The sequence below is a fragment of the Cottoperca gobio genome, chromosome 18, assembly GCF_900634415.1.
Source record: "Cottoperca gobio chromosome 18, fCotGob3.1, whole genome shotgun sequence".
Lineage (NCBI taxonomy): Eukaryota > Metazoa > Chordata > Actinopteri > Perciformes > Bovichtidae > Cottoperca > Cottoperca gobio.
Window position 1 is genome coordinate 12,657,330 of NC_041372.1, and position 139,882 is coordinate 12,797,211.

The following is a 139,882-nucleotide window of genomic DNA, read 5'->3' on the forward strand; positions in this document are numbered from 1 at the left end:
AAACTGCTGTGTTGGATGGACTTGAAATCATGGCATGCTTGACTTTTAGCAATGTCTCATAATGTTTGTAGTGAACAATCTGTATTTCAGATGGTCACATTAAAGCTTGTGGCTCGATCAGAGATTTTCTGAAGTGTGTGCGTTTTTGCAGTAGTGGACTATAGAGGCTATTTTGAGGTGTTGAGTTTTCAACACTAATCTTGATCTTTGTAACTGGAGGTTTAACTGAAAACATTCATGTGTTGTAGTTAAAGTTCTATATGCATCTAACAATTTGACTCGGCATGGGAGCAGTTGTTGGTTAGAGGTTTTTACAGAGGCGTCAGGATTTAAAAAGAAATTTGTTAGTAGAAATGATCTAAATACCTCTGAGGATGGATACAAACCTTTAATCTTCAAACACTAACCTCCAAGTAGTAGAGATTTTGAGACTTTTGATCTCATAATCTTCCTCTTATTTTGTAATGTGTTTCGTTCTCGAAAGGTGTAGCATGTGACAGGTGCGAGACATATTGCTCTTAAATAATTCATATAGATTCACGTGCACACAGTTGAATTTGGTGTGAGACAATGAATTGATCCCGTTGTGACAAAGAAAGTGATGGTTTTAGAGGATGTGACTGCGCTTAACAAGAGAAGAGCGTCATTACATCCATTTTTACATTACCGCATACAGCTCATAACGTAATCCTGTTGGATGCCATCGGCTCAACGCTGTTAGAAACTTCTGCTAAGGTTTTCCTCTCAATGGGCAAGAAGTACTTAAGGATGTATTTTGCAATGACCGCAACAAAGTATGATATGAGGTATTATTCAAACAAATATAAAGGTGTGGCTTTTTGTCATGATTTAAATGAGACTGAACTGAAATTATGCCATTTTGTCATTGTGCTAAAATAAATATAAATATTATATATTAAAAATATATTTGCTAACCTACGTACCGTGTGAAGTTTCTTTCTTTCCATTGAGAGTTTAGAAAGACGAGTTGCTGTACTGACACATTTGAGGTACTTCTACTCCGCTATATTTCACAGGTAAATATTATATTTATTTATTTTTTATTACATATGATACTCATTTGCCAGATGTAGAGACAATAAGTGCATTCAAACCCTGTAGGAGCAAGAGCATGATATCATCTTTAGGAGTGTATCCCCTTTTTAAGCTAACAAATAAAAGTGTGTTTGATGTGACAATGCAAGTGCTTATAGTAGATGGGGCTTTTTCTTTCTTTGCTTTTTTAGTTGACTAATTAATTTGTCAATTGAAAAAATGGCAAATCAATCCAATTCCAAACAGTTCAAGATTCCAGCTTCTTAAATATAAATATTTCAATTGCACTATCAAACTATTTGTAGAACAAAACAAGCATTGTGAAGTCACTTTGGACTTTTATTGTGATAGGCTCTCATCACACCAATTATTATTTATATAAAGCACCTTGACGAACCGGTTTAAAGAAAGAAAGATCTGTTGGTGCAGGAATGCATTGTTAGGTTTCCTCTTGTGGATAAAAGGAAACTTAACTGAAAGTGTGTTTATTATAAAGATTAGAACAGTGGAAAGTTTAGTTTTAGTTTTAGTTTTTATCATAGGGCAATAACGGAGAGTAAATTATTTTAATGATCTCCTGTCACCAGCATTATATGGATCAAATCAACTCACACCCCCCCCCCTTTCCTGGAAATCTTTGTAAGGTTTTTTTTTTTTAAACGATACTGTCATATTAATACTTAAATCTTATGTCCACCGTTTTTCACCCTCAAGGCCAAATCTGCAAGATTGAGCCCTTTTCCCCCGTATAGGCCTACAGGTTGCAAATGTGTCCTTGAATGACAACACATATTTGTATCACATATTAATTATTAATTGGCATACCCAACCCACACCTTTATCTATCCATCAGTGGTTACACCCACTCACTGGGCCTATATTAACTTCAAGCATCTTTCACGGGAAACGCATAGTTAGCAGCCACACGGCACGCTCACAAGACTTCAGAGACATCGGCATCATATTGGAAAAGGTAAGAAAACTTTTTAAACACTGTATCAATCTGTAACCAGTTCAGTTAGACTAAAAAGATCAATGCTATTGTAATGTTTTATTTTTACTGAAGTTTATGTGCTGTAAATCTATATCTTGGCACAAAGAGTGCCAAGATACTGTACGCTGTATAACCACCCTGACGCCCTGAAGATTGTTACACACAATGTAGGACTTTTACTTCTAGTGGAACATTTTGACAGTATGGTATTATTAGACCTCTTCAGACAACTGCCTCCTGCCCTGGTGCACGTCCCACAGGTGTCTGACGGAAAACATTTCTTTTTCATTTAAGTGATAAAACAAGAGCCATCTCACAGGAATTGTTAGAGGTAAAATGTGAGCGTGCCTACAGTGTGTTTTCCGAATATTGCTATTGAAGCCCATTTTTAAAATGTTCTTTCTGATTTTATATCTTTTCACAATCAGCAGAGAATATATTGCAATAATTTATTCACTTGTATATATTTTAAACTGCTTTTTGAGAGAATATATGCAAACCTTACAGGATCCTTTAAAAGGTCAAAAGTTAATTTTTGGGGGGGAGGATATTCAGCCCAATCGTTTGATCCGAGTTTGAGTTTTGTAAAAAAGAAGTGGTAAAGGTTTGTAATAAGTCACCTGTAACAATCATTTGTAATGAGTTATAACCGTCTCAGGTGTTGTTTCTGTAGGTCGTCCAACATTGTTTAGGAGGAGCAGTATTTATGTTGACAGTACACGGTTCTTTTTAAATAAATGTTTTCTAAGAGGTTTATTGCTATTTTGCACCATTTTCATAATAAAGCATATTTTTAAGCAGATTTAAGTATTTAAGATTAATATTTTAGTTATTCAAAGTATCAAAATGTAGTTGTATTAATAATTATACTTAAATAATATTAAATAATCAGATAAATATATGGCATTTTCATTTTTACTATTGGCATTTAGTTGTGATGGTTAAGATAAGGGTTAGGGGTTAGGGTTAACGCAGGGAAACGCTGTACTTTAGCAGTACTTTGTCCTACACACTTATTTCACAGTATAGAAACAATAGGAGGTCTATATGCTTTGGCCTAAATATAAATAAAACAATAATTTACCAAAAAAAAATCTGTCAAAACAAATTAGTTTACCCGACTCTGCTTTTAATAAATAAGGGAAGGTCTCCTCTCATTTGGCACTTACATAAAGTTTTAACTTGTTTGGTAGGTACACTGCGTTTCCATCTATCTCCCGTTCACTGTGACTCTCATCCATATGTTCTCGTCTTCTTCTTCTGTGTTATTGTTCCTGGTTTCTTCTTCTGTGTGTTTACTGGTGGATAACGTTTTCAGCTAATGTTAAACACAATACTGCCACCTGCTCTACCGGAGGCCACTTTACCATTGTACACTTTTTTAAATTAGTCCTATTTTTATTTTTGAAAGATTAAAAATACGGGATAATCCCGGGAAAAACGGGAGGGTTGACAGGTATGCACTCTATCTGGACTATCTGACCACCTCTCACTGCTTCTCATCCCAGCTTACACCCCCCTAAGAAGTAACACCAAGCCGGTGATTAAATATATCAGAACCTGGCCCAAGGGGGCTCTCTCACAACTGCAAGACTGCTTCGAACACACAGCGTGGGACATATTTGAACAGACAGACTTGGAGGAACACACAGAGGCTGTCTTATCGTACATCAAGTTCTGCACAGACACAGTAACTGTGGAAAAAATGCATTCGGGTCCACCCAAACCAAAAACCATGGATGACAAGAGCGGTGCGGTCTCTCCTGAGTTCCCGTGACACAGCCGTCAGGTCGGGGATGCAGCCCAGTACAGCATGGCAAGGGCGAACCTGAGGAGAGGCATCAAGGCTGCGAAGGAGGACTACAAGGGGAAAGTGGAGGAGAATCTCGCTCATAACAACATACGGTGCGTTTGGCAGGGCCTTCACCAGCTAACCAACTATAAGGGCAAAACATCTGACACTACTACAGCTGACGCCCACCTTGCAGAGGAACTAAACCACTTCTTTGCCCACTTTGAGGGTAGACCCCCCCCCCCCCCCCCCCCCCCACACTTTCTACTCTGCCCCTGCATACCACCAGCTCCATACCACCTCCCGCCCTCAAAGAACATCAGGTGAAGCAAACGCTGAGGTCTGTGAATCCTGGTAAAGACGCAGGACCCGATGGAGAACTCGGCAAAGTACTCACAGCTTGTGCTGACCAGCTTTCAGGGGGCCCTGACCAGGATATTCAACCTGTCCCTGTCCCAAGCTAGCATTCCATCCTGTCTGAAGACGGCTACCATCATTCCTGTCCCCAAAAAGACACCAGTCAGTGAGCTCAACGACTCGGCGGTGATGAAATGTTTCAAAAGACTGATAGCCGACTACATCAAAGCCAGCCTCACACCCTCCCTCGACCCTCATCAGTTTGCTTACAGAGCTAACAGATCCACCGATGATGCCATCGCCACGGTCCTTCACACAGCTGTGAGCCACCTAGAAGTCCCAGGCAACTACATCAGAATGCCGTTTGTCGATTTCAGCTCAGCTTTTAACACCATCATACCTGACATACTAGTGGAAAAACTGTCAGCCTAGGGTTCCCCCCCATCATATGCGCCTGGCCCTAAATATAAATAAAACAATAATTTACCAAAAAAAATCTGTCAAAACAAACTTCGTTTTAGCCATTTGCGCATGGTGGGAAATATTAGAGTGTGGCACATCAAAGGTTCTCTGCTAGTGTGAAGGAGAATAGCTTCTTACAAGGACTAAATAAATGTCCACAGAGTGATAACAGTGATACTCTGTGTTATAGAGGGGATTTTGACCGGATATAAACACAGGTGTGCCTTAAGATTTTGGCTTGGTCTTTGGTGTGCCTTGGCCACAGAAAGTTTGGGAACCAGTGAATGCATTATGTTAATGAGGGTCCTCACAAAGATGGAAAGACAGTTGTGTGTGTCAATCATTTGCTAAAATGCCTAATTTTCTATAAACTGATCTGTTTTGTATGTAAATTTATAATCTCAAAAGGTTCTGATTTAAAATCTGTGTTTACCTTTGCTGCAGGAAACTGAAAGTGTGAGATGGCGAATCCACCGGCCCTGTCCACGGCTAAAGGTGGAGAAACTTACGTTGGAGGGGAAATCGGACATTTCCTCACACTGTTGGATGTTCTCTATTCAAATCAGTTTGAAGGACAGTCTCTCGATGCAGACGTCATTGAGCAGACGGAGGAAAACTTCTACAGGGGGGCGCCGCCCAAATGGTTAAACTTTCACGTAAGTGAACAGGCAGCGTCAGATGGCACTGGAACTCCTTTCATCAAACGAGATGGATACGATACACTTGTGGAACAAATCCACAAATCCAGAAAACTCCCTGGAATATCAACTGTTAAACTGTTCCACCAGCCAGGGTGTGGAGGGACCACACTGGCCATGAAGGTGTTGTGGGACTTGAAAAAAACCTTCAGGAGTGCTGTTTTAACAGATTCAACCTCAGACATACCGAAGGTAGCAGAGGAGGTGGTCTGCCTTTTCACAGCAGGCAGTGAAGGCAACCAAAACACTGTGCTGCTGTTAGTGGATGGTGAGAAGATTTTGGAAGATCTGCAAGAAAGCATTATGATGACGATTGCTGAGCAGAAGATCGACACCCGTATGCCTGTGGTTATTTTACTCAGCCTTGTTGGAGAGGATGCAGCTCTACAGACTGGCCATGTCTTCCTACAAAAGGTGCTTTCTGACACAGAGGAGAAAACATTCAATGAGAAAAAGAAGGAGCTCAACAGAAAGTACAGGGATAAATGCAAACAATTTCATGGCTTTAACATAATGCAAACAAATTTCTCTCAGGCTTACATCAAGGAGGCGTGCTCTGTTTTCAAAAGCATCAAAAAAACAAGCGTACCTCAGGAGACACAGCTTGCTGCCTTCCTATCCCTGCTGAATGCCTATGTACCAGGCTCATATCTCCGGGAGTCTCAGTGCCTGAACTTCTTCAAAAAAGGATGCTTGCCACTGGAGGACAGAATGGAGCCCTTTAGCCATCTCATCATCACCTTCCAACAAGATGGCTCTGAAAGAAAAGTCTGCATGGCTCACCCATTGATAGCAAAGTGTTGCACTGAAGTGATGGCTGAGGCAGGTGTGACCCGAAGTGACATAGCAAGAAACTTCTTGACCTCTTTGTGCAAAGACGAGGTTCCTCTATATTTGGTTGGTTTCGTCAACGAAATGCTAACCAAAAGAAGACCGAAACAAAAAGAAACGGAAAAAGAAAAGAACCCAATCAATCGTACAGAGATGAAAGAACCTTTTTCTACACTGATTCTAGATATTCAAAGAAAGGAGGGTGGGGAACAGAGTGCATCAGTTTTCGAGGTGGCAACAAATACATTTGATAAAAATCATTTGTTTCCACAAGCACTTGCTCGCTTTTACTACATAGAACTGAAAGACTATGCTCAGGCAGAAACGTGGGCAAAGAAAGCAAAGCGGAGAGATCCCCAAAATTCCTTCGTTGCTGATACACTGGGCCAAGTCCATAAGAACCATCTGAAGAACAAAAGGCATTCTGCCAAACCAAGCGATATTTTGCAACTTGCATCAGAGGCCATTAAAGCTTTCGAAGACGAAGAAAGACTTGCTGAAAATGATCTTGGGACAGACATGAAAAAAGATGGCAAGATCAAGGTCTCACCTGCTTTCACCACCAGAGGGATGGTTGGTTATCTGCAGGTTTGCAACCTTGTGTACGACCTACTTGTCACGCAGAACGAAACTTGGAGAGGAGTTCTCACAAAGAATGTGTCCTTGAGCTCTGTCCTGAAATCACTTGGAGACGACAGACTTTTAGGATTCAACGATCTCATAAACAGCCTCAGAGATGAGGTTGAGAGAAAATGTGTTTTTTTTGATAAATATCTGACTTACTCAAAGATTAGCATGAAAAAAGATGATCCTGCTTACATTTCTAAAGTCACCTCAGAGTGCTACAGGAAGTATGTTGAAGCCCCACAAGGTGCTGTTCTCCACCAGAAGCTTAAACTAAAACAGGCTGACACCACTACTGGAGTACTCTCATGTCTTGACAGAGAATGCACAGAATCAGACCTTAAAGAAATAACTGCATGTTGGGAACAAACATTTCTACACAAAGGTTCGGACACAGCTCTGGTCAACTACATCTTCTCTCATATCATGTTAAGAAATAAGGGAGCAATCTCTCCTCTTGATAGCAAGCATTTAACTGCATTTAAACAGAGCACGCCCCCAGTCTCCACAGAGTCACCTGAGCCCTACATGTTAGCCCTCCTCTTGCACTGGCCTACAGAGAGTGAGGACAACTGTGTCTTTAACCTCAGTCAATTAATAAAGCGTATGAAAAACATGTATGAAAAAGCACATAAGAAACACCTTCGATCAAGGTACCTCCGGCCTCTGTTTTTCATTGGAAAAGGTCAAGATCTGGACAGAATTGTTCACAGAAAGGTCCTTGAGGGACTGATTCTTCAGGGAAATGAGGAAGCGATACAAGATTGGAGCAGAGAGATGATTTTCAAAGATCCCAGGGTCCAAGAACACCTTCTTAAAGTTCATGGGGAAACACGAAACTACAGAGTCTATGCAACTATTGGAGGCACCAGCATTGAGGTGGATGCAAACCTCCGAAACAGCCTCTGGAGAAAATGCCAAGTTTCCTTCTACCTTGGATTTACCATCAAAGGTCCTGTAGCCTTTGCCATCCACACTAAAACTGCAGAAAAGGGTAAGAAGGGTAACGCACTGTAATATTAGCAGAATTAAAGGGTTAGTTAAACATAGCTTCATAATGTGTTGTGGCGTAAGAGCGAAACTTGTTTAAATATTACATTCACAATGCTTTTGAATCTTTTTACTTTTTCTAATGAAATCCTGTTCTGTGTGGGAGTAGGAATCTCAAGGATGGATACCGCAGAGCAATGGCCCTGTGAGAGGTTTACGTTTGGAGCTTGTTCCGGTGAAGTTGTAAGTTTTTTTGTTTTTGCTCTTTGCTGTATTTTATATCAATTTTGAAAAATAGCTGATCCCACAACCACGGCTGCTCACAAACACAAATGTTACCTTCTGACACAGGACTCCAAAGATTTGACAAAACTTCAACCTGCAGTCAACAGAGTGGATGAGGTTCAAACCTATAGGTAATGATTTTGTCTTAAATAATATATTTCAAGGCACATCACATTAACTGAAAAGCAATGATAGTCAAAAATCAAGAAATACATATTTTTCCTCACCTGTAGTGTTTTTTTGTTTTTATCAATCTAGATTGATTAAATGTGAGTTGGAGATATCGGCCGTAGAGATGTCGGCCTTCTCTCAAATATAATGGAACTAGATGGCACTCGGCTTGTGGTGCTCAAAGCGCCAAAAGAATACATTTGAAAATTCAACAGCAATGTCTCTTTCTAGAAATCATGACCCGGTTACTCAAGATAATCCACACACCTCGTTGTGAGCAGTTTCATGTAGGAACTATTTGTACCGTATCAGAAGGCAGATATTTCTACAGCCGATATCTCAGACCCTCGGCCACTCACAACAAAACAATCTGGATTGACAAATAGCATTAATAGTGTTTTTTGATTTTGGAGTGAACTGCCCCTTTAAGTGTCATCTGCTGTTGTTCACTAGTAATGCTGCAGTTTGTGACAAATACAAACAAGACTGTTCAATCTCTAATCCATTATGTTCCTTAATACAGTCGTTTGTTTTCCCCTAAAAATTAGCCTACAGTCTCAAGCAGGCAACTATGAGTGCAGTGTGTCTGCCCTGCGCTGGGTTTGTAAGGAAGAAGTCAGCTTCAAATACAAGTTTAGCTCATGGGATGAACACATGAAGAGGCCTATCTGTACGGATTACATGCCAGCAGGACCCCTAATGGACATCACCGTCACAGCTGGGAAGATGGAGGAGGTGCATCTGCCGCACTGGATCTGTGTAGGTGAGTAGTCATGTAATGGGAAAGGACATCTTTTTGTTTTATTATAAGTAGAGGTTACTGCTGAGAAATATGTAAGCATACATATATTCCAGTACGCATATATTTTGTAATGATTCGTTTGTACTTTGTAGGTCAAAACTCTACAGTTTTAGACAAGTTTGCGGTTCTACATGCGGATACCTTTGATGTTCTGGAGAAGGTACCTGAAGTGAAGTCGTCCCACATCAAGTTTCTCCAGCCCACTTTCCCTCGGATGGGGGTCCTGATCCGGAAGGAACTGGGCCTCCCGTTCTACTATGACGTGTTGATATACAAGACAAACAAAGAGTTCCTCACATTGGATGTTTACCTGGTGCCACGGGATTCTGCTCTACAACAGGTTTCTACTTCATTTGTTGCATTAATAATTCAAACTATTACAAGATGTGACACATGAGCACCTGGGAAGGCAGTATAGTTACAATATTGTACTCTGAAAAGAACACCACAGAACTAAAACCATTGTGACTTTACTACAAAAACTTTGAGTATGAGGATAATTTATTCTTCTTTCTTTCTTCTTATATCACAGGATGTGGAACAAAAGCAAAAGTCTTGTGGATCAATATTAATCCTAAAACCAGGCCCAGACAAGTCCGTGCAATTGGGAGATCATTTCTCCCTCACAACAGACAAGACGGATGCAAACATTCAACCCAGCGTAAGTTTCACCATTTTTAATATCAGTACTCGCAGTACATTATCTTACTATATAATCACATTTTTTTAGTTCACTGTTTAAAAAAAGTCTTAAACCTTGTTTATTTTATTTTTTTGCACAGACACGAGAGCTCAGATGTGATGGTAGAAATTACTTTGAGGTGTTCATCAAGATGCAGACAGCGACTTCACCCTCAGGCTTCAAAGTGAGCAGAACACTGTCTGGACCTGTACCATTCATAAAGGTTAGTGGTTTTTAAAACATTTTAAACGTATTGATTTGCAGCCCCTTTAATCTGTTTAGCTAAATATGCACAACCTAATGCCATGTGTGGCCATGCTAAATATCCATGAACTAATCAGCATTGTGACCTGTATTTTCTTTCAGGAGATTACCAAAGTCAAACTACTGATAACTAAGGTAAGAAAAGAAGATTTAGGATTGAGGAGTAAGAAGATGACTTTACAAAGTGCCACCTTGTTTCCTTGTTTTATAATTTTAACTTATGATTGTTCTTCACTATTCAATGTTTGCTTTGCTTTTATCTTCCTGCCTCAGGTCAGCATTGTGTGGATCGCCATCGGACAGCTCTGTGATTCTGTGAGAGCCTTAAAAACCAAACAAAACCAGATGAGGGAGATTCACACGCGTGTGACTGCAGCCGGCACAAAGAGCCAAAGAGAAGCCAAAGATGATCTCTATGAAATCCTTAAAGGGATGAAGAGTATGAAGCGTCTTGTTTCTGAGCTGGAGAGATCAGGGTAAAGTCAGTGAACGTAAAAAGAAGTCTTGTTGCTTTGGAAGTGGACGCTGGACATAATGTTACTGATTAAATGTTGCTGTTTACTTGATGTACTGGACAAGCAACGAAGCACTCAGTAGAAAATAATCTTTTTTTATATCGTTTTCATGTTTAATTTCTTTCGTAAATATTCAGTGTTTTACATTTGGCCAAATGGGTAAATCAAACCCAATGTTATTGTGAAGGACACTTTTAAAGACACAGTTTATGTTTAAATGTTGTTTAATATGTGACAGTTCTAAAGCTTTGATGAGTAGATGTGAGGAAGAACACATGACTTATTGCTTGATTAAAAACTTTGAAAATGTTAATGAAGATTAATGAAGAGATTGAAGGTTTGTTTGATTATATATATTATTTTAGTTATATTTTTGGGCTTTTTATGCCTTTTAATGCCGGAGAGAGAATTGTAGATCGTGAAAGGGGGAGAGAGAGAAGTGTAGATTGTGAAAGGGGGAGAGAGAGAAGGGGAACGACATACAGCAAATGGACACGGGTCGGACTCAGCCTTTGTATATGGGTCGCCTGTGCTACCTGGACGCCCCGTTTTTATTATATTTTTATCAGAAAACCCACAGGGTTCCTTCAGCTAAATGGTAAAACCAGAACAATCTAAGAATGTTGAGTTTGATTCTGTTTTATTATTTAAATATTAATTATTTTGTCTTTTTTTCCTTACATTCCCTGTCTCACATTTTATCTCTATATTGTCGAGACTAAAGATTAAGAATAATAATAATGTGTCTGTATATTGTGACATCTTCTCAGATGTGTATAGTCCTATGTTTATTTGTGTTATTATTTAATCTATCAATGTTTTATTTCTGCAATAACAAACTAATTCCAATTTAAGACAAAAGTATTTTATTGTATTAATTAAATCACACGCATTAACACTCAATAATTATTAATAAATGATGATTTGTACTGTCATTTTGTGAGAGATGCCTTTTTCCGGAAGAATACATAGAGCTATTATTATTTTTATTTCAGAACTGCTTTTATTGGGTATTTAAACTCATTGTGTCTCTGACCAGTTGAGATTAATCCACAATAACGAAAGTTCAAATGTATCTATTAGTGATTCCAGTGTTCAAACACAATGAACCGTCCATAGAGATAAAGGTACACAATATACTTCACCTGTTTAGTGGATTGGAGGAGGTGCATTATAACAGGCCTGGTTCAGGGCAAAGTCCCACACAGATAAGAAGACAGTAAAAGTTTGAGTTTATTTAAGGACGTCAAGAACTCGGTGGAAGAAGCAGATGTCTGTTGAAGGTCAGTTTCTTTAAATGTATTTTACTTTAAGTGAACTATATGACTGGAAAATGTCCCCTGTGTTTGGTAATTCACGATGATGTGTTTGTGTGTGTGTTGGAGGCAGTCCTTGATGCTTCGTATAAGAGTTTAAGTTGACAATTTTGTGCCGCTCCTTATTGTAAGTGTAAAGGTTTACCCAAAATACAAATTTAAGCATTCTAAAGAATCAAATAAGCATGTTCTCTTATTAATATGACACATATAGTTTCAAAAATGTTCCACTAAATTATAGCCGTTGAAGCCAGTATGTGCTGAAAGGTGCCTTCAAGTGTTATGACATTTCCAAACCAAAATGAAAAGAATGAATATAAGGTGGTAAAAGTGGTTAAATATCACTTTGTGTTGATGCAAAAATACATAAAACTGATCTGAATATAATTTCCTTTTAGATATTACACCACTGCTGACATGGCAAGTATGTTTCCACCATCACCATTCTGTTTATATTGTATACTGTAAGTTCTTTTTTATTACTTACAATAATCATAAATTAAAGACCGTATCAACTCATAAAATGTTGGATGTGTTTGTGTCAAGGTCCGTGCTCTGCAGTCGTTCTGTCCAAGAAGAAAGTCGAGGAAGTGACTCCTAAAACCAAGACGTCTGGGAAATCTAAAAGGTAAGCAATGAAAGCTAACAGAGTTTATCAGCTGTAGCGTTGCTGTTATTACATTCAGGAGTTCTGATATTAACGATATATTACATTTATCATACATTACTATTCCCGCGTTAATGTAAATGCATGCGTTCTCCACAGAGATCCCCAGAAGAGTTCAGAAGTATCCAGTCGTCGGTCTACCTTGCCTCAAAGGAAAAATCTGCGCTCCAAATGTCCGGTAGGTCTTTGTAAATGTATAAAGAAAAATATTACAAATACACAACAATAGCGTACCGTGCGTACATGTCTCTACATGCTTCATCCTGAATGTACGCTCCCTGATGAGCTTTCCTTTCTTGCACGGCACATAACGCAGCTTACAATGATAACTGAGGAAGTTTTACCACTTGAACATGTGAGTATTCTTCAAACAACAATGTGTCCTCAAGTTCAGACAGAGGTAGGGAAAAGTCTCTGTTCATTTCCAGGCGGGAACCATTGTTCCCCAAATACAGATAAGAGCAAGACAGAGCTGCTAACGTTAGCCTAAACTCTGATAGCATCCAGGACCGGCTTTGACACTGTGATTAAAATACTACACAGTGAATGTTGCTTTTTGACCAAACCTGTCCACAAATGAATGTACTGGAAAGTTGAAGCTTGAACCTTTTGCCAGTTTTTTTAATGTCACCTTTTTTTATATAAACAGATGCTGAGACATTTTTAATGTCTGTAAAATAGCTAAACTGATTATGAAAAATGTTTTGTCTTCTGAAACAGGACTCCAGTAATTGGATTAAACTTGAACCTACTGTTGGTGAAGATAAAACCTACAGGTACATAACAATTACAACCACTAGTCTTTGTAACATTCCTGCAAAAATAATCCAATTGAAAGAATATTTGCAAATGTGATCAATCATTTTTTTAATAGTTTCATTCAGAACCAGTGAAATAAATGTATTGCGTTAACATCTGAGGGATATTTCTCCCTGAGGCAACTTTGAGGCAGCTTTACTTTGAGGCTGTCAACAATAATGTTCTGTAACATTTAAATACATTTTACTGACTAATTAGATATTACATGTGTGTTCATTCTGACTTACTATTCAAAAATGGTTGCGGATTGCATCACACTTTTTCATAAAAGCTGCAGCAAATTAATTTATGTTGCAATAATCGTAGCAAAGTCAGTATTTCCATTTGTAGTTACTCCAAAACAATTTGTATTCCCTTTCCCTCCTTAGCCACCAGTCTGATGCAGGTCGCTTTGAATGCAGTGAGTCTGCCCTGCGCTGGGTTTGTAAGGAAAAGGTCATCTTCAAATACCAGTTCTGCTCATGGGACGAACACATGAAGAGGCCTTCATGCGTAGATTACATGCCAGCAGGACCTCTGCTGGACATCACACTCACATCTGGGAAGATAGAGGAGGTGCATCTGCCACACTGGATCTGTGTAGGTGAGGTGTCATGCGAAAACTTAATTTAACAGCATTTAAAAAACATCCATCCATCGTCTACCGCTTATGGTAGACGGGTCGGGTCATGGGGGCAGCAAACTTCCCTTCTCCGGGCCACATCCGCCAGCTCCGACTGGAGGATCCCGAGGCATTCGCAGGCTAATGAGGAGATATAATCTCTTCACCGAGTCCTGGGTTTTCCCTGGGGTCACCTCCCTAGGGAGGTGCCCAGGTGGCATCCTTACTAGATGCCCAAACCACCTCAACTGGCTCCTTTCAACGCAAAGGAGCAGCGGCTCTACTCTTTCGCGGATGGCTGTGCTTCTCACCCGATCTCTAAGGGAGACGCCAGCCACCCACCTGAGAAAACCCTTTTTGGCCGCTTGTACCGGCAATCTCGTTCTTTCGGTCATGACCCCAGACTTCACGACCATAGGTGAGGGTAGGAACTAAGATCGACCGGTAGATCGAGAGCTTTGCCTTCTGGCTCAGCTCTCTTTTCTTTTTGTGAACGGTGTGATAAAGCAAATGCAATACCGCCCCTGCGGTTCCGATACTCCGGCCAATCTCTCGCTCCATCGTCCCCACTCGCGAACAAGACCCCAAGGTACTTGAACTCCTTCACTTGGGGTAAGGGCTCATTCCCTACCCGGAGTATGCAGCAGGCCACCGAACTGCGACTATCCAGACACAACTCTCGCTTTGGGCATACAGGGATTGGATGGCCCTCAGAAGTGACCCCCTCACCCCATACTCCCGCAGCACCTTCCACAGTATCACCCGGGGGACCCGGTCATACTCCTTCTCCAGAACCACAATGGGCGTACTCCCAGGCCCCCTCCAGGATCCTTGTGAGAGTGAAGAGTTGGTCCGTTCCATGACCAGGACGTAATCCGCATTGTTCCTCTTCAATCAGAGGTTCGACTATTGGCCGAACCCTCATTTCCAGCACCTCGGAGTAGACTTTACCAGGGAGGCTGAGAAGGCGTGATACCCCTGTAGTTGGCACACACTCTCTGGTCCCCCTTTTTGAATAAGGGAACCACCACCCCCTAGACACTGTCCCAGACTTCCACGCAATGTTGACAAGGCGTGACAACCAAGACAGCCCCTCAACACCCAAAGCCTTCAGCATTTCTATACAGATCTCATCAACCCCTGTGGCTTTGCCACTGTGGAGTTGTTTGACTACCTCAGTGACCTCCAACAGGGAAATTTACGATGGTCCCCCATCAGCTTCCAGCTCTGCCTCTACCATAGAGGGCGTGTTAGTCGGATTCAGGAGTTCCTCAAAGTGCTCCTTCCACCGCCCGATAACCTTCTCAGTCGCAGTCAGCAGGGTCCACCTTGCTGTACACAGCTTGGATGGTTCCCTACTTCCCCCTCCTGAGGTGCCGGACGGTTTTCCAAAAGCACCGCCGACAGAAAGCCCTTCTCCATAGCTTCTCCGAACTTCTCCCACACTTGATGCTTTGCCTCTGCCAAGGCAGATGCTGTCGCCCTTCGAGGCAGTCGGTACCCTGCAACTGTTTCCGGAGTCTTCCCGGATAACATAACCCGGAAGGACTCCTTCTTCAGTCGAACAGCTTCCCTGACCACCGGGGTCCACCACTGTGTTCGAGGGTTACCGCCCCTTGAGGCACCTAAGACCTTGAGACCACAGCTCCTCACCGCAGCTTCAGCAATAGACGTTTTGAACATCGCTCACTCAGGTTCAATCAGGTGATACTATCACAAAATCGATCATCCATTCAGGGTCTCCAAGAAGGCTGAATACTCCAAACTGCTGTTTGGGGCATAGGCACAAACGACATTCAGAGTTCCCCCCCCCCCCCATAACCCGAAGGAGTAGGGAGGCGACCCTCTCGTCCACTGGGGTGAACTCCAACGTAGCAGCGCTCAGCCGGAGACCTTGTGAGTATCCGCACACCCGCCCGACACCTATCACCTTGGGTAACTCCGGAGAAGAATAGAGCCCAACCCCTATCCAGGAGTACAGCCCCACCAGATCTAACTGGTAGCGCTCCACCTCCCGCACTAGTTCCGGCTCCTTCCCCCACAGAGAGGTGACGTTCCACGTCCCCAGAGCCAGCCTCTGCTGGCCGGGTCTGGTCCGTCGAGGTCCCTGACAATCACTGCCACCCGTGTGACAGCACACCCGACCCCAGCGGTTTTTCCCATGAGTGGTGGGCCCACAGGATGGATGTCATTTAAAAAATATGCAAAAATTATATTGATCCATCCCTTTTCTCATCACTCAATCTGTGCGCTTTCTTTTGCAGATCTCAACTCCAAAATGTCAGACATGTTTAAAGTTCTACATGTGGATACTTGTGGAGATTTTGTGGAACAAGTTTCAGAAGTCACATCGTACCACGTCAAGTTGTTCCAGCCAGATTTCTCTCCGCTAGGAGCCATGATCCGGAGGACATTCGGCCTGCCTGTGAAAGTTTTCTATGACACATTGATATACAGGACACACAAAGAATTCCTCACATTGGATGTTTACCTGGTGCCACCTGATCCAGCTGTAAAACAGGTTGCTATTATATTTATTTCAGTAATTAATTCAAACAGTTACAAGATGTAACACATGTGCACCTTTAGAAACAGCATAGTTACTGTATTGCATTCTCCTTTACCTGTATAAAGTTTAAAAACTTTGTTTTCACAGGAAGTGGAACAAGAGCAAAACCCTCATGGATCAATAAAACTCCTAAAACCAGGCCCAGACAAGTCCTTGCAATTGGGAGATAAGTTCTCCCTCACAACAAACAAGACGGATGCAGACATTCAACCCAGCGTAAGTTTTAATATCAGGGCTCTGTGTCAAATTAAAGATCCTAATTTATTATTAAACCTTGTTTATTTTAATTTTTTTGCACAGACACGAGAGCTCAGATGTGATGGTAGAAATTACTTTGAGGTGTTCATCAGAGATGCAGACAGCGACTTCACCCTCAGGCTTCAAAGTAAGCAGAACACTGTCTGGACCTGTACCATTCATAAAGGTTAGCCCCTTTATTCTGTTTAGCTAAATATGCACAACCATGTGTGTTGGCAATAACATTGAATCGGCTAAATATCCATGAACTAATCAGCATTGTGACCTGTATTTATTTCAGGAGATTACCAAAGTCAAACTACTGATCATAACGAAGGTAAGAAAAGAAAAATTAGGATTGACGAGTGATAAGATGACTTCCCATAGTGACTTTGTACACCATTGCTACCCCGTGTTTAAACAGTTTTTCAGATGTTTGCTTTTATCTTCCTGCCTCAGGTCAGCACTTTGTGGATCGCCATCGGACAGCTCTGATAAACCGAGTGACAGATACAGAACACATCCTGGATAAACTCATAGAGAAGGAGTTGATCTCAAAGGAGCAATATGATGATGTGAGAGCCTCAAAAACCAAACGAGAGCAGATGAGGGACATTCACACGCTTGTGATTGCAGCCGGCAAAACAGGCAAAGAGGCTCTCTATAGAATCCTTAAAGGGATGAAGAGTATGAAGCCTCTTGTTTCTGAGCTGGAGAGATCAGGGTAAAGTGTCTCCAGGTCATATATACAGCATATCCTATTTCTAATTTCAGTCTTTTTGCACATGTAAGTCATAGTAGGGGCCGCTGTGGCTCAGGAGGTAGAGCGGGTCGTCCAGAGGTGGTATTTTTATTACAATTAACCAATTAGCAACTATTTGTTATGTCAACACATTTCATGATTCCAGCTTTTTAATTTATTTTAATAAATCGTGAGCTTTGTACTATTGGTTTGAATAAATTAAACATTTTCTCTAACCCTAACCCTGATTAATCAGCTCCACTTGAACCAATACAAAAGTAAAACTGTATACATGAGTAATAATAATCTAATGATATACTGTATAAAGTCATTATAGCCTTATGCACAATATTTAACCATAAAAAAAGGAAGAGATTTGAAGCATTAACTAAAACAATGTCTTCAGTTTGAAAAAATTGCCATGGTTTTATTTTCCAGAGATCATAAAAGAATGTCAATATGAATGTGTACAGTTTCTGTGATCACCTTTAACAGCATTCAGGTAAGGAATGCCAGGGAATAAATAAACAGGTAACGTCTGTGTCACATGTAGCTTTGGAAGTCAGGAAGGTTTAAACGTAAGAATGTCTGTTCATCTGTTCCTTGTGCCAATCTTCGACTTGAGCCCCTCCAGCTCTGACCGGATTTTGAACCGTGCATGGTATTCATCCACGTTGTGCTGAGAGGGAAACAGGAAGAGGAGAGATCGTTACTGTGTGTTAATGATTGTCCAGGACACAGGTTGCTCGTGGTGAAAGTGTTTGGTTGCCTGGAGTTAGACTTGGGCGTCACCTCTTATCTCCAATTAAAGGAAAGGTTCACCATTTTTCACCAAGTCAGGTGCCCGTATGTACATTGAAACCCTCCTTTTAGTGTAACCAACTGACAAAAAACCTAAATGAACCCCATCCCAAAACTACTTAGATGCTAACTCACCTTCTCCACAGAGAGCTGGACTCCCTCTGCCCTGATTCTTCAAAATAACATCCATGAAAACGGGACAGATTGAGGCGTCCAGACTGGACAACTACAGAAAAAGAACACAGATCAATAATTAGGTCTTTGAAACAAAGAACCTGCATTAATTGAGTTAAAAGGAAACTTAAACCTGATCAGTTTTACCTGGATGATTCGTGAATGAGTCTTCAGGATGACTTCAATATTCATCCTGCTGCTTTCCTCTTTCGTTAACATGACCTCAGAGGTCTTGGTTTGCAGGGCATAGCTGCATGTGAAAAACAATTTAAACAAAACCTAATTAAAGCATATTTTCTACTGTAATGCAAAGATGACACGCGCATAATACTCTTTTGGAAGAGCACATTGACCTCCATCTCTGTGTACATACATATGGAGGTATACTGTATACAGTTATATATTTCTAAATATCCTCACCTGTCTGAGACTTTGATGTGGAGCCGGTTGCAGAGGTTGTGGATGTAGTTGGAGTAATGCTCCACCAGCGTCATGTCATAACCCGTTACTTTCACATTCAGAGTCGGGTATGTTGTTTTTGATCCCGATTTGATCTCTTTCATCTGGTGTTTATCTCTCTTTTTCTTTTGCTAAATAAAAAAAATCATGAGTCACTTTACAACAGACATTTAAACCCTTTGTCCAAACTACACACACAAACATTTTTTTTCCAAAATGTAAAAATAGGATTTTAAGAGTCTTACCACGACTTTAACTACAAGATGTCTCCACCTCCCAATCCCGTTGGTTGGCATTGATCTGTATTGTCTTTCGTTTACAGAAGCTGTGGAAAAGAAAATGTGTCATTTAATACATTATGTGTTATGTGTGTGTACCCACACACACACACACACACACACACACACGTTTGTCTGATAGCAATAACAAACACAGTACTAATTGTAGTCTTTAAATACTCACTCCAAACAGGATGCTGGATGGTCGGTGTGGCCCTTTAAATACAACAGTATACGTTTTAGTCAGAAAGAGAGGATTCATATCACCATGGTCACTTTGAGATCATTTTGGAAAATGATAATTATTCTGCATTCTTGCGACTAACCAGTGGAGACAAATATATTGTGTTGCAAACCTGCAACGTATTGGACAGTTCTGCTTTGGTATAACTTGGATATTGTTCATTTACTGCCAAATTAAGCGGTTTGACCACACTTTTCTTGCGTAGGACGTAGTTTAATGTTGCATAAAATCTTACCATAACTAACAAAAAAAGACCTAAGTTGTAATGAAATCTTTTTTTAGGTAAGGCTGAAGTGAGCTGAGGTGTCTGTGGTTGTTATGAAGGGCTACAATGATCACACCCTGACAATATAGCTTCCAGTTAGACAAACATGACGTATGAGAATTGAAAAAGACTTACCGGCATAATGCAAGTGCTCCATTAAACACAAATGCCTGTTGTGTGACCGACACTTGCAACTGGAGAGAACAGAACAACATCAGCTTCTATATTTACAAAACAAGTGTCTGAAAAATCTCATAACATATTACTAGTTTTGAATACAGTCAACTAAATCTAGGTATGTTTAACCAGATTACTAATGCATCACACAAACATTTGATATTGACTGATATCACGTGATTCAGGTAACTAAGCTACATGATAAAAAAGGCTGTAAGATTGGAAGATTTCCTTCCAACAAATGATAATTCACAGACTATATTGTGAGAAATCTACCTTCTGCACACCTGCCAGAGGTCTACCTACACACATAATATAAAGTACTTATAATATAAGAGTGTCTGTCTATATTATTTCTGATGGTAGAAAACGCTTAACCTGCTTTTAACTTAGACTAATGTTAGCTTAACGTGCAAAAAGCAACAACTTGGAGCTGACGTTATTAGTGCTGCAGCTATGACCTCTGTGAAAAAACGTAACATTTAGCGGAGAGAAAACTAAACACGTTACCCTTTCGAAAGAAAGCGTTCATAGCTCAACCTCTCTGTCTGTTCAACGGGAAACACTCCGTGGGCGTTTTCTGGAGTTAGTTTACATGTAATATCAATTAAAACCGTTCAAAACACATGACTGACTGCTGCCGGAAGTGCTCACAGGAAGTTGCTCCGTCCTGTTTTGTGTCCGTGGATTGAAAACACCAGAACAAACGTTCCGGGACGGGATTAACATTCGGACTAACTTTAATTTAACTTTATTTTTATTTCATTTTACGTTAATCATGTAATTTACTTTAACATATATTCACCTATGTATTTGTTTAAATTGAGAAACAGGTATACTTTACCGTTTGTGTATCATTGGATTGTTAACTGTTAAAAAATGAATAACAAAAATCTATTAAAACATAATTTGTTATGTGTTGTGTATTATTTTTTTATATAAATCTATATATAAACATCTATATCGATATTAGATATAGTTCCTGACATCTTCCTGAATCACTGCCCACGTCTGATTTTTATTCCAGCTATTTTTTTTTTAATGAAATGTCAATTCAGTATGATTATTTTCTAAATTATTATTTTTAACCCCTTGTCTCTGCCCTCATGTAGACAAACCCTAACCGAAGTTAAATCATGCAGACTTGCATTTTTCATATTTTCCAAAGGACAACTGTGCACATTTCAACAGGTTATTATTATTATTACTACTACTATTATTATAATATTTTGGCCCCTCACAAAGTCACTCGTATCAAAATAATCAACTTTTAACAATCAAATATTTCAGGCCTAACATTTATTGTAGTAAAGTGCAAAATTCCTCACCACCTGGAACTTATATTTTGAGATTAATGTATGAACTGTGCATAGGACATTTTTTTAAACAATGCATTAATTGCTTTTAAAGCACAACTATGAAAAGCAAAGTCATCGTATAGCCTATGTAGACTGTTATTAACACACAGCATTTATTTTTCTAATGTCATGCCAAGCAAACAAAACCTTTAAAATTATTCATGCACACACACACACACACGCACACACTCACACACACACACATCCTTACTCTTTGGCTTGCAATGTTTAACTGTAGCATGAATGAAACAATCACAAAATTCCATACACGCAGGACTCAGTCACGTAGATTGTTACTAGCCTAGTGTGTCCGCTCACCTTCAGTTAAAATGTGTTGGCCTGTTTACAAGGATACAGATCAAAAGGCTTTCTATGGTGATGAGAACTGGGAAAACTCAACAGTTTCTTACGTATGGTTGGAAAATGTAAGGATTTGTTTCTCCAGAAGCTCTCTGCTGAGCACCTGTTATATCAAAAAGTCACGTGAACGGATAAAATTTCTTAAACAAATTCAAATCTAATCAATTCTGTTTTGTGCGAATTCCTAATATTTTGTAAAATTCTTAGCAAAGTGGTAAAAGAAATCCGGCATTACAGACTTGCAGAGGTTTTGCCAATTTCAGTTTGAGGTGTTTTGAGTCCTTGAGCCACATCCTGTCATTATACATTCACGTCTGTGTGTTTCCGTATGCAGCAAACGTCGACTATAAAGCACCGTAGTTAAGTTTGAGCAGTATGCAACACAGGTTGAGCGTGACGTTCACGTTGGCAGATTCTCAGTGCACAGTCACGTTTAAATCCAGCGCTCTTATCATCCAGTGTGTCATCTCAGAATATTGTAGGAGGGTTTGAGGCAAAATGTGGTAGCTGCTCGAGTCCTGAACTGTACACGGGACATTCAAAGAGAAGACGGGCGCAACACTGAAACAGATGTTACAACCTTAACATCTGTTCACCCGCAGTTAAGGATCAAGTCCAAAGTGCTATAAGAGGTGTAAAATATATCTATACAAATCCGGTCCTCTGTTAAACTCCTCTCTCTTCCTCATCATCCTCCTCTCCATCCTCGTCCTCTTCTTCGTCCTCTTCCTCCTCCTCCTCCTCCTCCTCCCCTAGACTGTAAAGACGATAAGCCAGCGCACTGTCGGTTTGTCCTTCCTCCTCCTCTTCTTCCTCCTCCTCATCTTCCTCCTCTTCCTCCTCCCCCTCGCTCCTCATTTCCTCCACGCTGCTGTCATCGTCGTCGTCCTCCTCCTCCACAGCCTCTTCCTCGTTCTCCTCCTGGTCCTCCTCCTCCTCGAGATCTGAAAGATGACCTGATGAGTGGACAGAGTTTGAAACGTTGTAAACTGGACGTTCTAACTGGCATCAAGGTATCACTTCTGGTTACGCTGTAGTGTAACGCTGAAGACGAGCAGCAGCACTTAGAACAACGTTACATTAGAAGAGCATGTAATGAATGAACGGTCCTTACACAGGGAGTTAATGGCAGCGACAATGTGACACGGGAGTTCCTCATCAAGGAATTTCCTCATTTCCTCTTCCATCATCACTCCAAGAACCTCCGTCTCCATGTCGACGTATTCTGGGTAGAACATGTTCTTCCTCAGCTGCCTACGACACCTAAAACACACACACACACACACACACACACAGTCAGGGTTTGATATGTTTGTGATGTATGAAAGTAAACTCAATATCTATGGGTTTTAGAGTTCTCTGTGGGACATCTGTCTATTAAATGTTAGAAAATAGTTTGATATATAGTATATAATAGTTTTCTACTCGTCCTGAATGAATGAACAAGTAGTACTCACTGTTTCCCTGTGGTCTTGTATGCCTGTAAAAAGGGACAAAAACAACACATCATGCACAAAGTAGATTTTGTAATGTACATGTGCATTTTAAAAACATAGCTGCCATTGATTGTGTCGCGGTTTGTTCTAAAGCTGAAGACAGTCCTCCTAACTGCATTACATTTGCTACGCTGTGGTCTTTTTGTGCACTTTGAGAAAAGCTTTGCAGCAAACAGCTCGACGGCGTTGAGCGAAGCGTCTCACCTCGATGAAGCGGAAAGGGTCGCTTTCCTGCATGAGGTTTTCGATGCCACAGCGGACCTCCTGCAGACGGGCCTGGTCCTGGCAGATCCTGGAGATGTTCTTCTGAATCGCCGGCCCGTTGGTGTCACAATGAGTGCGCGCGCATTCTTGCAATTTGGTGACAAAGTGGAGTACTTTGGCCTTCATGTCCTCACCCAGCCTGGTCAAGCACTGCTCAGAGTCGTCCATGAACTTCTAGATGAGGGACGTGATGATGAGGAGGATCGTGGAAAGAGGAGTAAGTCATTAAGAAAAAGAGATTAGCCCGTGCAAGGTATTGTTAAAGTGTTCAGTATATTACTGTAACTACTATAAATTGTGATCACAAAAACATTCAAATACAACAAATCTTCAAATCGCTCTGACCTTATTCTGTCTCTCCTTCTCCTTCTGCTCCTGGAGTTTTTTCTCTGCCATGCTGTATTTCCTTTCAACCCGGTACAGCTGCTTATCCAGAGTGCCCTGGTGAACATGAGGCAAAGTGATAATGACGTCACAATCGATAGAAAGAGTTAGTCTGTTAGCGTAGTGGTTGATTATTACTGTGCCAATGACAAATACTTGTTTCCGTTCTGCTTATAACGGCTTTCAAAAGTCATCTTTCGACCGAAACCCGTTGAAATATCTCGTCTCTGCATGTTGTGCTTTTTATTGAATTGCAACTCCTCACTTGATGATTCTGTTTGATTGCAGCTCCCCATCTCTTGTCTGGTGCCTATAACAGAGCACCACATCGTGTGTTGTACCAGATGTGAGAGATTAAGTTATTCATAACACTATCAGTCACTTATCGACACTCCGTGGCAAAGTTTACTTGCACATCTTTGTCGTGCCACGTATACAACATGTTGAAGTGGAAGCCTCTCCACTTCACACTGTTCAGGAGAATGGAGGCAGAGGAAGTGGATTTAACTCTCCTATAGAAAGACCACAAAGTCATGTGGCTCTTTCATTCACACACACACACACACACACACACACACACACACACACCACACACACACACACACACACACACACACACACACACACCACACACACACACACACACACACACACACTACAACAACAACTGTCAATATTCATTCATCAGGATTCCAGACTCATCACAGGACTTTGTGTGAGCCAAACAATCAGGAGGTGAAAGCGAATGTAGCAGGCTACAGAGCACAACCGTTCATACACATGTGTGTGAATACAACGCTCTTAAATACTGAAAATATCATTATTTATTTTAATACAGGGATTTTGTGTTATTATAATATAATAATAACATTTCTAACACAGATTATGTGGGATGTAAGGCGGGGCTAAAAAACAACATCCTCAATTATCTCCCATTCTACTAACACTAATACTAATACTAATACTAACACTAATACTAATACTAATACTAACACTAATACTAATACTAATACTAATACTAATACTACCTGTGCACAAACCATGAAGATAATAAAAAGGTGTACCTTGAGATCTTTCATGGTGTTTTTCAGGGTCTTGATGGTGTGTCCCGAGTGTCCTCCTTCTATGGTGCAGGCATTGCACACGCACATCTTGTCATCCATGCAGTAATATCTAGTTTCATACCAAATAAAAACAATCGGATTGGCTCATTCCTATTTAATATCAGATATCAGCTGACCATCCTTGACTCAGAATATTGTATCATTCATCCAGAAATTTGTGGCCAAATTGAAGGATGAATGATCAGTGACAGTTCTTCAACACGGAGAAAAACTACATTTCCCTAAAATACTCTTTTCCCACCAAAATTAGCTCCTTAATGCAGGTTTTCTAAGCGTGGGAAAATTCACAAAACTATTCTTATTGCACGTAGACGAATATAACTTTCTGTTTACAACAGGCTTAGTAAACAGTGAAAATGTTATTTACTTTTATATATATATATATATATATATATATATATATATATATATATATATATATATATATATAGTACTGTCACTACTGCATTCATTTGTCCTGAGAATGAATGCAGATTGTAACCTTTCCCACTTAAGTCAAAAGCCAGATGTTAGTGGGTGTAAGTGGGTCTCTTGTCCAGTGGGAGAGGGGCTCAGGATGAAACCCCCACCACAGCAATATGCTTGTGCCTCCTACCTGTATATCTCATCATGATACGGGCACTTTCTCTTCCAGAAGTCGTTCATCGGTTCGGTCAGTGGATGCTCCCGGAACGCCGGCAGTTCCAGATGTGGCTTTACATGCTCCTGGCACATCGACACCTCACACTTCAGGCACGTCTTGACCGCAAACATTGACGCCGCAGCAGCAGCAGCAGCAGCAGCTTCCTGCTTGTCATCCCCTTCCAGAGAAACCGAAGCAGCAGAAGACTCGTCTGCAACTGCACTGATACCTGATGCCTCGGCTGCGACTGAGGGGCAGTAGTCACATGGAACAGCAAACAGACTCCTGGCTTGATGCACTGACAGAGAAGACGACAGCAACTCTCTGGACTTTAAAGCCGCAGCTGCAGCGGCTGCAGTGGTGGCTCTGCTACGGTGACGGTAGTCGTCAGCAATATTGGCTAGTTTGAAGTTTTTCTGAAAGTTGGTGCCACACCGGTGACTGTCACGGCACTCCGGGCAGCGGAAGCGACCTCGATCCGCTTGCCGTCTTAGGCGGTCCAGGCAGTTCTTGCAGAAGTTATGGCCGCAAGGAAGCAAGTGGGGGTCGCGGTACAAGTCCAGGCACACTGGGCAGGTGAGCTCCTCTTGCAGGACGCTGGACTGCTCTGACTGGGCCGAGGCCATGTCAGTAATCACCCGGGGAGGTCAGAGAGGCGAGTAGGGTGGAGCTCGTGGGAGATTAAAAGGTGGTGAGAAAGATAAGGATGGATAGAAGTGTAAAAACAGTATTTGGGGTTAGGATATAAGATAGTGGAGGTAAGAGAGAGATGACTGTGGGTAGAAAAGGGAGAGAGGCTGCAGGTTTCCTGATTTAGAGCTTCACCCTTTGCAGAAAAAGACAAAAAGAAAAGCTCATTAGCTTAATTATTATTATATTTATCTTAGAAAATATTTGCATTAGGCTGGAAAAAACAAAGTGGCATTATTCACTATTTTTGACTTTATATAGACGAAATAATCAGTTAAATAAACAGTTAGCTGCATCTCTAAACGTGATAAAACCCCTAATAACAAAGTAAACTGTGCCTTTTGTGAAACTGTTTGACCCACCATCAATAACACTTCCATTTTCCTGCATGTTTCTCAATAAAAGTATATATACTGTAACTTTATGCTCTGAGACAACCTCCACAACAAGGTGAGTCGTCCTGATGGCTCAGCTGGTGGACACCTGCGGTGTTGTTTACATGTTGTTTCACCTGTCAGATACAACAGAGGCCTGTGAAGCTGCTCTGAAACCCGTCAACACATCAGTATCGCTTATTTAGCACGTGTTTCCTGATAACTAACGTTAGCTACATTAACAGTAACTTCGGTTAAAGGGTCAAGCAACAATTAGCTAACTTGCCTCCTCGTTAGCTGCACTAATCTCCCCAGGATGAGTTGCTGGGACAGAGATGAGCTAAAGCAAACCCCGACAGACAGACGGACAGTTAACGCTGCTTACCTTGATAACGTAGGTACTTATGTTCCGTCTTGGTAAAGCTGAAATACTGATTTCCAGAGCTGTACAAGCTAACTGTGTCGCAAACAATGCGGCTAACGTTACAAACCTCGAAGCCGCGGTGCACCTGCCGTACTGGGGCTAACATGTTAACGTTACGACCCGTTAGCTCTGCCTTTTTTTTGTTCCCACAAACATTCCGGTTTGGTTTAGGGAGTCCGAGGAAACATTCTAGTCACCGGGCATTTAGTTTCTCATCTGGAGTTTTCGACATTTGACACGAAAGGACGAGTCGACACACACCTGTGCGACAGACAAACGGACTAAACGGCTAACTGGGCAGGTTGATGCGGGGAAAATGCTGCATTCAGGGATCCTCGGAAATTCCGCGGATATTCAACGGTTGACCGCTAAGGGCGCTGTTACATGTATATTGTCACGCTTTCTAGTGTTATTGTAAGCTTTTGTTATTACTTTTATTTACTCTTACTAATTAGTATTGCGTAAGCACGATTTTGGTTGAATTTTGCACTGAAAACCAGAACAAAAAACGTTTTATAGATACGATTTCTAATTTACTATTTTGTTACGGTGTTTTTAAAATGATGTGTTTTCTGTGTAACTGTTGAAATATTGTGTATTCAGTTTTATTGTTGTACTTTCTAAATGTGTTATAGGGTTAGGGTTATATGTTGTTGTGCTTTGCATTTCAGGGCCACCATAAAAATCCTACAGTACTTTATTTAAAGTACAGAAGTATTTGCAGAAAGTGTACTGCGTCCCTGTGACTGATATTTTATATAAAATGACATTATTAGATTGTTAATCCTGATGCATCAACGTTTAAGCAGCATTTTACTGTCGTACAGTTGTAATAGTCGAGGTGCAGTTAGTTTTATCTGCCATATATACAGTTGGCTTGTTTAGTTCAGTGCTACACAACCAAATTGTCACAAGATAAATCTGCGGGGCAGGTGGGGAAGCAGTATTAAGATATTTTAAAGTATGTTAAAGTAACTATACTACAGTTTAAAAATACTTTGTTACAAGTGAATATCCTGCTTTCAAAATCTTACTTTACTCAAAGTATTGGCATCAAAATATACTTAGTACCAAAAGTAAAAGTACTCATGACGCATCACTAATGTTGCAGCTGGTGGTGTATTTTAACATAATAAAAGAACAGTCCTTCAACAGTCAGTACACTTCAGATGTAGTTAACCTCTTCAAAAACTCACATAGAAGGAACCTTGCAAGTTTAATTGCATTTCCAAAGAAACGACATTATTTCCAATGATATTTTCACAACATGTTCCTTTGAAAACATTGATTTATGTTAGAATACACATATACAATACATTAAAATAACAGGAATACAAACAACAAAGTATAATAAAACTGCTAAGGTCAAATACAATACATTTATCTCCTATTTATTTATATATGCATATAGGCTGTATTGGAAAATTACATTAAAAAAAGTGATTTTAATTTTAAGATAATTGCTTTCATATAGTGTTTTCATCAAATCAGAATGAATATTCATATTAAATTACATTACCAGCATTGTTCAAATGCAAGCCACCTGGTTAAGATACTGTTATTGTATGATTACTCATAGTTAAATAAAAAGTCAAAGAATGTAAATATAAAATAATATTAAAAATGTTTTATACACCCATCCACAGAAATTAATAATGCAGAATGATTAAATCAATATAACTCTTCTGACAAAGTTGACCCTGTACATTTACACTTTTTGCATCAGAGTCATAGTTATACATAGTTTGGGTGTTTTGGGGAAATCTAAGAGTTATTTGTCACGAAATAACAATGTTGGTCTATCAATCAGTCCACCAATTTGGTCCAGACTGAAATATCTCAGCAACTATTCACTGTCCAGATGTGTCAGGAGATCCCACTTTGAAGACCAGAGGACCCTGAATGGTGAAGCCAAGATAGAAAAGCATTGGGCTCTGCGCTGAAGCACCAACAGGTTCAACCTCTGTTGTAACCTTTATTTTCTTCCCTCCAACGCAAACAAACACTTTCTCATTCTCCTGTGGCATCGTGGGAGACTGGCATGGCTCTACCTTGACTGGGCGAAGGATGTCTTGGATTTCCGGGACTCGCCACACATCCCCTGAGTTCCACATTTTATTGATTCGGCTCCATTTCTCCTTATTCCCTATATTATTGAGCTCAGCATCCACTTTTTTCTCCACAATTACATCCAACTTTGATTTGTGAATCCACTTGCTTAGTCCAGAGCCCTTCCCCAGAAAAAACAGAGGCAAAAGGTACCGGCATCGAAGGTACTTGGCATACACATCTCTCTCAAAGGCTCTCTCCATGAATGTGACATACTGTTGCAGATCAGGGTCAAACAGGATGTCCCAAGAAAGTTGTGCAGGCTCTCCTCTTCTTTCCTGATCCTCATCGCTTTCCTGATCCTCATTGCTTTCCTGATCCTCATCGCGTTCCTCATCCTCATCGCGTTCCTCATCCTCATCGCTTTCCTGATCCTCATCGCTTTCCTCATCGCGTTCCTCATCCTCCCTGGTTATTATGTCTTCTGACCCGTCATCCTCTGTGGCCTGTTGTTCGTCTTCTTCTTCATCGTCCTCTTCTTGCACCACCAGAGGTTGTTCCTCTGACCAAAACAACAGCAGAACCAAAAGGTAAAACTCAGGGCTTCTATGCCCCACTTGTGTGTCCAAGAATCTGTGTATTATTGCTTGGAGTTCTTTCACCGGGGTGAGCTTAGGAGAGTTATGCATCTTGTTGCTCAAGATGATGTTGGAGAGGATGTACAGCTCAGCTGCTGTGTCATTGTTAGCATCTGCCTCGTAGGCAGTTTTCAAATCATCTCGGATTGCCTCTAAATCAGACACAGTTGCCTCAGCCTCTTCAAACAAAGCACGACTTCCCTTTGACGTGAAAAGGCCATGATTCAGAACATCTAGAAGGCCAGGAAAGCTGGTGGATTCCGCTGCTTTTTTTGTTGTGTACAGTTCATAACAAAGTGCAACATCCTTCCAGAAGTAAGATGGCTCAGAATATTTCATGTCAGGCTTGGAGTAGGTTAGGTACCATTCAAAAAAGTCAAACTTGTCTTCAACTTCCATTTTGTTCTCTTGGATGAAACTGTTTTTCTCTGAGGAATTAGATTTGACCTTTGTGAGTTTCTCAAAGGCTATCTTTGCCACTTGAATGAAGCCAAAAAGGCCTCTGTTGTTGAAGGTATTTGAAATGCTGACAGTACTTGCTATGTCCCTCATTTCTGGGCCCTCTTCTTTGTCAGCGTTGCACTCCACGTCTTTAAAGGCCTTGAAGGCCTCTTCTGCCATGGGTAAGATATCCTCCAGTTCCCTGGCTTTCCTCAACAAACGGTTCTTATAAACCTGCCCGAGAGTGTCAGCAACATAAGAGTTGTTCGGATCTCTTGCAATGGCTTTCTTTGCCCATTCTTCAGCTTTATTATAGTCAAATTTGCGTTTTCTGATGTAATAGAGACGGGAAAGGGTTTGTGGGAAAATGGGGTTCTGTCTCAATCTTTCTGATGCAGTTTCCAAGACAGACACAACGTTGTAAAAATTCTCTTTGGCACGTACATCTTCAATGAACCTTGAGAATTTCTCTCTTCCTTTTACTCCTACTTTTCTCTTTGTCAGCAAATCTTTAATGTACTGAAGCATACGTGGTTGAAGCTGATCTCCACAAAGTTTAACCATACATTCCTTCATTGTAGCGCTCCTGGAAATCCCTAAGGTATCGAGTAGCGTCACAGCAAACTCTGGGAGAATCATACATTTGTCGTCAGGACTTGGACCGGATGTGTGGATACAAAAGTAAAAAGGCTCCATTCTTTTTTTGAAGGGGGGGCCTCCATAGATGGGATCAGGTGGTCCAAGGATCTGTTGGCACTCAGACATCAGGAGGTAGGCATCAGGAACGTATGCGTTCAGCAGCGCCAAAAAAGAGAATAGTTGCGTGTTGGTCGACAAAGGGTTTTGTTGCACATACGATGAAAGATACATATAGATACTTTGCTTCGATGACTCCATGATGGTAAGTTTAGACTTCAAGACGAAGAAGAACGTTTTCTTTTTTTCTTTTTGGTTGTGAGTCAAAAGGTTAGTCCAGCAGTATTTGTTTACCTGAAGGGGTGACATCAAAAGAGCCCAGGTTAATCATTCAGTTTCACCACTTGTAGTTCTTTTCTACACGGTGTTTATTAGACTCGCTGGTGACGTGGTTCTATGGATGGCAATGACGGTCGATCGGTTGGTCCACCACCTTTTCTGTAGATGGTGGACATTTTTTGTTTTGTAGTAAAAAGTCAAACAGCTATTGGATGGATTCCCACAATATTTGGTAGATATCCATGGCCATGGCCATTACTTTGGTTTATGACTTAATATCTGCAAAACTATTGACATTCCATCACACAGCTGTAATTTGTGTTTAGTGCTAATTGTTACATATGTTAAATATTAGCATGCACACTAAACTAAGATGATGAACATGGTAAGCATGGCTGTAGACTAGTTGTAACTTCTGTCCTTATAAATGGTTAACGAATCATTTACAAATACTTTATAGATCTTATGGTATATGAGCGATTACCAACTTTTGTGTTGGGTTGGACACCGGCTTTGTCTTTTGACCTCTGACCGAAACTGGCATCTGGACCAAAACTAATTTATATAGATAAATAGATATATATATAAGATATCGCTTCACCCACAGTGACGACACCATCGCCTTTCTGAAAAGTTCAGATATTTTATGTAGTCATGATTATACTTGCGACTCACCGTAGAGGTTTTCACATCCTAGATACCCAAAAGTACACTTTTGTAGTTATAAAGTAAGTTCTAAGTTTCAGCAGCAGCACGACTTGTGGTGAAAGATTAATAATAAGATCGATGAGCTGTAAGCTCCAGTAATATAACAGCACACATCTTCACAAATAGTGATACTATTCAAAATATAATAAAATAACAAGACAATATAAACAATAAGCAACAAATGTTTTTGTAAATCTTTACCTGTCAGAGGTCCGGCAGGTGTGTGGCTGACGGAACAAAAACCTGAGGCTGTTATTTATAAACCTCTTGGAGTTACACCTTCTGCATATTTGCATACTTTGCATACTTTGACCTTTCATATGGAATACATCTTATTGTGTTGAGTGTGATTACTCCTTGATGAGTAATATAAGTCATAAAACCTTCAATAGCTCATGTCAAAACAAAATGCCACTCAACTTGTAGTTGACAGTGAAGTCGTTCTGCTGAGTGATTCCTATAAATGAGGTCTGCATAATAATAAGTAATATACATAATAAGTCTGCATTAGGCTACTTTAACCTTTAAATCAATTACATTTTTACTATAAAGCTGTTTATTAAGAAATGATTTAAATCCAAAACACAATTACATTTTTTTTAATAATAATTATAATCAGAGTAGACTTTTACACAACGATATGTATTTAATCTTCACATAAAGTATATGCCTAACAGAAATACAACTAAATACAAACCAAAATGCCAACATATTACATATTACATAAAAACACAAGACTGTATTCGTCTTTAGTCAAATTATCCACGACCTCACCATGCAGCAGCATTTAGTGTTTTGTATTCAACATTTAACCTGAATTAAAAAACTAAGATAGAATTATTTAATTCATCAACAAGCTGCAGAACAAGTGCAATGAAAGACTTAGAGCAGGGGTGTCAAACATGCGGCCCGGGGGCCAAAACCGGCCCGCCAGAGGGTCCAATCCGGCCCGCGGGACGACTTCACAAAGTGTAAAAATGAGTTGTTTTGATCATAAAGTAAAATCCTGTTCCAGATACCTGTGACTGAATGTTATGTGTCTTGTAGCTACACTGTGATATGTAAGTTGTAACACACATGTGTAAATGATAAACTGATAATATTGTTCAAATTGCACCTTTTTGTTTTTTCAGGTTGTTCATAATGTTTTGTAAAAAGATAAAATTTGAACATTTTCAGAGTGTATTTGTACTTTTATGCACTAAAACGAAGGGAAACATTTGGCGTTGTCGTTATTTACAGGTTATTATGCTGTGATCTTACTGGTCCGGCCCACTTGAGCTCAAATTGTGCTGCATGTGGCCCCTGAGTTTGACACCCCTGACTTAGAACAACTAGTTTCATTGTCTATTGAGTGAAGAAGAATTTCTCAGAAACTGAAACGTTTACTTTCGTTTTACAGTAAAAAGAAACGTAACTCAAGGATTAGCTGGTGGGAGTGGTTTATTGCATCAAGTCTCAGGTAAATATTTTCATTTTGGAAGCTTTCCACGGGGGTTTGACTTCAGACACACCTTGTTTTTCCAGTTGTACGTGAAAAATCAATGCAGATTTGAAAATCTTTCAGACAGAGTCACTCTTTCATTGTGTGTCTCACAGAGCCAGGCGAGCAGTTTCCCTGTTTCCAGTGTTTGCAATGCACGTCCTCTTCTGTTTCAGCTCATGTCCTCTAAAAGACACCAAATCTCCGTCAGATCTACTTGGTGACACATTATTTCAACTCCCCAAATGTAGCATTTACAGTCAGTGTAGAAGCACTTTTTAAACCCTCTTGTTTGTTCAACAGAATCTACACTCACCCTTCTTCTCTGCGTCCTCACGACGTCGAAAGACTCGTCCACTGTTGTCACTTCGCCAGCTGAGATTGAAATCAGTCATCTTCCGTTGTCTCAGGCCCATTTCCAACTGAGGCCGAACAAAAAGCACAACCCCTTGTTCTTACTTTCTTAATAGCTTTACGTCTGTGTAACGTTTATCTTTAATTCATCAGTTCTACTTTTTACCTTTTCCAGGAGCGCATCATTGAGTGTAGAGTCAGTGAGGTCGACGTCAGAGCGCACCGTCATTCTTATTATTATCTTCCGCTCTTTGAGACCTGCATCCCAACACAGAATACTGCTGGTGATCAACGTAGGAGGATTCAGTGGAGCGGTGATGCAGTGTAGGTGATTTTTAACCAGGGATGTCGTTTCTATTTGGACGTTGGAGGACATCTCCCCCTCACTTTAAAAAAATCTTATTTTGATTTTGGTTCATTTAAATCTCTAAAATCCAGCAGCTTAAATCCAGATGAGAGAAGTTATTTATTTATTATTATTTATAAGCTTTAGAAGCAGGGGTGAGTTATTCACAATTTATCTTGTCTTCTTTGGGCCCTGGGCCTTGTCTTTCAGGCAACATACAGGCAATAATGCAGCCTTAGAGGAAAATAGAGAAAAGTACTTTCAACTCATCTGCAGGTTTTTTAGAGTAAAGAAAACAATACATTAACAATCATAAAGTATCAGGCCTTTGTCAAAGAAACAAAAAAATGTTTTGGCCACTTGGGGAAAGCCACTTCATCTTCTTAGAAAAGTTGTTAGCAAACAGTTGCATATTTACAGCTGTTGGAGCAACATTATTCATTTGCACTCATGTTTCAGGCCACAAAAGAAAATCTCTTTGGTAGCATGTCTCGGAATTAATTGATACATTTTGCATTTCAGTAACTCACCGCCATGACAGACAAACGGGGCCTTCTCGTTACAATTGGCTTCCCCCCAGCGTCCCTGCTGTGACACTGCAACAGAAGCACAGTCTCCCCGATGATGCGAGCCCCTCAGCCAGTACCTGAAGGAGGTTTGTCTTCCATCCGACCACATCCAGGCATCATTGAACAGACCGATCCACATGCTCTTGCTAAATTTCTCGGTTTGTTTGGCAATCTCTGAATGATTCCCCTCAGTGCTGACATAGGCCAGGTCGATGTGATCCCTCCTGCACAGCTCTTGACTGCTCTCCCAGCTTCCTCTTGCTAGGTAAAACACATACCTCTGCTTTCCATCCTGCTGGACTGAAGAGACATACACATTTATGTTAGGTCTTTCTTCTGCAAAGCAAGAAGAGATGAACCTTTAAAAACATCAGAAAATATTAATAACTTTTGTTATTACATCCGGATTTTATGGGCCCCATCACATTTTGGAGAGGGTCAGAATCACTCATTTTTCACTCATGGAAGGTCTGAGCTCTCCGAGTGCACTTCTAGTTTACTATGTTTTTAAAGCATCTTGATATTACATCTGCTACAAAAGATTTGCTCACGGTCATAACATGCAAAACCGGTTCCCTCTTCACACTGTACGTCATTCCACGAGCCTGTCGGAGACGTCTCTGCACACCACTCATTGCCTCCGGAATTGTTCGGTTCATCGTCTTGCCACTTGGTGAAGTGTGCTGCGCCCCTGCCATCGGACCACATCCACCTGCCAGTCTTTCCTCTTAGAAGCCCGATCCAGCTGTGTGTCACGTGACTGCCCAGCGTGTGGACCAGCTGGTTGTTGTCGCCCATGCTGTTCACGGTGGCCAGGTCGCTGTACTTTACTCTGCAGAAGCTCTGGGCTTCATACCAGGTCAGGGAGGCATTGATGAAGTGGTACTGCTGAGCTACTTTGAGCAGAAGTTTAGGGATTTACAAAATGCAAGCAGAGCAGAAACATTAATATGCACAAACATACCATTACGGACCATTTTGGTCTTTGTTTCAATATGTTTATATTTCTACATCCTGTGTATTAACACTTCCTGATAGTGGCTGAATTTCTTTAAATAATATACAATGTTTGTAGGAAATCATCATTTCCATCACACCACAAAAAGTTATTTTCAAAGAAAAGATTTAATATACAAATTGCTTCATTGATTATAATAGTTGTAAAAAATAGATGCATGTAACCACTATTTTTACGTTTTTTAGCTTTTTTTTTAATTAAACAAACAGAAAATGTCCTGTACTTACTCTGAGCAGTGGTCCTCTGAAACAAAAGGAGCATCCCTATTATTTAAAAAAATAAAATAAAAAGCATAGTGTGTTATTTTCATCTTTCAAAAACCATCAAAGTAAAAAGTGTAAGTTTTGAACTGTGCTTACCGATGAAGGAGATCACACTTTGTAGACACACCATTGTATCTGCGAGCCAGAAGAATAACAGCGATACTTACAGCACATCACAGAAAGAATATCAACATTGAGAAAGCAAAAAACTTAAATAATAATTAAGTCATTTCAGATTTATATCATCATTTGTGTGGACTAGTACACCTAACGTCACACTTACCTCTGCTCCTTCCACAACCAACTCTGTCTCAGGGTGTAGGTTGTGTGTTGGGAACATGTAAGCAAAGTTCAACATGTTTGCATGTCTTTTCATTTCGTGCAGAAGAAACACGAACAGATTTGTTTGCCAAAGATTTGGCATTAGGTGGTTTAACAAGCTCCTTTGGTTGTTTGACACGTTTGCATGTGTGCTGTTTGTCAGCAGTTTTGCTTTGCACATCCTACCAAACTTGTTCCTAGATTCTAAAATAACTGAATAAATGAAAAACAATTGTCGTAAGTGTGTAGGAATACCATAATAAAATCACATTTTACTGAGAAGATTGCACTACAACTGAAATTTTCGTTGTGCAGCTTTGTGAAAAATATCCAAAACCTCAAAATCAGAGATTGTGTATTGGCTTCATTGCTGTTAATAATTGTTGTGTTACTGTCTGTGGGTACATTGTGTTACTAAAAGGTTCTGTGCATTACCCTGTAAAGATTGAATTTCAACATGCGAGAGACATCTGGACATAAAATGCAAAAACTAACACACAAAACCACAATGCTCAAGATAACTAACCGAAGCTTTTGGACAGAGCCATGCTAGCTATTTCCCCCTGTTTCCAGTCATTATGCTAAGCTATGCTAACCAGCTGCTGGCCGTAGCTTAATATTTACTGTGCATAAGTGAAAGGAATTCCTGTGATACTCTCGGCAAGAAAGTGAATTAGCTTATTTAACAAAATGTCAAAGTATTCCTTTTATGTGCGTGACAATGCTGCATAAAAAGGAAGAGAGAGAGAGAGAGCGAACAAGAGGAAGAGACGAACGCGGGGAGGATCCAAAGCAAATAATGGCTGGGATCCATTAGCGGCAGAGGGTAGTGAGGCTTGGCTTTTGTCACTCTGTGATAATACTGGTGAATGATACCTTCATTACCTTCCACAGCTGTAATAGTCACACTCCCTGTTACACCTTGTTATACTCTCTTGACTCCAACAGTGGACAGAAGGCCTTGTGCATTAGGTCCCGCCGGTAATGAGACATGCTTATGAGAAAAAACTAACAGCACTTCATAGTGAGAGTGCTCTGTGGCAGAAACTCCCCGTGTCACTTGACCTGCCAAAACGCCACGACAGCAATGGAACCTGGGAAGGAGTCCAAGCATCTCTCGGCGGCGTCTCACTTGCATAACAATGTCCGACATCTCTCTCCTTGATTACACTGTGCCGTTAGCATCCACACACATGCTAACAGTCACGAAAGCCAGCTCGCGTTACTCAAAGCATGGGCGGCCATGTTGGGAATCTTCTGACCATGGTAGTGCTACTGCCACCCACTCAGGTAAATGGGACCATTAAGGGTTTGCTGCACAGAGAGGGACATAACATATACAGTATATGTGTTTTGAAGATGAATGCAACTTGGACACCATGTGTTGATACTTTTAAATATTACAATGTGTTGTTTTTTTATTTTGAAACATGATATGCATCTTGTTTTGTGTTTCAGAACTGATTCAACCATTTCAATGTTACTGCTCGCAGTGATTAGTTGTATTAGTGGGTGTCAAACTTTTCCTGCATGTATAATATTTCTGCATAAAAACACTTCTCCGCTCGGAGGCTCACATAACCAAATGTGCACATGTGCGTCATGTACGTCTTTGTAAAGATTGTCTCAAGATACATTTTGGATTATAACACAGCTGTAAGATGATCTAATGAGGTTTCAATGAAGCAAACTCTTTTTACTCTCATTATTGTTATTCCTTTATTGATTACAACACATTTATCCCATTCCCTGCATAATTACATCCATATAAATGGCGATTAAAAAGAGATTAATATCTAATACACATGACTTGCTTCACACACTAATGTTAGATAATTAAAACAAATCAATCAACAAAAACAAAACAACAAATGGAATAAAACCTCATAATTGTTTTGCGCAGAATGACCCTTTAGTTCCAGGGTTAAAAGGCTTTTACTGTATTTGCTCTCCACATGCATCTGTTGGTAAAAGACACAGCAGGTGAATCAGAGCAAAGGGGCAACATGAGTAATGATCAGCTAAATGTGTCAGGTACATGGTTACCTCTCTCTGCTGGTTGGGGCTCTGCTCTTAAATTCCTCCAGAGCAGCTCGACGTCAGTAAAGCCCTTCAAGCCAAGAGCTGCCTTAAGCTAACAAAACAAACCAAAAAGATGTGTTTTTCTCCCTGAGGTGCTACAAATAAAATGGAACAATAAGGTTTTTTAAAAGCAGCAGTGTACTGCACCTGCTGTAACAGCGCATGTCTGATGGTTGGATCTTTAAGGTCGGCGTTAGTCAGCAACTTCATCTTCACTGTCGAAGCTTCTCCGCTCAGCTGGAACAACAAAACAACACCATTATTCTGATCAGGCCAACCTTTATAAAGAGTTTATAATAAAACATGTACTACAACATAGAGATGTATTAAGAGCAACCTTTGGGACGTTGTTGAAAATCATCCTCCAACATGAAGCTTGCTTCCTGTTTTTAGACTCTCTGTAATTAATAGTTCAACCCCTGCACCAAACTCCATTCATAAATAACCTCTTTTAAACCCATCTGGAGTTCATCATTGGTGAATGCACTGAGCATGGTTTGGTTATTGTGACATAACTTTATTTATACATCACGTGGACACAAGCTGAGAGCTGGAAGTGTTGACGTGGGGCATTCACTGACCGTCTGTAAACCAGAGCTGTCTTTTACTTTAAATGATTATATTTTACTTAAATATAGTTATGTTACTTTATACTTCTACTCCACAACATTTCATAGGAAATATAGGGTGAGTTTATGAATTACAAAATGTTGCTTACATAATATTGCATAGTTCATCATAATATCACGCTGTCTTAATAACTTCATTAAAATTCTAAATGCAGTATTTTCACGTCTTGACCTGATAATATGTGTGGGTATAAATCCACTCCGGTTTCAGACGGGATCACATACCTTGGCTGATGGAGCCGGGTTCAGTCACTTCCGTTATTTCTGTTAGAAAGAGGAAAAGAAAAAGGAGATAGAGAAGGCTCAGTCAGCGTTTCCTCTTTTGAGTGAAGTTTGATGTATTCTAGATGGCTAAATAGCGCCTCTCTGAGGAACATGCACATGTGTCGGGCTTACTTTGGCAGAGAAAGTTTAATTTCTCGTCACATTTCCACTTGTTCCATTTCCCGTTTTGCATAGAAGCACACGCCTTTGAGTTTTTTACTTGAACAGGCTGTAAACCCCACTTTGTGAACGAGTAGCTGCTGCCATCCGACCACCTCCAGGAGTCTCTGCGAAGGCCGATCCAGGCCTCCGGCACAGTTTGGTTGCCCTTCAGTCTGCGCCGCACCTTCTGGTTCTCACTCTGACTCGTCACACTGACCAGATCAGTGTGATGCCGCCTGCAGTAGCTCTGAGCCTCAAACCAACTCTTCTCCTCGGTCACCAGAACATATGGATCTGCTTCAGCATCTACATGGAGGAAAAAACAAGAATAGGAACAAGAGCCGCAGATTCAAAGAGACATTTTGCATCTCTTTTAGACGTTGTGTGTGTCTTATTGGTTGTTTTGTATCTCTTTGTGGTCGTATTCTGTCTCTCTTTGGTTGTTTTGTATCTGTTTGTGGTCGTATTCTGTCTCTCTTTGGTTGTTTTGTATCTGTTTGTGTGTTAATGTTAGCAGTAACTTCAAACAGAGGCTCTGTCCCAGGAGCCCCACAACCTGTAGGGCCCCTTTGGTAATCTGTCTAAGGGTCTCCCACAGATCCAATGCTTTGTGGAATATTGAATAATGGTAATACTTAAGCATTTAAACAAATATCATTTTTGACGATGGCTTCACATTCACACCGTCAGCTACATCTCACCTCTGAAACAGATGAGAGGCATTTTGACGAGCGTGCAGCTTTTGACCCTCCAAAAGCTGTCTTCCATCATGGAGACGCAGTGCTCGTCCTCTCCTGCGTTGTCCGGCTGATCCGCCTGCCACTGCCTGTAGTCCCGCCCTCCTGCTGTGTAGAAATGTTCACCTTCTAGAGACCATTTCCAGCTGTCGACGTCATCGTAAAGACCGATCCAGAAGGGTTTGCGCCAATTCATGCGGTTGATTGCGCGGATGACCCTGTCATCATTTATGGTGGCCAGGTCCCCGTACTCCGCTCTACAGTAGCTCTGGCTTTTTATCCAGCTCTTCAAATTATTGACAAGGATGTACTTACGGGTGTAGCCTGTATGGTGAATAATAAGGAAAAGCGTAGCTTCTATCGGCTGACCTCGTCGATTAAACATTTAGTACTAATCATGTTTTGGTTTTCAAACCTAACCTAACCTAACCTATGACCTAACAATTCTGATTGGTTAAAGATAGTACAAATAGTCAATAAATAGCCAGAGAATTCAACAATTCTGATAAATTATTAACCTATTCATCAATCAATATGTCGTCAGTTCTTAAGAAATGTCTCCTGCTTTCTCAAATGTCTGTTTTGTGTCATTGTGAAGTGAATATCTTTTAGTAATTACACATTTATAACACATATTTTCTTACCTTCTTGGTGGGTGACCTCCACAAGGAGAAAAACTGTCCCTGTGAATAAAGAAATCCACTGTCAGAATAAAAACACACACACACACGAGCAACAATACAAATAACAAATAAAACATTTACAAACCAAAAACAAGCAGTTTCTTCCAACCTCCCTCCATGATCTGCAGCAATAAGAACAATTCCACGATTAAATAACAAATACAGGTACACAAGAAGTATCTCTGTAAAAGTGGTCTTACCTCGTCTCTCTCTGTGTCTTCACTTACACTCGCATCTTCTTACCCGTCGCTGAGTTTGGATACTAAATGGTCCGTGAAAGGTTGTGTTTTTGTCGAGTTTTAGACGTTCAGAGTTGTTGTTTTTGCCGTCCTGACAATGTGTGTGTGTGTGTGTGTGTGTGTGTGTGTGTAAGAGATGTTCCTCATCCATATATTTTGGTTTGCAGTAGACCACAGCAATGTGTGCATAATGTCTGGACAGGACATTTGGTTACTGTCAATTCATGTTTGTCTGAGTGTGTGTGTGTGTGTGTGTGTGTGTGTGTGTGTGTGTGTGTGTGTGTGTGTGTGTGTGTGTGTGTGTGTGTGTGTGTGTGTGTGTGTGTGTGGGGCGAGGAATGGCAAGTCAAAAAGTGAAAAGACCGGGCGAGATGTGTTGTCTTGTGCACAGCTCCTTCCCTTCTCCTTTTCCAGCAGTGTCAGCAGAACAACAAAACAATAAACAAGTATAATTATTTCATATCGTTCACATCATATGATCCCTTACAAGCTATTAAAGTTGAATTCAACTTTATGGCGGAAAATAACTGATAAGATGGGAGTGCGTTTAAAAAATATATATATCTTTTTATCCCAGTAGCTGAAAGCACCTGCAACAAAGCGCATGTTAAGAACATTACATTTTAAAACTAGACATGACAAGAGTACAGGTTTGGTATTTGGCATCTCTCTTGGTGGTGAAGTTGCAGCAAATGTCATGTAATCAGGTGACAAGCTCCAGGACCTGAAGCTGCTCCGGTGGATCTGCTGCAGCCCTGGAATCTCTTGATGTATTTAATTCATGTTGTGAAGGTTGCTGTTCTACAGAGTTCCCCTCTGATGGCGATAAAGATGCATCAACCTATGTGAACTCAATCACCCATTCCCTTTCATTTAAAGAAATACAATCTCTCTCATATGCAGCCAAAGTACATTTGCGGTCAGAAGTACAATCAGCTTCCCCCTGGTTAAAAGAAAATAAACTGTATTTAGTTGAACTACTTCTTTTCAGGAGGTTTGGTTCACCATCTTCCAAATGAGGTCAGTATGTCTGATGACACACACCAGTTTTACAAGGTATGGTATACCTTGTAAAACTGGTGTGTGTCATCAGACATACTGACCTCATGCCATAAACAGCTATAAATGTGCAGCGCAGAGAGTCAAAGTCAGTCACTCAGCAGCTCTCCTCTGACGACAGGAAGTCAACAGCTGAACCAGGTAAGAACAGACTAAATGTTCATGTATTACCGTAAATGTAGGTCGATACCATTGATGAGGAATAACTAGATGTTATTTGGTGTTCCCTATAGGTGGTATATTCTCACAACTCTGTATCTAAGAAGGTTGGTATAAAAGAAGGTATTTAATTCATCAGTAAAATGTTCATTGATAAAGTATTTTATTTGTTTCCCCTTCTACAATGTCCACATAGTAACTCGAACTTCGGTCATGTTTAGGCGCTTAACGCACTTGGTTCAGGGAGGTAACACATCATGGGCTTGGTTTAATATTGGAAAAGTCTGCAGTGAGTTGAAGTGTGACACATGACGACATCGAAGCCAAACCCGACCCTTAACCAAAGTACTTTTGATGCCTAAAACAGCAACAGTGGTACACGACACCCTCTGTACGCACCGTGAACCATAATCCAGCAGCAGCTACGCTTCCCACCACAACACGATTGGGGAAACAAACTAGTAGGAGACAGGGTTGGTACGGATGTTAAATCAAGACTTTTCTCTCTCCTCCAACAGGAAGTCAACACTACTTGGGCCACGCCATCATGGACAATAACACCTATCTTTTCAGCAGCTCATCTTACGCTCAGCAATCGGCCCTCATGACAGCAGGTGTTTCAGGAAACCCTAACTTGGCTGCAGGACTTTTCCTGGGTTACTTCTTCCTGGGACTCACCATCTACATCTGGGCCTTCTGGTCCCAGCGCAGCAGGCTCAAAAGTTTCAAAGAAAGCATCACCTGGTCCACCTCACAGTATAGCAGACTCAAGGGTGTTCAAAGAATCTACAACATGATTCTCAATCAGCTCTTCATCGATCTTCTGATTGCAATCATGACGGTCCTTATTGGGATCAATTTCGCCACGAAGATCTGCGACTCTAAAGGGCTATACAACTGTGCTGTGGTCTTCGCCGTATGGTCCTTTTTTAGATACTACGGATTGATTTTAAATCTATTCAACGCCTTGGCGTGCCTCTTTTTCCTGTGCAATCCACAATCGGTAAACATACTGCGCCTCGTTTACATTGTGTTAACCATATTGATGTCTGTGTTTGTCCCTGTTTACATTTATCTCAACGTGTTGGGAATATTCGGTCTCAGCGCTGTGATCATTGGATTGGCTTTGGCCATCATTGCAAAGTTCACAGCGTCAACCATGTCGACCATGTCCCCCTCTGCTACCGCTCGGAAGAAACCGATTATGTTTGTCGCCATGTTCACATTCTTGGTCGTCTTCGCCCCCTCTTTCATTCTTGAGTGCCTGTGGATCAGTGCAGCCAACCAGAGGGAGCCAACTGCTCAGTATCTCACAATCTATGTGAATGTTCTGCTTTTCACAAACGTTCAACTCGCAATGAATGGACTCCTGTGTTATTTTGTCCTGAAGTTGCCTTCTGAAGAGGAGGAGCAACAGCAACAACAACAGGAGCGGCAGCAGAGTTTTGAAAACTCAAACAATGATAATCCTGCCAATGTAATCACATAATGTGCGCATTTTTAATTATGTCTCAGTACCACGAAAATTGTCATGATTTTGCGTCACAACGATTGCAAACGATCGATCATTTAGTGAAATGGCTCATGACTTTCTGTAACTGTGAATATTAACGTCACTTAATGTCTTTGTGTTGTTCGGGTTAAGGTCAATTATAGGGGATCAAAATGTAACGAGCAAATGAAATAGAATTGAGTTAAAAGTATCTTTATACTTTGGATGGTTGGTTGGAAAAAATAAGCACAATCGAGAACGTCACGTTGGTTTCTGAATTTCTTGCAATCAATGAACTTTGATCCTAAAGAACTGCGGATAATAAATCATAAAATGTTGTTTGTTCTTTGATGTCATTCTTTCATATTTCTTAGATTAGTTGGTAATATTCTTAAATTGTATTTTCTATTTAGCCTTTATTTATACAGGTAAAGAAATCTCATTGAGACACAGGGTCTCATTTTCAAGAGAGACCTGATCAAATGGCAACAGCACCATACAAGTTACAGACTTACAGGACACTAAACACAGAGACAACAAATTAAACATCAGGAAAGTGTGATGTAGTTTTGAGATCGTAGCCCATAGCTGCGTGCAATGGTGTGCGCATTAAATACGTTTACTACGTAAGTGCACTACGCCAACCAAACAAAATCATTTTATAAGCATGTCCTCTCACCAGGTGTAATACATCCTCGTGATGATATGGTAGTTTATCATTTATTCGAGATGACTGCGTGCAGTAACGGGAAAGGAAACTGTCACGTGCAGTCGAAAGGAAACTGTCACGTGCAGTCGACAGTTAACGAGAGTTTTGGTAGCGATTTAACTTTTATAGATCGGGTCAAGAGGGAAGTTATAAAATACAAGAACAGTCAGTGGGATTTAAGTGTCTGAATTAAAAAATAAAATAAAAACCTCGTGTTTCTCAATATTTTACGACTTCTCGTCAGACATCCAACTGCAGCATGTGCGCGAGGCAACAAGGGTATCCAGTGAACCATATACATCCATTGTGTTTCATGAGCAACAAACTACAGAAATAATCTCAAATGCACTGGTTTAAACTTCAGAAACACTACATACCGTACACATGGGAACATTTTTAAATACCCACGATGTGGATAACGTGTTCCACTGTAAACAAACAACTGAATTAACTTTTAAAACAGTCTTTAAATCAACTTATCATCTATTTCTTGCATGTATGACCATTGATTGTTTGATAGGGGAGGTATATTCATAAGACAAGTTGGCTTCAAACCTCTCCTGTACAATAATCAAACTTTATGTCTCTTTATACACGTGTATATGTGCAAATAAATAAACTAATGAGTAAAATGGAGGCGTGGTATTCGCAGGGTACGAGTGTACCACAGGCAATTAAAATAAAACTGTGGTAATGCTTCTCGTTGGGTCCACCGCTGGTTGAAGGCTGACTGAGGGACGACTGAGGGACGAGCTGTGGTGGATTCAACCTCAGTAGATAGACAATATACGACTGTTCAGGTAAAGCCCTAAAACATAGTTACTCTGTAGAACTACTTTCTGGATAGGAACATTTTAAACATTTAGTTCATGTGCATTTACCTGTGGCTTTGTGGAGTTGTCCTCGTCTCAGGATTTCTTTTCTTCTACGCGTCTTGATCGCAAGCGGTCACTGTCGTCGCTAAACCGTGTCGTGTACAGGCAGCAATACAAGTTAAGAAAAAAGGTATTCATCTGCTAAAGTGGTGCAAACCTTCTGACCGGACACATTCTTTCTCTACATTGAGTGACAACATGAATTTCTGAAGACGCAGGTTTTGGTTGTAACGCACAGGAAGTCTCCAGAAAGAAAACAGGACATTCAAAACAAACTACACTTCCTTTTAATTTTATTACAAAAACAAAAAACAGGATTTTCAGAATTAACAGTACAACAACAAATCTACTGAAAAAAGAAGAAAGGAGGGGGGGGGGGGGGGGGGGGAAACGGAGGCCAGGTGCGAGGGAGACGGTGTGTACGAGTGTGTGTGCATATGTTTACAAACCCCATTTAAAAAAAGAAGAAGAAGAAGAAATCAGAAAATGTATCTGCCCACCTCAAGAAAAGACAAAAGTTCCATCTTGTTACTTCGATTTAAACAAACTGAAGGAAACGTGACGGGAAAGTGAAACGTAGACGACGAGGTTTCTCAGTTTTTATATAAAACACTTGGCAGAGGATATGTCAAGTCTTTTCATTTATTATCCATTAGTTATGAAACTCATCTTTTCAAACAGAAAATAAACAATGCTCGCAATAAAAACCCATTTAAACACACATGCACGCACACAGACACACAAACATGAAACCCTGATGGATGGATGGAGATGGGGGGGTGGAACCAAAGGAGAGAATGAGGAGCGACAGGGGAGGAGGAGGGGGGGGGGGGGAGCTCATGAATGAAGTATGAGTGTGTCCTGCTGGTCCTTTCAACATGACACTTCACTGACCGACACGAAAATAAGGGGCGTCTACGTCTATATACACATCGTGTGTCTGAGCGTGTGTGTGTTTGGGTGTATGAGTCAGAAGAGCCGGTTGGGGGTAGAAGGAGGGGTCAACTAGGTTTGGCAGTATGTGTGTGTGTGTGTGTGTGTGTGTCCGTGTGTGTGTGTGTGTGTGGAAGAGGCATTTAAGACCGTCGCTTCTTCTTGCTGGGGTGGCTGGAGGCTGGTGGGCGGACCTTTCTCTTCTTGTTGTTGTTGTTGATGCTGCTGCTGCTGTTGGCGGCGGCGGCGGCGGCAGTGTCATCGTCCTCGTAGTGGCTCTCTCGGTCAGCTAAAAAAACAAAAACAAACATTTTAGCATTTTTAACAATAAGGAACACTTACGATTGATGTATAAAAGTAATAATCGATAATAATTTGGCTATTAAATGACATTTATTTAGTCGTTTATTAAGTCGTGCCCGTTAGCTTCACCACAGGAAGTTAAGTTGCCGTAACAAACGTTACAATTTCCAGAAACGGTTGATTGGTAGAGGATTTAAAAACAAAACGTATCAATAAACTGCCTTTCGGAAACAGACCTTTCCTGGCTTCTTCCTCCAGCTCGTCCCAGTCTTTACCGCTCTCCTCCTCGCTGCCGACCGACTCGCTGTAATCTACAAAACCGAAAGCAAAACGCATTTAAAAGAAAGTTTCACTTTGAGATTCACAGGAGTCGAGTGACAACAAAAAACTGAATATCGTACTGGAGTCCTCCGTCTCCGAGTCGTAGTCCTCATCGCTGTCTTCCCCCTCCTCCTCCTCCTCTTCATCTCCAGACGGGTTGAACGTTTCATCCTCCATTTCTGACTCCGAATCTTCCTCCGCACCACTCCCCTGAGACCAGAACAAGACACAGTAAGAGGGATACGATCCCAACAGATTTGTACTTGTCGTGTGTTTTCGCTCCACTGTGCTGAACGTACCTCACTCTCTGGGTCCAAGAAAGACCAGCCTCCCTGCTCGAAGAAGCCCTCGGGATCATCGACGATAGTCTTCATGATCTTGGTCCAGTTCAGGGACTGGACTCCCTCCGTGTACTTGATGTCACACGAGCTGAGAACGAGACGGGAAACGTTTGAATGCACAGAAACCCGAGCAGCCCGTGTGACTTTTGTTCGATTGTAAAAACATACTTGAGCCACTCCTTGATGGGGTCGAGGGAGTTGACGGGCACGGCGTTGATCATGGTGACCTTCTTGTTGTAGTCCTTGTAGACGATGACCACATCGAAGTTCTTCAGGTGGAACTGCACGCGCTCAAAGTGGACCAACTCCACCTCGTCCAGAGTCACCACAAACGGCGGCTGGATACGGACAGCAAAGATTCAAGAGTCAACTACATAAATATTGAATCCAGGTCTTCTACACCCAGACCTGGACATTAAATTGCATACTGCGCAGGAAGTAACGAGTACATCCAGAGGGTTTAAGTTGTAAGAAAGTACAAACAGCTGGCTCACCCATTCAGTGGTGTTGACAAGGGACCCGGACGTGGGTTGTAGCAGGCAGGTGCTCCTGTAGGGGGCGCCCTGGAACCTAGAAAACAAAAAGAGCCAAAAACCATCAGTCCACCTGCTGAGAGCTTTCACACATCCTCCTTCACAGTCGTGTAGCTCGAAGCGTATCGGACTCACCCGAGGTCTCTGAAGGGAACCTCGAACTCCAGCTCCTCTTTAGTCAGCGTCTCCACCTTCTCGATGAAGTTCTTGAAGGCCGACTTGAGCTTGTGCCTCATCTCCCGCTCCATCTGCTCGGCGTACAGGTCGTCTCGGTCGTGCATGTGTTGGTGTTTGCCCAGGTCAGTGGTGATCTCCCCGACCTCGGTGTAGAACTGGACGTCCGTGTGGCGTCTCTTACCGAACATGATGGCGTTCTGGAGGGAAAGATTAAACTTTTAAACAATTCTAAAGTCGTTGGCACACATTCATAGCGTTGAACCAATGAAGCTACCCTGAGGTGGAAGTGTAGAACAATGATCATCTCCCCGTCACAAGGCTGGAAGATGGCGTGTTTGATGTTGTTGTAAAGAATGTCCACTTTATCGCCACGGACCGACGTGAAACGGAAACCTGTGCGGGGAGAGGAGCGGGACTTCTCAATAAATAAATACACCGTATAGAGGTTTGGGCATCACATCGTTCCCTCCTTTACCACTGCGCATCTCAACAAGAGCCGTCTCACCGTTAGTGTGCGCCTCCAGTGAGCCCTGCATCCTCTTCTGGGCGATGTTGGGTCGGATGTAAAGGTCTTTGAGCTTGGGGTTGCTGCGGTTGAGGTTGATGACCAGCGAGTCTTGCTTGACGATGCCCTCCTTCTCCTTTTCTTCCGCCTCTCGCGTCTTGTAGCGCTTCTGTACCTCCTTGATGATGCGGAAAGCGTTCTGCAGGTTGGTGGAGGGCACCGACGGGTCGCCGGGAGTTTTGAGGTTGGACGCTCGGTACGTGCTGAGTGGGAAAGGTGGAGAGAGTTCAAGGAGGTGGGAATGGCACCAAATATAGTGAAAAATACATCTTAATAAGTCAGTTACTTCCTCTTACGTTGAACATTTGGACACCCGGGATCGGAAACTCTGAAAATATTCCCTCACATCACTTCAGAATAGTTAGGACTCACATTTCTTTAACAAACGTGGCGTCGGGGTTGGGGAAGATGTTTCCCTCTTGTCGTCCCAGAGAGCTGCCGGGGACGTAGAAGTTGATCCTCAGGTAGGTGTAGTCTCCTTCTACAGACATACTGATGTTCTAGACAGGCAGGAAGAGTGAAACGCATCAGTCGATATGAGAGGCTGTCGGGGAGGGGGAATGATCGAAACGCTGGTGGGACAGTTGACGATGACCTCAGTGTACCTTGATGGTGGCGATGTGGAACGGCGTAGCGATACCAAAAACCGGCATGACGACCGTCTCGTACTTCTTGTCGATGAAGATCTTCATTTCTCTGATGTCCTTTTCTCTGGGCATCTGGGAGATGTTCTTATAGGACACGTTGGATTTTCTGGCCCTGGAGAGGAAAAGACCAATTAATGACCAGAAACCTAATTACACGTGTGAATCCACGGCCTGCGCCTGCGCTCTTTGGAGAGTCATGCAGCTTTTCTCCAGGAACACGTATATAAAAAGGCTTTGACAAGTATTTACACTTACTTCTGAATCTGCTGCTCGCCTTTCTGCTCCGTCAGACGACGCTTGGCTTCTTCGTTCAAATGATTGGCCAACTCCTTCTGGTGGGCCCGCCTCTTCTCCTCCGCCGTCATCTCATTCTGAGTTCAACAACAGACACAACTGAGTGATCACACGCACGCACACATTAGGAGCACCGTGTTCATGATTGGATTGGTCTGTTCTGACACAGGATGGGAGTAATAACACACGCATGCAGAATACAGACATGTGTTACATGGTCAGAAAAAGAAAAACGAAAAACAACAACTCACTCAAATAAATGTAAAAACACTTTTTCCCCATCAGTTCCCATGTTTACAACCAGAGCTGATGAGAGTTGAGAAGAAAGCATTAGATACTTACCTTCCCAAGTAGCTGGTAGAGCACAAAAACATTCACACTCTTAGTTATAAACACTCTGTAAAAGGTGTCAATAGAAACTGATCACCGGTCACATGTCTAACGCACTCACTCTGGTTCTGTCCGCGAGCAGCGCGGCGCTGCGAGCTCCCTTCCCCAGCAGCTCCTCGGCGTCGTCTCCGTCTTCCTCCTCATCCTCCTCGTCGTCATTCTGAGAAGCACACAAACAAGAAAAGTGTTTTTAGTCAAAGAAAGAAAACAGACATGGCTGCAGGATAACACGCCAACACATGATGACTGGACTAGAAGTGTCAATGAAGTTCTCAAATAGGAGTCGTAGCCTTAATTTAGAGGCGTTATTGTTTTCTGATCTGCTCCCTTATGACCTGTTAAATTGTCGTTAACACCAACGCAACACTTTATGTATCCATTTCAAATTAAAAGCCCTCTGGCATTTTCTTACACGGCTTTTATTTTGAAACAAATTCAGCGGCTCGAGTGCGCTGAGACACGTACCTTCAAGAAGATTCCCACGTTTTTAATCTTTTTCTTGACAGGTGTGAGTATCGTGGCGGCGTCTTCCTGTTACAGAAACATTTCAGGTTGTAATAAACACGCTTTATAAAACATGCGTCTGGGAGACTTCTCAGCAGGGAAGGTGCATCTTACCTCGTTGATCTGTATTGTGTCGCCGATGAACAAGGCGTACTTTTTCTGCTCGTCCTTCTTGCCGTCTTTATTCACGAGGTCGGCAAAACCTAAACTGACGCTCAACACCATGCCTGGAGGAGACGCACACAAGCGTTGGTTAACAAGTGTTTTCTATAATACATATACACACGAGTTATGATCCTACACAGGTTTGAGCGCTGAACACTCACCTTTTTTCAGTTTGTACTGGTTTTTGGTGTTCAAAACCAAGGAGCCTTCTCTGAACTCGATTCCCATCGCAAAGCTACAAAGAACAACAACAAACAAAAAGATATGAGAAACGTGTGAATGTGTGCACATGGGGGGGAAAATGAGACGCCATCTTTGTGCATTTACCCGAGGTTTTTGGTCAGCTTTGCTACGAGGTCCGACTTCTCTTTCTTCACGTACTCCTGAACAGCGTTGTAAGCGTCGCTGATTTTTACACCTGTAGAGAGAAAAAAGTTTATAATTATTATTTTAAACAAAAAAAAAAAAATGGATATTTAAAATATTTGTACCCAAAGCTCCCACACTCCCAGCATGCTCCTGAACCCACCGTGTTTGAGCTGTTTGAGCAGCTCCTCTTCCACCAGCAGCAAGAAGTTGTAGTTGTCCTGCATCTCCTGAGGGGGGTCCACCATGAGGGTGCGCACGAGGTTGGAGCAGTACGACTTGTAGCGGATCCCCATGGCACACGTGATGGCTCCGAAGTGCATGTGGTTCTTGTCGCTGGAACAGAAAAGCGAGTAATGTCCGTTAAAAGTATGACGATTTGCTTTCTGCCCCACAGGAGCTGAACCGAAAGAAAGTCTGAATAACCAACAGCTTTAATGTCCCCGTGTCTCGGCTAAGAGGAGGCGAGCTACCTGACGACGCTGAACTTAAGGCTGTAGTTGCCGCCGCTCTGGATGATCGGAGGATAACACATCTCCACTGTGGAAGGATCTGCACCGCCCAGGTACTTCTTCTCTTCGATGGCCTTCTCCACCGACTCTGCCAGCTTACTGTGACGCACTTTCTGATGGGGAGGGGGGGGACAAGACGGGAACAAAGCAACTTTTTACCAACAGTTTTACCAACTGAAAGCACGCAGCCGGAGAGAACACAGAACGATTAGACGCACAGCGTGCCACAAAAAACGCTGAACCAGCATTAGTGAGGTGAACATTTATCCACGGCTCCTTCTCCTTACCTCGTCTGCGTCAACAATCTCCATGACGCGCTCCTTGAAGAACTTGGAGTAAACCTCGCTGGTGATGGCCGCAGCCTTTTTCATCAGGCTCAGCTCTCCGTCTTCCTTCACCGCCATTGTGTACGCGACCACGGCGCTGATGTCTGCCTGCAGGCAGGAAGCAACGGAAAAAACAAAAAGGGAGAGGTGTCGACCAAAATGGATATACAAGAGACAAAAAAAACAAATAACTTCAAGTGACATCTCGGATTGCGTCTCACCTTCTCCAGTCCCTCGGCGGTGATCGTGTCGTTCCAGCTCTTCATGTACTCTCCGGGGAATTTGTCCTTGCTGAACACGCCAACCATCTTGCCTTCTTTGCTGCCTCTGATCGCCTCGATCATCTTGTCAAAGTTAGCCTTGTTGCTTTCATTCTGAGAGACGTGCGACACCAAACGGCAATGATTAAATCGAGATTTACTCAGACAAAAAGTCCCACATGAAAGAACAAGAGAGCAAACAGCCTCCCAAATCACACACAAGTCGCACCTCAATATCTTCAGATCTAGTGCAGATAACTGTACAGAGGGGAGTGCGTTTAGGTCTTTAGGGTTACCTTTTCTCTGGTGAGCAGGGTGATGGGCGGCACACCGTTGGCATTCTCGTTGCCTTTAGTTATAGCAACCTGTTTGAGGAAATCCACCTTCTTCTTGCTGGCGAGGAAGATGATTTTGGTGTCGCAAAACACCATGATGGTGTCCGTCAACTCGTAGCCAAAAAGCCATGTCTGAGTAAAGAAAGAAAAGAGTTACGGTGAATTCAGTAAGTGATTTGAGAACCAATTAATCAGTTATTAATGTGTACAACCCTTAACATGCGTATGTAGTCCTATTTCAGAAAGAAAAGCACAAATAAGTCCCCACACAGCTTCAACAAATGGTTAGTTTAGATATTAATGCTCAAGTATTGCTCTTACCTGTATGGCTGTTGATTTAGCATAGACAATTTCCTCATCCACTCCCACAGACACCACAATGGCATCGACTTTCCCAAACTCATCTTCTCCTTTCTGGGAAATAAAATAATATATGCACACATAATTGAATGTTATGCATGCAAAAGTACACACTGGAGGTGCTTCCTACTTCATGCACAGCACTTCTCTCTGGTAGACAAAGAAGCAGTTGTAGGATGAATAACCCTGGTGAGTGAAGCCGGGTAGCTAGTTGTGCTAGCATCACTGAAAAGTTGAATTGTAACACATCTGCAACATCAGCACCTGATGCTTCAACGCAGACAGCAAACAGGAGGGTTACAAGTCTTGCAAAGCGGATTAAAAGTCTTTAAATGCCAGTTATAATGCATCCTGCAATGAGCCAGTCATCAGATAGCATGATTGGACTGCAATATCAAGTGATATTTACAACACTACACAACACTTACAACTTCTAAAAATGAGTTTACGACTTAAAAAGTAAACACAAGTAAACGTATAGTGATTTAAAAACCATGTCCGACTTTAGATAAAGTCATTTCCAGAAGCTGCGGGCATCCTGCACATGTTACTGGCGTTATTCTGATGCTAATGAGCTAGCTAACATTAGCATGTAGCGAGCGTTAAAAATGCAAACTGACAGTAACGTTAACGTTTCACGGCCAACTGTCACGCACATCTGCGTGGTAATGTAGGTTTCTGTAATCCGTTAAACGCCATTTATTCGTTAAATTAACCCACGCGGGTTCTCCACACGTTCGGCTAGTACATTAGCTTGGTTGTAAACTTACTAGCTAGCACGCTAGCTAACGTGGTGAATGGGATGGAAAGTGTGCTAACATGAGTTAGCTAGCTTGTTGTGTCTGATACAACACCAGGGATCTTCCAAACACGTCCATTTGGAAAGTGTGAATAAAGCAAGTCATGTTGTGTCGACTGAGGCCTGGTTGTCGGCGCAGGGCTCGAGCAGGGAAACATCACGCCGATAACACACGCAAGTCGCTCGGGAGAAAAACGCGGCTAAGTTAGCGGTGGGTATCTTCCAGCAGCACTTTCCCCACGTTCAAATAACAACTGCAGACACTTTGACTCCAACACACGCTCATTTTACCTTCCAGTTGCTGTATAATCTCTTGATCCGGCGGTAGTACGCTTCCTTGTCCAGGTTTACCGCCATGGTGAGTCCTGTGTTGCAAACTCCAGCTCCCGGCTTCGCTCCTCAGCAGGCCGGATGAGGATGATGATGAAGATGATCAGTGTCAACTAACAATAACGCACTTTCCTTCCACGCCTGCTGAGATCCACGCACCGCTACGAGATGCTGCTGCTTCCCTTATAATTCCACGTAATCATGTAACGAACCACGCAAAAAAAAAAAAAAAAAAAAACTATTAGTAAGCAATCACTCGGTTAAAATAGGCTAAATTATTAAAATATAATGTAATATGGCTTTTTGCCACACTCACAACCACGCACACACCAATCTGTTATAATTAAGTCCTCAGTCCTCGGTCTCCCCCCCTCCTTTCCTTCCTCCACTGCTTCTTTTTCCTCTCCTCCCCCTTAGTCTTCACATATCAGCTTTTATAATATAATAAACAAACGTTATTTAAAACCATAATGGCGCCTAACACACACATGTTTCACTGACAAGAGGAAAGAAACAAAAGAATAAAGGCTTGGGGAGTTCATGTCCTCCTTGTTTTGTTACTTGAGATTTTATTTAATGAATTGTGGCGCATTTTAATGTTACATGTAAGGCTGCACTGCGCAGCAGCGCCCCCTGTCTTATGTTGACCACGCTGCTTTTTCCCGCCATGATGGGTTTTCCCGCCATCGTCATCAAACATTTTCTACTGTAGTCAATCTCGCGATAGAAACTGCAGCGATGATATCACAGGAGTTTCACGCCTGAGATGACGCCTTTTTGTCAACAGCCATATCGATAAATATTTAAATCTATTTTTGTACTTTTTGGTATTCTGTACATTTGAATTATCAACTGTATATTTATAATCTTACTAAATTTCATATTATTTAATGGACATTTACAGATACAGGTTTTCACAAATGTTCTATTGATTCAAAGGCTGTGAAATTTAAAAACAGAAGATTGTTGTTTAAAGTTAAACTCAACTGTTGAGTTTAACTTTTCTGTACATTGTATAATGTGTACTTTCTGTATCTATTGTATGGCATAATGAATTTGTTCTTGTTTATCTATATAAAACACTTTTCTGATATTTAGATGGTTTCTTCCATTTAAGTTTGTTATAAACAAATAAAAATGTTTATATATATATAAATAAATAAATAAATATATATATATATAAATAAATATATATATAAATATATAAATAAATATATATATAAATATAATATATATATATATATATAAATAAATAAATATATAAATATAAATATATATATATATATATATAAATAAATAAATATATAAATAAATAAATACATATATAAATATATAAATAAATAAATATATATATATATATACATATATATATAAATAAATAAATAAATATATATATATATACATATATATATATATATACATATATATAAATAAATATATAACTATATATATAAATAAATATATAACTATATATATAAATAAATATATATATATATATATATATATATATATAACTATATATATATATATATAATTAGTCAAATTAGTTTTTATAAAAATGTATCACCATTAATCAAATAAATGCCACTCCAGATGTAACCCTGACGCCAAAATGTGCACCACCAAATGTATATTAAAACATAAAATATTTTATTTCACCATTAAAAACATTTCCAGGATATCTACAATAAACCAGACCAGATTACTGCATTTCATCTGACTGGGAACAGTTTTTTTTTTGGAAGCAACCATTCCCTTCCTTGATTATTCAACAGACCTGAAAGCAAATGTTCTTAAATTAAACACTGTTATGTTATAAAGTAAAGCTTCTTCATATAGTTTTCCCTTTCCCCTTACAGTAGTGTTGTCTGAGCTGGTGTGTTTATTTCAGTCCCAATATTTGTTCACCACAGATGTTGATTAAACACAATATGCACCACATATTTAAAAAGCTCTTGTGTTGCGGGGGTATTTCAGCAGCAGTGGAGAACAGAGTTATTTTTCTTCTCCTGGATTTTAGCACCTGTATTCAAAGTTTTAATTCAAATCCTTTGCGTGACTGTAGCTTATTTCCCTCCCAACGTGGCTTAAAGAGGCGATGAACTGCAGATTCCTCTCCACGTCGTCACAAAATGGCATTTTACCCTTTTTTGTATGACTCCAAACTATCGTTAAGATCGTTTGTGCTTTGCCCAGTTGTTGCTGGTTTGTACGTAGAATCTCTAAAGCACCCGCTACACATTACCGAAGAACAATCAATGAATCCCCAAAGTAACAGTAAAGGGAAGAGCGTACAGATTTGAAGTGGAATTTTAAAAATGAATAAAAAGAAACTCATGATTTCCTTTCTGCACTTTTTCTTTTTCTTTTCTCAAAACAATTAATAACACCGTAGGTTCATATAAAACTTTTTTTTGTTGTTTTTATCAAGTCCATACTTTTTACAATAGATGATTAATCTTCTGCTTTATCTTCAGCATCATGTCCTTGTACCGAGCCGTCTTTCCCGCCGCAGCGTCTCCCAAGTTAGGTTTTCGGCTGGAGTGAACGTGTCCGCCGCAGAGCGGTACATTGTAGTGATTTTCAAATACTTTCCCGTGACCGTCCCCCTCCTGGTTCTCGATACAACAGACCATTATGTGCCGATACCTGAGCCTGATCATTCGTTTCATTCCTCCGTTTGCATCTCATGTGTCTCTGTGTTCGTCCTCTCCCTATGCAACCGTGGTGGAGTTCTGCCCTCGGATGGCGCACCAGGCCATGAACACATCTCTGTGGAGGAGAAACAAACGAAAGGAAAAGATCACTTCATGTCACGTCATGATGTGTGCAGGGTGACAACCGACTGCTGTTGGGACGCACTATAACCAAAACGGGTTTTACAGAACTCCACATCTGGTGTGCATGTTGCTGGCGTACACACCTGCAGTGTGTGGCGACACACTCGTTGCTACAGTACTCCTTGTCCCAGTCTTTGCACTCCACGGCGGGCTTGGTGCAGCCGGCGCGCACGCATATGTTACGGCTGGCGGCGGGAGACACACTCGGGACAGTGGCAACGTTCACCTCAACCTCCATCTGAGACACAAAACGAGACAAATATACATTTATAAAAATAAAAAAAAAGGTATTTATCAAATCGTCCGAATCTGAGCTACGGGCGATTATTGCACGAGTCGTTTCATGTGTTGCTAAGACAACAGACAACACGTGCTGCGCTTACCCCTTCCTCTGCCTCCGCCACTTCCTCTCCCTCCGTCATCACATCAGCCGACTGTCCCATCTCCACCGTCAGACCCGACGTGGGCGCTTCACCGGCCGACGTCACAATGATCGGCGCGCTTGAATCCGACTGCCGCGACGATGGGACGACCTTGATCTGCAGCGGCGGCGGAGCTGTGGCAGCGCCTCGCGGCTTGGCCTGTAGAGGTGGAGGGGCCTGGGCGTGCACCATCTGCTGCAGCCGAGGCGGGAGAGGGGTGCTCTGCATCTGCTGCAGCGGTGGCGGCTGGCGTGGCGAGGAGGCGGCCGTCAGTTTGATGATGATCTTGGTGACGGTGGGGGGGTTCGGCGGGGGAGCGGGCGGAGGTTGGGGTTTGTTGGCGCCGGTGCGGGAGCGTGTGGTGACCTGAGGCAGGTCCAGGATGATGTTAGAGGTGCAGATGTTGGTGATGGTGTTCTCCTCGGGGTTGTAATGCTGCGACCTGGTGGTGCGAGCGGCGAGGCTGGAGGCGGCTGTTGCTATGGCAGCGGCAGCCAAGGCTGGAGGCGGAGGCGATGGGGGCGACGGGGAGGTGTCCATGACTTCTATAGGGGCCTGAGGAGAGGACGGGGAACAGTCAAGTGCAAGATTTGAATTTTACTGGTTTCTGTGGTTCATTATCAACCAGTGATGCATCTCTGACGTCTCACACACACACACACACACACACACACACACACACACACACACACACACACACACACACACACACACACACACACACACACACACACACCTGAGAAAGCTGTCCGTCTCTGTACTCTGCCAGTGCCTTCAGGTAATCCTTCTTTGCAGCTTCGTTTTTCCTTTTGTAAACCTGGAAAAAGGGGGAAATGTTTCACTGAACTGACGCACGTGTTTAAATCTTACCCCGTGTCACTGAGCCCGCGTCGGGGTGAGAGAGGACACTCGGAAAGACGCCTTCATCAGTTCCATAGCTCAACATTTGTTCACTATTCCTAAACTCAATCTGGCGAGAGCTTCCTCCTCCTTCCTCTCACCTGTTTCTGCTCCTCCCCCAGGCTGTCCCACATGGACGCCACTATCTTAGAAACTTCTCCAAAGGTAGCGTTGGGGTTTTGTCCCTTAATCGCCGCCTGTGTGTCCTTGAAGAACAAAGCGTAGGCCGACACAGGTTTCTGAGGCTCGTTGGGGTCTTTCTTGTTATTACTATTCTTCTTCTTCCGGACAGCCGGAGGGACGCTGGCGGTGGGGGCGGAGAGCGGAGACTCGGACAGGGACGGGTCGAGGGAGATGACTCCGGAAGAGACGGCGAGAGAGACCGGAGATTCCACCAGGACGCTCTGATCGGAGGGGAAGGGAAAGATGTTAGAAACGGTATCCACAAATCATTTCCCTCGTTGTAATCCCGTCACGAGGGAAACCTTCCAGAAATGGATGAAGTATTTTTTTTAATTCAGTTTCGTAAAGAAGTTCTGATTCTAGAATCTTTTCTTTGAAGTGGTTTCAGCACTTCATCTCTGACCAGAGAAAACCTCGTATCTCCAATTGTGGTGGTTTAGAATTTCTCAGATAATTGAATTTAAAGTTTCCGTCACGAGGTTAAAAACTTTGCTTAAGAAAATTTGGAAATAAATGCTTTTCACGGGACAGCAAAGGTCATTTACTCTTAACATGTACTCTACTGAGAATGCATTCTTTTTTTTAAAGCAAAGAGTTAGTTTTATTTATTTAATTTTTTTATTATTCTTTTTATTTAAATTTTTTTATTATTATTTAAATTTTAATTTTTTTATTATACTTTTTTTATTCATTTTTTATTTTTCTAAATAAATATTTTTATTCTATATTTATTAATAATAATAAATTATATTTGTAAAGCACCTTTCCTAGCTAAAAGCAATCTCAAGGCGCTAAATTTAAATAATATTTGTTTACATCTTGGCAAATGTACGCCATGAAAGGTCATGCAAAATGATCTATTAGCACTTCCTGTTTGCGCCGTAACTGCTGATGTACGAATAAAAACCATTTACTTCCAAACATGGAGATTATAAGAAAGATCTAAATGCCGTCTAAACATATTTGCTTCATTTCCTTAAAGGCCTTTACACACTGGGGCGACGAATAAACAACACCAAAGTGGGAATTACTCGGCTGCACATGTTTGACATCAAAACTGAGAACACGGAGAACCAGGTAGCTCACCTGGTAGGACGGGCAACTCATGTAACACGGCTGAGTCCTTAAGGTAGCGACCGGGGGTTGAATCCAACCTGTGGCCCTTTGCTGCATGTCATCCCCTCTCTCTCCCCCTTTCCAGTCTATCTGTCCTATCTGTGCAAAAAGAAAAGAGGCAAAAAAAAAAGTAAATAAAAAAACGATTAAAATGCACGACATCTGATCCGCACAACGCGATTGGTAGATTCCTTTATTCGCGGTACAAAAGTCCAGAAAAAAATATATACGTCAAGTCACTTTTCGCCGCATAATAATCAGGTTCAGTATTCATTCAACGTGTGTGTAAAGGCCTTAAAGCTCGTTCCATCTCACAGATTCAACGCTAAAGACTTGTGATTGACTGGAGCTGGACAAGATGGCTTCACCCAGTGTTGCTAATTCTGTTACTTTAAACCTTTGTGACTTGTTTTTAAATATTTTAGCCAATGTGAGTATCTGATTGAAGGCAATGTCTAAATCGAGCAATAAATCGGCGTGTAGGAATGGTTCCCAAACAAGGGAACAGTCTGACGTGGAGGCGTTAGCCAACGCGGTGCTGGAGAAGCAACGAAGCTACTTGGACTCGCGCTTCACAAACTTCAACAGATGGGTCTACCGGCAGTGCAGGATGTGCACAGGGACCCTGTGCGCCCTTCTGACGGTGAATAGCGGCCCTTTGGATCGTGCTAAACTACACGGCCTCACTGTTTTGGACTAAATGCACGCTGCTCTGCGTGGACTGGGATCTCTTCCAGAGTTTTGGATTCTTTCTGCAGCCTGATCTTCGTCTGACGCTCGACTCGTCTGGAGACGGATTCGTCTTCATCTTTGTTTGGCTGGTCAGACTAACTTGCGAGCCTACTGCCTGATTTGTGGATCCCATACCACGTAATATACTTTGGACTTGTCATTTTTCTTTCTCTCGTGTACTTTAAGTTATTTCATTTACCGCTCGCCATGAGGACCGCGCGGTCGTGATCAGCTCATGATTTCTCGCTCGCTAACCTGCTTATGAAAATAGCTTTTAAAACTCACCCTTCTAAAGTCATCCATGTCGTCGTCCTGGAGCGAGCTGGTGGGCGACGCCGTGGCCGACAGAGGGTTATCAGGCGACTGGGGGTGTTGCAACATGTTCCCGCCTCCCAAGCTCAGCCCCAGTTGGGCGCTGAGCTCCGACTGGTCGATAGTGGTCAGCTGGTTGGAGCCCAGCAGGCCCTGGCTCATGTCACCCAGCGGGACGTCGATGGTGACCGGGGACGAGCTGCTGAACTGAGAGCCGATGGGATGACCGAGGTCCTGGGGATGGAAAGAGGATGCGAGTGAATTTAAGCGTTCGCGATAACTTGTGACACTTCAAATGTCCCGCACTGCTCACCATTCCCAGCGACGACCCCAACAGAGCACTTCCCCCCGACTGGTTGATGACTCCCAGACTCAGGTGCTCCAGTCCCTGTGAGGGGGCGTTGACGAAAGTGGAGGCGAACGAGGGGTCGTCCCCTTCCACCACGGCGTTCCCGGGTACCACCACGCTGTCGGAGGGGCCGGTGTCCGACAGCTCCCCGAAGTGGGACACCACATCGGACACGGTGAGGGCGGAGTCCGGATCCAAAGAGATGGGAGGTATCTCGAACTCTTCATCGCCGAGGCTGGGGGTGTGGAACGTCTGGAGAGAAGATGGCGGACGGAAGCAAAGCGGAGAGAGAGGACAAGAGACGTGAAGGAAGAGAAAACAACGTTTGTGAGAAATTGGGGCGGAGAAGAGTAACCGACAAAAGGGAGGAAAGAGAGCCACGAGGAAAATGGGAGAAGATTAGTCAGTAACGGCTTTCTGGAAAAACAGGATTATTATTGTTTTGGACATCAAAAGACGTACTTTAGGGATTCATTCTCCTAGAATCTGAAGACTAAAGTATCTCTGAGTGATCAGGGCAGGGGTGGAAAATAGTTTTTAGTGCAAAAGTTCAGTGTTCAGGAGCCTGCGTCACAAAGCAAGATTAGTGGGTTAGCTTGCTTTCTCATCTCGGCCCCGTCTTTGGCATCGTAACGCCGCCTCACGTAGACGATCACCCCGATGACGTCCTCCAGAGGTGAGCGTCAGAGGTCAACAGCCTCAAAGTCTCGACGATTACGATAATCCTAAAATATCGCAGCAGGCCGATAACTTGTTCCAGATTACTGAACATGTTCAAAGAGACGCCTGTGTTTCCGTATTCTTTCTCGAGCTGCGTGACTATACAGTAAATATGTATTACATTTTAAACGACTTATCGCTCGTGCGTTGAGCCGGTTGATAAGCAGCTTCATGGCGTCAGTCATCCAGGAAGGCGAGACTAAAGGGAACTTGCTTTGTGATACAGGCCACCGGTCATGCACGTTACAAAAACAAAAAACTGCTTGAAGCTTCAGCTGTCAAAGCATGCCATCACTCACAGCTGCACAGTGTGCCGACAGGTGACCAGGAGGCAGCAGATAGGGACAACGCTAATGATTGCAATATTACTCGACAGTATGCACACAAAGCCGACAGTTTTGGGTATGAAATATGTTACGTTTAGATATTAGGGTACAGGTGACATTGCATGTGGTGACACTGAAAATGAACATGCCTGCGAAATGCTCTTCAACCTGTTCGTAGTCGTGTTTCACGCTCACGTTTTTTATAATAGCTAATCCTCGAACACTGTTTTCTGACGCACTCTACTGCCGAGGCGAAGTTTGTCTGTTATTCTGATGACAAAACAGCAACGCCCACATGTACGTCATGTCACTAAATCACTTTTGTATTCTGACCTTGTTTGTAAAAAGTGTAAAAACATTATTTATTAGAAAATTATTATAAAAAAAAATAGAAAAAAAGTGTTTGAATTTAAGCAGGAGGGGTAGTGAAATATAAAGTATTTAAAAAATAATTCATACTCCACCAGCAGATCCAGCGAGGTTGAAGAGGTCAATGGGTTTAGTGGCACACTAAAAGATGTCAGTACGTCAGTAAGTGCACGTTGATTACAAATGTCATGGCTCATCTTTGTGGCAGTGACACTGCTTTTATACGTACTCATGGCACCAATCACATTAAAATGCTTCATACATACAGAGCAATACTTTTGTATGACTCACAAAAGGATTAAACTAATATTAACATGGTTGAAATGCTACAAAAATAGAATTTGCCAACTGCTAGGTATTAAGTTAGAGATGATTGAGTGTAGGCATGGTTGTTGTGTGGTTTAAAACTGCTCTCTGATATGACATGAAAGCAGCTTTAGCTCTGCGGCTCCAACATATGGTAACACATGCTATGGTTCTGCATGATTGGGAGGCTCCATAGCAATTAACAAAGAAACCTGTCAGAGGGAAATGTCAATGCCGGATCATTGAAGATGTAAAAAAGGCCTACCTCTGAAGAGGAGAGGAAGGGATGGCCGGACCCAGAGATTGTCAGGTAGTTGTCACTGCCTCCAGGGAACTGAAACATTAAAAAAAAGGTGGGAAGACATTTATCCCTTTATGCTCCAAAGCCAGACTCCTTTTTTTAAACACACAGTTGCATTGCCATCCAGCACACAACAAGGAACATACTGTCTTGTCTGTGCACATGGATGCGTTTACGGACAGCCTGTATTTAGTTGGGTCAAAAATATGCAAAGAAGTGACACCGCTTTGTGTGTGTGCCCCATTCATAAGATAGAGTCACCTTGTTGTCAGTGTCAAATCCATTGAAAGACTGCGGATCCAGGAACTCTGGATCACCGTCGTGCTGCCCGGTACCGTCCGTTAAATCCGAATAAAAATTCAGGTCCATCTTTTCAACTGGGCCTCATATGTTAGCTATGAGGCCCCTCTTCAGTTCAACAAGATGTTGCGCAATTAACTGAAATTCCCTTTATTTTAAATATATTTGACTGTCTGGGGTTAAAGTCGCTTCAGGTAGCTAGTAGGCGGAGATACCAACCCTCCAAAAAACCGAGTCTAAATGAGCTGTAACCTTATTTCTTATGAAACCAACAACACTGACAGCTTTTGCAGATGTTCAGCTAGCTCACGCCACTAAAACTGAGCATGTGTACGCCAGCAGCCGTGCCAAAAATAACCTGTCTGCTGGCAGGCTAGCTACCGAGGGGGTAACGTGGCTATTAACCCGTCTTTCTTGCTGACTTGTCCTATCACGGTTTAGCTTTAGCTGGCTTTGACGCAAAGCAGCAGTACTCTTTACTTCACGACCAGCCAGGCGCCCGATTGTCTGTCGGTCCTCAAACGTAGCATTCAATCAATGACCGCAGCTAACAGACAGACCATAATAACATGAATGTAACTGTTAATTCTGCTCGAGAGGTCTGGAAGACGACAATGATCGTTTCAAGGTGTCTGACAGGGACGCAGACCGAATCCGTGTCTTTTGCTTCGTGTTGGCCCGGGCCAGGCTGCTCAATGGATCCAGAGCCACGGATTACGGGCGGAATGGAAGGGGTCAGCGCCGGATGTGGAGCGATACAGGTTTCAAAATAAAATCAGATAATCACTCAAACACATTTTCGCATATCGATAATAAAGTCGAGTTTGCACTGCTAGTAGTTTGATCTATTCTGACTGTATTCTCTAAATGCAAAAAACTAAGCTAAATCCTCTTCTGATTAATTCTTTCTTATCACTAATATGGAAAATTCGACTTTATTCTCGACATTTCAACTAATAAATAAATGCTTCGCTCTAAATGTGTATGACTCATATGTGTAGCTCTTGGTTTGTTAATTACCAATACTTACAGGAACATGAGGAACAATAAGAACCATCTACTTATATTGTTTGTATTTTGTAACGGAAAAAATAATACAAATAGAAATATTTATTTTGAAAGCAACGACCGGAAGCGGCCTGTCATTCTGTTCTAATCCAACCGACACAGGAGGAAACTTTGATAAATGTTTTATGTTTTAACGAATAAAATGTCAAATCAGCTTTTAACGGCGGGCAGGCAGCATATATTCCCCCTGTTCTCTCCAATGGTTAGTGATACGGAGGTCCATGTATATTCTACAGATTAAAATGACCGTTAAAACGATTAAATGTCGGAAGTGAAGCTTTAAACTCTTTACATTAGCATATGATTATTTATTGTAAACCAAAAGCAATACGTTTGACGTCTTTAAAGGGTTAAATAGATGAGCTGAAGTTAAATCAACCGATTAATAAAAAAAAAAGGGATAATAAGTGGAACATGTCCGGTTGATGCGCCGTCATTGTTGTGTTTCTGACAACCAAAGATCGTGTGTTATAATTGATCAGCACATATGAAGACAAAGGTGATTCTTTTATTATGTCAAACGTTTCTACTACTCTTACCTCCATGCTCACCCCCGATATCTGAATATTGTTTTGTTTTTATCCCACTTGTGCAAGTGAACTTCGCCCAGAATTGATTTCCTCAAATATCACAACAAGGCACCGGCTTCCCGATTGTACGTACATGTGGAAGTGACGTCATCACGTCAAATAAAACGTGACGTTAGCGTTCCAGAATAAAAGGCAATTAATTTAGCTTCTTTCTTTCACTGTGGTGAATATATATAAAAAAAAAAATATATATATATATATTTTTTTTTAATTATATATATATATATATATATATATATATATGAGAAAATAATTAGCAGGCTATCAGATATGCATTTGTAAAAATTTAAATAAATAATTGCAGGGCAGAGAGACCTGTAATTGGATTTTCTCTTTAATATGGTTAACATAAGAGACTTTCTCTAATTTAAGAAAGTACAGTACATCTTTTCTGTACACCATTTATAATGACAAAATAACAACGAAAAATCACTTTTTCCAGCTTTATAAATGTGATTGTTGTTTGTCTCTTATACATTATTATATTTGGAATATATTTAGGGTTTTGGACTGTTGTTGTACCTCTGGAAGGTTTTAATAGTGAAAGTATTTTTCACCAGTTTAAGAGAAAATGATTAATCAAAAAGTAATCAACAGATTAATCAGTAAAGAAGATAATTGCTAGTTGCAGCCCTTCAGGACTATATTCAGTAATTTCCTAAAAAAGACAAGATTATTTGAGAGGTATTAAAAATGACAATGATATAAAACTGCTGTTTGGTATAAATTGTAGTACCGATACCAGCCAACAAAACACTTTGTCGTTACAATGTGATAAAACAAAAGCATCACGAGTTCAACAGCTTTTCTTTCAAAATTGCTTTATTTCTTTCCGTTATTTTTCAAGCAAAGTTTTTCATGATTCCTTTTTTTTATATTAATGTAATTAAAAAAAGATAAAACTTGGGATCTTTTTTGTCTTTATGTACAAGCAAGAAAAAAAAACCCATTTAGGAAATAACTATAAACATAAAAGAATCCCTGCACAATAACACTGTAAAAATAAAAATGAAAGAAAAAGAACATAAGCATTAGAGTGGAATCAAACACCTCTAGTTTACAGCTCCTTACTTAAGCAACAAGCTCACATTCATACACACACACACACACACACACACACACACACACACACACACACACACACACACACACACACACACACACACACACACACACACACACACACAAGATGTCAGCAGGTTTAGGTGAGGTGGAGAGTTTCAGGGCACAAGCTCACACACGACACAACGCAGCAGTTATTCTCCTCAGAAGGAATGGAAAACACCATTTGTCAAATGAATGAACACATGTATCACACACACACACACACACACACACACACACACCTCTCTCCTAGTGACAGTAACATTTCGACAGCATGCAGTGCAGTGGTCCTCTCCACGATGGTCCAGTGTGTCAACACTATGGTTTCATGCTTCTCTTCCCAAGGCCTTCACAATGACGACCACAAAGTCTGGCCTCGCTTTTTCAAGCGCGCTCTTCGCTGCCGTCGTTACTCTAACGTGACTCTTATTCACATGCAGTCCAACGTGGGCCTCCCGACAGTTTCCTCATCGTTGGTATCATTTAGGTTTCCCTGGGATCTTGGTTGACCTCACACATCCATCATTGTGGCGGAGCATTTAAGTAACAGATTGTTGTTCCCGTCGCACGGCCGACTTCCAACAACAGCATTTGGTGTTTGAGAGTTTTGCGGCTCAACATGCGTGTCACTTAATGTCATTTGTTTCCATGACTTTATGGAGTAGCAGGTGTATGGAAGCCCATTTCTACTAAGAAAGACAAAACAAAAAGTGACCAAGTCAAGAATCTTTCCGTCTTAACTGACTCGAAAAATGAAAACAATTGATTCATCTCCTAACTATGATGTAGGACTAGTAAGGCATAGTTCTGACCTAATGTTTACACGCCTAACTAAGTCACACTCAATGTACCATCTCATTTTTTCCTTAGTCATCTCTTTATGTTTTTATTCTAACAATCTCAATGTTTTATCTTATAAATGTCACTTGTTTTGCGTTTTCTCTTCATTTCTAGTCAAAATTAAGAGATGTCTTCATTCAATGATGTTTGTTGTTCGGTGCAGAATAGATTCTGAGTTACTACGTATCTGCTGCACACGCAAAGAAAAGGAGCCCATTATTCATACAACGTGAAAGTTATGAACCATTTCTTCCTTTCGTCCGCTTGAAAATGTTCCACGTTGGAGAGGAGACGACACGAAAGCACGCCGACTGTGTTTAAATGAACCAGTTCAACACTACAGGCTCCTCACTTCCTTTTGATGCAGTGCTACTTTTCCAGTTTGTATGCAGTATTGTGAGAAACTTCACTGCGTCTTCGAGGAGACAAAAACAACAACAAAAAAAACAGTCAATCCGGAGATTCAGCCGGCGCTCAGGCGCTCAGACGCTCAGACGCTCAGACGCTCAGACGCTCAGACGCTCAGCGCGATCACATCTGCTTCCAAAATACATTCTGTACAAAAAGCAACCCTGAGTCTCGTCAGTGGAACGACTGCTCCGTTTCTGGGACGCTTCACACCCTCTCGCGCTCTACATTTGACATTTCCTCCCTCAGGTGGACGACTTCTACTCACTCACTCACTCACAGACACACACACACAGAGACACACAGACACACACACAGACACAGACACACACACACACACACACACAGACACACACACACACACACACACAGACACACAGACACAGACACTTATTTTTTTTGCTCGTTCGTGGAATTGTGTTGGCATTTCTGTAGCTTGACATGAGTGGAATGGAAACCCTAAAGATGAAAAGAAAAGGGCTGAAGGGTGGTGGTGGGGGGGGGAGGTGTTGGGCGTGACGACTGACGCTGCAGCCAATGACAGTCCCTCTTTTTGGGCCCACGCCCCCCCGCAGAGCTCACAGGCCCCCTATCGTCTCCCTTCTGCGCGTTTGGCTGCGTCTTTGACGCTGGCTTCCTCTGTTTTGTCCAATCAGGAGTAGATGGTGATGACTTCACTTCCTCCGCCTCTGACCAACAGGACGCGCTCCAATCCTTCTGTTAGGACCTCGAGGAACTCCATGTCTAGTCAGCAAGTTAAGGAGTGTTCAGAGGAAGGGGTGAATCATTAACACAATGTTCAGACTCTCCTGGAACATTCATGGCACTCGCTTTTCACAAAAGCGACAGAAATGAAATGTCAGGAATGAAAGAAGAGCTGGAGCGGTCGAGACGAGACGAGGTTAGCACAGTTTAGAACTTGAGGTTTGTTTTGGTGTTAGTTTACGATAACGACCCGGCTACAGAGAGAAGTTCAAACCCTGAAGTCAAAACGTCTGGTGAAGAACATCTCATTTGGTTAATTAACTGAAAAGCGTTTTTAAGGATACAGTTCTCGTCTCCGTCCGTGTTCCGGGGAGGTCCTGGCATGTTGAGCAGGACGAGTCGGGCATCATGGGATTTGTTGACAATGACCTCATTGAGCTTGACGGCGGTGTGCATCCGCCTGACGTTGGAGTGATCCCTGAAAGAAAACAAGCCGTATTGAACATCCTGTTTAGTGAAGAACAATGCTGAGAGAAAACGTGAAGTGCATCTCCGCTCACGGCCTCATGCTGAGCATGTCTCTGAAGCCCTCCGGCGTGGAGCAGCCGGAGTGTGCGGCTCTGTACTGCGAGCTCTTCTCTTTGGTCCAGGTCATCTGAACACGCCGATGATGCTCGGTGCTGCCGCCGCCGCCACCACCACCGCCGCCGCCGCCACCTCCACCACCACCTCCACCTCCGCTGCCAGCGTTTGTCGGCCTGTCTCGCTCCCCGCCGTCGGTGTCATCGTCATCGTCTGATCCGATGCTCGTCAGCCGCAGCATGGAGTTACGGTCTTTCACCAGCTGAGCCTGGTTTGACACAAAGACACACAAACATGTTCTTTCTCATCTCATCTCTTATCCGCTGCATCCTTCATCTACATCTCTCCCTCTCTCTCTTTGTACCCGTCTGGCTCCGTCCCCTTTTCCCCGGGGGAACGCCACACCCACAGACAACACAAGGTCACCTAACTCGCTAACACCAAACACAGGCTGCGTCTACTCCAGCGGGACAACTACAGGGACAGATCTGAAAGTCAAATGGCAACTGAAACCCGGAGGAGCGTAACGAAACGTGTAGAGAAAGAGAAGCTTTTCTTTACTGCTCTCGAAAGGCCGTTTAATTTGACCCAGATCATAACAAATAACTTCTTCAGAAAATGTTCAGAACCGAAAGCGTCAGATGAGTTTAACGTCACTAGAAAGTTTAACCTCAGCTCCTTTAATAAGTCTATAATAAACGATGTAGCCAGAATACAGACACAAAAGAAATAATCTGGAAATGAATGAACGCGGACACGTGTCCTCTGAGGACATCAGAGCAACCTTTGACGTTAAAGATCTGATCTCATGGATCTCTAATTCATTCTCATTGTGTGTGCACAGTTCCCTAGAGAGGTCAAAGGTCAGGGTCATCTACAGACAGGCATTCCCTAGTCACGATGCTACGTGTTGGTGCATTATTATTATTATTGCACAAAATCATTTAAGACTTTGATTTTGTGTCTTTTTCTGAAGGATTCAGAGGTTTACACTGATGTAAAACCTCTCTGCTTTAACAACGCGTCCACCGTGGTCACCATGTCTAAATGGCTCTACATCATTCAAACACAGCCGACGCTTTACTACCGTGTAAACTTACATCATCAAAACTCCAGCGGACCCGCTGAGGAGACCAGTGGGAGAAGGAGGTGACATGATTAAGCTGTTCCCACTGTTACTTATTAAACCTTTTCATGTCTGTACCTTGTGTCCGTCAGGGCACCAGTCATGAAATATGACACTCATCCTGTAACCGATACATCCTGCTCCCAAAACTTAAGATTATATTTGATTAAACTCAGGTGTTGCAGCAGCACAATGACATAAATACAGATACGTATAGAAAGTAACAGAAAGAAACCACACACGAGCATGTGGGGACACACGACATGATAGTGACAGTGGTGTGATTGATAGCAGCAGATTTACAGAGTACACTAGGGCTGATATATATATATATATATATATATATATAGACTTTCCTCCTTTAAAGTCTCTCTATCGTCTGCTTCGTGTTCAAATCATGAAAGAAAATAATTAGAAATGACTACATTTACCCAAAAAAAGGACTTTAATGGAACTTCTGTAATATAAATATACGAAAATAAATGTTCTAAACACTTTTACAAGAATATCGTTATCTCTATACAGCTACCTTTAAACGGTCCCAACAACATGCCCTACAAATGATAACTTTTCGATTAGAATAAAACTAATGAACTCACAGCTGGCCATAACCACTGACCTCACCTGAGACCTTGTAGCTCCACCTGCCTCTGGCCTACTGCTGCTGCTACCAGGATTTCCCTGATAAAATGATGCACGACAATCACAGACAGATCAGACGAGTATGTCATGGCAAATCTTGTATACAACTGCTGTTAATCATGATCATTTAATACATCTTGGTATCCCCCCCCCCCCTCCAGGAGTATTTAACATCCCTTTTTACTGTCTTTGACTGTCCATGTGCAAATCTACACCCTTTCTTCACACGACAATGAATGTTCATGTGCACTCGCCCGGAGCTTACCTCTCTCTCCCGGTCTGACTTAGACAGTCGCATCTGTCTGAGCATCTGCGACCTCTGCTCCATCATCAGGGTCCTTTCATAGGTGTACGCACTGATGTCACTGTCATGCTGAGAGCAGAGGAGAGAGACGTATCGAGAAGAACTTCATTATTCTTTACCCGTTACTGTGCCGCGTACACATTACAGATGTGTAACTTGAAATTGTACGCGTGCACTCCCACGGGGAATGAACACGTGCTGAAAACCCCCGGCAGCGTACCATCTCAACGACTTCCACCTCGGCCTCGATGCGTAGGTGATAGAGGAAGGTTGCCAGATCCTTCTTCATCTGGATGGAGTTATCCTCCATCTGGGCAACTGTGAAGATTCGCATCCCACACTTACGCCAAACCTGAGGACGAGAGAGTAGAAGTGTTGCAGCACTACTCTCAATGCAGGAACATTTACAAAGGTATCGACATAAACACAAACATGCTCCGACCTTGTGTTGGCGCAGCAGGAATGGCAGCAGCATTAGCATCCCCCCGTCGTGGACGATCCACCAGACGTCGATGTAGCCCTCGGTGCAGGGCTCACTGTTGCTGGGGAACAGAGAGATGTTTTTGGGCACTAGCAGGGCCAAGTGGGCTGCTGTGGTCACCCGCACTGTGTCTGGAAGGAAGAGAGGGGGCGCTGTGAGCCTGCTAACGATGAGATGAGGAAAACCTCTCATCGTGGAACTCTAAAATGATTTCCCGTCCTCTTTGACTCACTGATGAAGGTCTTCCAGGCCTGTGGGTCTTCGCTCTGCCTCCAGGCGTGAGGCCAGCCCATCACCACGGTGTTGGGCTTCATTCCTCCCAGGCCGCTGGACTGGATCATGTGGCTGATCCCTTCACGCGGCTTCTGGGCCACGATGCACTGACAGAAGCCCTTCACGCGCTCCTTATCCATCAGGTGCTTCAGGGTCTGAAATAGGAGAATTTAAGCACGACTTCCTGTCATTTTGAAGGCGACTACATCTACACACTGACAAAGCTTCACATCAAACACAAACTTCCAGAGATCACTGAAACGCTGCAAAGACGGCGCCGCCCACCTGTTCCGCCGCGAGGGCCTCTCCATAGCTGTGTAGGAAGTTGCCGGAGACAACGGTGCCGACGATGGTCAGGCCCTTTCCCGCCTTCAGCTGGCTGGCAAACGTCAGCAGGCGAGGAGACTTGACGTGGGCGTCCTCGTCCAGTTTTAGTAACACCAACACCTGGGGCCTGGAGAAGACGAGTGTGGATTCTAAGAATCAATAACAGCTCATACACAATCTACGCATGACTCATCATATACATGCACAAGGCTCCTTCAGTATTATGTTTTCCATTGCAGTACATTTGTGATATTAGCGGTTTGTAATCTGAAGATGTCGACCAGATTCGGATCAGTTTGTTTAATGTCCTTATAAAAGGAGCATTTGGAAATGTTATATTCATAAAGTACAATCACTGCCAAGAGAGGCACGTGAGAACAACACATTTTCCTGACACAGCTGAAGAAAAACTAAAGTTGAGCGAACAGCATTCATGTTTTCATAGTTGTGATTTCTCCATGCACTCTGAACACAAGTCACAAGTTGTCTGATGTATGTGAACCGGGTGAGTGGTGCACTTCAGCCTCTTGTGGCCAACATGAGTATTACAACAACAAACACTTTTGCCAGGATAATCTTTCTAAATTAATTTTGGATGATGGTGACGTAAAGCAGAACTATTGAATGAATGCTTTATGATGGCGGGGCATTTCTAATGAATGGGACGACAAATTGGGAGAAAGCAAGCTTCAGTACTGCACCTCCAGTTCTTGGTGTGTGGTGGTCCCTCCTCCAACCTCAGGAGGGCGTAACGGGCAGCACTGAGCGAGAGACCGCGGATCCCATCCCCCCACTCTTTCTCCGCTCTGATACACACACACACACACACACACACACACACACACACACACACACACACGATATGTACTGTGTCCTCCCGTGACACTCACAAAACAACAAAGATGATTCACACTGGAATAGACAGTCACACACACACACACACACACACACACACACTACATCTCCATAGCAACATACCCGTGGTACTCAATGTACTTGTAGATCATGCCGGCGATCACCATGGCAACGATTGCGTAGTACCAGGACGATATGAACATGAGCGCCAGGCAGATAGTCATCCCCAAAAACGACAAAGTCCTGGACACACCAGAGGCACAAGATGAGTGTGTGTTCACGTGAGTGTGTGTGTGTGTGTGTGTGTGTGTGTGTGTGTGGATATTACCAGTGGTAATAGGAAAAGCGCGGCCTCCAGTTGGGCGTCCTCAGGAGGGTCTGGAGGCCACAGGCCAGGTTCACAAACAGATAACACATCAGGAAGAACCTAAAGAAAGAACATAGATTAAACTGAAGCCCCTGAAGGAGAAAGACACAAGTTCAATACTTGGGATTGATACCCTTCCCTACACACACACACATATAAACACACACACAGATGTAAACACATGCAGCATGTGGCTCACATTGTAAGGATGGGAGCCACCAGGTCCAGGGAGGCGATGAGGATCCCCAGCTCGGCTATCAGGGCTGTCAGCAGCAGGGCCCAGGTGGGCTCCCCGTTAGCCTTGCCGTGGCCAAACACCTGGCACACACACACACACACACACACACACACACACACACACCTTATTTGTGAGAAGTGATGTAATTTAAACAGTGTGCATGACATCACGTTTCTTTAATCTTAGTTAAAGTTACGATCTAGTTGTGGTTTGTTGTTGTTGCCTTCGCTAAAGATACAGTTCGTACCCATTTAATACATTCATTTTGGGTCCCTATAATTAAAAATGAGTCTTCTAACCCGGAGGAAAGGGATGATGTTGTCCTTGGCGATGGCCTGTAGAAGTCGGGGAGCGCCGGTCAGCGACTGGAGGCCGGCGCCACATGTTGAGAAGAAAGAGCCAATCACGATGACCCAGGGAGTCGGCCAAGCCAGAGTCCCCACCACCAGATTCCCTTTAACCGAGTCTCCAAACCTGCAGGAGGCAAAAATACATACAAGTAGTTTTTATAGCCTTTAAATATTACTACTCTTTTTCAATAGCGCATAAACAATCGTTTCTCTCACACACACACACACACACACACACACACACGGTCAGATGAAGACATGTACTGACTTGTCTCTGAGGACGACCCCGTCGATGCAGGCTCCGAACAACACAACGCTGCTCAGGTCTGGACGGACAGCACTCAGGAAAAGGACACTCAGCAGTCGAATCAAATCAGAGCTAATGCATCCTAAGTTCCTTTTAGACATAACAGAACCGTGAAACGAGCGATTCATTAAGTCCACAGCAACATAGAAAGACTAAGCGTGTTGGAAATGTATTATTTAACATGAAATAACATGCAGACTAGATTGATTGTCCCCAGGGGGAACTCATTTTCACTATACATACAATATATTATATATTATATATATATATATATATATATATAGTATTCGTATTATTAGTAAGTATTAGTATTATTTTATTAGTATTATTTCATTAGTATTATTTTATTAGTATTAGTATTATTATTTTATTAGTATTTTATGAGTATTATTATTTTATTAGTATTATTTTATTAGTATTAGCATTATTATTTTATTAGTATTATTATTTTATTAGTATTATCTTATTAGTATTAGTATTATTTTATAAGTATTAGTATTATTTTATTATTAATTTATTAGTATTAGTATTATTATTATATTAATATTATTATTTTATTAGTATTATTATTTTATTGGCATTATCTTATTAGTATTATTTTATAAGTATTAGTATTATTATTTTATTAGTATTATTATTTTATTAGTATTATTAGTATTAGTATTATTTTATAAGTATTAGTATTATTTTATTATTATTTTATTAGTATTATTATTTTATTAGTATTAGTATTATTTTATAAGTATTAGTATTATTTTATTATTATTTTATTAGTATTATCTTATTAGTATTAGTATTATCTTATTAGTATTATTTTATTAGTATTATTTTTCTAAATTTGGCTTTTTATCATTTGTACTTTCATCAGCATTTTGTATATTTATTTTTTACTCGACTGTTTTGTATTTGACGTATCTGCCTCAGTGTATTTCTGAGGTCAAGTTAAGGTGGAAAGAAAGGATACAGACGATGGAGGTGGTGAGGATGGCGAGAATGGTTCCGATGGGGATGGAGCGCTGGGCATCTTTCAGATCGCCCGACCGGTTGGAACCAGCCATGATTCCTGGGAAAAAGAAGAAAATCATTTTTGATTAATGGGATTATTACCCGAAGCATTACTCGTAGTCTTACTAAGTTGTATTATCATTTATTATAAGCTTGAATATCATGCTTGTTAGGAAAGAGAAGTGAAAAATATTCTCCAAATCTTGTTGGAGAATCAACAGTTTGAGTTTCATTTTATTGCATTGAGTGAGTTAAAAAGAAAAATGGATGCCCGACAAAGAGTCACGATAAACACATGATGCACTTGATCCTGAAACAGCAGAAATCAATATCACGCCTACTGAGTTCTTCCTGTCGATAATACATTTTTAGACCAGAATGATGGCAACTTTATGTTTATATTTCTTCCTTGTTTCCATTTTGTAAGTTAGCCTCTAACACAGCTGGTGTAGCGTTTGAGGAAGGAGCAAGAAAAACCTCTACCTGTGACGGAGGGGAAGAAGATGCCCACCAGCAGTGTGAAGGAGGTGGTGATGTCGGCAAACACGTAAGGCTGCTGAGTGGAGGCCGGATGTGCAACATGAGAGGAGCTGAGGGAGCCTTTCTCCACCACGTCCCCTTTGCTGAGGTAGGAGCTCCACAGGTTCTCTATGAGGAGGACATTCAATGTTAGTTAGTGAGGTTATTATTCTTACTTTATCTGTGTTTATTCACTGATTCACTGATTCCCTTTGTATTGATTGTTTTCTCACTCTACCTGAAATGACCCCACTGGCCAGACCGGGGATCCCTTTAATCTGGGAAAAGTTGTTGGAAAGGAAGTATTCGTCGCAGGAGGCGTTGATTTCTGTGCCCTGGCAAAACTGCTTCCAAAGATATGTGGTCTTCTCTATCAGAGGGGGCGCCAGGCTGGTGTCGAAGGTCGGGGCCATCGTGCTGGTTTCTATTGGGAGGAATACGTCAAAGAACCTGAACCAGTGTGCGAGCAGGACACACTCCTATGATTCTTGACGGCACTACGCATGTAACATCAATCTAACCCTGGGACCCACCATTACTAATCGTGTAGTTGTAGTCGACCATCTCCGTTTGCTCTTTGATCTGCAGCAGGATGGTTTTCGCACATTGGTTGCCATCAATCTCATGGCCGCTGATAGTCCTGTTTCCCAGCATGCACACGCTGCGGGTGGAAGCCCATCGGTCAGTCAAAAGCGTGCGAGTTAAAAAAAAGGACGAGTCAGAGTTGTGCTTTCATCAACACTTACGGGAATTGTGGCGGGTTGAAGGCGGAGACCAGCGCTCCGATGTAGATGGAGACGATGGAGACGATGACGCAGGCCAAGAAGATGGAGGCCAGTTTGTTGACATACTTCACGCCCACAAAGACCAGCAGGGACATCAGGAGGAGACAGATGGAGCCGTACACCCGCATGTTGTTCAACATAGCCGCCCCTTCACCTTCAGGGTGCTTGGACTCAAAAATGGCCGCCTTAGGTGCGATGTACATCTGGAGGCAGGGAGAGAACAAAGGAAAGGTTTTGATGGCGTGGAGGTTTTGAAATAATCAAGACCTCCAATCATATCGAAGCCAAAACCCACCAGAAGGATCTCGATGGCTCCCAGGATGTACATGGCTCCAGCGAAGGTGGTGCCCAAGTAGAAACACAGGCCCACTGCCCCCCCAAATTCTGGACCCAGAGAGCGACTGATCATGAAGTAGGCGCCTCCCGCTGGAGGGGGAGGAGAGGAGAGGAGGAGGAGGAGGAGGAAGAGAGAGAGAGAGCAGGGCAGGTTGTACATCAGGGTTGAAAGAAGTGGAAATGGAGAGGGGGAGAGAGGGAAAGCAGGGTGGTGGAAAGAAAGAGAGGATGGGCAGGGAGAGGAGATGGGACATAAAGAGAGAGAGAGAGAGAGAGAGAGAGGGGTGGATGTTAGTAACATTATGATGTTAGGAGGTAAAGAGAGAGAAAAGAGAGAAGCTGATGAGAGAAGTCATCATATGCTTGAAGGAATAAGCATAATGTTCTACATGACACATTGGAGTAAGAAGACAGAGCAGATCTTTGGTCAAACAGCGTCTGCAAATGACTTTACAGCTGTTTCTGCCTCACTCGGAGTACAAGCATCTGACGTGTGGAACACCTGCTGTCGTTTGGTTCACTTGTTCTCTGATCCGAGGCAAAGTGACGCTTATGTTTAGACAACATTTAACATTTTAGAAGTTTGGCTTCTTTTGATATATGAGGGGAAAGGAAGTTTAAAGTTTCTCTGTTCGTCCAAACACTTCATGTTCGTCCACTTCCTGCAGTGCAGAAAGGTTTTAAATACTACCCACACGACTGGTACTCCAAGTGAGCTCAGAGAGCAACAGTGAGGCTCACTTTGCTGATACAATTTGAACCAGTTATAAAAACAAAACAGAGCACATGGAGGAATCGTACAAGTCAGAGAAACTACACCAGAAACTTCTGTAAGCTCAGAACTCAGTGTTTGGCTTCCCAGAGGCAACCCTTTAACAAAAGCGCTCGCTTACGTCCTGTGCTTTGGACGAACACGGTAAAAAGAAAAACCAATGGTTACAAACAAAGTGGGCGTTAATGAATTAATTCCCCTTCACTAAAACTAAAACTCTACGTCCGTCTCACTGAAGTTCATAAAGTGATGCCGTCTCTGGCGACGGGTCTTTTCGTTGCCGAGCCGAATTTGGGAAGCCAAACACTTTGGACTTCCTTCACTTCACTACATCCACACAGTCTTAACTACCATCTGCGACCAGATGGTGAGAGAGCATGAGCAGCTGTTCAGGTAAGACAAACAAAAAGACAGCATGGGATGAGAGACAACATTAGATTAATGCTCTATGTTAACCGAGGGGGTTTCCATTCTACATTCAATTACCGAAATGTCACATGCTCGTGGAAATATCACACTACTTTGACATTTGTGAATATTCGTCAGTGAGGGGTAAAGTCAATGGCGGAGAAATATCCTGGGTTTTTTTAATGTGCGTACAGACAGACAGGGAAGAGGCAGACAGAGGGAGAGACAGGACACAAATAACACTCATTAGAAAAAACACATCATCAGCACCCGAAGAGGAGCAGGAAACCACATGGGAGACAACATGGAGGATTGTAATGAACATCCAGGGCTTTTTCTTTTTACATTCGACGCTCCTATTGAGGCTTTCTAATGTCTGTCTTCATCATCCGGGGGAAGAAAAGAGTCCTTCAACAAAATCCTCAATTTGAATAAAGTGAGTCGTCGATTGAACGAGTAAATATGATCTAACAACTTAATAAATGAAGTGTGGTTTAGTGTAGCCTGAGATAAAGAGATCACCTACAGCACACCAGTGCCCTTTGGGGAAAGGATGAGGGAAGGGGGGGGGGGGATACCTGGAACAACTCCGTTCGTGGCGATCGCACTCATCGATATTGCAGTCAGCAGCGTCTGCAGAGAGACGAGAATTATTTGAGTCAATCTAGAACGTTTTCATGTTTGTCTCGTCTGCTAACGCCGCTTGAATACTCACACAGCAACAGCATACGAAGACAATACAGAGGGCCTGCAGCACCCCGGCACTCCCCACCACCCAGGTCAACCGCAGGAACAGGATGACGCCGAAGATGTTCTGGAGGCAAGGCAGGTAGACCCCCATGAAAGTCCCCATCTGAGGCAACTGGAAGGTGGAGATGGCAGAGAGAACAGAAATCAAGTTCTGCTGACATCGTGCAGTGTTCCCGTCTCACCCCCCCCCCCCAACACGCTTGTTCATCGACACCTTCTGTGTGCTGAATAATATACGTTGCCAGATGTGTCGTGCAATCAGAAGCAGGTAAATGACTGAAGCAGCACAACACCGTCTTATCTAGTGCAGCCGGCTCCTTATCAGCAGGACTCCAGTGCAGATCCGTGTCACGTCCTCACTCGGCGTGTGAGAGTGAACGTGCACGCTCACTCTCACACGCCGAGTCAAGAGGCCAACAGACACTACTGGTCCAAGAGTGACCCGACGATCACGTTTAAGAGATGGATGTGTTTAGTCTGTCCTTGTCACTATGCACACATGCACTGATAACTATATAAAGCTTACTAACGGACATCATGTTCACTCCAACTTCCTGTTACTTCACCATAATAACCATCATCATCACCTTTGATATAATTGCTCTATTACAAGAACATTGTACAGCAAGTCAAAGTGCATTCAAACTGAAACTGACGGCATACTTTACTTAGAAATGTAGTGAACTCCGTGAAAAGACATCTCATATTATATATATATTATATCTTCTTATAGAATAGACACTGTGGATGCACCTCTGTTTGTTATAAGCTCGACTGTGCTTTCATTTCTTTATTGGGTGTTTTTACTGCCCAATAACCCTTAAAAGAAAAGAGTTATACCTTCCTGGCTTTCTTCTTCTCTCCGATGCTCTCGGCCTCCTCGTGCTCTTTGGCCCCCTGCGTCAGGTTGGTGTAGTTGGCCAGACGATTGAGCAGAGAGGACACTTTTGGCCGAGTGTCCATCTCCTCCTGTAGTCGGAAAAGAAAGGGAGGGGAGGCATAGTGTGGACAGTAGGAGTGGGATGGGATAGAGAAGGGATGAAGAGGAAGGGGGAATGAGAGAGGAGCAGAGACAAGGAAAGGAAGAAGAAAGATGGGGGATAAGAAGGGATGACAGGCAACACATCAAGAGGTGAAATAGCAGGAGGGAAAGAAGCATATTGAGTGAGTCATTGAAGGAGGCGGAGATAGAAGACCGTTTCCAGGGAACTTCACAATCTTTAAGAATTGAAATGATGTGCACCCACCAGCCAAATGCTGCTTTTATTTTTAGCTCTAGTTTAGCAGACACTTAAGACTCATCGTTCGGAGCTTCTGTTTTTATCCATGGAAGAAAAGTGGCCACAGTATGTTGTTTCTACGTCTGATACGAAGTACAGCTTAAAGAACGTTTGTAACATGCAGGTGTGTTTCGCACCTCGAATAAGGCCAAGTTTCTGTCGTAGAAGTCATCGTCATCCACCCCGTGAGTGTTGTTGATGTACACGCTGGAGATTTTGGAATTTCCATCACCTGGACACAAAGAAAGAGAATTATGAATAAAAGGGATATACAGTAACTAAAAGCAGCGCAGGAAACCAAAATCAAATCTCTCTTTGTGTTTCCTTGTTGAGCTGCAATGTAAATTCATATTGTCCCGTATGAAGAGGACACACACACACACACACACACAGCTTGATGCAATGGCCACCATGTCGCCAGTTTAGTTCCGCCTCAGTCAGCACAGAGCAGTGCATCAGCAGCACCTGAGTCAGCAACATCACTTCCCTCCACGGTCACGGCAGCAGACGCACATATGCAGGGTCACATTTAACAGAAGGACACTTAGAGACCCACAATAAGCACGGGTCGGTTTGTTTAAGAAATGTTGTTTAAGTCAATAAAAACAAGGTTAAGGACATAATAAAAATAAGAATTGTGAGGAAGGTGTGCCATGTGTGGACGTATTATTATTATTCTTCTTCTTCTTCTTATTATTATTATTATAGTTTCACGTTTCTTTTTTTATGTCAATTGTTAACTGTAGAGTTTTGCCTTTTCTTTTTTTGTTATTTATTTTATTGCTATTATTTATTTATTTATGATATTTGATTTATTTATATAGATTTCTTTTTAATTTTAGTATTATTACATTTTTTTTTAAATGCCATATGTTATAATCTGGGGAGTTCTTATATGCGTGTTAACTGTATAACAATCAATAAATCATGTGTTAATATTTGAAAAGAAAAGAAACTACCTCCTACTTTGTGGTGGGGGTCCCGTGATACATATATGGAGTCACCAGATGATTAGAGGGATGTGAAAGAAATTATAAAAAAATTTAAATAATGTTCTAAGCAAATTTTCAAAAAAGCTAAAATTCTAAGCAAAAGCTGAAAATACTTTCACCTCTTCAGTACTCTTAAGTATATTTTATTCTATGCATTTTGAGACATGCCAAAAAGGTTGTGAACCTCTGAATGAATACTTTACAAGTTGAGACAGAAAGCTGCACGTCAAACCGTCAACACATTAGAACATCTGCTGGCTACAAGTCGGTCGCCATGTGAAAGAAAAACAAAAAACAAAACAGCATTTGGCTGGTGGGAGGAAACTTCACATCCTGTTCGCAGTCTTTCATTTTGCCAAGGATAGCAGGTGTGACACTGAAGCAGCGAAAACAACTTGCCTGTTAATATTCATGCTGGCGTGATGGTAGGAAAAGATTAACCAACAAGTTAATCTGGCTTTATGCTCTTTTGTTCTTTTAAATGTTGAGTGGCTGATCCGTTACAACGCAGGTACACGCTCTATTAATGCTTAAAAAAGCATATTAAAAACTAAAATAAATCATTTTGGATAAATACAGATAGATATGCATGTGAGATCCACCTTGTTCTGTCCAACAGCTGACCTGTGCGTCAGGACAGAGAGCACATTATTAACACTCTGTCTGTTTTCTGCTTTTCAGTCTTTCACTTTATTTGATTATTTGTTTAAACACAAATGAATGACTATCTACAGTCACCTCTGAGTTAACACTGTGGAAAGAATAACCCTGCCGTGTGTGTTGAACTGCAGCGGTCACACTCAGCTGAACAGAGGGGAACGCAGCTGTCTGTTTGTGTGAGTGTGTCCCACAAGAGAAGACCTCCACCTGAGTTTAACACGTCCCATTGTGACGCCTTCTTGTGCGTGTGAGCAGCCAGTCGAGCAGAAAGCCACTGCAGCCAGATGTGTTTGTGTCTGTGGAGTGCAAAACTGGAAGCGCTTAGAATTCAATCGCTAACTTTATCGGTGTCAGAAAGGCCGGATCACAGAGCATTTGACCTTTTCTGAAAATAACTCTCCGCTCCTCCTGCCTTCATTCCTCTTCATCGCCCTTTAAGATCTTGACTCACGTCAGTCTTGTCAACGTGCTGATTTTCTACAGAGGCGACTGCTGTGCACTTCTCCCTCTTAGTTTCTCTGTAATAACAACTGCAGCATTACAGAGCCTGATCGAAGCTCACTCGGATTAACCGGCTCCATTTCTATTTATGGAAGCTTATTAAACAACGTGGGGCATCCCTACTACTATGCAACAGATTAAGTGGATCAGCGTTGCTAATACAGTTACATCTCTCCACAGTTATAACCGCCTTGCTGAGCCTGTCAATCAGTGCAGCTATTCTTAAAAGGACTTCTGGAGAGGGAATTACTGCACGCCACACAACAACTGTCACGGACGTCAAAAGCAAACTATTTCGCCATTTTCCTCCATTTGATCATCACAATTTCAGGCCAAACTCGACTTACTGGTTGTACCTGTTCAAACTGAGGATGTGAAAGGGTTTCTGCTGTCCGCTGCCGTTAAGTAAAGACCTGAGTCACAGTTTCTACCCTGTAGGTGGGCTGACGGGAGGGGAAGTGAAGCCTACACGAGGGTCACAACATGCATACATCACAGTCCTCGTATTGTTCTCAACATCTGCTGAGTGCAATGCGTTGAACTGTTGCTCATTTTGCTGTCCACCCCTGAAGTCTGGCTCTCAGCGTTATGACCCAGATAGAGAAAGAACCCACTTCTCTTTTCACTTCCCATATAAGCAACATTTGGGACATAGCGCTGTGTGAAATCGTGTGAGCCTGAATATCCTCGTCAATGGGAATGTGTTGTGTGAGAATCCAGTGAACTGGCTTCTCCTTGACTACCTTCACACAGCCATTAGGCAAACATAAAGACATGATGATATACCTGACTGATCACAAATATGCGAGTCAGCATATCCAGTGTGCCGTGAAAGTGTCTGTGCTGGGACAAAACATAACCAACTGATTTTACGGTGGATGTTTGCAAATTCCTGAGTTTAAACTGTAGCTAATGAATGACACTGTGTACTGTGTGTGTCTGCAATGTGTTGACACTAAAGAGGGAGTTAAATCTTCACGAGACAAATTCACACGGCAGCTCCAGATAGCCTCTTTTTCACGACTTATGGATATTTATTTGCGATGGGCATCAGAGATAATGTTACCCTCTGAAAGTGTCACTCACACTGAGTCTACAAATATGTGCATCAGATCTGTGTGTTTGACATTTGCAGATTATGACTCATCTGCATTTAGAGACAGATTAGTTCTGCACTAAGGGTAACTATATTTTTCAAAAACAATATTCTTAAAACAAGCCATAATAAATACACTGACAGTTATCATTGTGTATTTTGGATTGATATCTCCACCTTTGTACCATAATTATGATAACCCAACCCACATTCATTAGACCTTAGACGTTATATTTACTGTTTCTTTACACTTACACATAAATACAATATCTTATCTTGAGCAGTTAATTATAAAGTATCCCATAAATGATTTATAGGAATGTCTAATGGCAGGAAATGCAGCCAACCTGTAGAAAGAACTTCTTCAAAAGTTCAGACAGGTTCAAGAGTTCAGGAAGGTGCGACATGCTTTTCTTTAAGTCAACGTGTCAGGATGGAGGAGTGGCTGACATGTGTTAAGCATATGGATTAAAGAATGGATTCACTGAAGCAACACAGTAGTGGGATTAGACACAACAGAGTGATGGGTTGGTATGCAGACTCCATGCAATAAGCACTTCTCTCAGTCCACAATAAAAACCCGCCTTAAGATCATATTTTAAACATGTAGAATATTGCTAAGTGTACCTAAAAGTACAGTAACAACACATTATGTGGACTAGGATGCGTGTGCGTGTTCTTCACCTTCCTCCAAATTGCTGTGATCCGGTGTCTCGGCCCCTCCCGCTGTAGTCGACGGGCCCCCCGACGCCTCGCTGAGCGGGTCACTTCGATTGATGCTCTCCCTGGAGCCGAAGCGCACGCGAGCACCGGAGCGGGAGCTGATGTCAGGCGACGTGTCGGACAGTCCCGGGAGGTCCTCCGCCTTGGTGGGGGTCACCGTGAAGCGCACCGATGCCATGGTAGCTCACTTGGATAAAGGAGGAAGGGAGGCGAGGGGTGTCGTGTGGGAAGCAGGAGGAGAAGGACAGGGCTGGGGAGGGGTCTCGTACTAGCTAGCGGTGCTGACCTGAGCTACGCTATCTCCCAGGTGATGCTGAGGTAACGGCGGCCTCTACAATTTGTTCTTTTGCAGCTGCAATTCTCCATTGAAGCAAAGTGGTTGGCTGCCACCAGGCATGTGAAAGAAAATCTGCAACAGGCGTCTTCTGTGCCTGTGAGTGTTAATAATCTTTCTGATTTATAAAATTCTAAATGTGTCGAGTACCCGTGTCAAGCAGCGATCAGAGATGACACATGCACACAGAGTGGAGTGCCTTTTTCAAGTGAAATAATTCCCTCCTCCCATCAAACTGCAATCAAATACTGTTTCAGTGCCATCTTTCCTTCATACACTGTCTCGACTATGCTCAGGATAGCAGTCACAGAGCATGTTAAGCTTGTCTGTCTCTCTGACGCTTCTCAAGTAAACACAGCTGAAACTTGTCTGACATGTAGATACAAATGTCTTTCTAACGATAGCCCAACCAGGGTGGGGGATGCCATGGTGGGAAGAGAAGTCATGGGAGGGAAATGTTTGAGATAAAAGAGAAAAACAATAAAGCAGAAATTAGTTTAAACAAAATCTTTGTGAAAAATGTAAGTAGGCTACTGTATGGTGAATTCAAATGAAGCAGAGCCGCACTAATATTCATATAATTGTACTTACAACTTGTACTCTGCATGTCAGATTTTCATCAAAGCTTATGAGATCTTGTGGAAGTATGTAGTAGTTATTGTCAATATTACACCCTAGATTAATTACATTCATATTCATTGTTTCCTTTATGGACTTAATGAGACATTCACATACCTCTTTGTAGTTAATTAACCAAGCTAAACTAACTCTAGGAACATTTTGACAGGTTTATTATCCATCCACAACATGACATCGGTCTAAATGAAGGAGCTGTAAAACAATAACTAGTATGACCCACACGTTTGGCCCGCAGGTGCAAAGTCAACTATGCAACGTACCCCCCCCGTCATGGGAAAAAAGTGTCAAGACCTGTGGATATAGCTGAATTATTGCTTTAACTCAGTTCATAATTTAATTATTAGAGGAGAGCAGTTCCAACCGGTTGTGCCAGTAGCTGCTGGCTGTTTTCTCTCACTCTGCATGCAGAGGCACAGCACCTTTTCCGGCTTTTATAAAGCCGTCTGCCTCGCGTGCTTCATCAGTCTACACTCAGAGATTGACAGGGAGGGCGAGATCGAAAGATAAAGACAGCCATGATACTCATCTTGCTGGTTCACCCCCTCTTCTCCCTGGGCTCTTCCCAGGGAGAATGTGTGAGTTTATTTACACAAGCTTCCAGCTACGTTTGGCTGACTCGGTAGGGGAGCTGAGGCCTATCCCATCATGCATTGTGTAATAGGCTGGGAAACACCCCGAAGAGGTTATTAGTTGAGACACACACATTTACACCTATGGGCAATTAGCAGTCTCTAATACAACAATGGCATATCTTTGGACTGGGCAAGGAAACCTGTTGTGTTCTATACCCACACTGCACTGTTCCCGTCATTGTAACACATTTATTAATACATCTTGGTACAGTCACCCATAGTATGTTATCAATAGGCTGGCACCATGGTAGAAAATTAAATACTTTATCACAGCGTAATTTTAGTCAACTTTTGCGCCCCTTGTTTAAAATTTGTTTGCCCCGTTGACTGTTTTTCACGGTGCAAATACCTTAAATTCGGGGCAATTTTGCCATTTTTCCGGATTATTTCTGCCGCTAGTTGATAAAGATATCCCAAAATGTTCCCTTGTGATACATGACGCTGTAACTTTCCTCTTCCTGTCCACTATCAGTAATATTAGAGCATTACACAGAACATTTTGTTCTACTTTCTGGCAATTCAGCTCAGATCTTTGCTTTTTCTATCTGTTCTTTGTGCATATTAGAAGATGTGTTGTGTTCAGTTACACAAATATTACACTGTATAACTAATCATTTGATATATAGCATGTGTTACAGTTCCCATGGACAAATACTCCAATTGATGTGAAATCAATATCATGATATGAAACTGGTATACCATGTGGTTCAAACCATGTATCAAAGGGTGTAATAATTCGTTTTTAATCTGAGTTTAAAGATCAGGAAATGACTGTAACGTTACCTTTCATTTAACATTAAGTTAACAATTCTTCTGAGCAGAGGGGGGGTCACCAGACATACTTAAAATACAGCATTAAAGCACTAAGTATTAAGAAGATAATGTCACCCTGCTCTCTTACCTACCTGTCACTCTGTCACCGGTAATCAATATGATCCTGGTACACGCACAAAGCCAAACATGCTTTTATTAATTAGGATAAACATCCCCAAATGAGTCTTAACACACACACCCACACACACACACACCAGCAACTTAAGCCGTTGATGGAGACCCTCGCTTGCTAACTGACACTCAGCTGCCACTGTAAGCCAATTAAGCTAGCCATAATAATTCTGGCTTGAACCGGTCAGTAAACACCTCCCAATATTAATACAAACACAGAGCTGGTGGGATAATCTTTATATTTAATTATGAGCAGATGTTTCGACTTAATCTTAGGCAGCATTTTGACGAGAAAGGGACTGCGGCATCTGTCCGAAGCTGCGGTTTCAGTTAACAAACGCGTTACAAACCGGCTAAAATCAGAAAGGCGCGCGCAGTTGATTTGGGATACACAGGTTTGAGTAATTAGCCGTTTATAGGCAAAGTTGTGATTCTCGTTTAAATTAAGCATCATGTAATTAATAGCAGCATGTCAGGCACTGAGCCATCACTCGGGTAGCTAAAGATACCCAGTGGTTGTATCGGGTGAGGTGGTCCCTGCCCGCTTCGCTTCAGTCGGTACAGCTAGCCGAAGCTAACATTAGCCAGAGGCTAGCCATGCCGCTGATAAACTCCACGGACCTCCAGCTATTTCACTGACAGCGGCAAATGCTCACTGGAAATATCAACCCTTACACATTAGTCATACGAAGCGCATACCTGGCTCAAGTTTCCTGTAGAAAGCGTTTCCACCAGATGGCTGTTTTCAGTTACATCTGGGAAGATTTGGCTCCTCTCCCATGTTTTCTCGGCACTTTTTTTTGTCCAACCGACCCAACAAAAAAAGATGCGAGCGCGCATGTTTGGTCCCATTTCGCTTGCCGTCGTTCCAACAGTTTGCGCAAGCGTTATGACAAACAGGAGTCCAACGCCTGCTGGGAAGTGTAGTCCACAAAGACCGAATAGTGATTTGCTATTAGATTACAAATGTACTGATGTAAAATACACTTACACTTACTAAATACAGTGCATTGTTAAAGACTAAACAAGTGGTTGCACATTATTGCATCAGTATCAACCCAACAATGTGTATTTCTTTGTTTGTAATACTTTCAAGGCTCTTTAGCAACACTGGTTTACAATATTTTACATTTCTGAATTGTTAGCTGCAGTTTACGTTTTGGATGCAAAGTGTGTTTAATTATGAAAGGGGTCTACTTTTTAGAAAATGTAATCTGGGGGAAATGGTTATTAATCTGTGTGAATAACTTTTTTTCTGCAGGATTAACACATTTACAGAAGTTATTTTAATTGATTAATTCAACTTTCTAAATGTAAGTCTCCCCTATCCGTCACAAAAATATGATTTTGAATTTAATTGACATTTATTTTGCAGTCAACAAGTCATCAGATACAAGTCTGTCCTGCTACAAATCGTGGACTTGACCTGACACTGCAGTCTATAAATAATGTTCTCTTCAGGTTTTGGAGGCGTTTAGTGTCATAAGGACCAAAATATACATATACCGCCATTTTTCAATAAAGATGTTCTCTCATTTGGGGGTTTGTTGATGGTGGTGGAGAGCAATCTCTCATAGGTGTTCATTTTGGTTTGAGAACTGGCGATTCACACAATTTGTATAATCATTAAACCATGATTGAGCATTAATGCTTTGTATGAAAGCCTCTGCATCTGTAATGTTTCTCCATGCATTTATTATTATTATATTAATTAATTAATATTTCACAGCCTGAATTGTATACACACAGACAACACACTAAAAAAACCATCAACCAAACATTTATTCAGCATGGTAAAAAACAAAAACATTATCCTAAATGAATGTCAACAGATTACGGTGCATAAAAAAAGATCCATAACATCAACAACTGTTGATATCCAACGCATGAACTGCCTCCTAAAAACTGGGGTGAAACTGAGGACAAATCCCAACTGCACGTTCATAAATTGTGATCCTGAATGTGTTTTTAGACTTTTTGCTTTACAGTCCCATCTTCGCCCGCATCCCTCCATTTCTTGGTCTGATTTCCATCAATGTACCCGCCACCGTCCCTCACAGAATAGGTCTGGGCTGCTGGGTGAGCAGAAGGTTGAAGCGTTTCTTCACCGTCACACGGTGTCGGGAGAACTTGTCGTCTGGGGAGAAGCGAGCGGGGTGGGCCGAGCTGGAGGGCTGCCCATCAGGACAAATCTTCTGTTGGTGGCGAAGAAGGAAGGAGAAAGAAAAAAAACTTTCAGGACAAGTTTAAAATAAATAAATAACTTTTTAAAAACATTTAAGAAAACAAAAGGGTGTATCAATTCATTTAAAAATAGCAAATAATAAATGTTTCAGTGCATGTACCATCGATATATTGCAACTATTAATTAGCATTAAATATATCAGTAATCTATTAACGAATTAATAGTTCACTTGAGAAAATAGCAACATATAAATGTCACAAATTCCCATTTCAATTTTACCAAAAAGTATATGAAAAAGAAAACAGCTATTTTCTTTCTCTATAATTTGATCTCATGTAGATCTTAAAATGTTCCTGTCTTTGTATCCATGTACCATTCTGGGGTTTGTTCTGTGTATATAATGTGTGTCCTGGCATACCAAAGATATCCTGGTGTGATGGTTTGACGAAGAATCAAATACCAAACACAATTACAAAATATAGGGACATTTTAAATTTGTAGTAAAGACCTAGTGTCTTTATATCAAGCTTTACAGAGTGTATGAGTTGCACACTTTTTTGTGAATATACATTTTGATTCTGGTAACTTGTGATGGATATTCCAATATTTTGGCTAGACAGACAAACACCATTTTTGAACCAGGATAATTACATTTTTTAAATAACTTTATCAGTTTTTTACCATGTGAAATAGATTAAATGGAAGGTGCAAGTCACCTGTGATTACCTTTAGATTGCTAGAAACATTTTTATTTCCTTAAGTAACAGATTTTTACCAAATGTAGTCTTCCAACCTGATGTTTAATATGAAAATTACAAGGTAGCCTATTGCTAAATCATTTTGTGTTAGCCCCCAAGCTGCGAGCTAATTTCAACGTAACGTGATTTGGACCACAACGACTACATTATATTTATTCAAATAAGCCACAGTATATAGAGGCTTAGGAGAAACTACCTAAATGAGGAGGTAAACTGTGATTTAACAGAATAAAGTTAGATAGGAAGGATGTAAACACAACGTTAAAGTTACCTTCAGGGTGTAGACTCTGTCCCCGCCTTCATTTATGTAAAACTGCAGAAACATCTCGACGAGAGAAAGTTTTAAAGACTTAAAATATATCAAAGCGGTTGCTTTGTATCGAAAAAATCTCAAAAGTTGCAGGTAACGTGTTCTTTCTCTCCAGATATCCACGTGTGGCGAAGTTCCTCCTCGCTCGGGTAGAAGGGCGGATATCCGGTTTAGAATTCAGGGCGCTCGGCATCCTGGGAAATGGGGTTTCATAAAAAAAAAAAACGTATAACACTTTTCTGAACGTCCCAAAGGGAAATGTTCAAGCTGTATCTAAGAAAAGAAAATACATTTTTAAATAATTTAGCTTTTTATATATAACTATATGCATTAAAAAAAAGAATATAAGCGGAAGTCCATAATGGCAAATTAAAAAACAAATGCATTATTTGTTTTTTCATTTGCCTAAGAAAATACACTCAGACATTTATTAAATAAAATATTAATTAACTGGTCAATCACTTTCATAATTTCAACCACATGAGCATGTACAACGTTATAAACTTCATGAAGTTTGGAATGTTTTCATGCACAGAACTTTCAGTCGGAAGAAAACAAATCAATCACGTGTACTTTTAAAACATACTGCAGACGCAAACTGATTTATTGGTTGAAGACTTATCTCTCACATGAAAGGTAGGCACAATTAGTATTCACTTTAATATGATATAAAGCAGAGAAAAGCAGGAAATCTCTATATTTGAGAGGCTGAAAACAGGATTTTCTGTTATTTATACATGAAAAATTACTTTAATTATTATTCTGTGAATTGACTAAATCCTTATTTGACTACTTGTTGCAGCTTTACTTGATTAAAATGTTTTTTTAATTAATAATCGAATGAATCACTTCAATTAATTGACATTCAATTTAGAGCTGCAGGCAACACAAATAATAAATAAGTAAATAAATGTTAATAATATTAAAATCAATAATAATAATTAAGAGGAAAAGGAAAAATATTAAATAATATGTAATAAAAATAAAAATGTCAAATGTTTATGCAGTAGATGTATTTATGGTTGTGTGTAGTACTTTATGTACTTGTATATTCTGCACTATTCTACTCGTTTAAGTGACATAAATCATTTCCTGCAGTCGTGGTTTCGCTGATCCTTCAGGCTGATGAATTCTCAAATAAATCCTTTGTTTTTCTGACTAGATCATTCACCTTCACTCTTATCAGCTGGTTCGGAGATTGCTGTTGGAATTGATCTAATTTCCATTGATCGCCCTTCATATTCTCACTTTCTCGTGACACAGACGCACAGATAGAAGATGGATCCAGTTGCAGGAATCTTCCAGAGGAGAGAAGAACTTGATCAAAGAGCAGACATGTTGTATTGGACACTAAGGGACTCAAACCAGCAATGTGTGCAGTCTCTGATCCCGATGCAACTCCAATTTCAGGACTGCTCCTCTTTCTTAAACGTCCTGCACGTTGTTTCTCCCTCTGCCACAACCCAGCCTGGGTTCCCACCAGAACTCATAATCTCCCCCTGTTCTCCTCAAGACGTCTGCTGGCTGAATATGAACCCCGTCACCTCCACGCCAAACTCCAAGTTTGGTTTTAGTCCCCATGTGTCGGTCCCCGTCAGCAGCCCGTGTTCGCCTCCCCATTCTTGGTTCCTCCTGCCCAAGGTTTGTCCCAGCTGGTGCTTGTGCCCCCACGGGGTGCCCGTCCATCAGCCCTGCGGTGGAGACCTGTAAGGGACAAACAGCAGACAACATAATATTAGACGTTTAGCGATTACTGTGTCTCACTTCGCAAATTCTGACCCCAGGGACTCGAGAAGAACGGCTCAGCAGGTCAGCCAGCTGTTAGCGCCGGAGTCGGAAGTGTCAGGGCAAGAGAAGAGTGAAGAGCGGGCCAAGTCAGAAGGTCAGAGGTCAAGGAATTATATGAAATAGCAAATACATTTAAGTAAAACATTGTTTAATGTTTATCTAGCCTACAACTTTGATCCAGACCGAAATATCTCAACAACTATTCAATGGATTGCCATGAAATGTAGTTGTGAGGATCACCAGAACTTACTTTTCTTCTAGCGCCACCATGAGGTAGACATTTGTGGCGTCTCCAAAACCTTTTCATATACAGCTCAAAATGTTTAATTACAACCCTTGCCTGGTTAATTACAAAGTATCTTGACACATATCTACTCATTTATATAATGTCTCCATCTTTCCTCACAGAAGCAGAGCAGAAACATAACACACCCAACAAGGACAAACTACGGCCAAACTACGCAGATGATAAAATAACCAAGTCCAAGGTTTCTCCTGGATCTCGACAGTCTTTGGACGACGATTCGCTGGCAGAACGCGCCTTTAAGGAATACATGACGATCATGGACTCCCTCAGTCCTAAGGTCCTTCATAGATCATTATTGTTGATGCAGTTGTTCATGAACAGATAGCAACACAATGGCTTTTAGGCCAAAAGTGGCAAAGCATCTATGTTATGGTTTTTTAAATGACGACAATATGATTAATACGACTATTACTCATGATACGTATGGGGGTTTTAACAGACGTTTCCCCAAACGTATCATGAGTAATAGTCGTATTTTCCTGTGTACAAACTTAAGGAAAAGGTTTTATTGTCAATCTGTGCTCATCTCCGTCTCTCAGATGGGGTTTACACTGAACACAGAGTACCTGGATTCCCTCCTTTTTTCAGACCCAGAGCTCTTTGACCTTCATGTGCTGGAAAAACAAGAGCAAGAGGTAAAATGTTGTGTTTTGATTAACGAGCTAATTTCAGCGTTGGTGCCATTTTGGAAATGCAGATGTGTGTTTGTAAAAAACAACAACACATAACGTAAAAGGCTAATTGTACTTCCACACTGTGGTATTGCTACTTCTAGAGCTAAAACTAGTGCTGTCGAGTTTCAAAGATGCTATCAATGCTATCAAGTTGCATTATGGGAAATGTAGGATACAGAGGTTTGGGGCTGTGGTTCAGACTAAAGGTCAGGATATCTCGGCCTCTGCTGCTTCGATTCTACGATTCCTTTTTAAATCTGTCCCTCAAAAGCCACCCAAATTTATGGAAGTGCAATCCCAAATCGCTGTGATGCCTCTTTAACTTCATCTCTCTCTCTCTCTTTCTCAGGCGGGTGCAGTTAATACAGAGTATCTGGATCCTACTCTCTCTTCAGATCCAGACCTAATTGACCTTCTTTCAATGAGGGAACTTTTGCAAGGGGTAACATAATAATAAATAAGAGTTTTAGATGAGTGTTTAGGAAAAACAGACTGTGATATTTCAAGATAAAACAAAATGTCAAGTACATTTAGTTGGTTTGAAAAATGCTACAGGAAAAGTTCCAATTATCATTTGTAAAAAGGCCAGTTTTTCTTTTCTTTTATCTTTTGTTTTTCTCTCGCTCCACAGATTTTGGAGGTGATCCAGCAGGAGCTCGCCCCTGACGACTTCACTCCTGCAACTGAAGAAACATCTCCGGCTACTTCGCGTGTTGAGGAAACTGCACCTCCAAAACAGCCCATTTTGGATCCTCCACGCTCAGAGTCGGACACATATGTAAATCATGATGGGCAAAATGCACCTCCGGAGAATATAGGACAAAAGGAAGGTTGGACTTCCTGTTCTCCGCTCCTCCCTTCACTCCTTCTAGAAGAACAACTGCCAACCGATATCCCTGTTAATGCCTCTTCTCCTCTTAACCACAATGGCTCCCTTTTCCTGAACTATATTACTCCATCTCTGCAGTTACTTGCCAGTATCTCCCCACACAACAGTCTTACTTCTGATTTGGCCAGAGACGATGCATTTGTAGAGGAACCTGCCGCCACAAGAGACGAGTCAGACGATGCCTTAATGTTCCTCTTAAACCTTGCAGATGCACAGTCAGCTCCGGCGTCCCAAAATCTTCAGGAAGGACCTCTACCCGGGGATCCTCCTGCCTCAGAGTCAACCTCTTGTGTTTCAGGGTCCAACGAGGATCCTCGTACTATTGCCGCCAAGGATCCTGCGCAGAGTTTCAGAGCCGATTTGTTGACCGTCAGCCCTCCAGCTCTGGCTTTTGAAACACTGCCTCAGATAAGGAAGCCTGAGGAACAATGTAGCCCCAAACACATAAACCCAAAGTCCTCTTGTCTCAAGGCAATTACTGTGCCAGCTAATTCGTCTTTCGGGGCAGATTCCACTGCATCCGTTTCTGAAGAGTGCCCTGAACTCAGCGCAAGAGAAGAAAAGATGATTAAAAAGACTTGTGAACAGAAGGAGGAGCATGAGAATAGGACCAAACTCAAGTTAACGAAGAAGCCATGTGAAAGGAGGGTGAAGAAAACAGCTAAATTCACCCGAGAGAGGGACGGGGGGGTTTGTGAAAACCAGAAGAGACTGTCCTCACGAGGAAGGCAATTATTTAAAAGTGAGCAGAGTCATTTTAAAGAGCAGAGCAAAGCAACAAAAACAGTAAATATTGCAAAGCAATCTTCAGAGATTGGAGAGAAGGAACAGGAAACATTTGCAGGGGAGATGCAGAAACTCGAGATGGAGGGAGGGCAACGGCGTGAGGCCAATAACCCCAATGTGAGCACTGAAACCGGGGCAGAAAAGGCCCCTTTAAACAAAATACCACAAGAGGAGACAGAGGTGGGGGAGAAAAGAAAAGAGGAGGGGTTTCAAATGTCCAGTTTTGTAAGGAGAACAACTAGGAGCACGACGACGGAGGGAAAAGTGCAGCAGACTTCTCTTCCTGCCACGAGAGCCAAAGGGAAAATCAAACACTCAGAGATGAAGAAGACAAACTAGAAGTAAACGTGAAGGAGGATACAGCTGAACAACAGACTCTGCCGCTTTCAAGTCCCATGAAAAGAAGCAGAAACGGGAGCGATAAAGAGGAGAGTAGGGCGACGGCTAGTGATGCTTATAGCTCAAACTCAACAGGTTGCAAGAACTTCGAGGACCTTTCTCTATCAGCGTCTTCTCTGCAGAGCCCAAACGTTCAGAACCCAAAATTAAGAGCGGATGTGAAAGGTGAAGATGAAAGAATAAATGGAGAAGAGGCACAACGCCCGAGCCTCACGTCGAGTCCGATGAAGAGAAACCGGCGTGAACGTGGGGCTCCTGAAGAGAGGGGGGTAATGACCAGCCTAAGTCAGATGAAGAGAGGAAGGTGGAAGAGCAGAGCCGACGCAAACACAGAGAGAGACGAAGGGAAAACGTTGACAGCGAACAAGAAAGACAAAGACGAGGAGGGAACATCTGGCAGTAAACCAAGCCCACCCTCAACAAGAAGTAGTATGATGGCGAAGGATGGAAAGATTTCAAATGCATCAGCTGGACAAGAAACCTTTAAAGACGACACAAGACGCGCAATAGATAGCAGCCCAAGTTGTCCTTGTAAGAGACAAACGCGGCTTCCCAAAAAGTATGAAGACTTTATCTTGAGCAAAACAAACTCGCACAACCGACAGCTGGACAAGGAGAAAGGAAAGACACTGAGAAGTGGGAGGACGATCGGTCCTTAACGTGCGTTTAGAGATCCAAGAGAACGAGAGAAATGTGACTGTGGGAGAAGAGAAACAAAAACACCAAACGGTGAAACCTCCTTAAAAATAATTCACAGTTTAATTAATTGTAAACAATATTCACACCAAAGACGTAAGAATTCATTTAGTAAAATAAACGTTTTGATTTACAGAGTTTCTTTTTGCACGCACCATTGTCCCGTTTAAAAAAAACATTCAATGTACACGAGAGTAATTATATAAATAACAGAGTCCCTTTACAGCATCTGGAACAAACATGTGAACAAAGTTTCTTTTGGGTTATTAAAACATATACACGGGTAAACATGAACACACACACACACACACACACACACACACACACACACACACACACACACACACACACACACACACACACACACACACACACACACACACACACACCATTCTTTGGTTTTCTAATGTTGGTATAGTTGACTTTGGTCAAATGTTACAGCAATATAGATTTAAAAACTACATCCACACACACACACGCACACACACACACACACACACACCTTAAAAAATACAATCCTTTTGTCAATGATTATTCTGCGTCAATAAGTCCCGTTGCCGCAGAGTAGAAACTTGTATAAAGAGGAATCCTATTTTCTGTTAATTCCTTATTCAAACTTTTTGCTGCAGTGGAGCGATTCGTTGCTGTTGTGCATGCTTCTGTTGTTGTTCACAGCCTTCCCATTGGCCAGCTGGGAGCCCGCCCCCTTGGGCTGAATGTACTCGTTCACCACTCTCTGATAGGCCGAGTGGGTCGTCAACACTCGCAGCAGATTTTCTGGGGGAAAAGAAGGCGAATTTAATGAAGATTTGAACGTTTTTGACACTTAATTATCACCCGATGAAAACACACATGTGCAGCGAAGCGTCAAGTTACTAAAATAATGTTGGTAATCTTGGTAACACACTTGTAAACATTTACTATTTGCATCACGAGTTTAGTACAACACAGCGGGCAGTGCTCACCTTCAGTAAGCTGGCCTTGATCCGAGGCCTGAGTGTAAAGCTCAGCAGTGTGGTGCTGAGGAATCCCCAGCAGCGCCCCCATGAGGCCGGGCAGCTCCTCTGCACTCAGGCTGCCTCTGCCCTCCCCGTCAAACAGCTGCAAATCAAAAACAGAGCATTAAGGAGGGTTTTTTTTACAGAGAGCATCTGTCAAAGGTTTTCTTCTTCGTCTCAGGTCAGAAACAAACAATAGGACTTACAGTAAAAGCAGTGTGAAGTAGCGACTTGAAGCTGACAACTCCCGACAGAGCGGCTACAGTCAAATAGATCTGCCGCAGGTCCACAGTTTCATCCTGCGAAAACAAGGACGCTCCTTTAGAACATTGAAACTAAAACGCCGGAGCAATCATACAGCTTGCTTTGCAAACGTTCTCATAACCTGGAAGCAGGTCATCTTTTGAAGGTCTACACTATTCTCTATCTAAAAACAGTAGAATATCTGAGGTGCATAATACATCTTCTGAATCTTCTTCTTACTGGTAGCCTAAAAGATTAACTGGATCAGTGAGCCGTGTCGAGGCTTCAAAGTCAAATTTGACCTCTGAACCACATAGTGGTGAAAAACAAATATTTGTCTCATATACAGTATTAACTGGTAACATCCGACAGCAAGCACTGTCATAGCAGTGGTACCAAACCCATAACACTTTCAGAAGGACATTCTGAACCTGTGAGTCATTTACATAAACACAGATGTCAATCTTAGTAGACACAACCTTGGAGTAGAGGCCACAGATAGTGACGGCTGTCTGTCTGTCCGTCAGCCCGAGGATAGAGGCGAGCTCCTCTGCACTGGCCTTTGACCCCTGCACTCCCGACTGACACCTGCCAATCATTCTGTCCAGCGCTGCTTCCACTTCATGCGATTCCAGACTGAGAGAGAGAGTGAGAGAGAGAGAGAGAGAGAGAGAGAGAGAGAGAGAGAGAGAGAGAGAGAGACAGAGAGAGAGTGAGAGAGAGAGAGAGAGAGAGAGAGAGAGAGAGAGAGAGAGACAGAGAGAGAGAGAGAGACGAAGATGGTGAGAAGAAAAGACGAAAGAAACTAAAAACGAGGAGGAGTGAGGCCAGGCGCTGAACATGAACACAGATCTTCTCTTACCCGTTTCTGTGCAGCAGTGAGAGTGTTTCCCTGGCAGGCGACTCCAGTGGGAGAGAGAGACCACCCAGTTTATTGACAGGAACTCTGCCTTCCATCACGTAATCTGTCGCTGGGACTCCGAGGGCCCTGAAGCACAGCAGAACATATAATGTGACGTCTCTGCTGTACGTCGGGGAGCTGAATAAAAGGCTGTCAGTTATTACATCAGTCCTGTGTTAACACAACATTCAAAGTCTCTGTGATGCATTTTGTTTGGGAGGAAATTATCTCCTTGTGCTGCCGCAACACCTGAATTTCCCCTCTGGGAATCATTAAAGCCTCGTCTTATCTTCAATCATTACCGGTTGTACATGACATGTTGACATAGCGTCTTGCCGACATAAATCATAAAACACCTGAATATTCTGCTCCTTACTTGGCCATGAGTTTCTGAACGTTGTCCGCGTACAGGTTGGGGTCATTCTTCTCCTCCTCGGACGGGTTGTAAACTGGCATGAACTGCGGCACAATCAGAGACGGACGTCTTTTAGACACATTGGCAGGTAAAGCAGCGAAACGCACGTTGGGTGTAAGCAGTAGTGATCTCTCCTGTTTGTACGTCACGCCTCTGATCACACTACAGCTGATGAACGTGATGGTTAGTCATGTGCTGCAACGGTTACTACGCCCAACGGTGAGGTCAGAGTGTGCTGAACACCTCTACGTCACTCAGCAGGCGTTAAGCTACTCCTTAAAAACACTTCTTTTGTATTATTATTGTTGTGATGCGGTGAACGATCTGGTTAACCTTCGTACCTCCACAGTGCTGTTGGTGTAGAACTGAGAAGTTGTGTGCCACAGTGTCTCAAACCTGACGGACAAAGAGACAATATTATATTTCAGATAGGACAAATCAATACCGTCTTTTTACCATTTACTTATGATGATTGAGTTTCTGCAGGTTGCCGTGGTGGCATAAGAACGTAAACGACAACACTAAAAGCATGCACGTGGACACGTCTGATAACACACTTATATTTATTCACATGTAGACACTAACAAATACAAAAAGGCAACAACAGATGTTATTGATTTACACAACGTATAAGGACACGGGTAAGTAACAAGTATTAAAGTATTAAAAGAGGATGTTGAATAGAGATGCCGGGTGAACTCACCAGCTCGTTCCTTTGTATGTCCAGCGAACAGTATCCTGAGGAAGAGTCATTAACACACTGTTCAAACAGAGGACACAACCAGCTGGATCAGAAGAGAACTGTCCTTAGTAACAGACGGGTTGGGGAGTTTCTTTTACAGCACGTGTAATTCTAGTCACTTTGTCCTTATTACACACCCTGACAGGCCCCAGTGTGCAAACATACATGGCATGGACACGTATAACAGTCTGTCCATAAACATAGCTACAGCCTGATAAAATGTACGATAGTGGGACGGGAGTCAAGTTCACTATTCATCACGCGACTCGGACGAGAAAGGAAGAAAGGAAAACGGGACTCATAATAAAAATAGGTCAGTTTTTATTTGAATAAATGTACCTGCGGTTAGGGTAGTGACAAGGAAGAGCTGTGTATCAAAACAAACTACGGGCGACAGAACAAAGCTTCCCCTGTACGGGCATCGAATGATACCAACGCAGACTGCTCAACGTCTAAAAAGAAAACAGTAGGACTGTTTGCACACACACACACACACACACAACACACACACAATACTGTACTGTATAAAACGTTTGTGGACGTGAACTTGCTGCACGTAGCAAATGTGTCACGTTTCAGCTGACAAACCAGCAGATCAACCCCACAGACTACACTCACCAGCTTGTTGGGGTAACGCAACAGAACAGGTTGGACCGGGACTCCTGCGAGGAAGGCACCTGATGACAACAAGAAGAGAAATGAAAACGAGACAGACTGGAATGAGAAAAGAGTGACGGTGTCGGAGAGATGTTTATCATGCAGGGGCAAAACAAAGCAGCAGCTACGCCCTTTTTTTCCCTCCCTCTCATGCCACTCATTCCTACGTTATTTGTACTAAACGGTGAACGAACTGTGGAACATGAGGGCATGAAGAAGAACCAGATGCGATGAGACTCGCTGCCAGCACTCACCGGGTTTGAATTTGATGAGAACGCTGCCGTTAGTTGTGGTTCCCTCAGGAAACATCAGCATCTAGACCAGGATTAAGAAATGGGATTAATTAGCTTTGTGCACTTCCAGCAGATTCATTTACAGGATCTGTCTGTCAGAGCCAGGAGTAATAGACACAACATGCTACTGGCAATGTCTCTTCAGGCCAGTCTTCTGTGCTCTGTACTTTTTCAATATGAACACCAATATGCAATTAAAAGGATGCTATAAGAAGTGCATTTCCTGGACAGCACAAACGTGCTTTGTTTCCCTCTTTAACAATCTCGCAGATCTAGTTCCCAACCCCAAAATACTTTATCTAATCTTGATCAGCTGTTTGCTTGAGAGATCTGAAGCCACCTTCGGTTTCAATAAGGTGTGCGCGCTTGTCGCTGGGAGGACCTACCTTTGTAGGTCAACTTGAAAGCTAGACTGGTTCCCTCGACAAAAGACCAATGGGAGTCTTTGCCATTGAATGCCTTTTATGTTATAGAACAAAAAGTGGAAATCTCTTAAGCCTGGGTTAACCACACGCTAACTCCTTTACAGGTGTTAGGACTCAATCCTGCAGCACTCTTTTTGCGACGTGTGATTGGACAGTTTGGTCATTACCAGTTCTGTAAACAAGACTTAAGTCAAGTCAATATAGAAGCAGATCAGTTATTTGATCTTTCCACTAAAATAAATAAGAAGATGCGGCAGACCAACAGAAGTCAACAGAATTACGAGCGTCTCACCTGAGGCCAGTAACCGCCGGAGGTCAGCCTCTCTGTCACTTGTGCGACTGCCTTTTTCCTCGACTCCGGATCCTTTCTGCTCACCTGCACAGACTGGTTGAACTCCATTAGAGCTGAAACACAAACACACACACACACACACACACACACACACACACACGCAAGCACACAAAGAAAAAACTGTTACACAAGAACAAAAATCAGAACCAGAACCAGAAAGGCGGGAGTCGAGAGCGAGACGGCCAAGAAAGCAAGACAGGATACGCCAAAGCAGACAGAGCAGATTGGAAACAGAAGAGTGAGGCACTTGTTTATCTTTGGACTTCCTTGTATACTTTAATATTCCTCGACCCCTCTCCTCCAAATATTACTCTTGGTTGTTTGCCTAACACTTGAGCTTTCCCATCGACGAGCACATGGCACTGTGCCTGCCACTGGATTTATAAACTCATTTGGTAAAACATTACGTCATCCACTCTGAAAGTTGCAAAGTTACAAACAGTGCTCGGGCTTTGGCAGGATGAATACTCCATTTCTCACGCGCCAGAGTAAAACATTTACACTTCCCTCAGTCTGCCTTCTATCGTGTCTCCCCAAAGTGATTTTCACTCTTCAGTCCCCTAACGGAAAACGATGCAGACAACAAGGAGGGCACATTGACGTTTGATAAAACTTATTATAGGATCTAGAAATCTGTGTTTTCCTGCGATGGGACAGTCAAACACATCTCCCGTCTAACACAAGCACAGTGTGTGAGTGACACTTTGAACAATCAATGTCATTTACACCTGCATGCATGTCCTACACTCCAACAGGAGACTTCAGGAGTGCCTTAAACAGCAGGTTAAAAAAGGTTCTCACTCAACAGGAGGTGACGCCACGGGACATCAAGATATGAAAAGAGTTTTGGTTTACATAAGGGATTGTGTAGATGTGAGATCAGATTATGTTTAAAATCAAGCAAATTCAAAGAGTATATTCAAAGATAAGCATTTTCCAAGCGATGGTTTATGGTTAATGTTGTATATCATGACAAACAATGGTCGGATTAGTTGTCATGTCTTCTGGTTTGATGATCTGCAGTTTTAGAAGCTGTAACAACCATCAAAGAAGGATCCTCTGTGTGACTAACCTCCTATGACCGGCAGGCTGTTGTTCTCCGACCGCGACACCACTGTTGCCAGCTGGGTTTTAGGCAGAACCACCATGTCCAGGAAGCCACTGTGAGGCGCCACCACCAGCACCGGCGCCTCCTTCAGGTCCGCTTTGCGACCTTTGACCTTCACCCACAGAAAGCCCATGCAGAAGAAGGCCCCTCGGCTTAGCAACAAGATGATGGAGTGGAGGAGCCAGTGCCTCCAGCCCTTGATAGGCCGAGAGCGTTCCTCCTCGGACAGGCCCGCAGATCGTAGCCGGGCAAGAGGCCACATGATGAGGAAGATGAGAGCCGTCAGGGTGATGCGAAGAGGGAAGAGGATGCTGCCCTGGATGATGCCCTAGGGACCAGAAGAAGAAGAAAAAGTACATTTAAAATAAATCTATAATATGTCCACCGTGGTTTCTTTAAAGTCCAAAGTCTTTAAAAGTCATGTCGTCAGTCCAGAACCCAAAGATATTCAGCTAATGATATAAAAACAGAGAAAAAGCAGGATACGCGAGGGGCCGGAAAATGTTTTTTCTGGCATTTTACATTAGAAGGGGAAAAGTATTCTTATAAAACTAATGTCAGCCATGTTGCTCAGCCCTACTAATGCCTCTGCCATAGAGTTATGCAACGCAGTGGCATGTTGTTCTCATCTGTCATGCCTGTGTGTGCCTGAAACACATTTAGGACTTGGCTGTTTTGCTTAGGCAATGTGAAAGACTCTCTGTTCTCTTAAAGCTAATGTGGAAAACAGAAATGTAGAAATGACCATAGAGGGGAACTTTTGAGTTTACACAGATGTCCAAATATAGCAGCATTATGACACTGGCATAACATTCACATTCGGAGTTGGTGTTTAGAAGTTAAGCCATATAAATCAGATATTTTAAGACTTTATGAATTTGAACGTTACCCTGATCCTCTGCGCGCGGGTCAGCTTCAGCTCGTGAAAGAACGGGTGCGTGCGCGTTGCTGAGTGACAGTCGTTCCTCTCCATGGCGACGGGGCAAACCTGACGGACAAGTTCAACTTATAAATACTTTTAAGAAGGAACAAACTAAGTATTTTCCCTTTCCTTGTACTTTAAAGAAACTGTTTTTAAAAAAAGAAAAGCAAAATAAGTTGATTCTGTATGTTGACAACTGCCCCTTTTTCTGAAAACCGTGTCTCGCGCAGTCGGATTTAAAAACCAACGGCTACTCCGGATTCAAAAAACAAACGGCAACAACACGACGACGATCACCAACTGACACTTCTTCTGGTGTCTCTCATACACATGGCGAAACACACAACGAGACGAACTGTCCATCCTTTCTTTACTTGTACACTCTTCTCCTCACCTGTCCCGCCCCCTTCACAATCTGACAGCCCGGCCCACCGCGACTCAGGGGTGGGCCCCCTCCATGGGTGGGTCCCTCCATGGGTGGGTCAGTAAGGCGAGTCCAACAGGTCCCCGGAATGAAACCAAAGATGCTCTGTAAACGGTAGAAACCCATTTTCGCCATACAACATACAATAAAAAGAACTTGTAAGTCTCTTTAATGACAAAGTTTCTTGAAATACGACAAACATAATGACTAAGTATCTCAACATAATTAGAAACTTTCTCAAAATAGTGTCTTTTGAGATACTAAATCATTATTTTTGCTAAATTAAGTCATTATTTATATTTTACTTTAAGTAAAAACGCAGCGAAAATACAATTCATGTATTAAAAACTCTACATAAGCATTAAGTAATTAATTAACACCAACATATACTTAAATTAAATATCAAACTCATGGCTCATTTCCAAAGAATATGTATTATATTACTGGATTATAAATTAGTGATGCATTAATGTCACTAATGTTGCAGCAGGTCTCATTTTAGCTGCGTTATAAACTGCTGTGTAGTTTAATCTATAACAATATATAATAATTCATTAGTTGATTTATAATTTGTATTAATCTGAATCTGAAAAAAAAAAGTAATTTAAATTATAAAATAAATGTAGTGGAGTTAAAAGTACAATATATATCTACAAAATGAGTATAAAGTAGCAAATAAACCTATTTATAAATATTGATATGCAAAGATCTGTCCAGGTGATGCCTGAGAAGAGCATTGAGAAAACACTACCGGCATCAGATTTAAAGTGCCAAGAAAGAACCCATAACTTTGATCTTATTTTTATTTAAGGATGTTGGACAATCTGTGTAAATGTTCACCTTTCATAGCTACTAATGCACGAAACAAAAGCTGCACAAGCTTTCTGCGACTCGCCTCTCAAGTTCTCCCTCTGCCCTACCTGAAGGCTATTGTTCTCCCTGCAGGGTGCAGCTGCTGATCTCACACACACACACACACACACACACACACACACACACACACACACACACACGTATTCCATGCCATGAGTGATACTCATCCTTAAATTAGAGGATAAAATACAAAAACATTGATTTAATTTAATTGCATTTATTATATCAATGTCTTTTTCTGGAAAATTGATTGACAACCAGTTTATATATAAAATAAAACAGGTAGAAATGTCTATTTATGGCTCATCCAGCAAATTAAATACCTAAAATCAAGGTACTCTCTCACATTGATGCAAAACTCCATGAACTGATGTGCATCTTCACTCACAACAGTCTAAAGCAACATTTGTGAAGAAAAGATCCTTCATGTCTCATAGTATACAATGTGATACATGTATTGCACAACAGTACATTAATTATTAATCAGTTATCTTGAGATATCAAAACTGGTTTTCTTGTGGTTGTGACTGAAATGTATCTTGAGCAAACAACTCCATGTTTTCTTCCAACATTTCAACATCGCTGAAGAGTCTCTGTTCTAGCCGCATGTCGGCTGATTACATCATTGTTTATGATCAGAACGTACTTTAAAGATCCTTTCTTCACTTTCTCTGTTACATAGTTTATGTTTACACAAAAATGTACCAGTTTGGCCTAAAGTTGTTTGGTTTCCGCTTAACATAAACTCAAATATGAAAATTCCCAGTATCCAACACATTTATGGACAGAGTGTTCTTTCAGACAAAAAGGATTTATTTATTTAATAGAACAAGTAGCAAACCACTATAAGTTAAACAGACTCATAAATTAAGAACAGGTTAGTAAATGTTGCTGGCGAGCATGCTGAAATCATTTGTGTCACTGCAAACTTAGAAACAGAAAATTAGAAAAACCTAATAAGACTTACTTACTGACAAAATGAAAATGCTTTACAGACTTTATATGTAGATGAAGTTATATATAACCGCTGTAAATATCTGAAGGTGGTATGTGCACGCTCCTTCCTCTTCACAGCACCATCCCTCCACCCATGATCTCCATCCTCTGCAGGGAAGAGAGAAAACCGTTCAATCAAGTGTGTGTTCGGCCATTACTCGAAAGACACTAAGTGGATGATGGGATTGACATTATTTGTAATATTGTTTATTAAGGAACAAATTATATTCCATCTTTATACTTACTGGCTTTTGTATATTTCACTATTTGTATTATCTTTTGTTGCGTATTGCATTAGAAAAATCCCCTCCAATTATTATTATTATTATTATTAAGAATAATTGTGACAAAACTTCTCATTAGAGCTTGACATATAAATTGACCAATAAAACCCTGGATTGGATTATATTGCCAATGTGTTTGTTACTGTGATTCATAAATAGAATGGGCATATTCTGCCCCCTCCTGACCTAAAGGTAAACAGCAGCCAGGATGTACGAGGATCAGAGACCAGCGATGAGTCAAAACCTCAACATTCAAAATCAAAGAACCAACAAAAGGAAATGAGACGCATACAGACCGTCTGCAACATTAGTGCCCTTTACCTCAGGCGGTCCTATGAAAGCCAGCCAATCAGAAGAGTGTGTCGGGAGCAGTCCCATCGACTGACACTTGTAGATGGCCAACGCCGAGCCCAGGAGATTACCCACCAGGTACACGAGGCCCTGAAGCCACTGCTGACTGGAGCTCTCCAGCAGCTTAAAGGCTGAGACCAGAAGGACACAAGAATGAAATGCAAGGAAACTCTGACACAGAAAATTAAAGGGATAGTTTGGGGAGAAACAGACGGGAGTACCGGCACGAAAGTAAAGCAATTTTCCCAGCTTTATCTTCCTGTCAGACAGCCCTTACTGCAAGGTCAAGCAGTGAAAATATTCTAAATATAGTGTACACGTAAGCTGATATTGATATATTTTCTAAAATACACAGCAATACATTGCTTTGCTTCTGTGCCGGTACTCCCGTCTAAGTCTCTGAACCGGGGGCGAAGTGAGGTTGTACCTCAAACTATCCCTTTGACTAGATGTGAGCTAGAACTGATTCTTAAACACTCTGATCCACATGAGGAATACAAAATAAAAAAGTGGGTGAAATAGACATTAGGATTTCCATATTCAGTTTCGAGTAACTCACAACAACGTGAACGCCGGATACTCACTGGCAGACATGGACATGAGCGCCTGTATGGGCCTCCAGGCCATCATGCAGACCATCATGATGGGGAAGATGGAGATGGTGTTGCCCGACATGTACATGATGAACAGGTTCATGGGGATCTGTTTCAGGGGCCCGAGAGCCACGTCCCAACACCGCTGTACGACAAAAGGAGGAAAGAGTCAGAGGTACACACTTAGCATCAACGTATTCATTTATTCTCCCACGGACGTTACACTCCTGTACGGATGATTGTTCTAGACACCATTAAGATGCTGCTTTACCTTCTCCACCAGGTTCTTGTCCGTCTCCTGTATGCTGGTGTCGGGGACGGGTTTTTCAGAGAAGCCGATGGGGTAAACAACGTCTCCCTGACCGCCCTGACGGTCACCACGACTCCTGCGGCACAGAGGCAACACAGATAGTTTAGCGTTTATCCCTGGTGAACGACTGTGAGAGCTTCCAGGGAGAAGTGACACACTTTCTGTTTCACCGGTTTGTAATCGATGTAAGGCTATGAGCAGTAATTTAGCACATTCTCTCTGGTGAGTGAATTGTATTATTGAGTGTATGTGGAGGTTTGTCCTTTAATTGTTTCATTACACTCTGTTCGTTTACCTGGTGTTGCCCATGCTCAGCTCCAGAGCCCACTTCATCCTCCTGGCCCCGCCGCCTCCTCTCGTCGACAGAGCTCCTCCTCCTTGTCCCCCTGGAGACGCCATGGCAACCGGCTTCACTGTTAACCTCAGAGACAGAAAGCAGCTACACGAAGAGATAAAAACAACAGAAATCAGATGGGCAGTCGTGCAGCTCTCCAACACTGTCCATGTAACGGTCTCTGGTATTTCTGCGTGTAAATAAACAATATAACATCAAAAAGGGGTGCAATATCTTTTATTTATGTCTAATTTACAATACCCATCTCTAGAGTTTCTAAGGTCCGCAAGCGAGGGGGGTTTGGGGGTGGCTTTGACAGTAGTGTCAGAGGATCCAAAAAAAAACAACAAGTGAAAAGAAAGTGCCAAAAGGACTTAATAGTTATTTAAAAAATGGAGTCAGACCCATTCAGCAATATATATATGCATGCTATCAACTGGCCAAAACGAGCTTTGAACCTGTAACAAGCCCACATTTTGTGACTTTGTTTTTTCTGTAATATTTTGTCATGTTAATAACATCATCGTGATTGTGCAACACATGTCAAATGTCATGATGTCATGGCAGCAAAAGCCCCGTTATACGAAATAAAAAGTCATAGGGAGGTTATTATAAGCCAAGTTTATTTATTACTAATAAAGCCAATTTGATTGCACCAACGAGCAACGTCGCAGGGTTTCTCCTGTACGTGTAAATGTTATGTTAGCACAACTCAAACAGAAAAACTGAAAATGAAATCGACCCAACACGGTGCAAATTAGAATGCTACCATCACCTGACGTTACTGCTGTGAACTCAAACACGTCGTTATATTTAAAATAAGTCAACAAACCGTCACATAACATTCATCTTACCTTATAGGAGCATCCAAAAGACTGCTATATGCTTTATTCAGTGTTGTTTTTTGATAAAATGAGCGAAAAAGTAGCTTGCCGTGCTGGGGAATAAGTCCACCCTTCAACACTCGCTGTTTCCGGGGCACGCAATGATGACGCAGATGCGCTGGCGAACCGGATATTGCGTCACGTTTGATTTGTAAAGAAATTAAAAAACTAAAGTAATTAAGATATGCAATTTATTTATTTTATATATATATATATATATATATATATATATATATATATATATATATATATATATATATATATATATATATATATATATATATATATATATATATATATATATATATATATATATATATATATATATATATATATTAGCGGAGGTTTAAAAAAAAGGAACATTTTAAATAAATGTATGGTTTGGATTTACTAAATATGACAGGATCTCTTACTCTAAGTTTTATGTAATTAATGTATTTGTTATTTTGACCAAATTATATATATGAATAAATCCACATTTACAAGCAGAAAGCCAAACCTTTTCGGAGCTGATTATCTATGTCAACTAATACTCTTTAAATATATACATTTTATATCTATAAATATATAGATATATATAATAATATATATAAAGTTTATTGGACTTCAATCACATAATTGAATGGGTAGATTTCACATACAGTATATTATATGTATATATTTCCCCTAATTAAACTGTAATATAAAAATATTTATTTACAGATTCTTTAAGACTAATAAATAACAATACATTTACCTCTACTCACCGTAATTTGGTAAATGATTTTATATTAAAGGTATAAGTGATTTTGGATGCACTATACTGTATATTTGTTGAGTGATATCTGCATGTTTGTGAAGACATTTCAATATAAAAAAGAGAAATATAAACAAACCAGAATAGTATCAAAGCATTTATTTTTCAGGACAGTGTCTTCATTGTTTGCAACTATATTATATTAAACAACCTGTCAACAATACAAAACATTAAACATCTGTGTGCAATCTTTACAATCCGTTTAGGTGCCGTTATATACACATACACACACAAAGTCATGTAAATGAAGCAGTGCAAATTGAATTGTAAAGTGTGTTATACAGGCACAGTGGTTATGTACAGTGTGAGCATTATTAAAGGCACAAGTAGAAACCAACACTGCTACTCATCAGACTCCTTCATCATCAAGTTAATACGTGTGCAAAGCTCTTAAAGCTACAGTTTGTTCATCAGACCCAATCGGATCACATTTTAGTCACATGTAGTTCTGAGGCCAGATAGGACAACCAGATATGGTCAAACTGCAGAACACCAGAAGTTCAGAACAAGGTCTCAAATGCATGTCCAGTGTGATCAGACAGAGCTAAGCATCCAATCAGCTGAACACTATATACTAGACTTTAAAGAACATAGAAAGTTGTTAAATAACACTTGCTGCATATTACCAGAATCCTCAAAGACTCTTTTAAACACGTGGAAGAAAAAAACATTCTGTCTGCTGCTCAATAAAAATGTGATTTGTGTCCCGCTTCCCAACTTATGACTGTTTTCTATCAAAGAAGCCAGAAATGACATATCTCCAACAACAACATGATACAAAGTAACTTCAATATATTTAAGCTCAGTTAAAGAAAATCTGGAGATTTAGGACAAACTGAGAATCATCCAAGATGCTTTACTGCAAAGTGTGAACAGCACTTAAACATGTGTTAATAAACATCTCATGTTCTACTGGATAAAGTCAGTAATCATTACTTAAAAGTTAATCTTTAGGATTAGATGAGACTCAGCCTGAGGACTAAATGTTTGTATGTTGTGCAGTGTCTTGTTCACGCTCAGATCAGTGTGTGTGTGTGTGTGTGTGTGTGTGTGTGTGTGTGTGTGTGTCACTTGTACAGGCTGAGCTCTGGGCTGTGGTACAGACACATGTAGGAGTCACAGAGCAGGCGGCGGACGGACTCCCGTAAGGAGGAGGGGTCAATTCTGCTCAGCTCCTCCTCTGACAGGCTGAGGTAGCGGCCCACCTCTGGACACGCCTTCACCTGGGGGATGTTGAAGCCGTTCTCGCCACCTGGGTGACAGATATGCGAGCGCTTTAACAGTGTTTGTTTTTGTGTTTATTTTTATTACCAGAATCTAACTGAGGGTCTCTCACCTTCTCGGTCTGCCATACTGTCAAAAAACAGCCAGTCGGCGGGGAGGGGCCCGTGCTTGACGAAGCTCACGTAATGGCTGGTCTCGATGCACGTCACGGCAAAGAGAGACATTCGCTGACGGGTGCTGTGCAGAGGGCCGCTCCACGGCCCCCCGGGGACAGCAATGCTCACCGGGTTGTGGGACGCCCGCTTCCTGTGACTGTGGACCTGATGAAAATATATATAAATATATTATATAAAAGTACATAAGAGACTCGTGCTTCACATTAAACCTATACATGTTTATCATTATTATATTAATATTATTATAATATAGAATAGAAAGCACTTATTGTCACTGTACTGATTACACATAAATTAGGAGCGCTTCTCCTGGTCAGTGCAAAAAAAAAGCACTAAATAAATGTAATTATTGCACTAAAATAAATGTAATAATTGCACTAAATTAAATGTAATCTTTGCACTAAAATAAATGTAATCTTTGCACTAAAATAAATGTAATTATTGCACTAAAATAAATGTAATAATTGCACTAAATTAAATGTAATTATTGCACTAAAATAAATGTAATAATTGCACTAAATTAAATGTAATTATTGCACTAAAATACATGTAATTATTGCACTAAATTAAATGTAATTATTGCACTAAATTAAATGTAATCTTTGCACTAAAATAAATGTAATTATTGCACTAAATTAAATGTAATTATTGCACTAAAATAAATGTAATTATTGTACTAAATTAAATGTAATTATTGCACTAAAATAAATGTAATTATTGCACTAAAATAAATGTAATTATTGCACTAAATTAAATGTAATTGTTGCACTAAATTAAATGTAATCTTTGCACTAAAATAAATGTAATTATTGCACTAAAATAAATGTAATTATTGCACTAAATTAAATGTAATTATTGCACTAAATTAAATGTAATTATTGCACTAAAATAAATGTAATTATTGCACTAAATTAAATGTAATTGCTGCACTAAAATAAATGTAATTATTGCACTAAATTAAATGTAATTATTGCACTAAAATAAATGTAATTATTGCACTAAAATAAATGTAATTATTGCACTAAAATAAATGTAATAATTGCACTAAATTAAATGTAATCTTTGCACTAAAATAAATGTAATCTTTGCACTAAAATAAATGTAATTATTGCACTAAAATAAATGTAATTATTGCACTAAATTAAATGTAATTATTGCACTAAAATAAATGTAATAATTGCACTAAATTAAATGTAATTATTGCACTAAAATACATGTAATTATTGCACTAAATTAAATGTAATTATTGCACTAAATTAAATGTAATCTTTGCACTAAAATAAATGTAATTATTGCACTAAATTAAATGTAATTATTGCACTAAAATAAATGTAATTATTGTACTAAATTAAATGTAATTATTGCACTAAAATAAATGTAATTATTGCACTAAAATAAATGTAATTATTGCACTAAATTAAATGTAATTGTTGCACTAAATTAAATGTAATCTTTGCACTAAAATAAATGTAATTATTGCACTAAAATAAATGTAATTATTGCACTAAATTAAATGTAATTATTGCACTAAAATAAATGTAATTATTGCACTAAAATAAATGTAATTATTGCACTAAATTAAATGTAATTGCTGCACTAAAATAAATGTAATTATTGCACTAAATTAAATGTAATTATTGCACTAAAATAAATGTAATTATTGCACTAAATTAAATGTAATTATTGCACTAAAATAAATGTAATTATTGCACTAAATTAAATGTAATTATTGCACTAAAATAAATGTAATTATTGCACTAAAATAAATGTAATTATTGCACTAAAATAAATCATATTGCACATGAGGTGTCATTTAATGCTTGCTGGAGTTAAGTGAGCTCGTGCCCCAGGGAAAGTAAACTATTCTTAAGTCTGGTGGTCTGTGCTTGGATGGTCCTGTTGCATATCATATTCATTTAAACCTGCAAATCATTGTTTTTTTGGGTACCTGTGTGTTACAGGTGTGACAGTACTGCTTGAGATGACCGGGAGTGATGTCGCGGTCTTCGTAACACTGGAAACACTCCCACTCAGCTACAGCCTGACAGATACTGCACTGTCTCAGAGCTAGAAAGAGAAAAACACTACACTTCAGTAAAAACTGGGCACAGTACAATAAGAAATGAAGTGAATGTATGAATTAATAAACTAAAATGCAGCTAAACTGTAGATTTCCCTCCCCAGAATTGTCCCTACTGTCGTCCAGCAGGTCTGTGATGTCCAGGCTGAGGGTGGGCAAGATGGCGTCGAACATTTTGAAGTCCTTTCCAAACCGAGGCATGAGCAGTAAGAGGCAGGAGGGAGCCTGGTGAGGTGATCAATAAATACACATGATCTGACAGTGTCTCATGTGACTCAAGAAGGTCAAATATAGTGAAACAACTCGTTTCTGCTACCTCGACAAACTTGAGGCCGGCGAGGAGGAAGGAGGACTCCAGCAGCGTCTGGACGCTGGCGACCCTCATCGGACTGGGCGACGGCGAGGCGAGAGGGATGGGGGAGTTAATTGGGGAGAGGGGTAAGGGTGAGGAGGGAGAGGGAGGAAGTGTAGGAGGGAAGAGCTGGTACAGGTGACACTCCTGAGGCTGCTGACTCATCGATCTGAAAGAGAGGAGAACAAAGGAATCGGTGAGTAATTAAACGTGTACAAGATGTTTTGCTTGTTGTTAGATGTTTGGTGTCCGACCTTCACTGTGCAGAAGGATTTAACACTAGAAGGCTGTTTTCATGTACATCTGCTGAAGGGGGGGGGGGGGGGGGGGGAGTTTCTCTGGGCTCACTTTAAAATCTCACATTTTTAATCAGGTCATTGAACTTTGTGTCAAATGTCTGGCTAATGTTCAGTCAATGTCAGAACACAGTGAAAGCAGGAAATGACTGAGTTGAAGTGAAGCAGAGTGTGTGTGTGTGTGTGTGTGTGTGTGTGTGTGTGTGTGTGTGTCGTTACCTGATCTTGAGGAGCGGCTCGACTCGGAGGAGCTGGAAAAGCTTGTTTAGGAACTCTTCAGGATCTGAAGGACAGAACAAAATTCCTCAGTGTGACACACACACACACACACAACACACACACACACACACACACACACACACACACACACAGACACACACACACACAGACACACCTTTCTCCTGGTTGGTGAAGCCCATGTTGTTGTTCGCAGCCTCCAGCAGTCGTCTCAGGGCCATGGTCTTACTGGCACACACGTAGCCATACCTTCAAAGCACACAGATACTTCAGGAGGGCTTCGTATATTAAACATAATCACAGCGTCGTCTTATTATTAATGAGGTCACACGGAGTATTAGGGCCATTGTACCAAAGTCAAAGTTTTGAGTAGTTCTCGTCTACGACTTTAAACCTCTGAAAGTGTTTTTCTGAATATTATCCCAGCTTCGTATTTAATTATTTATTTTTAGGTCCTAATACAGCGTCGTAGGAAAGACTGTCGAAGTCAATGTGATGGTTGTGACATTAAGCGGGGGAGCAGTGGCAGTAACAGAAAGAGCGATCGAAGCAGTATAATTGGTAGCAATGCTGTAGAACCAGCTACCACATGTATTTATACCATTAGCACTGTAGAAAAACATTCACACCTTCGCAGGGGGTTGACTATCTCACAGCGCAGCAGGTCCTGAGCCTGACGGGAGTCTTGGTCCGTTTCAGGGTCAGAGGGCCAAAACAACACCCAGTCTGCTGAACTGCAGCAGGAGAACAGACTGCACACACACACAGGTGATGTCACACGTGTGTGTGATGTGGATGACATTACAACAATATGTATATCAGTTTAAAGATTTGACACACATCCTCTTTAGCGTTGACACAACATTTCTCCTCTCTGGTACAGAGTACGCAAACAGCCTCAGAGTTCTACCTGAACAGCGTAGCGTCCAGGTAGCAGGAGTTGAGGTGACCCTGGATGCCTCTCTTCCAGCCCTGGTAGAAATAAGCGGCCTGGTCCCCGTCCACAGGGGGAGTGTGCTCCTCCACACGCTCACTGCCCCACTCTGCGAAGGCTGGGAGACACACAGGAGACAGTATTACAGATGCACTCACGGGGCACACCAATATCATGGCTGCATGAGGAAGTGCTTTTAGATCCAGTTCCTCTAACAGTCAATAGATACTGGCACTAAAGTCTCCAGAGTAACTTAGTGAGACACTGCAACCCTCCTACCTATAGAGTTGCATCGCTCCACTTGATTGACAGGTGTCTCAGGAGCGGGAAACCTGGAGTCCCGTCTGCAGTTGCGAAGCTTGACAAACAGCCCCTTGTTGGGCGGGCAACGGAAGTGACGCTCACCGAGGTAACTGCCATCCGTCCCTGCAGACAGCTCCTGGTCCTGACACACACACACACACACACACACACACACACACACACACACACACACACACACACACACACACACACACACACACACACACACACACACACACACACACACACAGTTTTTCCATCTTTGATATAAAAACAAAGTGGACCTTAAAGAAACTAAACTGCTGAACTTAATTAAAACTGAAGCCGTAACTTTCACCCTACCAGTTCAATTCCTGCCACCGGCTCTAAAACCCCCCCGATCTGTCCAATCCAGCGAATAACCCCAAAAAGCGGCGGATCGTTCACTTCAACCATCGACCCCACTTCCAGATCCGGGTCCGGTCCTGCCTCCCCGTCCTCCTCTGCAGCTTCACTGTTGTCCGGAGACCTCAGCGGAGAAGGAGGGCCGTGCACGCCGTTGGTGTGCTGCAGCTGGTCGGTGGCGGTCGGCGACGTGGGGCTGCGGGGTTTGGGATGTGGTAGAGGAGGCAGGAGCTTGTGGACGGGTTTCGGTGGCGGCAGCGGAGGAGGTTTAACTGCTTGTTTGCCGGGGGGCATCAGGGCGACTTTGGGAGCAGAGGTGGACGGTGACACAGGGCCTGGTTTAGTGACGGGGGGCGGCGCTGGCTTCAGGATGGATTTGGTCATTTGGAAAGGAGGGTTGTGACGGTGGGATTTCGGCTCTGGGGACAAAATGGAACAAGAGTTAGATGTTGAGCGATATGTTTGCACGCAGATATAAAGTCACATGTTTCCATAAAGCACCTTTACATCCTCAAAAATATAAAGATTATTATCTCATCAGTAAATAAATAACACAACATAATAAAAGGAATGATGACGTGGGTGCTGGTTATGTCTCACTGGAAATTTAACTAAAAATAACCTGGAAAACTTCTAAGATCCTAAGAACAGGCCAAAAGTTAATAAACAGCCATATGTTCTGCAAGTATCCCTGTAAACATCAGAGGACTCTTACCTGCTCCCTGATTATAAATGGCTGTCGACTAAAGCTCCAAACACACTGCGAGCGTCTTGTTGTGCAACAGTAACCGTACCTGAGGAAACCTTGTTGATTGGCAGAAGTAGTCCATAGAGCGGAGAGGGAATGTGGCAGAGCTTCTCTGCCTTATAAAGTCCGTCCCAGTTACCAACAGGAGCGTCCTGTAACGTATCACACACACACACACACACACACACACACACACACACACACACACACACACACACACACACACACACACACACACACACACACACACACACACACACACACACACACACACACACACACACACACACACACACAGTCAAACACAGATGTGTGGAGAGCTATCCTTACAAACACATACGAGTGCCTGAATAAGGAATAAAGTAATAAGGATACATTATCAGGGTTACATACACAAAAACATCCATATTAACAGAGCGTGGAAACCTTTGTAAGTAGCTGTTAATGACTAATAACTACAATTATAAACTAATCAGGAGTCAGACTCTTCATATAACCAGGCTCGCACTGACCAGCAGGACTCCGACGTACGTCCCTGACGAGGACCGGCCGGGCAGGAGACCACAGAAGCGCACCTCTCCCGCATAGACGTTGTCCTCCAGGGGGAAACACACCCGCTGGCCCACATGGAGCGGTGGAGGCGACGCAGGGCCTCGGACCTGGACTTGGTTTTGAGCCGCGAGAGGCGCCGACTCGGCCGTTCGGGAGAGGATGCCCAAAGCGTGCGGCTGAGGAGGGCTGCTGGGACGATGCTGCTGGAAACTAATGTGACGACTGTGCTGCTGCTGCTGCTGCGGGTTTGGGCGGTCACTGCCATGTTGCCCGTTGCTGCGTGGGTGGTCTCTCTCACGGGCTCGCTCTTGTGCGTCGGCGACATTGTTGCGCCAGTGGCGGTGCCTGATGTGGCTGACCGGGAGGAAGAGGGCACAGGCTTCAGGGCAGGTGAAGAGCCGGTGGCCCTTAAAGGAGCCGTTGCTCACTCCTTTACCGACTCCGGAGCCCTGCAGAGGAGACGGAGAGGGGATAAGACAGAACAAGCTAGATAAACTGTCTGACCAATAAATCATGCATTTTCTACGTAAGTATATTTAAATAAATGCTGTGGCGGCATTAAGTCCAGTTCTTGCAATATTAAAGTTAGAATCTTTAATCTTTATTATAAGTGGTATAAGCGGCAGGATCTTAAATAACCACAAACTTCCAACAGCATCACAGAAAACGAGGCAAAAAGAACTCTCGTTGATTTCCCTTCTTACTTTCACTCCTAACGTCGTATCAGAGCTGCATTGTTAAATCACCCAGGAGTGAACGCTTAGGGATTATAACTCTAGTGTCAATAGTAACCGTATGGTGGATGCTAAAAGGTTTCCACTCATTTCCTCCATTCAAGTTTACCTTGAGCTGTACCCCAAAAAACACAGCGCTGCTCCCTCTGTTGAGCTGCCCGACCCATTTAAGATCTGCCTCCGCCAGCTCGTCCGGATAGCCTATTTGGACCCACAGCGGAGAATCGACAGGCAAAGTAGCCAAATGCTGCAGCCTTCTAGGATCACCTAGAAACAATAAAAAGTGCTCTGGCTTTACTTATTTACTTACCTTTTTAAAGATCACATGTTCCCCATTCAAAAACTAAAATGTACTGTGTATTTCTACTTCAGTGAAACGTCACATAATTCAAAAAGTACGTAGGAAACACTACAAAAATCACTTTTAGGATTGTCACTACCTCAATAATTACTGCTACTAACTAATAAATGTATTACTTAGAAGTTTTAGGCGAGCCTCAGGATCGGACACAGCCTCCAACAGGCCGCTGAGGTCAGTCGGGACATCAATCAGGAACTTCCTCTCTATTTTTAACATGATGCCATTGTCTAACACCTGCGAGGAAAACAGGAGGCAGAGAGAAAGAAAAATATGTGGATAAGGAAAGAAATTAGGGGCGAGTGTGAAGGTACACACACACACACTGAGAGGAAGTAAGATTAGTGTTAAGTATGTCCAGTATTTGAATAGGGTGACTCAACAGCATTCGGTGGATACGCTCAGTGATTAAAATAAAACTGATTGTTGGTGTTAACCTGCCTGATCCGTCTCACATTAAGCAGCTGTTTACAGCAAGAGAGTGCCGACAACCAGGTCAGTATATATAATATAATATATTATATAATATACATACAAATACATTATGCATACACGTATCATCCTATAAAAATAAATAACTCGACTTGATTACTGTAATGCACTCTTTACCGGCCTCCCAAACAAAACAACGGAGAGACTTCAGCTCATCCAAAACGCTGCAGCGAGGCTGCTGACTAGAACCAGGAGGAGAGACCACATCAGTCCAGTGTTAGCCGCTCTACACTGGCTTCCAGTAACTTTTAGAATTTACTTTAAGGTCCTCCTTCTTGTATACAAAGCCCTAAACGGAACCGCACCAACTTACACTGCCAACTCTCTAATAAACTATGTGCCCCCAAGAACATTACGATCATCCACTACTGGTTTATTAAATGTTCCCAGAAACATCCAAAAGAAAATTGGGGATGCAGCATTTAGCAATTATGTACAGCCTTTTAATAGTGATATTTTATATCTCTTTACTTTAGCCTTTTAATAGTGATATTTTATATCTCTTTACTTTAGCCTTTTAATAGTGATATTTTATATCTCTTTACTTTAGCCTTTTAATAGTGATATTTTATATCTCTTTACTTTAGCCTTTTAATAGTGATATTTTATATCTCTTTACTTTAGCCTTTTAATAGTGATATTTTATATCTCTTTACTTTAGCCTTTTAATAGTGATATTTTATATCTCTTTACTTTAGCCTTTTAATAGTGATATTTTATATCTCTTTACTTTAGCCTTTTAATAGTGATATTTTATATCTCTTTACTTTAGCCTTTTAATGGTGATATTTTATATCTCTTTACTTTAGCCTTTTAATGGTGATATTTTATATCTCTTTACTTTAGCCTTTTAATAGTGATATTTTATATCTCTTTACTTTAGCCTTTTAATGGTGATATTTTATATCTCTTTACTTTAGCCTTTTAATGGTGCCGCTTTAAACTAATTTAAATGATTTCATATATTTTTGCTATACCTGGTTTAACATTGAATGTGTAAAGGTAACTTCAATAAATTTCAGAGTGTGTATTTTTGAAAAACCTGAGATCAAATAGAGACCGTGTTACCACGGGAACAAGAGGAAGTTTCTCTCATAAATGTGTTTGAAAAAATATTATTGGAGAAAAACTGGCTTTAACCGATAGATTTAAGACGACCAGGAATGGGTAGCAAAGGGAGTAAACCAGTTGAAGGGCCACAGGGGCCCATTGTTGATCTCATGCTTTCAAAATATGGCTGATAGTTTAATGTGGTTTCCCGGCAGGAGGATCGTTAAGTACGGCACAGATCGGGAAACTAGGCATGATTTCCAATGTTATTTTATACTATTATAATTCTGCTATTTTTAATGCTACTTCATACTCATTTACATCAACACTGTGATTATTGTGCTGTAAATACTCTGTCTAATCTTGTACTATGTTTATGCTGTGAAGCACTTTGGGCTGCAATTCTTGTATGAAAGTTGCTATACAAATAAAGCTTATTATTATTATTATTAAAAACAATACAATAAATATTTATAGTATTTATGTTTGGGTATGTGTGTGTTCTATGTTTTACCTGGCTGCAAGATAAATGTCCCTTTAGAGACATTAGTTTAGTTTAGTTAATGTTTAGTTGAAGTAATTATAATTGTTTTGTATCCATTAACCTACAAATGATAAATCAATTTATTGTGTCAGGACATACTGAAAATAAGATATTAAATGTACATATATGACAAAGAAAGGCAGCTAATCCTTGGATTTGATCAGGATGGGCACGTTCATGATAACCTACATGCATCTTTATAAGAATGCAGAAAAGAAATCCTGAATTATTATGGTTTGATATAAATGAGAAATTGGAGTAGTAAAGCATGGATTAGTAAAGTATGGAAGAATTATGCAAACTGAATAATACAAATTATTGTCATTTATCAAGGCATACAAAATATACAATTTGTTTTCAAACGTGAACATGGAAATTGATAGTCTGCCTTGTAATTTATTGTTAATGTGTGTTAATACCTTGACCCAAGGGGAGTCGCCTCTGCTCTTGCTCGATTCTTGCTCCTGGCAAATGAACCCCCTCTGCAGCCGAATGGTACCTTCCAGCTGGTCCTGGATATTAAGGTCGGTCGAGATCAAGACTAGTTTGGGGGGGCGACGCTTCCTGGTTTGCTCATGGGCCCCTGACATCTTCTGTGTCTTTATTCGTAGCCGGTTCACGAAGAAATTAAATCCATAATTTTCCCTGTAAAATTAAGAAACATCATAATTTTCAAGACAAAACGACAAGAGGGCCGAAGTGCGCATCCACCTAAACCGCCTGTCGCGACAGGTAATGGCAGTTAGCGAACTAACGTTCACATTTAAACTTTCTTCATTCATGTTCAAAAAGAAGATAAAACCGTTAAAACAGCAAAAGCTAAATTTCTATCAAACTGTCGACGAACAAACCACCTTGTTAACTTTGTTTAAATACTGTAGACGTTCATCAACTACTCACCAACTTCATCAACTCTGGACGTCAATATTTCCTCTCACATTTAAAGGAGCTACGCTTCAATAACAAACCACACAGTGAAGCAGGAAGTAGCTTGACTGACACCAGTGAGAACCAATAGCAAGCGAGAGAAGTTCAGCGTGGGAGGAGTTTTAGCCAATCACAGCGACTGTGGCTGTTACCGAAACGGGGGGAAATTCCACAGTTCTTGACAGGCAAGGTACACATTTTTATGCAAGCAATAATCTGGTACACACAAACACATTAGTTTCTATTATTTTATTAGTTTATAAATAGAATAGAAAAATATTTCCCTATACTAAACATACTCACTTACATTCACACTTCACATCATCCCTCAGAAATATATACTTCAAAGAAAAGGAGTAATATTCAATCAACATTAGGATTGTAATGCAGAACTTCCTTTAAAAAATACAACATATTAGAAAAGTGCAATGTCAAATGTGCATTATCTGACTTTTCATGGCACAACACACCATTGTGTGTTTCATATATAAACCATGATTTACATCAACATGGCTGCAGTAAATCTCTCCGTCTCCAGCAGAGAGCAATCATACCATTAACCAGTGGCTCCTTACTTTATTTGGAAACGCTATCCAGGATAGCACAATAAAAGCATAGATAATACAATGTATACAGTACAAATCTTGTCTTTATTCTTCTTTTCTATGCCGTGAATGTTCTCGTGACTCTTCAACCAAACATTACTCCCAAGAAAATCCACAAATTGTCTGCTTCATGTTTCCTACATTTAAAGACACAGACGGCTCTGTACCAAGTTACTCTCACATAAAACATTTAAAAGTGGAATAAAAACTGTGTTAGAAGATAAATGTAATGTTTTGTAACTGAGTAAAACCACAACGGAGTGAAAAACATGTAAATAACTTAAAATAAAATGGTTTAAATGGAACAAAAAAAGCTTATTTGAGGCATAAACTACCTTTATAATACCCTTCATAAAACAACTGTAATATGTGGTACATCTAAGATGGATACCTTATAAATGAATGGTTTAGGAACACTGTGCATGTGTGCAGCCATGTTAAGTGTACCATTATAAAAAGAATAATTTCAGATTATATGTTCTCAGACTAATACAGTGTATAGTGTGTAATGGGGACGTGACCCACCTAGTGTAGTTTCACAGGATAATACAGATAACAGTAAACAACATAGTGTGCCATTAAATGGTCCCTGAGTAGAAAGCTCTCTGCTTTCAGTTGTCTTCATCTAACCGGTCAGGATTTTATTTAGTGTCTCATCCGGAAGACAAAGGCAGCTCCTTAAGTCAGTGCAGATGTGTGCGATGATTACAGGTTAGTTCGCAAGACAGAATCCATCTGGTTCATTCAAACAAACACTGACAAGCATTTGCAGCTGTTGTTTGGAGCCCCAGGTCTGAGCGATAAGTCTGTTCAGCATCTCCACTGTGGCGGTCAGAACAGAGGAAATGGATGGTCTTTGTTAATAAAGTAGGTGGTGAGCTCCCCTTTGCCTTTGACGTTTACTACGCCTCTAAGAGTGACGTTGTATCCGACGCTCTCGACCATCTGGGCCGTCTCCTCTGTCACCTGGGAGCAGAAAGAAAAGCAGTACACAGAGAATGAGTGACGGCTTTCTGTTTCCATTAATCCATCACTTTTGTGCCTCAAGAGCTAATAAATATTTAGCATTTAATCCTTTGCATCCACTGATCCATCCACCCACAGTGAATTTATTCATATAAGCCACCTCTCCCTTCTTATTTGGACTTCTGACCTGTATCTTGTCCAACACTCCTGTGCTATCCATCCTGCTGGCCACGTTAACAGAGTTCCCCCAGATGTCATACTGAGGTTTATGAGCTCCAATCACTCCTGCAATCACTGGACCGTGGTTTATTCCTGCAAGTAAACAAATGTTCCTTTATTACTTCTTTCTTTATTGTTTTTCTATCCATTCAGGGATATTTAGACTCTTTACTAAGAATGAGAAAGAAAACCTAGCTGGACACGTTGAGTCAGCATCAAATGGATCTAGTGTATGAATGTGTCCGTTTCAATCTAAAAGAGACTCACCGATCCTGAGTTTGAAGCTGTTAAAAGAGTGTGTGTTGATAAACTCCAGTTTGCTCATCAGAGCGAGGGCAAACTCCACCATGGAGCGCACATGGCTGTAGGACATATCGACTTTCTGTAGGGGGAGCCAGAGATCACGTTAAGAGAGGGCACAACTCTAAGTTCCCTTCGATTGACAGTGCAAGGACTGTCTTGAATAAAGGTTATTCAAGATATTTGTACGTGGAGTTGAACAAACTAAGCAAACCTTCTCATCCCGTTGAGGCGCGTGTCTCAGCCCCGCAGCGGCCATGTACGTACTGCCGATTGTTTTAATCTTCTCCACTGAACAGAATTTGGGCTTCGAGAGAAGCTGCACGAGAGAAAGGAAAAGAGTATGTCGTCAGAGACACGGTCTCGACGTGACACTGTCGGTATATAATCATATCTTCTTCCTCATACATCATCAAAGTCTGATATGATCTCGTTGAGGAAGCGCAAACACTCCAGACCGTCCCTGTTGGCACTGCTCTCGCTGTAAAACTCTTTGAACTGGGGCACCGAGGCGAACATCACACACACACAGTCGTACGACTGACTGTACAGGTCCTGAAACACAGTTACAAAAGTAAAAGCAGTTAATCCCAACATGACATTCATTCTGTACAGCCAGAAGTCAACAGAGTCAAACCTGTTCAGCTCTTTGTCGTACATGAATGTCCTAAACTAAATGGGTAATGAATACCTGGTTGCGAATAGTTTTGCCTATGAAGAAGGAGGCAACGTGGAGCGGCAGGACGTTCTGAAGGAGCTGCTTGTTGACGTTCTCCATGGTCTCCATCTCCTCTCGCTCCGTCTTGAAGCAGTGGTCCAACAGGAAGTCCACACGGCAGCCCAACTCGTCCTGACAGAGAACGAAAGAGCACAAATACGTATGAACGAATTTGCATATAGATTAATTTCCCTAATTAAATAAAATGACAGAAAAGGTATATATACCTGTCTGGCCAGTATGAGGCATACAATGTAAAAGATGACCAGCCAAACCCCGGACATGATCTGAGGGTCTTTCAGCACCCCAGGCCTGTGGAAGAACACATTCACATATTTAGAGCCACACTGTCACGTGACCTTGTATACTTAACTACGGTCACTTCCCCCCTTCTATTACATAATGAAGGGAGTCTTGTGTCTCTCAGCCTCTAGCTATAGAAAGCTCTTGAATAAATGATGGTGATCTGAAACTCCAGACGAGGATTCACAATCTGGACTCTAAGGAGCAGACAAAAGGCAGGACATTTAATTCGAGCAAGGCGGACAGTGTGATGACTATAGATAGTGGCGAATGAATGTGGAAGAGTGGACAGCTAGCAGGCTTGCGCTCTTATAAACATTCATGCCCTGCACCCTTTTCACATCACAGTCACATTACAGTGACGCTTTTGTGCATCTTGTATAATTATTCACCAGCAGAGTCGCTCTGATTTTTGGTGATGTTGATTTGTTGCGCAAATAAAGCTCTGATTTGGGATGTTGACAAAGAGGGTGTGTGAACAAAGAAAAGAGTGAGTGAAGAGGGAAATCCACGCTGGTGTTTAAATGTGATTTCCATTTGCTGTGTCACTCACTTGGTGGTGGTGTTGTAGTACAGCAGCCTGATGAGGCAATCGGACTTCGGGGCGTAGACGTGGAGGAAGAGGGCCAGGTAAACAACCACAGCCAGCGTGAGCAGCAGCGCCTTCACAGACAAGCACGTCCGGACGAACACGATCACTCCCAGCATGGCAAGCAAGCAGCAGTACAGGTAATACTGCATGTTTGAAGAGAGGGCGACGAAGAATGTGTGCTATGAGTTAGATGTGATGTTCAAAGCTTGTACTGACGCTCTCAGGCCAACTACAGACACGTGATGGCAACGTTTCATGCATCTTTTGTTTCGCTTCTTCCGTCTTTTGCTTGTAAAATATGAAATTAAATGAACAAGTAAAATATGCAATAAAAAAAAGCAAAGTGTTATCTTTATTTAATTTAAACGAATGATTGAAAATGTGTGGAAGTATAGTATGTAAAGCTAAATATGGAGAGAAGTATTGACTTATCAATATTAATTAGTTATAATTAAAATGTTTTAAAAAAGGAAAAATGTATAAGAGACAAACAAATATTTGGTAGATACAAATAAAATACGAAATAATTAAAAATAAAAGGAAAGTGTCGGCGTGAATTATCAGAAAAAGTATGAAAATAGTAACAGAGGATTTATAAAACATATAATAAAGATAAAACATGGATAAACAACATGGGTAAATGTTCATTTGGAGGAACTTACAGGCCCAGTGTAGAGCTTCAGACCCTCCAGCTCCCTCTTGTCGGTAATCAACGTGCAGTTGCCTCCTGGGAGGAAAATCTGAGAGACAAAAACAGCAGGAGAACAACAAAGACACAGTTGAGTGACAGAACAACGCATCTATAAATGATAGGACATAGAAAAGGAAAGAGGAATGGCGACATGGTAACTGGGAGGAAGAGGGGGAACTCACAAAGTTGAGGAAGGCCATGAGCAGGGTGATGAGCACGCAGAGAGTGACCACGAACAGTCGCAGGGCCGCCCTGGTGGAGACGCCACGGGACAGCCCCGATATCCACTGAACACCCGTCGGCATCTTGGTACGCCACTTCTGAAAACAAACATGGATTCAAACATTTGAGACAGAAACGCTGATATGAAATGCTGCTAAACGGGAGTGAAATAAATGATAACCAGGAAGATCCGACACTAAAGAGCTGCAGGACACTATAGAAAATAAGTCTGTAGTTAATGTGCCTAAAAATACAAAAGCACCAGCAACAAGTAAGTTGTTCTTGAGTAACAACCTAAAAATCTATTGTTCACATCTTCGATTTAATTATTCCTTAGTGGAAGAATGTAGTTTCTTCCCCCAGGGTTCCTACAGTTAAAGACAAGTTAGATTTAAGGCTTTTTAAATGCCAATTTAAGGCTTTTTTAGGCTAATTTAACTGAATTTGCACTATCCAATCTCGTCGCTAGCTAGCAGACATAATGAGAGTTGTTGGTTCTGCTAACCCTAACCCTAACCCTAACCCTAACCCTAACCCTAACCCTAACCCTTGTTAGAAAATAGGATTTTAAGGATCAATGGGAACCCTGCCACCTCATCCTAAATACTAAAACCTCTCAGTGGTATCACAATCATACCACAGTAACTATTCATTTACCTCCAGGTATCCAGTGAAGGCGATGGACAGCAGCAGCACGAGCACGGGGAAGGTTGCACCGTACGATACTGCCATCTGGAAGTTACTGGGAGGGGCGAAAACAAAAAACGGAGCAAATGAAGGTGCGTGTACCTGAACTGGTGAGCAAGAGATTCCATTTAAACGAGAACATAATCACACACAAGTATTACTCACTTATTAGAAACAAGCATCTGGACGGCGAAGAGGGTAACGAAGATGAACGCTATGCAGCTTATGCAATGGTGTAAACCCTTAACCTCGGAAAGGCGGAACTGGAACGCAAACAGATATGTATTAGACAAATGCATAGAAACACAAACATACTGTACAGCCTGTTTGTTTCTGCTCTTTCACGCACACGCACAGTTTACTTCTTCCTAAGTTAGACCAGAGAAGGGAGCTACCTTTTTCTCCAGGCTCAGATCGTTGAACAGCAGAGTCAAACAGTTGAGCTTCTTTAATCTCCTCCTTAATTAAAAATGATTAAAAAGATTAAAATCTTTGTCAAATCTTGTATTTTTCCTCCCAACATATTTCTTATGATTTACTACCAACTGAACACTTTTGATGAACTTACCCTGCATTGTCCAGCGTGTCCAGTGAACCCCTTACTCCATTATCCACAACCAAACTGTGACAAAGCAAGAAAACAATTGAACCAGCTTCAACCAAAACAATATACTGCATTCCAGATTCAACTAGTGTCTTTTAGGAGGTAGAAAAACACTCTTTTCCTCCAGAACCTCAAAATAAAATCATAAATAATGCTGTGAAAGAGGAAATGCATCCATGCAAAGCGTTGCGTGCTTAATTCTAATTCTACTGAAGTTAATGATACTGGTGTATCTTCAGGTGCTTGTTATTTATCAGGGAACTTACCAGCTGGGGTTGTTCTGCCAAGGTTGTCTTTCCTGAAGCAAACACACACACACAGTCACACAGTCAACACAACCTCTTTCAAATACTGTACAATACAGATGTTGTAATCATGAGAGACAAACAAAGGATCAGACGACTATTATGAAGATCATGTGTTCCTGGAAAGAGCATGTCTACGTAACTATGATTCAGTTCTGCGTCTGTGTCTACATATATGTATTTTTACTTCCAAGCACAGATCAATATGTGGGAGAAACAGGAGGAGCACAAATACGTACTGCAGACTGCTGTGATTGGTTCATGGCGACATTGGTGGGGATGACAGGCTTGTTGGTGGGCGTGGCTTCAGGGTTGCTTAGGTCTGCGAAGGGGTGGATATTCCGCCAGGACTGCAGGTACTGAGACATCCGCATCGACGCCCGCTGCCTGTTCTCTCCTGATGCAAGAAGGTTTGCCTGAAATTAAGATGGAGAGTTTATTTTCCCTCCTCTCGAATGAGACACAAGAAGTGACCACACAGACATGTGCACCTACCGATTTAGGTCTCCTAGAAATGCTGTCCAGCTTGCGGGGGTCAATCACCAGGTAGGTTGTTCTTCCTTTAAGAAGAGGATCCCGACTCCCCCCGTCCCCAATCTCCACCTCATACGCGCCGTTCAAGTGCTGCATCGTCTCCTCTGAGATGTGGACTCGCCTATTAGGAATAATAGTATAAATGATATATCTTATGAGATACGAGAGTAGAAGCATCTTTATCATCTACACCAACTACATGTTTCATTATTATCTCTGAGCAGATTTAAAGATTTTCTCACCCAGGAAGACCTCCAGACTCCATGTGGTTGGCTAACGTAACGTCATGTGACCACACGTCGTACTGCCACTTCTGCAAGCCAATCACACCACAGAGCACGTTGCCAGTGTGGACACCGACCCGCATACTGATCTCAACCCCGGTCGCCTCTCGCAGGTTGCTACAGGGAAACAGAAGTTTGAGTAAAATCACAGTGTCTGCAAACGTTTTGTAATTAACGTATATTACTGTAACAAACTATAATGTAATAAACGACTCAAAGCAGGCCAGCGTGCACCTACCCATAAAGATATGTTCAGAGAACTGACCTGATGGCACTGCACATGTCCAGCCCCATCTTAACACAGTTCCCGGCGTGGGTGGGAATGGGGTCAGGTAGACCAGATACACAATAGTAACAGTCGCCCAGAATCTTAATGCGCAGACATCCATTCTTCTGCAGATATAAAGAAACAGAATTAGCTAGTTCATAACAGACACAAAACTGTTCTTTGTGAAGAAATCTATGAAATGTTTTCACCTTGGCGATGTCATCAAATCTTCCAAAGAGCTTGTTGAGCACAGCGACTAGCTCCTCTGGGGTGCAGCTGCTCGCCAGCTTTGTGAAGCCCACAATGTCGGCATACAGGATGCTACACAGCCACAGACACAAATGTTATACGACTTTGGCTTATATGACAGTAAATAATCCTGTTACCACAACAGTTCCTGGGAAGGAGGAAGGAGAGAGACAGCGATGAATCAGCGTTCTCAACATCACCGTAACAATGTAACAGTAAGATCATCACCTGACGTCTCTGTGCTTCCGTACGTAGAGGCTGTGGAAGTTGTGGGAGTTGGATTTGTTCTTCTTGTCACTCTCGGGCTTGAAAAGCCTGTTTATCACCTCCGTCTTCAGCTCCATGGCGATGTACCGCGGCAACACCGACAGGAGGAGCTGCTCCTGTTGCCGAGGACACAGAGAGGACGGGGGAGACGGACGGACGGTTATGAGTTTTGAGACCGTGTACACTGGGGTCATCGGATCTCTGTCTTACAATCTGTTCACAGATGCTGAAGAAGAAACAGGCAGCCATCCAAAGCCTCTTTGAAGCGATGCCGTGTTTACTCAGTGGACCACGTTTCATTTATTTGTTCACTTGCTGTGAATAGTGTCCATACGGGTTTACCTATTCTATTGCTGCTGGGCTTCAGACAAGTGAATGATTAATCTATTGACCTAATAGCCAGAAAAGCCGACAGTAGCTGAGCCCAGGCTGTCGAGGTAAAGAGCCCTTTAATGAAAGCGATTACGCATAACGATTTTAAATTCAGCACATGTTGCTTTCTTACTGTATGTTATTGTGATTATTGTAAAAGTTTGAAGCACAGTGTTTTGTTTTTTTAACCTGCTGATATTTCCTGATTTCCTTCCGGGAGCGTATGGCGCTGAACTCTTCTCTCTTCTGATTGGATTTCCTGAGATCCTGCTCAGTCATCCACAGATGGAAAATCCCGATGCAGTTCACACACACAAACAGCAACGCATTCGCCACCAGCTGCGAGGGAAGTCAGAGGAGAGGGAAGGATATTATTGATACTTTATGAATGGTTCCTGTTGTACAGTCAGCACATAAGTAGCTGACCACCATTATAATAAGTCAACTTCCTGCTATAAGGACATCGACGTTAATAAATAGTGACGCAGATCATTTGCATTTTCCCACAAAACAGTATTATGCATCGAGATGTTCCAGGTCATATTTGAATTTGGACGCTATTTTCTGGCATATGCAAAAGCTGTTCATGTCTTTATATCGGCAGGTCATTTGCAATTATTTGTCTTCATTTACATTTGCACTCATGTACATGTATTTCTTTTTCAACCAATACTAACTATGCATCAGGATTGACCTTAGCCGTGATTATATATATATATTTGTACATTTTATTGTATATATTTATATAACATACATTATTTGTGTAACCTTCTGCATGTATGCATATTTATATCTACCTGCACAGCCAGGTCCGGTGTGTTTGGGCTTTGGACAGGGACGTAGACGCTGATGATTATGATGTGTGAAATGCTGGTCCCAATCCCAACCATGAGGGCCCAGGCCATAGAGAGAGGCAGCACTGTGTACACACTCAGTGAGAGGAAGAGGAAAAACGCCACCTGAGGAGGAAGAGGAAAACATGTGAAGAAAGATGCAAAGACGTAGAAAGTAAAAAAACAACTTTCTGTTTTTGCTTCCTTGTCACCTGTTCCCACGTAGTGACGGGTCCTCCAGTGAAGATGAAGACTATGGCAGTGACGTACAGCGTCCCCCAGACGAAGAGGGCCAGGGCTCCTGCACAGCGCCTCACCGTGGCCAGCCAGGGCAGGCAGACGAGCAGGATGGCACTCAGACAGAGAACCACACATAACACCGACAGAGCAGCTACATCGACCACGATTTGCTGTGCAGAGACGGGCGAGAATCGCACGTTAAGGTGAGACACTACACGCAAACACATCCGCTTCATGTTGAGAAAACATCCCAAAAAACACATTTAGGTGTTTGTTTTACAACAATGTCTATTTGCGCCTGTACATTTGTCCTAAATTCAATTCATTCTTTACCACTTAGCATTTAGCATAGATGCTGTGTGGCAAGCAGTGTTAAAAACAAATGTCATTAGGAGCACTTCATGCATGCTACCTTGTGTTGTCCTATTTTGACTCAGCTGTTTAATATATCTAAAAAGAAAGCACCTGTCCGCTCTACACTAGGGACTAAAATAAAAATGCCTTTATTCATCAGACATGAAAGCCAGGCTGAGCTTTAAACAGCTGGTGCGATGCTTTTTAATCTGCTGCTGCCATGTGAAGTAAAGGCATTTTTATTTCCCCAGGGAATTAAAACTGCTGATGTTAAAAATGTTTTCCAACGCAGCGGCCTATATGATACATGAAATCCATCAAATATGGAATAAAGTGCCGAATAATACACACATTTAAACAGATTATACTGGCTGTAATTCTACAAATAAAGGATAAAGTTCTCTTGTGCGATTGGCTGTTCATCTTAAACAAAACAAACGTTGCGATATTATTCAAATATGCAACTCTGAAGCATCTCAAGTCAAGCCTAATGCTTTCATGCTGTTTAAGTTATCTACAGCACTGCTAGTAATTAACATTTTATATTTTTAAACTCATCACATTTTGTTTTGCTACAACTTTGGGGTATTGTTGTCTTATAATGCAGACTCTAAAGTTCCATTAGTATATATTCTGTGTTGAAAAGTGTGTTAAAATGTGTTTTTCATTGCAGGTTGACACGTATCTGACCTACATACTGTACATACTGTTTCCTTGTGTGCTCTTAATTGTAGCACAACGATGTGGTGTTTTGGAAAAACAGGTTTAATCCTTTATTTCCTTGAACTTGACTCTAAAACTTTCTTCAAGTGTACAAAACCTATATGTATTTGTCAAAGACAGGCACACAAACACACACACTCTCTCCATGTCTCACCCTTCCTGTAGTGGAAATAAGGACGATGAGGGCCACGCAGAAAGCCAAAGACAGCACCAGTCCAGTCAGCATGGCCGGAGTCTCCTCCACGCACTGTAGAAAAGCCCTGTGGAACGCCTGGAAGCAGCAACACATCCCCTGTTTCACACTCTGCCTGGACCGGGTGCTTAGCCTGTCATCGCCTTTGTCCTCGCCTCCGTCTTCTTCGTCCCACCTGACATCGATGCTGTCCCTTGTTTGGCCGACATTGAATGTAGCGTCAGAGGATGTGGGTGAACTGGCGCTTGATTTACCCACAAAGTCTGTTTTGGACTCGCCTCGATCATCGTCCGGACTATGTTTAGTGTTTTTGTTAGAAGTGTCTAAACTGGGTTCAGATAAATTGACACGAGAGATATGTTTCATCTCTTCAAAGGAGCGTCCATCGAGCTCAGATATCTCTTCACCAAGGTCAGTGCAGAAACCAGTGTAGGCAGGGTTGGATTGTGTGCTGCTGTAGTCAGTGTCACTGAAGCCTTTTGTTTGCAATGAGTTACTGTTGTCAGTTTGTAGCCTATCAGATGAGCTGACCAGAGCAACATGATCTGTAGCCTGCGGGGTCACACCTGTTCCCTTCAACAAAGAATTGAGAGGTTCAGCAGCCTGCACTGTTTTAGCCACACCAAGCTCTACGTCATTTCCTCGCTGCCGAGTGTTAATGTAACCGCTTTGTGTTGATTTTGTTTTACTGAAGTCGTCAAGCTCCAGGATTTTGCCTCCAGTGATTTTTCCCTCTCCATCACTGGAGATTACAATAATGTCCGGCTCTAAAGACACCTGCGGTGCTTCTTCTCCAGGCCTCCCCTTTTCCTGAAAGTTCTGCGACTCGTCTGGCATCGTGACCTGTGTGAGGGACCTCGCCGTCCACCCGCTTGTCACTTTGCTTTTTTTGGCTGTCTGTCTCTCTGTCCGCTTGTCTACATGATAAATACACACAAGGATAGTGTTTACTTTGTCTTTTACTTGTCAGGTGTGTATGCCTGTGCAGCAGGGAGAACTTCTGAGGTTACATAGATCCCTTAAGGTCCCAAAGATTGCTGGTAAGGAATCTTGAACCAAAGCATAATCTCCTTTGACGAGTGCTGATGCATACTGGATGGAATCTTGCTGCCAAATAAAAGAAAACCAAGAGGTTAAAACACAGTCAGCACATAGAAAACAAAGATGCTTGTGTCTGTGTCACTAGCTGCGCATTGTTTTAATGACATTTCAATGACAGAGTTCTTCTAATCACTTCCCCATTACGCATACAAACTTGTTAGTCGAGCTGCGAGCTCTTCCCCTGCAACAAACACTTACGCACACAACACACTCACGCACACACAGCTCAGGTGTGTGCAGGAATGAGATGTCAGCGACGCACCCAGTGCACATTAAAACATTTGTTTCCAGTAACCACCACCTACACTGAGTGCTTCTTCTTCCCTGTCATTTGACTGTACAGACTGCCTTCGTCATACCAACTCTACTTCAATCACCATCAATTCCAGGATTAAAAAATCTCTCTTTAATCTGCTACAGGTATAACATAGAAGGATTAAACAGTATCTGATTCATCCGTTCATCTTGATGGACCAGCCCCAGTGTAGCACAACAACCTTATACTGTGCCCGATCTGGTTTCTTTCATAAACCTTTACAAAAAGAGGTACTGTGAGTCTTTAAACTGTGGCTCTGCTTGGAAATGAGAGTACATTTGTGTTGTTCCTCTGGTGTGTGTTTCCCTGTCTGCTGGTTTCACTACTCTGTTCTGCTTGTCTGTAAAGCACTTCGCAAAAGAAAAATTAAAGAGGGGTTTTCCAAACAGACGTCCGTTTTTAGAGCTTTCCCAGGTAAGAAGATAGACACATTTAATTAGATTTTCAGCCACTTTTACCATAAAAATACACATTTCTTATTGTACGTTAAATTGGGATGCAACTTTACCAATTTAAAGATAAAGATTAATTCATCCATAAGCGTGGTTTCGATCCAGTTCAGTGATTCACATTTATTTTTCATGCTAAAAGTCCAATTTAGGGTAAATAAAGTCTGATTAATTAGGTCAAAGTGGACCAAGAGCATCTGTCCAACCACACAACTCACAAAGACAGACCCAACGATGAATTGCTGAATTTGAAGATGTTATTATGATATAAGGGAACAGCAATGTTAACAAAGCTTTCTTTAAAACCTAACTAGCTTTATCTTCATAGAAGTAACTTGAATCAAGTTAGTTAGCTAACGTTAACCTTAAATTCATGGCGTCTCTCATATATATATTATATATATTATATATATATAAAAACTACAGATTGAAGTACAGATTGTTCAATAACTTACTTCACGTTGATAGGAAAGGACATAAAGACACCAGGTTTACATAATAACATAAGGATTGAAGCACATTAATTTAAATGCAGTTAATGTAAAGATAAATAATATTCTTACCACATTGTTTATTAATGTTAACGTGTCTCTCGTCGCTGTCTTCCTTTAACTTAACGTCACACACACACACAACACACACACACACGATAAGGTTAATTTTCCTCTGCGTATTTTATCGCTTAGCTTCAAAAGCTCTTAAAAACAACGTTTGACTTAAAATAAAATCGAAAATATCCGGTTAAAATCTTCTTTTCTTGTCAAAGACAAATAAACAGATGTTAGAAAGTACGCTTCTGGTTCTGCGCACGAGCGAGTGTGTGTGAGAGGTTGGAGCGCGAGGCAGGTGAATGCGGAGGCGTGCGCACGAGCGCTCTGGTCGAGTCCTATTCAAATAGGATGAGGTAAACAGAGGAGAGAGATGGAGAGGAAGGACAGGTTAAAGGTCACACTGCAGGTGTTTTGTCTTTAAAAAAAACAACAAGTTATCAAAGCACAAGTACATTTTACTCAAGTACTGAAGTACTATTGTACTTTGTACACACATGCATGAATTAGGTAAATAATACATACATAATAAAGTAGTAATATGTGGTGAAAACAACAAACTTAAAGTGGGAAACACTCTTTATATTACTACATATTAAAATAGAGAAACAACCTTCTCTTCTCTTTATTTATCTCTCCTCTGTGTGCCGCTCCGTCTTCTTTTTTTCCCAAATCAAACATGTTTATTGGTGTAGTAATATGTCCCTATATTGCCAATTTTACAACATCTGCAAATACACACACACTTATACTATAGTGAAGATGGTGCAGCTGCAGGTTTTAGTGCCAGATAAAAGCCATGTATAGTACATTTACTCAAGTACTGTACTTAAGTACAACTGTGAGGCACTTTGAGTATTTTATACTCTGCTACTTTATACTTTTACTCCACTACATTTATTTGATTTTGCAGATTCAGATTAATAATACAAAATATGATCAGCAAAACAAATCATGATAGGTTAAGAAAATACTTTATTGATCATCAGTATGTGAAGTAATTAAAATGAGCTCCACCTAGCTGCAACATCGAAGTGATCCATACTATAAAGCATCAATAATTATAATTCAATAGTAGAATATAGTATATTATTCTGAAATGGGCCATTCTGCATAATAAGTACATTTACTTTTGGTACTCTAAGTATATTTATATGCTTGTATGTTTGTACTTTGAGCTGAATGTAGGATTTTTACACTGTAGTATTGCTATTTTTACTTAAGTATAAGATCTGAGTACTTCTTCCACCACTAAGAACATGGATGCAACCCAAGAAACAGAATACCAGGAAAATATGTGGTTAAACAAACAAAGAGAACAACATGGTGCCTTTTAACGAACAGAAAATACTCAGGAATGCACCACAAAGGTCACACCTTTACTTTCTCTTGTACTCGACTTGTACTTATACACTCAGTTTGCATGCCTGTGCCCCGGGGCTGCTTGTACTTCCATATTATTGTACGGTATGCAAATGTTTTAAACTGGCGTTACAAAGACATAGCAGACATATAGCCACTACCCACTCACAGTATGTATTTCACTTTATTTTAAAACTCCTGCAGAGATGAATCAGAAGTTACTGGGCAAGTCCACCGAGCAGCCCGCAAAAGACTTTCTCAGGATGTTCCCAAAATAGAAGCGCTATGTGCTATTTTCACCATTGTTCACAACTCACCTAACCTGTTTGTACGTGTCTATTCATCTATTAATCCTCCTCTGTGAAGACAACAAAAGGCTTATATACATTTGTAAACAAAAGAATATGTATTGTGTAACAATAATTATTATTTTGTCTAAAAATTGCACGAGGAGGCGGGGGAAAAAAAGCATGAAAAGTATACCGTAGTGTCGTTTTCTGCACGTGAACTTTGAACATGAGGGCAGAAACAGAAAGTCTTCATCAAAAACAAAACATTTGTAGTTTGAACTATAACTGCATACTTACATTAATTACACTTTATCTAAATGGTGGTGAAGTGCGCCCTCTAGTGGAACATCAGTATATTAATGCTTCATGTTTTGGTCAAGGGATTCATAATCTGATTAAATAAATGGCTTTCCACATTTACAGTAACAACTAAGTCTGTATGTAACATTTGCCCCAGTCCTGTCATTTCCTGAATATAATTAATAAGATTTATAACTAATTAATGAGTACATGGAGCTGCTTAAACTTACAGTCAAAGCTGTAATAAGCTAAATAATTCCATTGTGAGCATATCATTTCACAACTCAGTGTCAAACACAGGTGTAACTGATGTTATTAATTGCCGTCATTAGTGTAATTAGCTCCACCTGTGCTCTTCCTGCTGCGTGTATGACAGTCATGTCTGATGAAAGAATCTGATTCATTTAGGAAACATTTGAAAATGGGCAGGACTAAACCCTTAATCGAGTTTATATTTAGAGCCCGTCTACTTGTCTTATTCTCAGTAAGCATTACTTTGATGATGTGCAGGTCAAAACAAAGCAAAGTTACATTTCTTTACTGTCTATACTTGAACATGTATCTAGGACCTGCTTCACAATGAAGTCATGAAATGGAGCTGACACTTTGGTTTTATGTAACCTTCTGATTCCAGGACAGAGAAAACTGAAATAAGAGAATTAAGAAAAACTTTATTACAGAAACATGGACAGCATTCAGCATCAATGTCTTAAAATATACATATTTAAACAATACAAATAAGATGATTCTGTCTCACAAATGGAGAACTGTGTTAAACCGGATCTGAACGGATGGTTTCCCCTTCTGAAGCAGTTTCCTCATCCAGACACACTCTGTGTGGACTTAGGCTCAAAGCTGCGATCATTACAGCATCAAACCTGGTTAAGATAAATAAAAAAATATGTAAAATTGAGTGTACAGAATATTATAAGGATTGATTCAGTATTATTCTCGCATTGCAAAATGACATCCAAGACCACAGCTGGTGATACCATAACTATACTGAGTATTATGTGCCAGACACCTTATTGTCTGCAATGTTATTTGTTTACATACAGGTAGCTATACACTATGAAGTTTAGCAGGTTATAATAAAAGGAGAATAACAGCTGATTTGTTTTGTACTGCTGTTGTTTTAAGAACGACTTTTCTAAAAGATACTAACCCTCAAACTAAAACTCAAGGGAGAGAACAGACGACCCCTTTGACATGGCCGCAAGATGAAAAACACTCCGAGGAACGTGAGGATGACTACGCCGCAGTGGTCGTGAATTACACGTGTGATGTTTGTAAATAAAAAAGATAATTCAGCAATTCAAGAAAGATGAAGTATGACTGTAAAAATGTGGAATTAAATTGCCAATGATTAGAATACACCCGGGAAGTGTTTGGCACTTCCTCTCTCTATTTCTCTATCTCTGGTCACAGATCAAAGTGTTGATCGTGGCGCTAAGGAGAAGTCATTAAGTTTAATCCTCTGGGGCTTCCGTAGACCCGCTAGCATGGCTAAACCCTGTGTGTTATATACTCTATGAAGATCGAAGGGATTCATTTGTTCTCCAGTGAACAACTGATTTAAATGTGTCTGGCCAGTGCTGTCCGTAGTAGTAGTAGTAGTAGTAATAGTTTCTCTCGCACCAATTGGTCGCCAACATAGGATGCTAAGGGAGAAGGGAGAGAGGATAGAGGTGAGGTAGATCGGGCGAGGATGAGTCGAGATCACTGGAGGATGAAGAGGAGGTTGCTTTGGACAGAGCAGACACAAGTGGTGAAGAACTGCAGGGGCTGGAAAGTTTAGCAAAGCTGGTCCAGTTCAAGCTCTGCCTTAAACGAAGCAAAGCAGAATATACACACTGTGTTTAGGAAAAACCTTTTTGTCCACCTGTTCGTAAGTTATACACACAGGAGAGAATTTATTTTAGATCAGATTTGTTTGTTTTTCCTCACTTGCCTCTCAGGGCTTCTGTACATTTGGGAGGGAATAAATGAGACACAGAACATGTGTTCAAACGCGGGACATCTTAGTTCATTTATATTGTGTTGGACTGTCAGCAGAAAGTTTCACAACTCATCTGAAAATGTTGAAAATCTTTGAGAAGCAGACCAATGACCAGCCAGTGGGATTTGGTGTAGTTGCTTTGTTATAAATCTTAATTACATCGCTTAACCTCGGGGAAAATATTAAGACTAAAAGATGTCTCGTCCTTCTACAGCTCCAAGATCATATCAGACAGCACATTCATGTCCGTCTCAGCCGAGTGGCACTGCAGCACCAGCGCCACCATGTTGTCCTGTCCCGGAAAAACCTGACAGAGCAGCTCTTTCAGGCTGGCCGTTTCCTCTGCGCTCCTCTCTGCGTGTCCTGAAGCTCCATGCTGCCTCTGCTTGTGTCCCGTGTCCCATCCCTTTCCATGTCCTCTCTCTTTACTCCAGCTCCCTCTACCTGCTGCTGCATTCAGAGCTCCACCTGGTGTTCGGTCACGGAGGTTCAGGACCTCCGTTTGGGAGCGCGGAGGTTTGAAGGAAGGGAAAGTGGTCGCAGCACCGGCAAAAGAGTGATTTCCTGGGTCGGGAGTCCTGAGAGGAAATAAAGAACTTCATTCAGAGATTACAGCATTATATCGAGGTCATTGCTACCCTGCAGAATAAGCAGCAAAATCATCCTCGGATGAATTTTACTTCACAAAACCAAATGACATATTTTTTTCTTCTTACTGTTTTCGTTTGTACCAAACTACACCATAACTACACGCCATTAATGTTGACATCTGGTGTTGTCCCAAGCCTCTCCATCAGTAGACGCTGTCTTCTGCGCGGTGATACAATTGGCGGGTGTAGTTCGGTACAAAGAAAATAGTTCCTACAGTAAACTGCTCACAACAAGGTGCGTTGATTATCTCGAGTAACCGGGTCAGGATTGTTGGAAAGAAACTTTGTTGTTGAGTTTTTCAAATGTATTTTCTTCCCGCTTTGAGCACCACAAGCCGAGTGCATCATGTCTACGGCCGATATCTCCAACACTCGGCAACTCGCACCACAACAATCTAGATTAGCACTACAATATGGAACAATATGTATTTTTGATTTTGGGGTGAACTGTCGTGTTAAAATATACATGTGTGTGTGTTGTTGTTGATACCTGTGCTCTGAGCGAAGGAAGTCATCCAGGTGAGGCCCTCCTCTGCCCAGAGGGTCGTCCGGCACCATGAAGTGATCCCCGACAAACGTGTACTGAAGGAGTCTGCATGGGGCAGGGAGACGATGTAAAAAATAAGCTTTTGTTTGTGAGGTTTTAACGGCTTTTTCTTTTACTAATTACTTTAACAATTTTAAGTAATTTTCAATAATTTTAAGGTTTGGAGTCTCGATAAGACACAACACAGATTATTGATTTCTGAACCTAATGTTATGGGGGAAAACCGTATTAATTCAAAATATACTTATATTAAAGTAAAATGTACTGATCGATGATGTGCAGTCTTTTTGTACCTCTTTTTGATGATGTCCCGCCATACAAAGGACTCGTCTGAGAGGTCTCTCAGGTTGTCGTTCGTGACGATCACTCCGTCTGTCTTCTGCGCGAGCTGCAGCATCAATCTGCGGAAACAAGGAAAAAGAAAGATTTTAAAACCTTAAATCTTCAGATGTTTGGCGCCCCACAGTGGAACATTTATGAATGGGCTATTCACTGCATTCTGATTCTAAGCAGGCTTTGTAGTTTTCCTCACTCAAATATACTCGAATACTCCATTTTTAAACGTGCTGTGAATGTGCACTATTCTACCTCGATGCAATGCACAAAGCAAATGTAGGAGCTACTCACAACTGCAAAGAACTATAGCCTAAATAATACAAATGTGTGGGTGCTGGTGTCTTAAGTCTTAAGTTATTTGTCTCGAGCTCAACAGCAACATCCTGTTTACCTGTCGTCGTACGAGCTGATCCTCATGCCCTGCACCTCTCTGGAGGGGGTGTAGGAGAGCAGGCCCAGCTTCTGCAGCTCAGTCATATAGTGTTGCTCTGAGAGGGCAGGAACAAACAACGCTATGTTTAGTCTGCACTAAGTTCAATATGAGCAGCACACACGCATGGACGAGCAGAGGCCTTCCTCATTTTAAAACCACACAAGGCATTTTCCATAAATACCATATACTGTATATTACAATATTTAATATATCGAAAATTGCCAGGTGCAATGTAAATGCACCATTCCATGTAATAAATGGCATCAATGCAAACCTTTACGATACTTTTAGATTCGACAATAGAGATACCAAGTTCAGAACACTACACGAGGAACAGGAAGTGTTACCTTTGATCTTTGGGTCACTCTTCTGTCTCCATTGTGGCAGGAGGGCGCTGATGTGACGATGGCCTCGGTCCCAAAAGTGCTGGATGGCCAGTGCGATTCCTCGACAGGAGAAGAAGTGACCCAACCCGTGACTGTGGAAAACAAGCAACAGTAAATGTAGAGTTGTGTAACAATACCAATGTGGAACCTAGTTTAACAAAGTCAATCCTTCATTTGTATTCTAAAACGTAATCTTTGAAACTAAAGCGATGTCATACATATATCTTTTTTTAATCTGTGCACCAGGGAAAACATCTCCTGCAATTCCTACCTCATGGCCACGTTGCTCCCATCAATGACGATCGTCCTCACTTTCGAGTCTCCAGGTTTGTCTGTTAGCTGAAGGTCGAAGGGCATCTGCAGGCCTTCCAGGAAACGCTGTTCCCCTGTCACCACCACCGAAGAAGCGGCCATGAAGCCCCGTCTTCCCTTCGCTCGGGTGGGAGACGAGTCATTCTTTGTGAAGATGGGGGCTTGAGGGGCTTGGAGCACTTGTTTTGAAGCGTTAGAAGAATGGGGCTTTGGGTTTAAGACGTTGTCTTTTGGAGGATTTTGTTTTGAGATGGATGGATTAGGCCAGTGGCCATATTGTTGGTTGGAGTGGAAATTGGTGAGTGGAGGATCTAGGGGTGGAGGATAAGTAGGCATGGGTGGCCCTTTGACTTCAGGAAGGATGACTTGTTGTGGAGTTTGTGAGTTTGTGAGTTTATTGAATTTAGTTATCTCAGATACAGCTAGATTTGGCACTGGTCCTTTATTATCTGATCTTTTCTTAACTGCAGGTAAGAAAAGCTCGATTTCTCTTGCATTGTGCTCAGATGGTCCAACTTTTGGTCCCTCTTTCTCCAGCACCACGTCATCCATCTCTCTCGGCCCCTCACTAGAGGCGTCCATCTCTTGGCTCTGCTCTCTCTGCAGCTCCAGGAGCAGCTGGTGAGTTGATCGATCAGACAACATGTTGTAGACTTTGGCCACTTTCTGCTCCTTGTACCCGCAGCTGGCTGCTGCTTTCTTCACCACTCCCAGAACAAAGTCTTCCTCGTATCCTTCCTCGCCACTACCTTCTCCCTTGAAGTGTCTTCCTGTCGCTCCATTTTCCTCTCCCTTACAAACGTCTCCCACCTCTCCATTAATACCTTTCACCTCACCTCCTTCTACTTCCATTTCTTCGTGTTCTCTGTGCTCCGTCTCGCAAGGTCGGTTCTTCTCGCTTTGTTTCGAGGCAACACTGTCTTTTGCCTGCTCCTGATCACTGCGATACTGCTCCTGTTGAACCACATCCAGTAACTGTGACGCCTCTCTAGGTCCTGTTTGGGCAAGGACTCGCTTCACAACATCCTCTGTGTACCCCATGGCTGTGAAGAACTTTAAAAGAAGCCAGAACTCCTTGTTTCCCACTGAAAACTGCAGTTCCAAACCTTCATCCTCCCCTCGTACCTCTTTCACGTTGGTACCTAACGCCATCGCTTGTTCCAGCTGCTCCTCTTCGCCAACCTCTTGTGGAGAATGCATGAGTCTTTCCTCAGCACCCTCTGCCCTACCACGAGCACCTGCAGAAGTGGACAAAAACTGGAATAAGGAGTTTGCAGAGTGTTTCCCTGAACCTACAGTCATCTCTTCAACCCCCCAATCAGTAGTCCTGGAAGGCTCAGGGAGTGTGTACGTAAGGGCGGATGGTTTGTCCCATCTACTCTCCGAATCCTCATGTGATCTTGCCCCAGCAATTACATCCGTCAGAGCCGGACTGG

The 139,882-nt window shown here is 41.7% G+C and overlaps 14 protein-coding genes across 24 annotated transcripts in view; 1 reads left to right on the plus strand and 13 right to left on the minus strand.

Annotated features, from left to right (window-relative positions):
- The first annotated feature begins 12,395 nt into the window (after positions 1–12,395).
- Positions 12,396–17,138, plus strand: LOC115023651 (NACHT, LRR and PYD domains-containing protein 1a-like). Of its 2 annotated transcripts, XM_029454834.1 has the most exons (8): positions 12,396–12,467; positions 12,606–12,684; positions 13,270–13,282; positions 13,694–13,908; positions 16,191–16,447; positions 16,583–16,711; positions 16,796–16,919; positions 17,034–17,138. In XM_029454834.1, the coding sequence occupies exons 2-8, from the start codon at positions 12,678–12,680 to the stop codon at positions 17,099–17,101; spliced, it is 813 nt and encodes a 270-aa protein (XP_029310694.1). In that variant the 5' UTR covers positions 12,396–12,467; positions 12,606–12,677; the 3' UTR covers positions 17,102–17,138. The 2 variants fall into 2 exon arrangements, with proteins under 2 accessions (XP_029310694.1, XP_029310693.1); XM_029454833.1 differs by lacking the exons at positions 12,396–12,467; positions 12,606–12,684 and having other exon boundaries at positions 13,192–13,282.
- A 737-nt stretch (positions 17,139–17,875) lies between these two features.
- LOC115023655 (39S ribosomal protein L48, mitochondrial-like) lies at positions 17,876–20,574 on the minus strand. Its single transcript, XM_029454840.1, is given in 9 exon segments — positions 17,876–18,153; positions 18,411–18,440; positions 18,442–18,501; positions 18,597–18,699; positions 18,870–19,039; positions 19,154–19,233; positions 19,371–19,402; positions 19,831–19,889; positions 20,384–20,574. Coding segments are annotated over 9 exon segments (642 nt in total). The 5' UTR covers positions 20,405–20,574; the 3' UTR covers positions 17,876–18,066.
- A 1,642-nt stretch (positions 20,575–22,216) lies between these two features.
- LOC115023644 (E3 ubiquitin/ISG15 ligase TRIM25-like) lies at positions 22,217–27,297 on the minus strand. Its single transcript, XM_029454823.1, has 8 exons — positions 26,930–27,297; positions 25,454–26,306; positions 24,799–24,907; positions 23,696–23,791; positions 23,291–23,524; positions 23,048–23,070; positions 22,705–22,853; positions 22,217–22,546 (listed from the first exon to the last, which is right to left on the minus strand). Exons 2-8 carry the CDS (start codon positions 26,104–26,106, stop codon positions 22,257–22,259), a joined length of 1,554 nt encoding a protein of 517 aa, XP_029310683.1. The 5' UTR covers positions 26,107–26,306; positions 26,930–27,297; the 3' UTR covers positions 22,217–22,256.
- Positions 27,298–33,434: 6,137 nt separating this feature from the next.
- Positions 33,435–35,942, minus strand: LOC115024026 (macrophage mannose receptor 1-like). Its single transcript, XM_029455405.1, has 6 exons — positions 35,909–35,942; positions 35,083–35,427; positions 34,493–34,831; positions 33,783–33,874; positions 33,579–33,684; positions 33,435–33,448 (listed from the first exon to the last, which is right to left on the minus strand). The coding sequence occupies exons 1-6, from the start codon at positions 35,940–35,942 to the stop codon at positions 33,435–33,437; spliced, it is 930 nt and encodes a 309-aa protein (XP_029311265.1).
- A 1,913-nt stretch (positions 35,943–37,855) lies between these two features.
- On the minus strand, positions 37,856–41,034 carry LOC115023652 (C-type mannose receptor 2). Its single transcript, XM_029454836.1, has 8 exons — positions 40,776–41,034; positions 40,652–40,690; positions 39,972–40,331; positions 39,241–39,576; positions 39,070–39,108; positions 38,363–38,452; positions 38,180–38,267; positions 37,856–38,094 (listed from the first exon to the last, which is right to left on the minus strand). Exons 1-6 carry the CDS (start codon positions 40,807–40,809, stop codon positions 38,409–38,411), a joined length of 852 nt encoding a protein of 283 aa, XP_029310696.1. The 5' UTR covers positions 40,810–41,034; the 3' UTR covers positions 37,856–38,094; positions 38,180–38,267; positions 38,363–38,408.
- A 4,794-nt stretch (positions 41,035–45,828) lies between these two features.
- Positions 45,829–54,208, minus strand: supt16h (SPT16 homolog, facilitates chromatin remodeling subunit). Of its 3 annotated transcripts, XM_029454810.1 has the most exons (26): positions 54,001–54,208; positions 53,646–53,866; positions 52,517–52,609; positions 52,157–52,327; positions 51,822–51,974; positions 51,562–51,708; positions 51,236–51,387; positions 50,926–51,098; positions 50,724–50,814; positions 50,558–50,631; positions 50,346–50,458; positions 50,193–50,258; positions 49,789–49,887; positions 49,680–49,691; positions 49,299–49,414; positions 49,002–49,155; positions 48,769–48,896; positions 48,337–48,599; positions 48,106–48,224; positions 47,790–48,028; positions 47,616–47,691; positions 47,290–47,459; positions 47,080–47,209; positions 46,861–46,990; positions 46,696–46,770; positions 45,829–46,445 (listed from the first exon to the last, which is right to left on the minus strand). In XM_029454810.1, exons 2-26 carry the CDS (start codon positions 53,709–53,711, stop codon positions 46,300–46,302), a joined length of 3,156 nt encoding a protein of 1,051 aa, XP_029310670.1. In that variant the 5' UTR covers positions 53,712–53,866; positions 54,001–54,208; the 3' UTR covers positions 45,829–46,299. The 3 variants fall into 3 exon arrangements, with proteins under 3 accessions (XP_029310670.1, XP_029310669.1, XP_029310671.1); XM_029454809.1 differs by having other exon boundaries at positions 53,646–54,208; XM_029454811.1 differs by lacking the exon at positions 49,680–49,691 and having other exon boundaries at positions 53,646–54,204.
- A 1,105-nt stretch (positions 54,209–55,313) lies between these two features.
- tox4b (TOX high mobility group box family member 4 b) lies at positions 55,314–64,600 on the minus strand. Of its 6 annotated transcripts, none has more exons than XM_029454817.1 (11): positions 64,468–64,600; positions 62,525–62,593; positions 62,044–62,094; positions 60,503–60,790; positions 60,163–60,423; positions 59,116–59,244; positions 57,948–58,250; positions 57,683–57,763; positions 56,908–57,501; positions 56,608–56,762; positions 55,314–56,456 (listed from the first exon to the last, which is right to left on the minus strand). In XM_029454817.1, exons 1-11 carry the CDS (start codon positions 64,471–64,473, stop codon positions 56,399–56,401), a joined length of 1,995 nt encoding a protein of 664 aa, XP_029310677.1. In that variant the 5' UTR covers positions 64,474–64,600; the 3' UTR covers positions 55,314–56,398. The 6 variants fall into 6 exon arrangements, with proteins under 6 accessions (XP_029310677.1, XP_029310675.1, XP_029310679.1 ...); XM_029454815.1 differs by lacking the exon at positions 64,468–64,600 and adding an exon at positions 62,822–63,600; XM_029454819.1 differs by lacking the exon at positions 62,044–62,094.
- A 1,627-nt stretch (positions 64,601–66,227) lies between these two features.
- slc12a6 (solute carrier family 12 member 6) lies at positions 66,228–86,617 on the minus strand. 3 transcript variants are annotated; one of them, XM_029454804.1, is made up of 27 exons: positions 86,504–86,617; positions 83,216–83,982; positions 79,420–79,514; positions 78,843–78,971; positions 77,968–78,114; positions 77,831–77,885; positions 76,032–76,162; positions 75,698–75,939; positions 75,485–75,612; positions 75,190–75,375; positions 74,916–75,080; positions 74,392–74,490; positions 73,389–73,446; positions 73,070–73,244; positions 72,732–72,850; positions 72,494–72,592; positions 72,289–72,408; positions 72,012–72,116; positions 71,269–71,437; positions 70,943–71,138; positions 70,672–70,841; positions 70,450–70,581; positions 70,191–70,298; positions 69,908–69,964; positions 68,136–68,425; positions 67,920–68,053; positions 66,228–67,614 (listed from the first exon to the last, which is right to left on the minus strand). In XM_029454804.1, the coding sequence occupies exons 2-27, from the start codon at positions 83,430–83,432 to the stop codon at positions 67,523–67,525; spliced, it is 3,618 nt and encodes a 1,205-aa protein (XP_029310664.1). In that variant the 5' UTR covers positions 83,433–83,982; positions 86,504–86,617; the 3' UTR covers positions 66,228–67,522. The 3 variants fall into 3 exon arrangements, with proteins under 3 accessions (XP_029310664.1, XP_029310665.1, XP_029310666.1); XM_029454805.1 differs by having other exon boundaries at positions 83,216–83,978; positions 86,504–86,605; XM_029454806.1 differs by lacking the exon at positions 69,908–69,964.
- Positions 86,618–87,567: 950 nt separating this feature from the next.
- On the minus strand, positions 87,568–89,238 carry nop10 (NOP10 ribonucleoprotein homolog (yeast)). Its single transcript, XM_029454846.1, has 2 exons — positions 89,019–89,238; positions 87,568–87,999 (listed from the first exon to the last, which is right to left on the minus strand). The coding sequence occupies exons 1-2, from the start codon at positions 89,070–89,072 to the stop codon at positions 87,859–87,861; spliced, it is 195 nt and encodes a 64-aa protein (XP_029310706.1). The 5' UTR covers positions 89,073–89,238; the 3' UTR covers positions 87,568–87,858.
- A 5,402-nt stretch (positions 89,239–94,640) lies between these two features.
- On the minus strand, positions 94,641–102,010 carry lpcat4 (lysophosphatidylcholine acyltransferase 4). The gene is made up of 13 exons (XM_029454824.1): positions 101,620–102,010; positions 100,695–101,058; positions 99,563–99,675; positions 98,807–98,867; positions 98,514–98,572; positions 97,857–97,891; positions 97,495–97,549; positions 97,115–97,197; positions 96,700–96,825; positions 96,317–96,473; positions 95,801–95,893; positions 95,562–95,697; positions 94,641–95,373 (listed from the first exon to the last, which is right to left on the minus strand). The coding sequence occupies exons 1-13, from the start codon at positions 101,701–101,703 to the stop codon at positions 95,204–95,206; spliced, it is 1,536 nt and encodes a 511-aa protein (XP_029310684.1). The 5' UTR covers positions 101,704–102,010; the 3' UTR covers positions 94,641–95,203.
- A 1,731-nt stretch (positions 102,011–103,741) lies between these two features.
- emc4 (ER membrane protein complex subunit 4) lies at positions 103,742–106,832 on the minus strand. Its single transcript, XM_029454847.1, has 6 exons — positions 106,672–106,832; positions 105,779–105,922; positions 105,445–105,559; positions 105,165–105,318; positions 104,551–104,711; positions 103,742–104,053 (listed from the first exon to the last, which is right to left on the minus strand). Exons 2-6 carry the CDS (start codon positions 105,880–105,882, stop codon positions 104,018–104,020), a joined length of 570 nt encoding a protein of 189 aa, XP_029310707.1. The 5' UTR covers positions 105,883–105,922; positions 106,672–106,832; the 3' UTR covers positions 103,742–104,017.
- Positions 106,833–107,579: 747 nt separating this feature from the next.
- Positions 107,580–118,952, minus strand: cyld3 (cylindromatosis (turban tumor syndrome) 3). Its single transcript, XM_029454813.1, has 17 exons — positions 118,862–118,952; positions 118,381–118,606; positions 115,995–116,112; positions 115,627–115,784; positions 114,744–115,232; positions 114,278–114,383; positions 113,442–113,902; positions 113,076–113,241; positions 112,773–112,914; positions 112,492–112,614; positions 112,020–112,111; positions 111,845–111,908; positions 111,294–111,498; positions 111,094–111,202; positions 110,846–110,964; positions 108,834–109,041; positions 107,580–108,749 (listed from the first exon to the last, which is right to left on the minus strand). The coding sequence occupies exons 2-17, from the start codon at positions 118,549–118,551 to the stop codon at positions 108,565–108,567; spliced, it is 2,916 nt and encodes a 971-aa protein (XP_029310673.1). The 5' UTR covers positions 118,552–118,606; positions 118,862–118,952; the 3' UTR covers positions 107,580–108,564.
- A 170-nt stretch (positions 118,953–119,122) lies between these two features.
- LOC115023632 (adenylate cyclase type 4) lies at positions 119,123–132,072 on the minus strand. The gene is made up of 26 exons (XM_029454803.1): positions 131,847–132,072; positions 129,379–130,524; positions 128,120–128,317; positions 127,872–128,033; positions 127,264–127,413; positions 126,664–126,818; positions 126,396–126,507; positions 126,184–126,311; positions 125,877–126,035; positions 125,596–125,755; positions 125,340–125,516; positions 125,062–125,093; positions 124,760–124,813; positions 124,587–124,650; positions 124,357–124,454; positions 124,162–124,246; positions 123,465–123,602; positions 123,254–123,331; positions 122,553–122,734; positions 121,924–122,008; positions 121,670–121,828; positions 121,387–121,533; positions 121,193–121,297; positions 120,946–121,060; positions 120,647–120,771; positions 119,123–120,459 (listed from the first exon to the last, which is right to left on the minus strand). The coding sequence occupies exons 2-26, from the start codon at positions 130,252–130,254 to the stop codon at positions 120,325–120,327; spliced, it is 3,879 nt and encodes a 1,292-aa protein (XP_029310663.1). The 5' UTR covers positions 130,255–130,524; positions 131,847–132,072; the 3' UTR covers positions 119,123–120,324.
- A 2,362-nt stretch (positions 132,073–134,434) lies between these two features.
- The window catches only part of khnyn (KH and NYN domain containing), a 10,749-nt gene continuing 5,301 nt past the window's right edge, over positions 134,435–139,882 (minus strand). Inside the window, exons 4-9 of the mRNA XM_029454812.1 lie at positions 138,406–139,882; positions 138,096–138,226; positions 137,707–137,803; positions 137,273–137,380; positions 136,923–137,024; positions 134,435–136,360 (exon numbers count right to left, since the gene is read on the minus strand). The exon at positions 138,406–139,882 is cut by the window's right edge and continues 280 nt beyond it. Coding sequence (XP_029310672.1) covers positions 135,991–136,360; positions 136,923–137,024; positions 137,273–137,380; positions 137,707–137,803; positions 138,096–138,226; positions 138,406–139,882 — 2,285 coding nt within the window. The 3' untranslated portion in view covers positions 134,435–135,990. The remainder of the gene's footprint in view (positions 136,361–136,922; positions 137,025–137,272; positions 137,381–137,706; positions 137,804–138,095; positions 138,227–138,405) is intronic.

Bases quoted from the DNA above. Each gene is read 5' to 3' on its own strand.
- supt16h (XM_029454810.1), bottom strand. From the start codon at position 53,711: ATGGCGGTAAACCTGGACAAGGAAGCGTACTACCGCCGGATCAAGAGA. The intron at 52,328-52,516 runs GTAAGAGCAATA...TTCTTTACTCAG, and splicing joins CTAAATCAACAGCCATACAG to ACATGGCTTTTTGGCTACGA. The intron at 51,388-51,561 runs GTAAGGAGAAGG...CCTCCCCATCAG, and splicing joins AGATTGTTGACGCAGACGAG to AAAGTGCGTCACAGTAAGCT.
- slc12a6 (XM_029454804.1), bottom strand. From the start codon at position 83,432: ATGGCATCGGTGCGCTTCACGGTGACCCCCACCAAGGCGGAGGACCTC. The intron at 75,081-75,189 runs GTAGAGTGAGAA...TCCTCCTCATAG, and splicing joins GGCCAGTGGGGTCATTTCAG to AGAACCTGTGGAGCTCCTAC. The intron at 70,582-70,671 runs GTCGGAGCATGT...TCTCGTCCTCAG, and splicing joins TCCTGCTGCGCCAACACAAG to GTTTGGCGTAAGTGTGGGAT.
- LOC115023652 (XM_029454836.1), bottom strand. From the start codon at position 40,809: ATGGAGGGAGGTTGGAAGAAACTGCTTGTTTTTG. The intron at 40,332-40,651 runs GTAAGAAAATAT...TTCACCATACAG, and splicing joins GGAGGTCACCCACCAAGAAG to GCTACACCCGTAAGTACATC. The intron at 39,577-39,971 runs GTGAGATGTAGC...TCCTCCATGTAG, and splicing joins GCCTCTCATCTGTTTCAGAG to ATGCTGAAGCAGATCCATAT.
- LOC115024026 (XM_029455405.1), bottom strand. From the start codon at position 35,942: ATGGTGTGTCTACAAAGTGTGATCTCCTTCATCG. The intron at 34,832-35,082 runs GTGAGCAAATCT...ATGTCTCTTCAG, and splicing joins CGGTTTTGCATGTTATGACC to TCCAGCAGGATGGAAAGCAG. The intron at 33,875-34,492 runs GTGAGTTACTGA...GTTGGGATGCAG, and splicing joins CCCGTTTGTCTGTCATGGCG to GTCTCAAAGAGCGGAAGATA.
- lpcat4 (XM_029454824.1), bottom strand. From the start codon at position 101,703: ATGGAGAGGAACGACTGTCACTCAGCAACGCGCACGCACCCGTTCTTT. The intron at 97,892-98,513 runs GTGAGTGTAGTC...ACTCTTCCTCAG, and splicing joins TGCGTTACCCCAACAAGCTG to GATACTGTTCGCTGGACATA. The intron at 95,894-96,316 runs GTTGTGTCTACT...TTGTTTTCGCAG, and splicing joins TCTGTGGCCTCTACTCCAAG to GATGAAACTGTGGACCTGCG.
- LOC115023651 (XM_029454833.1), top strand. From the start codon at position 13,206: ATGTTTTGTCTTCTGAAACAGGACTCCAGTAATTGGATTAAACTTGAA. The intron at 13,283-13,693 runs GTACATAACAAT...TTCCCTCCTTAG, and splicing joins GGTGAAGATAAAACCTACAG to CCACCAGTCTGATGCAGGTC. The intron at 16,920-17,033 runs GTTAGCCCCTTT...TATTTATTTCAG, and splicing joins GACCTGTACCATTCATAAAG to GAGATTACCAAAGTCAAACT.
- LOC115023632 (XM_029454803.1), bottom strand. From the start codon at position 130,254: ATGCCAGACGAGTCGCAGAACTTTCAGGAAAAGGGGAGGCCTGGAGAA. The intron at 124,814-125,061 runs GTAAGTTCCCTG...GCTTTGTCACAG, and splicing joins TGGCAGAACAACCCCAGCTG to TTTGGTTGTGGATAATGGAG. The intron at 121,061-121,192 runs GTTTGCTTAGTT...CTCCCCCTACAG, and splicing joins CGCCTCAACGGGATGAGAAG to AAAGTCGATATGTCCTACAG.
- LOC115023644 (XM_029454823.1), bottom strand. From the start codon at position 26,106: ATGGCCTCGGCCCAGTCAGAGCAGTCCAGCGTCCTGCAAGAGGAGCTC. The intron at 23,525-23,695 runs GTCAGAGCGATT...TCCCTCATCTAG, and splicing joins AGAAGGAGAGACAGAATAAG to AAGTTCATGGACGACTCTGA. The intron at 23,071-23,290 runs GTGAGACGCTTC...CCCTTTTTACAG, and splicing joins ACCCTTTCCGCTTCATCGAG to GCATACAAGACCACAGGGAA.
- nop10 (XM_029454846.1), bottom strand. From the start codon at position 89,072: ATGTTTCTGCAGTTTTACATAAATGAAGGCGGGGACAGAGTCTACACC. The intron at 88,000-89,018 runs GTAACTTTAACG...CGCCACCAACAG, and splicing joins ACAGAGTCTACACCCTGAAG to AAGATTTGTCCTGATGGGCA.
- cyld3 (XM_029454813.1), bottom strand. From the start codon at position 118,551: ATGTCAGGGGCCCATGAGCAAACCAGGAAGCGTCGCCCCCCCAAACTA. The intron at 116,113-118,380 runs GTATTAACACAC...TTTTCCTCGCAG, and splicing joins GCGACTCCCCTTGGGTCAAG to GTGTTAGACAATGGCATCAT. The intron at 111,909-112,019 runs GTGTGTCTGTGT...TCTGTCCTTCAG, and splicing joins CTTCACCAACCAGGAGAAAG to ATCCTGAAGAGTTCCTAAAC.
- emc4 (XM_029454847.1), bottom strand. From the start codon at position 105,882: ATGGCGTCTCCAGGGGGACAAGGAGGAGGAGCTCTGTCGACGAGAGGA. The intron at 105,560-105,778 runs GTAAACGAACAG...TCTGTGCCGCAG, and splicing joins CTGAGCATGGGCAACACCAG to GAGTCGTGGTGACCGTCAGG. The intron at 104,054-104,550 runs GTAAAGGGCACT...TCTTCCCTGCAG, and splicing joins CTTTCATAGGACCGCCTGAG to AGGATGGAGATCATGGGTGG.
- tox4b (XM_029454815.1), bottom strand. From the start codon at position 62,929: ATGGACCTGAATTTTTATTCGGATTTAACGGACGGTACCGGGCAGCAC. The intron at 62,594-62,821 runs GTGACTCTATCT...TTAATGTTTCAG, and splicing joins GATTTGACACTGACAACAAG to TTCCCTGGAGGCAGTGACAA. The intron at 60,424-60,502 runs GTGAGCAGTGCG...TTCCATCCCCAG, and splicing joins TGGGGTCGTCGCTGGGAATG to GACCTCGGTCATCCCATCGG.